General features: G+C 40.6%; 3 protein-coding genes across 5 annotated transcripts; 2 read left to right on the top strand and 1 right to left on the bottom strand.

Annotated features, from left to right (window-relative positions):
* The first annotated feature begins 9488 nt into the window (after window positions 1-9488).
* On the top strand, window positions 9489-26774 carry LOC109627246 (synaptopodin). 3 transcript variants are annotated; one of them, XM_069531117.1, is made up of 4 exons: window positions 9489-9506; window positions 14487-15780; window positions 19860-21931; window positions 23881-26774. In XM_069531117.1, the coding sequence occupies exons 2-4, from the start codon at window positions 15612-15614 to the stop codon at window positions 25072-25074; spliced, it is 3435 nt and encodes a 1144-aa protein (XP_069387218.1). In that variant the 5' UTR covers window positions 9489-9506; window positions 14487-15611; the 3' UTR covers window positions 25075-26774. The 3 variants fall into 3 exon arrangements, with proteins under 3 accessions (XP_069387218.1, XP_019939269.2, XP_019939297.2); XM_020083710.2 differs by lacking the exon at window positions 9489-9506 and adding an exon at window positions 10543-10715; XM_020083738.2 differs by lacking the exons at window positions 9489-9506; window positions 14487-15780 and adding an exon at window positions 17506-17713.
* A 1994-nt stretch (window positions 26775-28768) lies between these two features.
* On the top strand, window positions 28769-53293 carry tspan17 (tetraspanin 17). Its single transcript, XM_020082047.2, has 8 exons — window positions 28769-29448; window positions 38089-38139; window positions 41531-41677; window positions 43067-43237; window positions 43687-43812; window positions 44037-44084; window positions 47782-47898; window positions 48159-53293. Exons 1-8 carry the CDS (start codon window positions 29359-29361, stop codon window positions 48222-48224), a joined length of 816 nt encoding a protein of 271 aa, XP_019937606.1. The 5' UTR covers window positions 28769-29358; the 3' UTR covers window positions 48225-53293.
* Window positions 53294-76071: 22778 nt separating this feature from the next.
* mchr2b (melanin concentrating hormone receptor 2b) lies at window positions 76072-80629 on the bottom strand. Its single transcript, XM_020079136.2, has 2 exons — window positions 79909-80629; window positions 76072-77751 (listed from the first exon to the last, which is right to left on the bottom strand). Exons 1-2 carry the CDS (start codon window positions 80304-80306, stop codon window positions 77112-77114), a joined length of 1038 nt encoding a protein of 345 aa, XP_019934695.1. The 5' UTR covers window positions 80307-80629; the 3' UTR covers window positions 76072-77111.
* Between the last annotated feature and the right edge of the window lie 33228 nt (window positions 80630-113857).

Here is a 113857-nt window from a genome sequence, read left to right as displayed (position 1 = left end):
GCTCAGTGTTTTGATTTTTGAACCCATTGCTTTTGCTTTGGTTCACTCATTTCTCATGACATTGTTTTCAGCAGCAGCAAGCAGCTTTTTCTAGTTGACTAGCATGAAACTGACAAAAGCTGCTTTCAGACATGAACTGAAGTGCAGATATTCTCCTGAGAGCGGCTGTAGGTAAGAATGTAAATGTTCGGGTAATGTGAAACCTCTGATATCCGATTGAGTCCATGTGAGAACACAGCAGGAGATTCTCTGGAGGATTCCCCGTGAGTGAGTGGGTGGGTTGATGATGTTTCTAACATATGATGGACACAAAACTGAAAAAACAAAAAGAATACAATTATAGAAGGATGAAAAGCGCATTGAAGACACTGAAGAAGATGTCATCTTGGAAGGACAACGAGATTCGACATGTTTTGGCGATTAGCTGTACAAAAAACATTCGATCTCCCCAGCTGAATTTATATGTTATGTCCTGCCTCCCTGAATGCTGGGCCACTCCTCGTTTGAATGTTCTGGAGATTTTTCAGTTGTTGTGAACACATCTGACCAGAGAATCTCTGAACTTCGGAGAAAGTCTGGAGGCCATTGTGCGAACATTCTCTGGGGTTCACTGTGGCTGAACAAATTCTCCTTCTTACACTAGTAAAAAAGAAAATCAAAATAATTAAGCACATGAGCTTTGAGCTCTGAGCATTGACTTTTTACTGGTGGTAACTGACCAACTCTGTTTGCAATCTTAGCTTTTGTTTACTGTTGTCTGCCACTTCTGTGTATGTTATAATTTCTGTGTAATGATTTTCTCTCCACAACAGAGGTGGTTACTGCTGCCCAGCATATTTTTTTGCGCTGATGTTGCACATGTAGTTAATACTCTAATACCACAAAGTAGCTCACTCTGTCCTGTAACAATGGCATACCGCCTATCTAATCACCCGCTGCAGCCGACCTCGCTCTGTCTTTTTCCCTCTACCTCTGTTTGTCAATGATCCTACTTATTATGCAGTGTATCTGAGTGCCTGCATGCCCAGAGCACAATGACCACCAGCCAGCCGACCACATGAAAATGGAAGTGATGAGATCATGTGCTGATACACGTTCACAGAGGAGAAACAAATTAGACTATTCGTCTTTGTCAAACCACTAGCTCCTTTCTTCCGCTTGCAGACTAAACACACAGGCACACAGACGGGCACGCATTGCGCTCGTGCGGGTTTGTGAGTGCACACGATCAAATGCCACCACACGAAGAGACGTACAATAAGATTTACACGCATGGAGATGGACAGATATGCACTAATTAGGGTGCACGCTGTGTATATTAAGAACTCTTTACCTAATTTGTTACTCATCTGCCAGTCTGCAGGGTAACAATCTTCTGTGGTGACTACCGTCTCAGTCTGAAGCTTTGTTTGCATCCTCTCTGACACGAACAGACAGGAAAACCACAGAGCTGGGACTTTAACTGCCATTAACATAAAACAACCCTAGGTCATGCACAAAGAACTCATGGGAAAGCAGCACTGAGTGTTCAACCTCTAACTGCTCAGACCTTGGCTCCACTATAAAAGGGCATTTGCATTGCACTCCATTTTCTGAACCAAACTGGCTTGGTTCACAGAGCATATCTGTGGTTGTAAGAATACTAATAGAGGGAGTGGAGAGGGGAAAATGCAAGCAAGAAGTCAAAATAGAGAGAAAAGTGAACTGTCAGAGAAATGGGAGACCATGTAGGAAGCCTGTCGAAGCATGTTTTGTCTATTTACAACACAGTCATTGCTGCTGTCTGGAATGTCTGTGTTTGACTGGAAGAGCAGTAATCAAAAGAGCTGCAGGCTATACATGGCATCCGCAAGAGAGGTTATGGGGATTCAGCACTTTACATGAACTATAGTACTCATTAAGTCATGCCAGTTGGGCTAAAGATTCAAAAACAAGCGTGGGTGAGATAGTTAATAAAAGGTCCTCTGGTGTCTGCTTTCATTTAGCAAGCTGCATTCCGAAGCACGAAACGGCCACAGTGGTATCATCCAGGTGGGTGGCTGGTAACAGTAGTGGATGAGCAGTTTTCTCCAGGCGTAGATAGGTTTTCCATTACAAATCGTATCAGGTGAAAAAACATGTTTTCTTAATTGCTCGTTGTAAATAGCAAAGAGCGTTTTCTTCTTAAAACCACATGCTGAGCAGATGGGATTAAACCAGAGCAGCATTCATAGATAAACAACTCTGATGGCCCTTAGGTGGAACCTTCTCTTTACAATAACAAACGAGTTCACATTGACTTGGAGAGGACACTTCCTCTGCATGCTGTGTGAATAATTTCAGTATTGATTCCACATTGTGCTGCCTTGCTACGTGCCTGTCAGGGGTCAGGGGTGGGAGCGGACGTGATGGAGTAAGTGGTATTTATGGTAAGAGCGGCAGCGTCTTTTCCAGACATCCAGACGTGTCGGAGGTCACGTCTGCCATCAGTGAGGTGCAGCAGGGAGTGTGTGTGTTCATGTGTGTGTGCGTGGGTGTGTGCATGTACAGACAAGTACACATGTACTCATACACTTACACCCACACACACCCACACACACAGTGCAGAGTGAAGCTCCAGTCATCTGAATCACTTGGCCAGAATCGAGCTTAACTCACACGGGCATGTAGTGAAAAGAGCTGCACCAAACTCAAAGAGTTAAGTGTTCCTCCACATAATGTTTTTAAAGACTGAATCACCCACCTGTGGCATTAAAGAATGTTTTCAGTCCCGTCTGGTATTTAGTTTCCCATGAGAGCAACTGAAAGAGTGATGTGTCATTAAGAGTCACAGTTGATGGAGTAAAACCAAGGAAAGAGGTTCACTGGCTGCTTCGCTCTTACTTAATTTAAAAAGAGAAAACAAGACTAAAAATCTGTCACCACACAAGTGGCCCTGTGAGGCTGTAACTCTTATTGAACACCGGGAAACAGAGCTGGAAGGATGACATATGGAGACTCTCCAGTTCTTACATCTCTCTCACATAGTAAGGCAGAAAGATTTAAAGATTTTTAGGTATTTGGGAAAAACAGTGATAAATCAAAGTAAAACTTAATTGGCAGTAATATGTATAGTTTTATCCAGTGTCCTTTTGATGCACTGCACATAGAGCAGAAAGACTGAGCATTGAACGTAACTTTCATCAAAAGAAATTACTTTAAATATTTTATTGCATTAAAAAAAAGGTGCATGACCTATCACCTTTGCAAAACAGAGGTTATTACAGGGAAAACATTGCTATCAGTTACGGTAATACTGCACAGATCAACATAACTGCTCAATTACACAAAGTCCAAAGTCCAGCAATAATCAAAAACAAGGACTTGAACCATTACAACACCCATTAGTCAAAGTCAGTGTTGAAATCTTTAGGAACCACAAATCAAATCCAGCACTTTCAGTTTTACAGGACATGCTTTGGCTGGTTTTGGGTTTGGCATAATGATCGAAAACCACAACAAAAAACAAACTGTACAGAATGCTACTAAAGATTCCATAGACTGACATTGTACTGTATAAAATGTGCAGTAATCATGAGCACAAGTTTAAAACTGTATTGTTTTTTGACCAAGAAATCATGTAGACAGTCTATTGTGACGATAACACGTGTATTCCTGTTCAGAGTGATGTAAATCATGAACACGGCCACCAGTGTTTACATCAGCACTGATTTGTGTCTGGAGGAATTCAAAGAGGACACTGAACACAACAGAAGCTAATTCCTCTCAGCATCCCAAAACACCAAGGCAAATCAAGCTGATTAGCCACCTAATGAACCAGATTAGCCACATGGAGATTCTGGTATGTAGTACTACTGTGGGACAACAGATACAAACACAGATAATCACTGTCCTTTAAATATATCCCTCCCCCTGTGCTGGGGACATACAAGTCTGTCCAGCTAAATCAGGCCCAGTGAAACTGGTGTATGCCATCATTCACCGTGCACGAGTTTTGAATCCTCATTTTCTCTTCACATAATAGGGTTAAAGCCAGTAAATTCATTACATCTGTAGAGTCATGATTCGTTCCCATCACTGACTAATGAATAAAAACTGTGCAGCCAGACCAGTTCTCAGAGTTTAGGATGGAAACCACAACCAAGAACATTATTCACATCCTGCACTATTAAATTGAGAGAAATGGAAGAAGGTAATGTCTGACCACACGTCCTCGCTGCATCCACTCACACACAACAACTCTCTCTCACACACGCACTGCAAACCCCAAAGTGATGGCCAGTGCTTTGACAATGTGGCTGCCCACCACTTCCACAATACGCTCCAGCATTCTTTCATTTTGTTCAAGTCCCATGCAACCTGGGGATCTCACTCTCTTTTTAAAAACTGAATTTCTCACAGCTTCACTTTACATGTGACCTCTCATGACAAACTTTCCCTCAAATGTGATCGAGTTGCCTGTAACTTTTACAGGGGAAATTCTTTCCTAAGACTGTCTGGGGTTGGACAAGTTTGGAATTTCTTTTACTGAAAGACGTTCTTATCACCTCCAAGGAGATTATGTTTTTGCCCATTTTTGTTTTGTTTTGCGTGTTTGTTGATTGTAAGCAAGATTAAACTAAAACCACTGAATGGGTTATAGGGACGCAGTATTGATCAGGGATTAACCCATAAAATGTCACTTCCTTTAACATTGTGAGATAGGGGATTTGTCAACATTTTCACAATTTTCCCAGAGAATAATTCATGGATCTTGATGAAAAGAATCAGGCATGTTTAGAGGACTGCTATCTATGAGTGTAGAAAATTTGGAGCAGCTTGATTAAATTTACCGGGACTGTTTGTCCTTGTGGGAAGTTTTGTGCTCCACTGAGTCCTAGTTAGAGATGTCATTGTGGTCAAATGGACTAATCAGTGAGAAACAAATTCTTCTTCTTCTCTGGCTTAACATGACTATTTTCTCCTCCATCCTATTGCAATACATCACTTCCTGTTGGGCAGAACTGCAAAGAGAAAACTCACGTAAACTTTTTTATTCATCATTGTTCATCAAGGAAGGGAAAAGCCAGTGACAGTGAGATGTTGCTGCAGGGGAAGCCGTCTGTGTTCCTGTTTCTGTCCCATCTGTCAAGCGGCTGCTGGACAGATCAGAGGGGGTCGTCCTCAGAAACTGTCTCCTATGGTCTCCTGAGCCTGGCCGACGAAGATGAATAACCATCTCCAACCCTCTGGTGAAGCTTCTGTACCATGACCCATCCATCGGCCTCTGCGGACTCTTTAACACTTTTCTCCAAACCGGAAAAACTTGCGTCCTTGCCAGCATCTTCGCTCGGCCTCAGAGTGCGCTGGGATCCACTGTGGGCCAGAGAGAGCCCATTAAACCCGTGCAGTGATGAGTGATGAGCAGAGCATGCTGTGGAGACTCTGCTTAAATGTGAACAGCAGGAACACCTATTACAGCCTGACTCACCGGTTTGGCCAACCTTCAGGCAACTAACTGGCAGGTAAAGTGACACTGAGCTTCAGTTGTTGCATTTTGATCCTGTTTCTCACCGAACAAAAACCCCATGAACTGATTTTTGCATTATGAATGAAATCATTCTCCGACGTGGCTCCCTTATTAGCAACATGATTTGACATGAATGTTTTTGCAGCTGCGTTATTTGTACATTAACTCAGCAAATCGTTGTGTTACATGAAGTTATTCCCGGGTGAGACATTTAAACCTTCTCCAGTGGCTTATTTTCCCTGAGAAATGGAGAACGAGGGAAAGACGAAGAAAAAATAACTGAACCAACAAAGCCTCTTGTGTCCTGAGAAGGAATATGGGCCCACAGAACTGAAAATGATCCAACTTATTCTCTTAATTCAGAGAGTTAAAAAAAGGGAGAGGGCCATGCAGAGCCCAGATGGCAGAAGGTATGAAGGTATGAATTTAATTGCTTCCAGACGCCATGTGAGAAGAGGGGATACACACTACTGTAACTGCACTAATACACACTGAGAGACTCCTGATGAATATTGTTACAAGCCACGGCAATGTGTCAGGATGTAAATGTACTGTATGTAAATTAATTACAAACCAGCTTGTGCAATGCCACTGGTTTTATTTAGCGAACTGAAATGAGATCATGAAAAAAAACACTGACTTTCTCTGATGTTTCTCTTTCTGTGACTCTTACTTTTTCTCACACACACTGATACACATTCACAATGACTGCGGCAGATATTTTGGATTCATTCACTAATGTATTTCGCAGGAGGTCATTTGAATAAATATTTTGTCAGGAAACTTGCTTTGTGTGACACAGGTTAAGTTCTTAGCTCGTGCAGTGGTGACCCAGATCAGCATTTTTGGCATTTTGTTTTTGTACATTTTGATTACGTTCCACGGAGTGTTGATCCAAAAACAAAGAGCGAGCCTCTTGTTGGGGGAATAATTCCTGCCTTGTTCCTGTCCCATCTGCGGAGAGCCCCGGCCACAGTACGAGGCTGAAAGGCATTTAGATGGAAATGGGCTGAGACAAACGGAATCAGATGGAAATGTCACATCGTTTGTGACATAACCTTGTGCATAATGCTGATCAGACGGATAAAATGCTGCTGTGAAATGCTCGATTGTAATTATTTTGATGCTTAAACCTTATTGACTGGAACAACACAGAATGGGAAAAATAGCCAGAATGCGGCAAAGTGACAGGTTAGAGTATGTGTGGCATTTAAAAAAAAAAAATCTTGTGCACCCCTCCCATTTCCCCTTATTCTCTAACGCTTAACATGACAATAGAGCAAAAAGGGTGTAAAAGTGTTGCCTGACATTCCATTGAATTATCTAATGTCCTGTACAGATTACAACCAGACTACATGTGAAAGACGTCTACCTCTTGTTATGTAGCTATTCACACCCAAACCACTGATCTGTGACACAAACCCAGAGTATTAATTCAGTTTCTCATTCAGCTTTAAAACGGGGACAGACCTTTATTTTCTGTTTGGTGCTGCATTGCCCAAAAACTAAATATAAAGATGGACGAAGCGTCTCCACTTGCTCCCACTATCCAAAAACCAAGCCTAAATATCTGCCAAAATGTCCCATCAACAAATTGAGCCTCAGTTGACAAGTATGACATTTCATCACATTTTTTAAGCATCAAATAACTAATTAACCTAAAATAACAGAAACCATCTTTGAGAAAAAACTAAAGCTGTATTCACACCAAAAGCAAAATGAATTTCTGGACAACAGCACCACCTGAGGCTCACCAGTGCCAGGACCTGCCCCTGGTGGGTTCCCTTCACAACACTGATTGGCTATCGCAACATTGCATCACACAAATTTTTCAGTTCAAATGTCTCAACTTGAGTGACTGAAGCAAATGTCGCAAAGTTTGCATCTATTTGCATCTTTGCATTGACTTTGTATGGGATCTCATCACACAAAAAATCTGCTTCACCTTTGGTGTGAATGCACCATAACATGGAGGGGGCAGGGATTATTACCTATGCTGCAGTCAGCCACCTGGCTTCACTTTATGGGAGCCACCATGTCCATCCTTATATGAAATCTATTGTCCATTGGAAAACAAGGCCTGTTTGTTCTTCTACTCATAAAACTCAGACTAAATGACATTGACCAAAACTTTCTGCAACATCCGCTGTTTGTTTGTTTTGGCCGCTGCGGCAATGTGAACACAGCGGAGTGTGATTCTAAACTAGATAACTGCACAAATCTATCACGTTAAAACATTCCAAATAAAATCCAGATGAGCCGTTAGCGAAGGAAACAGTGATTGAATCCAGGGCAAGCCCCCCGAGATTCACTTGCAATTATTTCTGATTCCCTCCTGTCTGAGCAGCACTGTTGCCAAAAACACATTAAAGGAGGCAATGGTGCTATAGCTGATTGTGTTGTTTTTTTTATTTGTAAATAGCAGAGCTGGCTCCTTGTGTGAGTGTGTGTATGTGTGTGTGTGTTTCGACAGTTTACCCAGACATAGAGACAGAGCCAGCTGATTGTGGTTTGGGCTCAGTCTGTGAATTAATGCACCGGGGCTCCCGCCATATGCTTATGGTGGTGTGGGTCCAAGTCTGGCACTCACATAAATGAACACACACACACACACAACAACAAAAAAGGACTCCAGGATACACTAGCAACTCAGAAGCTTTGCCCAGTCTGTGGAAGCAATTGAGACCACAAAAGTCTGTCGTAGTGGGACTTGTGCCATGGAGTATATTTAGCATATAGATTGGATTCAGAAAAGTTTGCGTGTGGTTTATTGTATTAGCCGGCGCCAGGTCATCATCCCAGCCTGCTTTTACTTCAAGAGAGAAATGAGTTGTCTATCAGGCAAAGCTATGAAGTGATACTATAAAGGAATTGTAGGACCGACTGCTTCTCTTCTAATGTGGCCTTACAGTAGTATACATCATCAAACCACAAGTGGACACGCCCTGAATCTACCAGGCTTTATTCTTTGCTGCCTCAGACCACAACACCCTCTGAGGTCGTGCGTATGAGAAATACAGATGTCTGCTTCACTGAAAATAAACAGAGGCAGAGCTGAAACATGAGCAGAGCCTTCACCAAATTAGTCCTACATACATGTCCAGAAGATCGGTAAAGAAACACAATTCGTATGGAGTTGTGCTCTCAAGCACACCATGCCTCATGTGCCTCGTAATCACTAAGGAACATCTACCCATCAAAACATCCACAAGCATGCTGAATTATCTCCCGTTCTCTCTTTGCCTTTCACTGTGTTTATACTGAGGCTGGGCCTTTGAACAGCCCCACGGCTGTATCCCATTACATCCAGAGGGATGTGCTGAGGGATGATAGGGTGAGCGAGAAAGCGGAGAGGGGCCTGTGTATGATTCTAATCAATTCAGGCCTTGGCTGTAGCAAAGACTCTTTAATAACTTCTGTAGATAGATCCGACTTGAGAGGGAATGCAAACCAGATCACTTAGGAAATTCCACCGCGCTCTCTTTGCAGCAAAAGCCCCTCTTCTGAAGGAATGTGTGCGAAGATTTCCCCTCAGTTCCTTGGTCTCCCACACACACATTCATACACACAGCTGCCCTTCAGAGTCACGCCAGAAGAGCAGAGCCAAGCCGGCCGCTGGAGAGCCAGAGAGGGAGACAGAAGAAAAAACGTAGACACAGCGGCTAATGGCTGCTCTCCCAGCTGCATGGGGTCTTACACATACAAACATGTCAGGAGAGGTTGGGTCAAAGGAGAAGGCGCACAGGAATGGCGATGAAGAGAAGGAAGACTGAGGGGGAAAATCTTGAGTAAGTAGCCTAAAGTGAGACTGTGAAGAGAGGACTCACAGAGATAAGGAGAAGGGAAATCAATCTGGTGACAGACGTGTGAGGAAAGAGAAGAAAATGACAGAAGAATACAGAGAGGGAGAGTGGGAGTGGGAGGAAAGTGATGGCGGAGGCAGCGCTGAGACTTTACTTTAAGTAGACTCCGTGTGATGGATTGTCTGAACCGCCTGGCAGCACCATCCATCCATCAGGTGAGGAAAGGTGCTGAAAAGAATATTTCAGACAAAAATGCCACCAACAGATGACACTTTCTGAATGACTAAAGATACAGAAAATGATGCTTTTGGTTTTGCCCCTTCCGGTAAACTTTGTGTAACCTTTTTTTTTTGAAAGAGGGGTGATCCACAAGACAGAATAATTGCACCAGTAAACATATACTATGGCTGAAAGATCATTAGGATATTTCTGAGCAGTACATATTTTCGCAGCCATGCATTTGCAATCCAGTGCTCACAGCCAGAGCCTCACTGGGGGGGGGGGCTTTGTTTTTTAGGATGTAATATTTAAAAGATTTGTGCAATGTAGCTCTATATGTCTCTGCACAAGACTGTAGATGTGTAAATCTCAAAGACATAATAATTTCTGAGCCTCAGACACTATGGAGCGAACCAGATGTTACTTTTGGACTCTATATGGCACTTGTGGGATCTCTTGAGTCGATCAATGTTTGGAGATATGGCATTTTATTAGTGAATCTAAGGATTAACATCCCTGCAGAGAGGCTAGAGATTGTATACTATTTGCCAGAGCATCCATGAGTTACTGTCCTGAGCAATAAACACACAGTAAAAAAGCTCTATGGGGTCTCCATACCTGGTGTTTCATTTTTGTGTGTTTTATTATTCAAAAACAGCCAGGCACTGCATCAACAGATTCTGTGGGTTTTAGCAAGAACTTGACTCAGACATTTTTCCTGCATAGTCATTCTTTATTTGGATTTGTCTGGCCAGAGGTGCATGGCGGGAAAAATTGCAAGAAAAAGGGGGGCAAGAGAACAGAGTGGGGCCTCGACATCCCTGTGTGGAATATGAAAATATATTATAGCATAATGTGTTCAGTATGCAAGCTTGAAGGAAACCATATGAAAAGATCCCAGACAAAGAGCCTTCTGTGCTCCAACTGACCCCCCTCCCAACCCCATCCTTCTCTGTTTCAATTGAGGGAGTGAGGGAGCGAGGGGGAGAGGTAAAAAGGGGGAGGCGTGTGTGCAGGGACTGAAAAGGGGCAGTGCTGCACACTCTGGCTGCCTCACACAGCCAGACCCACTACAGTACAGGTGAGCAGCGTGACAACACCAGCAAACAGGAAGGAGCACAAAACCCCTGGAATTTTATCTGCTGCTGTGAGACTGATCGCTGCAGACGTTGTCACCTGCAGCCCGTTACATTTGTCCACTTGGGGTAAGACGTTGTCTATTTTTGCAGAAAAGAGAGAGACAGAGAGGAAAGGAGGGGAGCAGGGAACTACAGCAGAAGAGGAGGGAAACTTTGAAAGTCTTTGTCTGTGCAGATGACAAACATCTGTGGCTGGCTGCTGTGGGGTTTTTTCCCTCGGTGTAGGCTTGCAGACTTGCAGAGAAAGGGGGGTTGGCTGGCCACATTAGCACTGTGGTCCCTGATATCTGAGCCTATTGTCCTGAATGTGTGGAGCCTGGGGTTTAGCCAGGTTATAGAGTTGAACTGCACTGTGTAACATTAGAGAGTGTATCTAATTAAAGACCTGGCTGGAGACTGTATTGACTTACGCATATAAGTAATTGCTTCCTGTTAACACAACAGGTGAGAGCCATTAACTGATTTACAGGGGGCGATGGCAGGTTCTATTCAGCCATATGTTACCTTGCATATATTAGCATAAGATTTAAAACTGCAGAAAACTTTTTTTGTCTCTGTGTGAAGAGAAAAACAGTCATACTGTGCATATAGTTCCTGCTGTATTGGTATTACTTATGCACGTTTTACATTCTTAAAATATGCTTGTACTTCCTTCCTTTCATTTCTAACAGTTTTCAGATTATGACTCTGATTGTTTTGGAGGGTTCCTCCCTCTTGGCACCGGATCACACGTACCTACTTCAAGTATTTATCTCTGCCTCTTGAAGTTCTCCACCTGCGTCTCAGAGAGAGTAGGATGAGCTGCACATGAAGCTGACACTTCATCACAAGGTTTCTCCTCTGCATGATTAATGAGTGCACTCACAGGATTTTTGAAAAGAAGGAGTAGAGTGGTGAGAAAATTGTGACTTTCCTTGGCGCCTGTGCCATGCAGAGCTTTACATGTCAGTCATCAGCTGGGCACAAGTCGAGGCATGTCGACTATCACAGACTCCTGAGGAATTATGATTCAGGAATGCCAATTTTGGAGCACTATCCAAAATTATTTTGCACTGCTGAATGGCTCTTTTGTCTGAGTCAGAGAAAGAATGAAAGAGAGAGAGAGAGAGACAGAGCAAAGGGCCCTGTTAAAGCCTTTATGCCATTTACTGCGGAATTATTATTTTTTGCATGCCAAACTGTAAAGGAGCCACGCACAGCAGCCACACGGCAGCTCTGCCCCTGAGGGGTTCAGTCATAAAGGTTTGCTCATCGCTCTCCGGACCAGATGTCTCATTGTAAGCTTTGTTGTCTGATACACTTTCAAGTCTCAGTGGCTGGAATGCGTGCTCACCACACATCTCACATTTAGTGGGGTGCAAAAGTCTGGGAAGGCTTTCCCATTCAACCTGGACACATATTGAGGCAGAGCCACAGATGATGTACAGATGTAATACCTGAGGTAACAATGCACACACTATATGATTTATTAGGTGACTGACAGGCTTTCAACACGTTGGCCGTTGATTGCAGATGTGTGATAAATGTATAACACTACGGCCACAAGGGACGTATGAGTGATTACGGTTTGTGCCGCAGCCAGAGCATTTCCTTTGTGTGTCATCACTATGTGAGACATGCTGCAGGGAGCTGTGGGATACATTTTGCTGTCTACATATGAATCTGTCACGTACTGACGATGTACAGGAACTCTGTGATTACGCTCTACAGTGGCCGGCGGGCTAAACTGTAAATGATATCCTTGGCTCCTCACGTGGAGGTCAATGGGTGGCACAGTGAGCGGAGCAGCACAGGTGGGCACTGTAAAAGTACCTTTTGAACTTCAAGGTAATTGAGGGGAGGAGGCGAGATGACATCAGGTCTTAGGTATGGCGAGTAGATAGGATCACTTGGAGCGGGGGAGATATCCCAAGTTCATCTGGATGAAACGCAGCAAGCGAGATGGAAATTAACAAATTGGGCCGACGAACAAAAAGGAGAAAACAGATTGTTGCAGTTGTGGATTTGGAGAGTCCATATGCTGGTGTTTTGTTTTCTGAGCCAGAACGATAATGCATCTCTGCACAGTTTAAAGTTTCCTACGTCTGTTCTCTGTCCAGCACTTAATAAATATTGTCAGATTGGATCGAAAGACAACAATTAAACCATATTTTAATCAATCTGCTACAGCAGTGGACCAGAGGGAACCCTTGATACATGTTCCTCTCTGTTCCCATTGATTACATTCGCATGTGAAGTCTTGGAACAACAACTGTGTTTAAAGTAAATAACAGAAAAACCATTGGGGGTGCCTGGTGAAAACGAATCCAAAGAGACTGTTTCTGATTCCAGATGAGATCCAGTTTGATCCCAGCATAGATAACACAACTGGGGGAATCAAAGCCCCATTGTCAAAAGGTGTCTAAACAATACCAGCTTTCATCTTGTCTCACTTGACACATTCACACCAGTAAGCAAAACTCTTCTGCAGGGAGGTGGGGCTGTGTTGTGTTTGGACCATTGTGTTCCGAGGAATAAGACTGTCATGAGTCATGACCCATCAGTCACATCAGTGGCACATCTGGGATTTTTCGAAATTACACAATTATATGTCAAACATCCATGTACAATTCCAGATACTGTAAGGTGCACATTTAGGTCAGTCCTTGTTACTGTTAGCTTGACAGCTCCGAGCAAACATATATTTTGAGCATTGTTTCTTGTTCAAGCACAATGTGAACTTCAGAAAAGCTGAGAAAATAAAAATTAATGAAGACAGAACAGGGGCACTTTAATTCGTGCCCCCAACCCTCCACCCCCACCGGCTGCGCCCCTGGATCCGCCCCTGTGACTCAGCAGTCGCGTTGCAGAACATCTTCACAAACCTTGAGAAAAGACAAACGTGTACGTGGTTGCTAGGCCCCTGAGAAACCAGACAGTTAAAAGATAATGATTATGTGCGTCGTCCTCGGCACAGGCCACCCACTCCTGAGTGTTACAGTGGTGAGTCACGGGTGAAAACAAATGCAGCCCTGATCAGCGTCAAGGAGAGGCAAGTCTGATCAAGGACAAGGACGTGCAAACACGGGTTTGTCATTACAAACTTTGCCAGTGGGTCTTATTAGCTTTGAAGAGGGAAATGTGACACTGTGAATCTAATGAAATGCTTTATCAGATAAGAAGAAGGAATGCAATGGATGTCACTGTGGGACATTCACATCTTTGTTTGTCTCCTCATATCACATCACAGGCGTGGGCTCAGATAACGCTAATTATTTGGCAGATTTCTGACATTCAAGAATTAATGAATTGTGACCTTCCTTCCATATTTGAAGTTTTATCATGTCCAGACTTTTATAACTGCATATCTTCATTTCCTGCTACACCCTTTTAGCCAAACTAAAGTTCAAAAAGAGGGCGCTAGTCTTCATCTTTAAAGACTTGCATTGTCTCGAAAATAGGTTTAGATTTGTGCGTTTTAATGCTCAAGCTGTGTTCATTAAAAGTGTTGGATGAGCCAAACTGAGTTTCCCCATTTGCCAGGTTTGCCAGTTGTACAAACTGCGGCCTCTCAGTCAGCACAAAGGCCAGGTTTTTGGACTGCTTCCTTGAAAGCATCATGATAATACTTTAAGTCCTGTACAAAGCAGTGGGCTGAAACTCGTGTCGTTATAAAAAGGGTGATGATGGAGAATGAAGCAGAGTTCTTGTACCAGCGGTTTACCAAAGTTCTGAATAGATGTAATATCTAGCTTTTATCTGTGTAAATGTCACATTTTAAATAACAAAACTGTTGGATTTTGATGGTTTTGAAATTTGCATAACTTGAATTAAACCTGCATATTTCTCTTTTCACAGGTTATTCTGCAAAATGGACGTGGAGATTTATAAAAGACCTTTTATTTATTAAGCTACGTTCACCAAACTAAAAACTGGCTGAAGAATCCGAACTCAGATATAATCTATTTTTTACTAGGAGCAAAACATACAAATCAAATCTGTGGGTAGCAGCTGCTGACTGTTGGATTATTACATTCATGAAAACTCCCAGATTCCTCAATCGACAAAAGAAATGTCCTTGGTTGTGGTTTCGTGAACAAACACAAGAAAGACATTGAGCCTGTGAAGGCTGGATCTGGCTTTATTGTATAACAAATACCACAGGAAACTTCAGTAAAGCAAAACTAACTGGCTGCTTTAAAGCTCTGAATACAAATCAGTCTGTGGAATAACCTTTCCAGAGCGAAATGTTATTCCTCACATGCACCTAACAGCAGGAAGCGCCCACATACACAGTCCCCCCTCACGTCACTGCAGAGTTATGATCTCCAAGATAAAGGGCAGATCCTTTTCTCAGAGAGAAAAATAATCTTTGTGCTGGAGATACGGATGCAGACGAAAAGCATGTTTTGGTGACCGAAATAGCAGAGGAGGAAGAGCAAAGTCTGGGAAAGGAAAAAAACGGAGTACTAGAGATGCAAATAGAGAAGCCTGGACTGATTCTCACCCGTCTTTGCCAGATTTTGAACAGAGCACAACAAACTTGTGCAATTTTCGTGGCAGTTATCCACGGGAGCTCATCCAAGACACATTGGAGCTGACCCTGCTGGAAGGTCCTGTTAGACAGAGAATAATACTTCATGAGGACCAAAGTGAGAGCACACTTCTTCCATCAAATTTCCGCTGACTACAGAACAACCTTTGGAGGCATTGTTGCTGAAAGGGGAGCCATGGCCGGAAGCAGCAAACTGGAAAGCTGAGCTACTTCTTTCCTCGTCCGCCCTTTGGTTTGTCTTCTTGTGTTTGCAAACTTTTTTCACTGCCAGCCAGTGAGGAGTAAAACTTCCCATCTTCCAGCTGGATCAGTGGCTTCATCTTATCAGGAGAGAAGATTGACCTGACTGGAACTAAACCGTCCCATTTCCCACTGCTGCAGGGCTTTTTGTTTCTGCTGCAGCAGGAGTATTTTAACTGTGGGTAGCGATGGAGATGAATAAGGGACATACGTCAATCAGGAGAGGGGTGAGCTGGAGTCCAGCAGGACAGAGAAAACCTCTCCAGGCAACGCAAGACACGCACACTCCTGGGACAGAGTGCAATGCATTATGGGAGAAAACAGGATTCAACAAAGAACATATGAGCCGGAAAACAAGTAAGAGTTTGTTTATTTGGCATTTTATTTCTTTAATTGTGGAGCCCAAGCAGTGGCATGAAAGTGCTCTGTTACTCTGTGACTATCTAGACACTTGTACATTTTCAGTGGTTTGTTTGTAATGCAGCTGTGATGCTACAGTATAGCTTAAACTGTTGTTTATCATCTTCTCAGAACTTGTGCGGCTGAGACAGCGAATAGAGAAAACAGGCAGCCCTGCGTCATCAGTTCTACTTGACGCAGTGAAATACTCGATGAAACATCTGTTTCCATGCTGTTAAAAAGTAAAAAAAGGCTGTCCTACCACCAATGGAAATGCAATCAAGCATCACCGCTAAAGGGCAGACTTAAAATACAAGACAGCCACTGACAATAATGGCCTAACTTCTGGGAGAAGCTGTTTGGAAACTTTTTCCAGACCTTTCTATTTTTCTTTCACAATTTCCAACTCCAAAAGAAGGAAGAGGAGAGGAGTTAACTCAGCTCTATAATAACATAGAATCATTATGTAGTTAAATAGCAGTATTAAAAAACAATATGGAGATATTATTACCTCTGGGCGGTGACGGGTTTGTCAGACGCTGTATTCAAAGACCGTAAAAAAAACATTGTGGACATTGTGCTGTGAGGAAGCATAACAGAAAGGTTGTGGCCATTTAATATTGTTACGTAGTCAAGGCCCTGATAAAAATCTCCAGCCTCTGCACTCTTACAGCACTGTTCTCATCACTCATTACCCACTAATTAGTTGCCTCAAGTTGAACAGAAATCCCCAAAATCAACACAAAGGCGTAAAAGTCAACAGCACCTCTGCAGGGACCGTTCATAATGCACAAAAGTAACAATATGAACAGCGGGGCTCAGTTTCAACCTCTGGGCTGGTCTTGTATTTCCCCCATGGGATCCACCCTGGAGCTGAGGTCAAATTCAGCCTGGTAAGGGCCCAGGACCTCCAGTTAATCCTTGTCTTTCCATATGGCTTCACACATCACCCACAGGAGCCGGTGCTGTCATCCCGCACAGCCATGGCCTGGAGAAAGATAACATCCGACAGGGTAATCTGACCTTTGATACACAAATGCATGGTTGGCCCCCTGACTTAAATCCTACTGCTGTCGGGGAGTGTTCCCATCTCAGGGATAGGACCAAGGGCAGAGGGATCTAGAGCAAGTTAGAGGTAGGGGGAGGTGGACAATGTAATGTAGAGGCTCTTGCATCATCTTTTGAAGGCTGAGTCTTGTCTCGATTGGAGGACAGGAAATTCCTATCCTGCACTTGCAGGTTGGAGCTCATGGCCCAGAGGACTCACAGAGGGCAGAGGACGCACGGTGAACACACATGGCGCTGTCCAGACAGACGTGCAGGGCAGCAGAGGTGCTGGAGCTCTGGTGTCCCAGTGGTCTAATAAGCTGGAGCAGCCTGTATCTCTGGCTTCCCTTTCCACTTCAAAGACTTGAACCAGGGTCAGACACTTGCCTGCCATCACAGGATATTAGACAGAGATAAGACCACCATTGATTGGACATCTCTCCAGAGCTGTCAAAACAAACGTTTCTCCACATGAGCACTGTTTCTCAGAGGCATGTCTCATTCTTTATAATAAGTGCGCACCCAGTGGAGATGGTGGTAACACAGACTAAAAAAAGTTAAAAAGGGCTGGAGGCTGAATGACAGACAGCACAGCCTCCAGCTACAGCCCCCTCCCTCCCTCTCTCCCTCTGCCTGCCTCTGTGCTGGGCTGTGGAGGGGAAGAAACCTGATCCTGTGGCTCAGACTCGGTACAGAAAGGGGGTGTGAAGCTGAATCAGACGCAGTTAGATTGAAAACTCCTCTGGAAGTACTAGAAAACGCCGGAGCTCTTGAGTTTTGAATTGGAAAAGAAGGTAAGAGATTAGGCACTGAAGTGATGACTCAGGGAGAGGATTATTTTCTGGTGAGATTTTTTACTTATATATGACTTAATATGACTTAGGAGTGTGTTGTTTTTGTATCAGATGACATCAACTTAACTGTCCATAAACCTTTGCTTTTATCCCCCCCCCCCTCACAACTGAACTTAAAGTTGAAACTAACTTATTTATTTATTTATTGCCCTGCTGTGATCTATAACGTAATTTGCACTGGAACCTAAAAATAGCATGAATTAATTTCTTTCAATCAGATTTATTTCCAATTATGGGTTGTTGATTGATCATCCCATCTGGAAAGGTGGCTACAGTTGTTTAATTATTACTAAGTTTTGTTACAATGACTTAGCTTGAAAAGGGGGAAGAAGATGCAAATCTAAATCGATATCATTTGTATTTTGGTCACTGATGGCATTTGCACCTGCATGTTACTTGATAAGAAACTCTGGCTCACAGCAGAGGCTAGATGTTTATGGTGAGGACATCTCATTTCATGTCTCACTGCTCAGGTATATCATGGCAGCATGGATTACAAACAGTAAATGGCAAATAACAGTCGTTATTGAGACCTTTGAGCTAGTTATTGACAACCCTGATAAAAGCATCTGAATAAACAATAAGTACCTGTGCAACAGGGCCGCTTCACATCTCTGCTGCAGCTTATAAAAGACAATGATTTATGTCATGCCAACAGCGCTGAGGGGGGTGCTTGTTTAAAAGGTTGTGCGATGATGTTTTTATCCTTGTTATATTGTTATCACATATATCTAATGGGGTTGATCTATGATATCCCTTTTAGGGTCACGCTCCGTCTTTTCCTCTGTCAGTGTCAGGTTGATTGATGTGACACAGTTGAAACTGACATTGATGCATTTCCCTTCACACATGAGAACAGTCATCGAGCTTGTATATGCAATGATGATGTATATAATCCAAACGGGCCCCATCGTCCCTTTCTATTAGTTAAAAGAATACGATAAAAGTAACAAAATGAATTTATCCTTGTGATCTTGACAGGGGAGTATTTGTGAGAAAACTGGAAAGAGTTAAATAGATTACTGTGAGGGCAGACTTAAAGTCTGTAAAAATCAATGACTGATGTATATTACTCTTTTTACTGGAGGGAATTGTTAGCTTTATACTCTGTGGAAGAAAAAATATTCATTCAAAATGTATACCGTGTTGTTAGTGTGACTGACACATGATTACACCATATAATGTTGCTGTCTGGATCCATCACCTCATTAAATGAAAAAAGAGTCTTGCCTGGAGCAACGTTAAATATTTTCCACCAGTCTGAAAAAAAGTGATGCAGCTTTGATTTTCCTCTCATGAACTTTGAAGCACGATGCAGTCACTATATTTAAGATTGGGAACACTTGATTGTATAGTATGTTTATAGACAGCAAGTGAAATATGTCCTTTTTGGAAGCTGTAGATTGTAAAAAATGGTCTATTAAGGGTTTGAGCTGTAGCGTCGCACAAATTAACTACACAGAGAAACCAAAGGCATGTTGGAAGCTCAGGCAGGGAGTTTTTCCTCAGCGGTGGAGGAATGCTCAGGGAGGGACTACTGCAGATGGCAGAGGAAATAGCTCCGTTGCCTGGAATGGAGCTCTTAAGCTCAGAAAACAAACTGTCAGTTTTAACACGGACATATTTTAGCTCTTAATTTCAAAGTGGTCAGCGAACTGCAGAATCAGGTCATTTTTTTGATCCCATAGCAGACAATGACCCAGATAATTTTTCTTACTAACTTTAGTTTAAGCTTTTACAACTTTCCTATTAAATTGTTTATTTGAAATGTTTCTCGGCCTATGTCTGTTAGCTCTTTGTCTACACCTCCAGTCCTCAAAGCTGTATTTTTGTCTCGCTGGAAGAAATCAAAAGTACAGCAATGAACAATAAAAAACATGGTGCAGAGACAATTATGTGGGTTTAAGAAAAATATTCAATCCCAGGCTTGTTAAAAATGTGTCCTTGCTGGTTCTCTCTATTTGTACATAAGAGCCCTGTGGTGAGCTTTAATTGGATGTTGAGGGAGTGTCGTATGTTTAAATAGTATGGTTTGGGTCAGTTTGACCAATAATCAAACAACACTATAATGAAAAAAACAACTAAATCCATTGTTCCTTTCATTGATCAGTCCACTCTCTTTCCTTTTCACTTCAGATTTGACCCGCAGTGCCAGTTTATCAGAGAAGGAGCTCAAAGAGGCTCGGGTCAGGAGCCAAATCATCGCCGCCCAGCTCACCGTGCCTTCCAACTCCAGCTCTAGGGGCGTGCAGCTCTTCAACCGCCGGAAGCAGAGGGTCAACGCTTTCACGCTTGAAAGCTGTGGAGAGGGCTCAGAGGAGGAAAGAGCAGAGAATTTGAAAACCACGGCCTTGTCCAACAAATTGACATGGGCAGAGAGGAGCAGTGAGGAACACGATAGAGATCTCAACTTGAAGAATAGCGCCACCAAGCCTCTTCTCTCGTCACCTGTCAGGGTACCTACAGTAGGTCACATCATGGAGGAACCATGTAAAGATTTCCACAAAGAGGAGGATGTGGAGGATAGTGTTATCCAAGAGAGACACTTCCTGCCTGTCAAGGAGGAGCAGGAGGAAGACGAAGAGGCGAGATATAAAATCCATGAGGACAAAGTCACGGAGGAGATTCCCCCAGGAAGTAATAATACTGATCCAGTCATGGTTGGGCATGTTGAAGAGGAGGCAGAGATAAATGGGGGGCTTTCAGGGCCGGCTCCCCGCGGAACGTTTCTTAACGGCTGTCACGGTGCCTCTGGATCAGACAGGGCGTTTGTGTCCACAACCAAGCAGACAAGTGCCATCATCAACAGAACTGCCAGGCCCTTTTTCTCCCCACCGACAGTGCAGTCTCCAGAGGCAGCCAGCCCTGTCATGAACATCCCCCCTCCTCCTTCCTACACCACTCCTCCTCTGCCAGCTTACACTGCTCCGCAACCTGTGGCGTTCTCACCTCCTCCTCCACCTCCATCGTATCCCACGCCACCTCTACCGGCCTTCACAAACCACCCGCCGCAGGCCTACTACTCCAGTCCTACTCCAATGTCTCCAGTGATGTCGCCTTCCTCCCCTCCACCATCTCAGTTCCCAGTTTCTTCTGTATCTCACTACCCACCCATGCCTCATTATGGCCCACCCAAGGCCCCAAAGCCCTCCAACTTTGCTCCTCAGCCCTCCACAGAGAGTAGGCCAATAACAACGATCAAAACAGGGATACTTGAGGAGGGGGCGGTTAAGAGGGCAAGTAGGAAATCAATGTTCACATTCAAAGAGAAGCAGGTGGTAGCTCCGAACCCTGAGCTGCTGTCTCTGGTGCAAGGGGCGGATGACAGGAAGAAACACGGACTTAGATCTGTTCCAGAGCCAACATCTGAGGAAGAGTTACTGGCTCTGGGTGCAGAGGCCTCCAACTTCCTCGCCAAGGAAGAGGACAGGAAAGATGAGGCTAAAGCTCCAGAGTGGGCCTCCTGTCTTAAGAGCTCCAGGACCCGACCCAGAGAAGAGCACAGGCCAGAACAGACCCTCACCAATGTCTCTGGAAAGGGGGCTGAGCTGTTTGCCAAGCGTCAGTCCAGGATGGAGAAATTTGTTCTTGATAATCAGAAAGCAGGTCAAATGAGGTCTCCGTCTCCCACGATGTCTCTGCCACCATCTTGGGTTTACCCATCAAACATGCCTGGGAGAGTCAAGGCCATTGCTAAAAACTCTGACATGAGCACTCAGCTTTCACAAAACCTAAAGGCCCAACAGGCAATCAAGCAGAAACCGAGGCAAAAAGCTCCAGCACCACCTCCGGTTCCGGAGCCGCCACCCTTAGAGAATGGATGCTCCAAGATAGAGATGGACCTATCGAGGCACCGGCCCTACCAGATTAACTCGTCACTCTTCACCTTTAACCCTGTTAAGGACCCCATTAGTACGCTACCCAGAGGAGCACCACCGGCCAAGAACATGATCTCCACCCAAACGTTCTCAAGACAGACTTCCTTGCCCCACAACCCTCCCTCTCACTTCCGTACCCACTGCATGTCTCCTCAGCTGCCTCTCAGTCCCCCAGGTGGAGCAGAATATCTGTCTAATCCAGCTCCTGGGCAGCCAAAGATCAGTTCTCCTATGCCTGCCTTTTCTCCAGAGCGAGTGTCCTCTCCACGATCAGGGGTCCAGGCACCAAGGCCAACGTTTTCTACCAAGAGGGCAGGGATTGCACCACAGGTGTGGAGACCTTCTCTGTATCACTTTTAGAATAAAATGTCTTTAGTGGGATTGGGTCTTTTGTAGAAATGATGCATATGATTGTGAAACTCATTTTGATTTGGAGGGTTTTCAGTTTTCAAATTTAATGCACTTTTTTCTTAAACTTACGCATCCTTCTTGTGCCTCTTCTTTCATTGTACCATCTCCTACACTGTAGAAACATTTAGAGTTGAATCTTTTTAGATGTGAAATGATTGAATCTTGAAATTGTAAAATACTTGCCCTATAGATACTATAAGATCCGTATGCCACAATGAATTTCAAATTCCGATATTGGTAAGTAATCACACTATATAATGTAGAATTTCCTAAAATTATGGAAGAGAACATATCATAATTATCTTAATTTTCCATTTTTTTTTCCAAATGAAGATCCTTATCCTTGGTTAAAATTTTTAAAAAGCGCCTTGATGGACTCAGATAAGTTGCTAAACCCAAAGCTGCTGAGCACGTCAGCACTTCCATTCTCTGTGCCTCTCAAAAAATAATGAGAAACAACCTCACACTCTTTCCACTTTGTCTCCCAGTCCTGTGGTCACGAGGGTGATGCTGCTTCACAAAGCACTTTAACAGATGGTCTGGCATCTGCTTTATGATCTATGATTTGCAATTTAATGCTGCTCACTGACATGAGAGTTACAGCAAGAGAGCTCCTTTTATGTCTTTATGTCTTCAGGGTAATACACTACACTTTCAAGCTTTTTTTCCTACCTAAATATATGGTTCATGGTGTTTACTTCTTTGATGTCTCAGGTAGGGTGCATACTAATTTGCATCGAAGATCTACATATTTGTTGTTTTTGTGAGATAAATTAGTATTTCCCTATGTATTTTTTCCCAGGATGTCATCAGTCAGGGTTTATGTATGTTTCTGTTTATAAAACTTGATTTACTCTTCTCTTCTGCTGTTATCCTGTCTGTTATGATTGATTTGCTCTTTGTTAAAGCTAGTCTCTCCTTCTGTAATTAAAGCTTTGTGTTAACACTGTGCTCTTTCTCCTTTTTCCTACTTTCTGACTTCATTTACTTCTTTCAGACTTTGACTTTTAACATTAACTCTTCATTATTTCTCTTTTCTTTCTTGCAATCACTCCACACTAATAGATGTAACGTGATGGTTAAGTAAACAGATTATTGACACAAGCAGCCAGGTCTATTTTTAAAACAGTATCTGACATTTAAAGTTGGAAAATAAGCTCAACTCAGCATCTGAAGATATTTTACACTTTCAAAAGAATCTGGGTTATGTGTGTTTGTGTTAAGACCTGACCCTCGGGCTTGTTTCATCCTCTCCTCAGGGGCTCAGAATTTCAGACAAATGATGTGACCCTTGATCTGGGTCTTGTTTCCTCCACAGATGCCCTGACCTTTTGAAACATGACCATATCTTAAAAGATCATAACTTGCCACGATACTGATCTGAGCAGTTCAGACTATAACTCAACCGACTGTCCTCATATTATTATCCTGAGCAAAGACTGTTATTTCTGAATTAGTAAGCATATTAACATGGACTGCCAAGTTCAGGTTAACCACCTCAGCAAGGCCAGGTTACAGTAACCTGAGAGAGACACTGAAGACTGGGCCTTGCTGTGTACACTGGGGCCAGGCTTTGAGGAAACACAAACAGCAGAAGGGAATACACTCAGATGACCTGACTTACACTGGGGGCTCAGACTGAACACATAAACAATAATTAATCAAAATAAATTTACTTAGAAGCTTTAATGAAATAGCTTTGTCAGGTAAAGTCACGGTCAAATCAAATTCTAAGAATTTAATTATTCCAATGTGAAAATAATTACACTCTTGTTTTGTATGTTTATTTGTTATAGTTGTGTATGCATGTTTGTGAGAGCCAACTCTACTCCCTTAACAAATTGTATTTATTATATTTTTGCCTACAGACGCCAAAGGACTCAACCCCAGTTGAAACCTCAAGTGATACTCCCACAACAACCAGGACACCCAGTCTCACCAGACGTTTCAGCAGCCCAGAGGGTCCCGCCTCAGGAGCCTGGACGTCCGGCCTACAAATTAATCGCCCCTCTACCACCACCTCCAGCTCCAACCGCTCATTCATTTCCCCTGTATCCACTCCCAGGGGTTCTAGATGCCAGTCACCTATGACCAGTCAGAATATCCAGTTTTCCACTGTTAACTCAACCACATCAGTCAGACCCTCGCAGATATCTGCCGCCACCTCTCCACGCTCACCTCCTTGGGGGTCGAGATGTCAGTCCCCAATGGTAAGCCAGAATACTTCTGCTGTTGTCTCACCCAGACCCTCCCAAACACCCACAGTGACAACTCCTATCTCCCCTCCTTGGGGTTCGAGATGCCAGTCGCCGATGGTAAACCAGAATATTTCCACTGTCTGCCCCGTTTCTACATCCAGACCCTCTCAAACAGCCACAGCCACGTCTCCCATCTCTCCTCCTTGGGGGTCGAGATGTCAGTCGCCAATGGTAAACCAGAATACTTCCGCTGTCTGCCCCGTTTCTACACCCAGACCCTCCCAAACAATCACAGCCACGTCTCCCATCTCTCCTCCCTGGGGTTCACGTTCCCAGTCTCCAGCTCCCTCTCACAACAGTTTATCCTTTGCTGCCACCAAACCTCTGTACACATCCTCTGCCACCTCTCCTGTTCCCCCAGCCAAAGACAATCGCTGCATGTCCCCCATTGTTAATACCTTAGACTCAAAGGCCAACCATCGCCTCCTGGCAAAGAACATCATCAATGCAGCCAAACGTAAAAACAGCCCGTCCCCTGGTGCACTGAGCGGTCACAGCCTCCCCATCTCACCGCTGGGAAATTCGCACCATGGCTACGACTGTCACAAACCGCCCACGAGCCCCTTCCAGTCTCGTGCACTGGGGGCCCGGTCCCCTCCCTTCACCAGCCCACCACCAACCCCGACACAGAGGATCTGCTCCCCCGTGAGGCTTTACAACACTCGCTCCCTCACCGACTCTGATGCCTCTGTTGAGTCAGAGGACTCGGGCCTCCGGTCGCCCGGCCACTCCTACAACACCTGTCCCCGCGGCTGGGGCGGCAGCCTGAGGGTGAAGAGGAGCAACGTCTCCACTGACCTGTGAGGGTGTTTACTGGACAAAGATTAAAGCATAATCACACTTTCTGCAGACTTTCTGGGTTACTTTACTGCAGCTTTCATTGCTGATCCTGGACTACGATTAATGTATCAAGGTAGTTTTAGTTTTTTATGTGACTCACATTCATAGTACAGAGTGACAAGAACAAGCTTTTTACATAACACAGTTGCTGTGGCTTGTATGCTTCTATACACACCAAAAAGTGCAAAGACTCTAAATTACTCTAAATGACTTTTACACTTTTTTACATACACAACACAGTGACTATTAAAGTTGAATAATGTCAAAGTAAAGGGGTGTGGTTTTGAATATTATTAATGAATTATCATTATCATTATATTTACTGGTCTTGCACAAGAAGAAGTGGAGGGAGGTTTTAGGCAAAGAAGGGACACACAAAGTGAAAGTCGTGTTAAAACATATCTTAATCGACTATACAGTACTTTGGTTGAGGCACTATCCTTGTTCTGTATTAATAAAGGATCTTATTTAACAATCCAGTCAAATCCTGATGAATATTGATGTAGGTGATACTAGGTTAAACGACATTCCATAGTTTTTCTATAACAAAATCACAGTGGTCAGTAGGTAGGACACATGGCATTCACATTAACATACATGGTTAAAGTATTCATTGCAATTTATTATTCATTTTTAATCAATGGAAAATAAATAATATCCATAACTATCACAGTGCAATAATCAGTTTAACACAGTGTATAGTATGTTGCTTTATGTACTGCATTTGGTCAAATGAATGTATGGTTTACAGGCAGGTTGACAGAGAATGGTAGAAACAAGGTAGTGTTGAGTATGAAGAGTTATGTCAGGGTTAGATGGGACAAAGACACGTCACTGTGGCCATGTTTGAGGAAAAAAAAAGATTTCAAAGGGTTTTTTGCAAATGTTTGAGAATTGATGATGAACAATTGAATAAACAAATGTTAGCCGAAGACTTGTGCAAATGGCATATTGATTGTAATAATTGTTTTGAAGATTGGTGTATGTATGCCTATTTTTGTGGATTTTACTCATCATAGCTTCATTCTTTTTCATATCAGTGATGTCATTCATGAGGGAAAAAAACTGTTAGTAAGAATGTTGTATGTTGTTTGGGAGAAAAGGATCGGAGGAATGATATGTATTTTAAACACATTTAAATACATAGTTTTTTTTTATACTTGATTTGCACTTCTATTCATTCCATTTCAGCAGCTATGTTTGCTTTGTTTAAAACTTGATTTGCTCTAAATAGTGTCATTCACAGTAAGACCAGCAAATAAATATGCTTCTGATCACAGCTAGCTCTCTGTCTCAAATGTTGGATAATGAAAGCCATCTTCCACCACTTCCCTCTTAGCCAGTCTGGTACCAGCACACACAACAGATCATTATTTCATTCCCTGACATGTGGGGGCCAAGAGCATCAGCACATTTCTAAATATTTACTTCAGTGTGTGTTGGAGTGACAGGGACACCTGCTGCAGGGTGACCTGTCTCCTTCAGCACGATGAAGACACTGTCCTGGATAGATTTCAATCTGGTTCACCTCTGTAGTTTTGCAAGCTTTTTCTTGGCTCTCTGATTGCATTCCTGATTTTTTTATCAACACAGCTCATGTTGAATTTTACTTACTGTATCATTTCTGAAATAAGAATACAAAATAAAAAGTGATGACACACCAATTTAAATCATGTATAGTTTGTCCATTGCTTTATTAATTTAACCCTGAATTGAAAATTATAATGTAGCTGAAAGTAATGTACACTGCAAAAGTAGTTTCCCATTTTTTAATACAATAAAATGAAATAGTGGGACATAAGTCATCATATTCAGTGGAATTCATACAGAACAGGGAAGGATCAAGGATTTTTCTAAACCAGGGCCAATATATAATAATTAAGGGGCCACAATTTATACAAAGGGGAAAATTATATGTTCAACACCCATGCACAATTCCTGATTTAGTAAAGTGCACATTGAAGTCATTCCTTGTTAACGGTTAGCTCTAAAGCTTTGAGCAAATCAGATGTCAGCTGGCCCCGCCCCATAGAGCCCCCCCATTTCAGAATATCCACAGACTTATACTGTTTTAATATTTAAGTTATTAACCGATTGTTATACACTTGGAGTATTTAAGATGCAACTATCACATCTAGGACCACAGTAATCCGGTTGTGCCACCTCAACAAGGATTCATAAGCCTCTTCAGTCGCCACTCTATTCAGTTAAAACTATACGATAATCTACTTCATGTATTTTCATGTACATTGATAGTTTGAATGAACTGTTATGAAAGCACTTTTTTTTATGCACACAAACAAATAACAAACGTTTGCTCATAAGTTGCTTTTTGCCCAAATGAATGACATATGCACAGGCTCAGCCACAGCGGGCTGTTTACAGACTTGTTTCATTTGGTTTTACTGTCAAGTGTTGACCTCTTTTGACTGTGCAACATACTACACATCTGTGGTGATAATTATTAGACTGAAATGTCCTCAGCAGCAACTCCTCAGGGTAAAAAAAAAGAGACCAAAGCCACATTTATCAAAGGTTCATAGACTGCCATCTGTTGGACTCCAGACAGAAGTTCAAATGAAGAGACCCTTTGATTCTGTACACGCAACAGTTTGCGTCATGGTCTCCATGTTCAGTTTCATGGTCTCCAAGAAATACTGTGGTGTGAAAAAAGAGAAATTAGGAATACAGTTTAAATTTAGTGTCCACTGTTCTTCAAGTATCATTTCTGATATATGGTTTTCACTGCAGACATTGTAACATGTAATATAACAGGAAGGAAATCACAAGTGCAATTAAAAACAGTCACGAATCATACATGTATTTAATTTAGTTCTTCCAGTGTAATTCATGATATTATATACACCAATGATTTTGCCCTAATGTCATGGGAAAATATGTGTTGGAATAAAAATCTTACACTTTTGCAGGATCAGTGCCCACATTAATTATGCATGCAGTCATCTTCATTTTCATTCACACTATGGTGACAACTGAACAGCGTGAAACTAACCTGGATGCTCACTAACACATCCTAGGATCACAAGTCACAGGATTCATATACGTGTTAGATGTCACACACAATTTATTCAATTTTTTAAAAGTGCAAGACTTGCATGAGAACTGTGAATCAAGTGTTAGTAGACAACTCAATTTTTTGCAGACTAAATATATGTTAGACTGTGGAGATATGGCCAAATGTGATATCAAAATAAAGATTTCCATAAAAGATACTGGTAATTATCAAGATAAATATCACATAAGTGTTTCTTATACGTATAAAGAGGGATTTTTGCTCATGGGTGAAGGTTGTGGTAGAGACATTTTTACAAATTTCTTGGACCAAATGATGTGTTATCTCCTCACAGTGCACAATACATTATATATATGTATATGTGTGTGTATATATATATGTGTGTGTGTGTTGATATTGTTTTATCTTTCCCCAAGTTAGACCATAATATGAAGAATTGACTAATTTCTCTTATTAAATGTAACTGATTTACAGTGGATGGGGGTCAAATGGAATCTGGGACCCATGTATTAAAATATAGTTCGATCTGATGTTTTCTTCTTAATTTTGCAGGAACTAAATGTTGAACCTCGACAGATCTGCATCTATCAACCAGAACTCAACACTACCCTGCTCTGTGCTGGGTGTTGGGTGAACAGAGAAGATCTCTCGGTGAGGTGAGGGCCCTCACTGGGACACAAGGTGCCGCTCTTGAGGTGAAAAGGGCGAGAAGCACCGCAGTGGTTTCCTCTTTGACAGCAGGGGCTTGTTTTACAGCACAAAACAACAAGGATGAAGATTTCCAGCGACGATGCAGCGGCAGCAGAGATAATGAGGAAGACGATTAGCTGAAGAGCCCCCAGCTTCATCCTGCTCCGCCGGTGTGCGCCGCCGAAGTCACGCAGGCAATTTGAACATCGACTGAACTGCAGATGAGCGAGCCTCAAAGTGTCCCCAGATTTGTTGTTGTTAGCCGCTGTTGCTAACCAGAGAAGTTGTGAGCTAGCTGGCCTAGCGAGCTAACTGTGAAAGCGAGGAGAAGCTCACTAGCCTCATGTGTTTGGTTTACTCACTGCTGTCCCGGCGGGTAAACTCGACGTCCCTTAGCTAATGGAGCCGACGAGCATCGGCTTCACCAGTTCAACACCCGCAGCTTTGGCCACCAAGCCCCCGAAGTACCAGCGGTAGTAGATAGTTACCTAGCTTAGCCGTTAGCCTCCACTATCCTTGGAAGAATGAGCAGAAACAAACACCATCATTTAAAAGGGTCCGAAGTCAGCTGCTGTGTGAAATACTTCTTATTCGGATTCAACATTCTGTTCTGGGTAAGTTACTTCAGTCACCGTGTGTTGTTTCTTCTGATGTCACATGGAAAATAAAGCTAATGTGGCTCATTTAAAGTATGTTGAAAGATTCTGGGAGTTAGCTTAACGTTCACACCGTCGATGAAGGCAAATTAAAGCAGAATAATACACGATGTTTCACTGTTATTATTGGTTAACATAAGTTAAAACCACTAGTAAAGTTTGAAAGTAGTCATTCTTCTGCCATGTGTTGTTGTTATTGTTGTTGTGGATAGGTGTTTATTTGTGTTAGGCTGCATACTAGAGTAGCTTCATTGACTTAGAGGTCGTTTCTTGATTGATTTTTGGTGCAGGACAGTCATTCAAAATTAGCAAAAAAGCTAAAAACATTGTTGCCATAACTTTAATAGACTATACATATATAAAATATTACAATATAATTGCTCAATGTATTTCAGCAGAAGTCTTTTTCTGTATGTGGGGAAACTCTTCTCTTACGAAACTCACGAAATGACTAATGGTGCTGAGTAAATCGTAAACATATCCAGGCTATTTGGATATTTTACTGGCTGATCCAGTTTTTTGAAAGCGTAAATGAGTCTCAGCTCATGGTTTGGTGGACAAATGAAGTATAGCCAGAGATTGAAGCTGGGCTAATGTTGGTCCCTCTCCCTGCTTTGACCCGGCAGTAAGCAGTGGTGCCATTGTGTTTGAGTCTGAGAGAAAGCAGGAGACTCATCTGCATTGTTAGGCCAGTGGCAAGTGAGACCACATCTCCTTTACAATGCCCCCTCCATCTTTATCCTCCCACCCTCAGTCTGAAAAGTTCTTCTGTTTGGTCTCCCTCACCCCTCCCTCCCCGCCCAACTGCGTTGCCTCTGTGCAACTGGTGTAGTACAATGTTTGCGAGTGAAGGAATGGCGTTTCTGTCTGCCTCAGAGGGTCTACTCACACAGTGCTTGAAGGAAAAAGACAGACAGGCCTGAATACCACCCAGCCCTCCTCTTTCCAAGCACCCCTTTCACTGTGTCCACAACTATAGTGTTCAGGCTCTGTGGGACACCATTGTTTCCCTTCATTCACACACCCACTAACACACAAAGAGGGGTGGTGAGAACAAAGATTGGGGGGAGCATAGGGTGTGATCCTGCATTTTCTCCCCTCGTATTCTTGTTTCGTCTAATCCACATGCAACTGGCTCTCTTCCTACTCGCCCTCCTTTCGTCACCACCTCCCTATTCCTCCCTTTCACTACATGGGAGCATTACACCATACCTGTGTCATGTGAGTTAATATGAACTGCTTAGCATGCCACAAGCCAGAGTTTGTTGTTTGTTATTATATAAAAACTGCCCAGATTCATTTAAAACTTTGCCTCACAATTGAAAAGCACTTTAATTGAATTGGATTGAGCAATCAACCAGGAAATATTGAGTCATAGGGCTGTAGTGTTGTGTCTGACTCATTGGGTCTCTTCAGACTGTTCGACACTCAGGCCAAGCTAACAGTCCTGTGTCTGAGCTCTCTGTGACACAGTGAAACAAGTTCCAGCTCGCTGGATGTTTCCGTTAATAATCACTCGAAGATGTTCTCCCCTTGTCTGTGTGCTGTGAAACTGGATATGACAGACAAGCCAGTGCATTGCTGGAATAGAAAGAGATGGGGTTTATTCTCCACAAATCAACCCATTTGTCTTCCCCATAGTGATGTTGTCAGGCTTGAAAATGCTGCCCAAATTGAGACAGAATGCTTGGAGGACCCTAAATATTGTGAACAAAATAGAGCAATAAAACTTGGTGCTATTCTTCTGTGTGAATTCTTCCAGCGCCCGGACACGTTGACAGCCAGACATTCTCACCCAAGAACAACCAACCTTCCCTCGTCCTTAGAATAGATGAATTCCTCACATCCACTTAATTAATCACATTTTCTGCCTGAGCTGCTGAGATGTTTGGATACTCTGCATGATATAATTAAGAGCTTGTTAAGCTGTAACCAAGTTGCCGAGTTGGTTGGATGCAGCTTGTGTGTTATTAGCCAGCTACAGCTCGAAATGTCTGTTCGCATTTGGCACAAAAATGCACGATGGTTGATTGCATCAGAAGAAAAACACGTGTGAATGCAGCCTTTTGAGGACGCATTTGAAGTAGTATGATGTGGACAGAGATGGGCTGTAAGTTCTGTAAGGGAGAACGAACCTGTGATTTTAGTGTCCATGATCTTGCATTGCAAAAAAAGGACTAGATAGGAGTACACTATCCAGGTACTGAAGTTGCACCGCATGCTGCCATACTTGTCGACGTGAACATAATCACTCAAAACAGCAACTGCAACAGTGTATCTATGATGCATTGTGTTGAATGAAAGCATGTACTTTTGTGTGTGTTAGAGCTGAAACAGTTAGTTGATTAATCACTTTATCAGTCAACCAATTAGTTGCTTAATGTTTTTCAAGAAAATTTAATCATCATAAACTTTTACAGCTTCTAAAATTTGAGTATTAAATACATTGCCTCATCAAATGGGACAGTAATTGAATATCATTTGGTGTTTGGGTCATTGATCAGATATAGCAAATAATCTGTCTACAGTATGTGACCTCAGGCTCTGAGAAATCACTAGAGCATTGTCACTATTTTCCGGCAAAATATCTTGAAAAAATTGAATAATCAAAAAAATAATCATCAGGTTAACTGATAAATAATTGTTGTATCCCCAGCAACTAACATGACAATCTTCCACAACACAGCTGATGCACACTCACATATTACTTTATTAGGAACATCATACTAACTCTGTGTAGGACCTTCCTTTGCTCTTAAAACCACCTGAATTATTTATGACATGGATTCCACTTGATGTTTGAAACTTTCCTTTGAGATTGTGTTTCACATCATTTCTGCAGATTTGACAGCTGCAGATTCATGCTGCCAATCTCTGTTCTTTCATATCCCAAAGGTGTTTTATTGGATTCAGTTCTTGTCACTGAGCAGGCCACTGAAGTTCACAGATCTCACTGTCTTGTTCATGAAAGCAGTTTGACTTTTACTTTGTGACATGGAGCATTATCCAGCTGGAAGTCTACATTAAGGCCACAAAGGGATGAACTTGGTCAGCCATGATTGACTGACCATGGTGTTAAGGGCACAAAGTGAGACAATCAAACATGTCTCTCTCTTGTGTCCATTCGTACTTTAGTAAAATTTAAGTTTCATCAGACCAGGTTCTGTTTTTCAGTCTTAAACCTCGCTGCTGCAGATTTCTGTTCCTGGCTGACAGCAGTAGAACATAATGTGTTATTCTGCTGTTGTTAAACCGCCCCCCCCCCAAGGTTTGACATGTTGTTCAAGTTGAGATGCTTTGCTGCTCACCACAGTTGTAAAGAGTGGTTTTCTGACTAACTGCCTTCCCATCAGCCTCAACTATTCTGACCTTTCTCATCAGCAAGGCGTTTCCATCTGTAGATGTACCGCCCAATGGATGTCTTTTGTTTTTCACACCATTCTGACTCAAATCCAGAGGCTATTGTGTGTGACAATGTGAATGTAAACAATCATGCCCATGTCAAAGTCACTAAGATACCATCTTTGTCTGCATTCTAATGTTTGATGTAAACATTGACTGATAAAACTGTATCTCCAAATTCACTGCTCTGCTTGGTGATTGAATGCATGAGTAAGCAGGTGTACAGGTGTCCCTGCGCTCACTGAGTATACATATCCATGCCGAGACACCAAATAATGTCTATTTTCTAGTTTCTAGCTGTTAGTCTGAGGATAAATGTCTATGTTTTTCTGTTCGGTAGTATTTGCTGTCTACTGCAGATAAAATCAAATGTGAACAGGGAGGCAAAGTCCACTCACTAAAGGATTTTTCTTTTCTGATTTGTTCCGATTTCTGCTCTGATACCGTGTCTCAACCGCAGTCTGTCTCAGTTGGGTCTACCCTGCACAATGTCTCCAGCTACAAGATAATAGCATTGACAGGATCTAACGTTCTCTCGATTATAGACTTAGATAGTCCATTCCCGTCAGATACATTTTGGACCTGAATCCAATTTCAGTCTCTTGTATCATTGCTGCTGTTAATCAGCCAAATAGATTCATTGATTTTGCAGTATCAAGCACAGAGTAGTGTGAATGCAAAATCTGTGGAAGTGATACTTTGCTTTGGAGTCAGACAAACTAAACATTTTGTTCACCCTGTTGGCAGTGCTGCTTTTATCGTATTATCAAGAATGACTGCATTCACACAGTGGGACACATTAGATATTCAGCTTTTTGGGGAGTCATTGAAAGGGCAGTCTCACTTGAGTAAGTCCAGTGTGTGTGTGCGTGTGTGCAGGCAGCGTGAAGCTTGGTTTGTCTGCTAGTTAGTTAAGGTTAATGGGATCAGCTGGCTTAAAAGGCAACTTCTCATGTGTTGATAATCACTGTGTCCACAAGTAGAGGAACGCTTTGCTCTGGACTGGGAAATACACATTGTGTACAGCAGTACTTGACAGTGAAATAATCTTAGCATCCTGATTTGAATAACAAGGCTGACACAAGGACGTCCAAGTCCAGACATTGTTATTTGCATACTGGTTTAAGAACAGCGATAAAGACACAGGGATTTTATAATAGGATAAATATACACAGAGGAATAGGAAACCAATTACTAACAAGAGCAGGTGAGATTTAAATAAACAAACCCTGAGAGAGTTTTAAAAAGCACAAACAAAAGCATGTGTAAATAAAGCAAGATCAAACAAAGAAGCAGTGCTTTATTGTTATTGGTTTTGTGGCAAAATTGTTGAGACATTCGTTCACCACAGATGAGTGTAGAATGTTTCTAAAATTGAATTTGTTACTTTTTCACTTAGTTTTTTCCACCAACCAGTAAAAGTACATTTTTTGTGGAGATTATTTTGTCTGGCAGTGGCATATGTTTTTCTTTGCCACCAACTGACCTGAATTTGACTCCGCTGCCCACATTATACTGCGGAAAAACTAACAAGCATGACACAAAGGCAGGTTCAGTTCAATTTCAGTGTACTCATTCAGTCAAATTCACTTGGATTCAAACCTTATTGTCCCACGAAGGAAACTGTGTTTGCAGATAGGGCTTTTAAATGCACACATTATATGGTTTAACATAATGGTGACTTTACATACGCAACACTCAAACAACCATTGTTCGTCAGGGCACCAGTGACCATTAAGTGAAGTGTAGTCAGCTTCCAGTGCAGTCACAATTATGTGATGGTCATACTGGGAATGATATTTAGCCATGGATGGCGCTTGGATTACGCCAATTTAGGATTACTAGTACAAGAAGGACCAGTCTACATTTCAGTCATCTCCAGAACACATAGAGCTTTGAAGGGAACTAACTAGGACTGCAGATATGAAGCCGGCAAATACGCAGCGTCTACCGTCTACTGGTGGTGGAGATTTACTTTACTTGATGCTAGAACCCAAATACTGTCCACTGTCATACGCACCCTGAATGACAGGCACAGCAGAAAGTTTGTTGGCAACTAAGAAAGTTGTGGAAGGTACTTTTTTTAAATTGTATTACTCACTGGTCATATGTTGGCATTAAAAAGGGATTAAACACATTTAAATTGTTTCACATTCTTACATTATAGAACCTTCAAATTTACTTAAGTTCTGTCTTAATTCTTCATAATTTCTGATCTGGACATGTTCAGTTTTTGTGTATTTCATGAATAAAATTGATGGAAATATTCCAAGACTGAAAAAGAGATAGTAAACCCAATTGATAGGCTACCAGGCATGGAAACATCCATGGCTGTCTCATTTACTGCTGCCTACGAGGAAAACTGAGACTATAGCCATGGCACTTGATGTGCTTTTATGTACTTTTGACCAGAAAAAATAACAAAATTGGCCATATAACGGAAGTACTGTTCTGCTGTTTTACTTTAGAAGCACCAGAGTAAAAAGGCAATCTTTTCTTAATGGATTATTGGATAGTCCACAGCACAGATGAAGCAGGGGAGATGGAGAGAGATGGGAGGAGTCTGTAGTTAATCATCAGGGCATCATGTAATTGATTAGCTTGAAGTGGTAGTAATATTTATTTTAAGTGCCTGTAATTAACATGAAATACTACATGATAAACAGCAGGACACGTGACATCAGTCATTGTGGTTTGTGTTCTCTTTGTCAGCTAAGTGCTCTGGTATCATTAGAAATGAGAAACTCTCGTAATGTTCTTGCTCCAAGCTATTCTTAATCATCTCTAGCTAATTATGACAGTTTTATTTGATCTTTAGGTGTTATATTGAGAGATATTTGTATTTAGGAAATGAGTTTTGTGTGTGCCAGATATTCTTGAAGTTTTATCAACTGACCGATTTCCTGTCTAGGACAAAGAAATAGAGACAGGAAGAACATCAGACACGAAGCCGGAAAGTGTTAACCTTCAGAAAGGAATACATTTTATATTGGTGCATCATAACCTTTTTTTGGAATGTTCATATGGAGTTCAGACAAATGCTAATGAGTGTTTTGTTGAAAAAATTCAAACTGTTTTAAGGCAGCGACCGGATGGCAACCTCAGGGAATTTTTCTCATGAAATGGCCACCTTGATTCAACATGGATTTTTCTGTCTGTGAGGCAGGATTGTCTCATTTGGAAAGATGGCACAGTTTTGCCTTCAGGTTAGACCAAAGACGCTCCTTCATGATTGTCGCCGCAGTCCGATTAACTGAATTTATATTTTGGAGAACACAGCAGTGTGGTCACTGAGCAGTGACTGAACACACACAGACAACACAGTGAAACATTGTTTTTTATCGAGGTTGGTTTGCCCATAAAACTATTAGGAAACCAATATTACACAAATTATACCTTCTCGCTTGTGACATCCATAATTAGAGGCACTATGTTTTTGAGACTGTTTGTCTGTCCAACAGTTTCTCGTGAACCCGTTCTGCAGAAGTAGGGAACAAAAGGGGAGCATGTGATCATATATCCTGCAACTTCACTGGTTCGCACAGGCTAAGAAAATAATAAATTTCCTTTGAACATACATTACATCCGTGCACTTGTCATTTTATTAGAGATGCTTATTTTATGCTGTCTAATACAACAGTGGCTGCTGTTAAACTGTACCGCTTTGTACAAAGAGTTATGTGTGTTGTTTAACTGTCCGTCATTGACTTGAATGGGGTGAAAAAAAACTTGCGTGAAACATACAGAATGCAGCTCAACAACATCCCCGTCTACATCCTCCAAAATAAACATACAACTGAATGAACACATCGTCTTTACAGTTTCAACAACAAAATACTGCATCTACAAAGACATTCTGTAACAATACACTTGAGGTGGAGCTGTACAATTGTGGTCTCCATGCTGTAAACTGAGAATTGTTTTCTCTGTCGTGTTTTCTTTGTGCTCTTGGTAATTATGTGGAGTATTTTGAGTCAGAGGCTCGGTGGTTTAATACTCTCGCTCTGTCAGTCTAATCTCCCCTGACTGAGCTCCAGCTGCCTACCTGTGCGTCACTTTCAAGCCGAAGCCACCACACCCTTCACTACAACTGCTTGGGTAACTACCAGGTCAACTCAGCAGCAGCAGCACCCCCTCCCAGTTACTGCTGCTGCTGTTGTTATTATCACACTGTCGGCCCTGTTGTGCATTGACAGGTTTTTTTTTTTTTTCTTGCTTTATTTAATCAACATCACAGCACTATGATTTAACTCAATTTCAATGTAATTTCCATTGTTATGTCCTTGAAGTGCATTACCATACCAAATCTCTTACAAATTACATTTTTAGGTAGCTAAGAAACTGGGGATCTCTACTGACACGTAGTCTAATATAATCTTGAAGACTCTCTGCTGTATATTTTCATTTTGTGTTTTTTTACTTTGGATGGTCCAGTGCTTTGGTCACCCTGTACTTTCTGAGGTTCTTCTTATGTGGCTTGATTTAAACTGAGCCCTGCAATCTTTCTTCCCTTTGATGGGAGACTAATAAAGGAGGGATTTACCTTTAACACATCCTGCGGCCTCTTACACAGCCCAGTGCAATGACTTAAACCTGCAATAACTGGCAATGATTCTCCCTGTCCACAGCTAGTTTAAACGACAAAAGTCTTCTGAGAGATCACTGTTGTTTAAAACCTCTGAAGCCAATTTTCTTCCTAAAAGCGATAGTTCTTCATGGACTCACTATAAACTGTCAGGTTTAGAAGAGTACTTGGAGGTTAATTAGAATTTGTGTCTTGTCCCTTTTTTGCTGTGGGCAAGGATGTATTGGGAAAAGGTGATGTCATGGATTACTTTTGATTAATCAGAGTTTAACAAAAGAAAAATTACTGAAGACAGTTGTTGGGTTGTTTTTACATGTGTTTCCATGGAGACACCACTTCAAACCATAAACGACTGAATCCCACCCTCACAGTCTTGATGGAAGTTTTTGAATGTTACACTTAAGTGTTCAAACTTGATTTTTCACTTCGATCTTTGAATTGGGTCAATGCTCATTAAGTCTCAAGTATTCATGCTTTTTTTACAAATGCTGAAGAAGTAAAGTGACATTTTTAGATACTTGAAACTGGAAGGATGTAAAATGGTCTGCTAACTTATGGGTATGGCTGATTTTTTTGTGACAGAAGATCCTCTTCTCTCTGCTTTGTTTTAGTTACTAGGCGCAGCATTCTTGGGCATCGGCTTGTGGGCATGGGCGGAGAAGGTAAGTATAAACACATGCACACATAAACACACACTGGTGAAGTACAACATGACTGCCTCAACAGCATAGCTCAAATTCCACCGTCCTGGCCGAAACAAGCTGGAAGTGCAGTTTGCTGGAGGGAGTTTAGGTGGGAGCGGAGAGTTTGAGAGAAGTGGTGTGGAAATATGGAAGTCAAAGAATGAGTATTTAATGATCAGGTCTGCTGCACTCTAGAGGATAGTTGGGCCAACTTTTGATCCGATTCGCCCCTTCTGACAATTATGGGGCCGTTCCTGACTGTCGGTGCTGATAATCTGCCCAAATAATCCTGAAGTGTGAGGGGTTTACAAAATAATCTTAATGCTGCTGATCGAGTCGAAGCCTCCCTGATCTCAAAACGTAAATATCAAACATATATACCATAACTGGCTCCTACAGGAACCTGTACAGGAACCAATGACAGTGATCTGACCAGCAAGCATCACGTATTTGTATACTGTAGCTGCAACTAAAAATAACTATACATTTCCAACTCACCTCTAATTCACGATGCAATATGTATAAACCAATTCTGTCTTCTCAGCCGGACTACATCCATAGTTTTTTCTCTCTCTTTTTGTGAGTGCACCCAGCTGACAACGTCAGTCCTCCTCCATATTTGTCTTTCTACTGAAGTCACATTTAATTATGCAACTTTCTCTGAGATCTCAAGTCTCTGCAATTGCCATTGTGGAATTGTTTACTACCAAAGGCAAGTGTGTGGTGTTATGTTCTCATGATTATTATATAAGAAATCTGTTAAATTTGTCTCTGTGGTCTCTCACGTTTTAACAATCGGTTAAGAGTTGAAAGTCCTCTAGTGTGCACCAGGCCTTAGTTACCTTAGGAAATTAACAATGTTACTGCAGCTCATCAGTTGAAATATTGGAAGAGCTGCTAGGACAGAATTAATGAACTGGCCCTTCAGATTGGGAAAGTATTTACTATTTATTTCCCTCAGTGCAGGCCACAAATGTCAGGTGTCATGTTTATGAGAGGTTGATTCAAAATTCAAAACAGAGTTTACAGTCAATTTGTTCATTAATTACCTAGAAAATGTCCCATTCAGTTCAGTAAATGCTATGGAAGCTTGTACTCATTAGTAACATCATGGCCATGAACTCTGCAAATAGGCCTGCACCTTTGTGGAACAGAGTGAATAATTCAAAAGGATTTTGCCAAATGATGAATAGCGGGTACTGGAAAGGCACAATGGTGAGTTTGAGTCTCAGTGACTAAGCTGATTAGTTTCAAGCCTGCTGCGTGCAGCCAGACCACATTATTGTTTCAGGGCCTCATGCTTAAATTCAAATGAAGGAAGTTTATTCTGCACCAGTGCCATAAAAACACAAGAATGCAGTATTGTCCTGCAGTTGTCCCTTAGCTCAGTGCAGAGAAGCTTAAGTTAAGCAGTATGAGATTTCAGCTTCTTGGGCTTCAGCTGCAGGTTTTGTGTGCACTATATGTGAAAAACAAACAGTATGTCAGTACTGAGAGCAGGGGCCCACATTTACAAACAATAAATGGTGGGTTCCCTTTAGGTGAGAGACGTTGTGAGACCACCCATGAATCAGAACACCTATTATATTTAAACAAGCTTTTATACCCACAAACAGTGCTCCTCATGCTGCACTACACAGTGAAAGTAAAGGTGACCTATTACGCTTATTTCCAGCTCTATATTTTTACTCTGGAACTCCAGAAATTCAAAAAAAGATCAACAAAGTCTATATTTGACTAAAATTGCCTGTTACACAGCCCCTCATTTAAGCCTCTGACAGAAACAGGCAATTTTAGCTCAGAGCTTCTTAAAACCGACAGCCAAACCAGTGCTTGTTAGCGGCGCCTCATCCTCTTTACTGGTATGGAGGTTCTGAAAGCAAACTGTAAAACTAAGAAACAAAACATAATTGATTGTAAATAGCATCTTCTCAAATCCATCAGTTCATGTTTGAGCCTGAATATGAGAGTGGGATGAACATCCGCAGCAACAAAGGTTACAGCAGGATGTCAGTGTTCGGTAAATAGTTACACCCATTACCTGCTTATTGTGTGGATGTAGTCCCATCACAATCCTTTTATGAAAGTGTTTCTCTATATACCCTTTTTAATCATTGTACGTGTTGGAAAAGTACCAAAATGCTTAAGTGGGAAAAAGTCTGAAGTCATGTAATCCAAAAGCTAACATTGCCAGTAAAATGTGATTCTGCTGTCGCCAAATGTCTGTACTGTTGGTTGTTTGTTTGCAGGAGTACATGCAATCCATATAAAACTACTCAAGTCACCTATTTTGGGAGAACAAACTGTGCTCGGAGGGGATGACTGTGTGAAGAAATCTGTGACGAACTAATATCAGCTTTTCGTAAATGTATAAAACAGAAGTGAATTCAGAGCTGTGCAACGCAGGAGCTTTTATCTCACAAAGATTACTTTTAAATTTGAAACTTTAAAGGTTCAGTGTGTAGAATGAAGTGATATCTAGAGGTGAAGTGTCATGTTGCAGCTGAACACTCATCATCTCACCCTCCCCTTTCAACATGACAGAGAACCTGTGGTGAACTTCAGTTGTCATGGAAACTCAAAAGGTTTTAGTTTGTCCAGTTAGGGCGACAGTAAAAAAACATGGCGGCCTCCACAGAGAGGACCCCCTCCATGTAAATATAAAGTTTTTAAATATAAAGGGCCCATTCTATGGTAAAGAAAACAATTCATACAATTTAGATGAAACACACCAATGAAAACATCACTATTATTATTTTACATTAAATGTCTGCCAAAAATCCCTTTCACCTAAATCTTACACACTGAACCTTTAAATATTGACATAGTATACATGATAAAAGCATTTTCCATTGGACAGAGTCATTGTCTTCAAAGTGTAATATACGTTTGAGAAATGGGCCGTTCTTCCAAATAAAACATGCCTTTTGTCAGTGTAAGGCATGATGCAGCCCAGAGACTGACAGGAAAACATGTTCGTGTACACTGTGGCCTCGGGGCTGTGGGGCCGGAGAGGAAGGACAGATCTCTGCTGTGAACATTTCTGTCTCCTGATAAAAGTGACTTATTTTGTTGGCTGGACTGTGGTCTACCAGAGTTTGAAATTGTGTTGTTGATAAACTGATAACATATACCCTGTGGGGGTTGTTATTTTATTTACAAAGCAACACATTTGATGAATACCAGTTAAATCCAGTTGGCTTCTTGGGTGTGTCATTACTTCAATACTTATTTTGACACTCGACTCTTTTTAAAGCTCAAGAATGAGAGATTTTCATGAGACCTTGTAAAAGAGATGATGAGGATTGATTGAGGAAATATTATAGTCAGAATTTAAACCACCGCCTTTTGTTTTTCTCTTCTCCCTCAGGGTGTGCTGTCCAATCTGTCATCCATCACAGATCTAGGGGGTTTCGACCCTGTGTGGCTCTTCATCGTCGTGGGAGGGGTCATGTTCGTTCTGGGCTTTGCTGGCTGTATTGGAGCTCTCAGAGAGAACACCTTCCTGCTTAAATTTGTAAGCCAGCTCCTGATTCTCTCTGCACAGACTCCATTTTACCCACTTCACACCCCTTTAGATCTGCCGTTCACACCAGAGCTGAGGCTGTCAGTGTAGCAGGTGTCCCTTTGCTTCACCCGAGCCAAATGTTATGGGTGATTGCATGGCATTAAAATGCGTTATCTCATCACTATTCCAACTCCTACAGAAAGTAATAATCAGAGACACTGATCTATTTCTAAAAAGCCATACAAATATTTCCACTGTGTCAAGCAATGTTTTCTTCAGTGGCAACTTTTTGGTTTTGATCCAAAAGATGAGAATTGTTCCGAAGGGCATGACGTCAACATTTTAGGATGTTTATTTGTGTTCAGCTGTATTGATGAGCATGAGACATATGAGTGACATAGACAAACTAGCCTTGTTGCTGGCTGTGATTCTGAGTAGCTATTAACTCCAGCCCATGTCCATTAGCAACAATAAGTCAGGCGTCAGAGTGAGCAGCTAATGTGTTTTTGTGCATTTATCATAATCCCTGTCTCGTCCTACATTTACTGTAAAGGGATGATATAAGGGTACTTTTGGGACTGTGGTTTATGTATCCACGCTCTCACTCAGCAAATCAGGACCCATCTTACCAACAGACCTGCACAGGGACACATGAGAGCTGTCGTCTTTTCCAAGAAATACTAGAAAAAATGTTGTTCTGGCCCTTTGCTACATTGGCCCTGAGAGCTCAAAAAGAGTGTATTTTCAGTCATTTAACAGCACGTGCACAGCAATAGGAAACACACCGCAAATACTCCACCAACACTACCAAATATGGGCAACACAACCAAATACTCACAACACTACAAGTACTCACAACACAACCAAATACTCACAGCACATAATGTTATGTTAGCTAGCTGTATAACATGCTAGCTTACTTTTTTTCAGATCAGCATTTATTGTCTCTACTGTGATGTGGTTGATCTTAAAAAGACCAAGTTAGCATGCTATATAGCTAGCGTTAGCTGGTTTCTCAATGTCAGTGTAATTCGTCAGATTATTTGAATTGGCAAATTACAACTTACTCTTTATCACTTGTTAGTGTCCCTTGGAAACACTTCGTTATGTTGCTCCTACTTTGCTGTGTTGCAGTATTTGTTAGTGTTGGGAGAATTTTGTTGTATTGTGAGTATTTGCAGTGGGTCTTCTATGTGCGGCACGTGTGTTGCCACAATGGTGAAAATGTTTTCTCTATTTGCATGTATTGTGTTTATTTGTGTGTTTTCTTGTGTTTATTTTATTGAACTCTCAGGGCCATCACAATTTACAACACAAGATACACAGACGATGTGACGAAGTGACACATTTTTTGTGTGTTTGTGTGTTTACTCTAATGTGTGTCTTGTACTTTTCCAGTTTTCTGTGTTCCTTGGTTTGATCTTCTTCTTGGAGCTGACAGCAGGGATCCTTGCCTTCGTCTTTAAGGACTGGATCAAAGACCAGCTCAACTTTTTCATCAACAATAATGTGAAGGCCTACAGAGATGACATCGACTTGCAGAATCTCATTGACTTTGCCCAGGAATATGTGAGTCCACACTAACTGACACTAGCTTGTGTTTCTTGGCCGTAAGAAGTCAACAAGAAATGTTTGTTGTGTACTTGTTTAAAAGCTGATGTTCAATCTGCTCAGCTCTGGGCCGAGAGGAGAATGAGGCAGCTTCTGCAGCTGTGCAGTAAATCTCATGTTTAATGTGATTTAATTTCCTTCAAATGATTATCCAATTATATGAATGAAACGGTTTAGATAATTGGCTCCCATGTGAAAATGCTGGGCTCTGTCATGTCGCACTGTAAAGCTAATTAGATCTGCTGTTGTCTTGCCATTTGAGTCTGCCTGTCTGTAGGTTGCTACCCGCCCAAGCTAACCTGAGACAGACTCTATAGAGCTGTTTCAAGACCAGATCAGAGAAAATAAATGTGTCCGTTAGTCAAAGCTGGCAGTTTAATTTCGTGTTGTTGTTGCTGCTGTTTCAGTGGTCATGCTGTGGAGCTCATGGGCCCGACGATTGGAACCTAAACATCTACTTCAACTGCACTGTACTGAACCCCAGCAGGGAGCGCTGTGGAGTCCCCTTTTCCTGTTGTGTTAAAGATCCTGCAGTAAGTCACTCAGCAATAAGAATCAGGATTTTAATTAGTAATCTAGGAGGCAACTGCAACATTTCTTTCATTAAGAAATTAGTAATTTCCAAAAGGTATTTGAAGTTCTTCAGTCACTCAGACTTATAAATATTCCATAAATGTTTCACATCTGAGCAGTAGATGAAATTTTATCTTTAAACTCTAATGGAGTACTTCACATTTTTGTTTTGTTCCTTTTACAGGAAGATGTCATCAACACGCAGTGCGGTTATGATGTTCGGCATCAAGTGGTTAGTAACAACAAACAGATCTCTCTTCACTCATTGTTATCCTGTTTTCAGGCTACAGCTACTATTTAACTTCAGGATAACTTCCATATATATATATATATATAAATGATATTTTAGCAGTTACGGTACAGTCAATGGCAGTTGTATAAGGCATGATTGGCAGCCATTCCCCTCCTTCCTGGTTCCTGAGTGGAAATACTCCTGAGGCTTGATTGAGGTGATCTTAGCAGTTGTTCGGGTGGAGTGGCAATTGGCTTCATTTTTCTTGGTCTTGATTGGTTATACAGGGTGTCTGCAGGGCCTTAAAAAGAAGGTAGTAAACCAGTTTAGTGAAAATGAAAACACTCAAATTTGCTATTTTACAAGGTTTAACACTTTGTTACTACATTTTGTTACCACAATATTAATAGCACATTTGTCCAATGTGAATTTCTTTCTATTGTATAGCTTTGCAATACTTCTGTGTAGCTGCATTAAACTGTACAGAGCAGATCAAGCTGGGCAGGAAGTCAGACACATATTATATAGCCTTCAGTTAATTTTACAAAATCAAACACCCGCTGCAGATTCTTGATTGTATAACACATTGAATACAAAGCCACTGAATCAGAGCCAGGCGGCCCTACACACTCGTGCCAAAGCAGGTGTCAGTGTTTACAGCTTCGAAGAGAGAGAACTGTCCTGGTTGCAAAGAAAATAAAAACATCACAAAAGTGAATTGCAGGATCAGCTATCGGGCAAACTTGTTCTCTTTTCTCCAAGTTTTATGTCAGCAAATAACAGTCACATTACGTTTATTTGCATCTGTCTCATGTCTGTCTCTCTCACAAAAGCTGCTTTCAGACATGCACTGGACTCCACAGATCCCCCGTATTTTCTCCGGTTGTGAACACGTCCGTTCAGAAAACACAGCTGCGTTGTGCATGTGTGAAAGGCAAACTCTGGGTAAACTCCGTAGCCATTTCTCCGGATTTTACCCAGAGGTCATGTCTGAAAACGGCCTCACTGAGCTGGGCAATGCATCTCTTGTGTTTTGCTAACCAGCCACTTCCAGGGCTGTTCTGTGACTTTGTGAATGACAAAAGTGAGAGTGAAAAATGCAACTGTTTACTATATTTTATAAATGGACAAGGGTGTTCATAAACTGCAGCTTTAAATTAACTCACAAAAACAAACCACAACAGAGAATGTATGTGCATGATGCTACTCTACAAAGGCCCAGTATCTCCGTTAGTCAAGTAATTACAAATGCTAAATGGAAAGCAATGGGTTGACATTGATTAAACATTGAATTTAAAATGTTGATCAGATGGGCATGCTGGGCAGTATGGCTGCACATCTCTTAGTAAATAATAACTAAAGGACTCATCCAGTATAACTGTTCATTTATATTTGAAAAATAGTGAAGAAAATCTGGGGGAGCCAGCTTGAAGGGATCCAGTGAAGCTGATCAAATTAATAAAAGTGCATTATCTATAATTTCCAGGTGCTATAAATTTGTCAGTGGAGGAGACACTGAAACAGTCGTAACTAATCACCAGGCAGCAGAGCCAAAGCTCAGTGTTATATTTTACTCTTTTCTACATTTTGTGTTTTACACAATTTTCCTCTCCACATTGTGTCGATATTATCTTATAGAATATGTTTTCTCCAATAATACATTTATATAGATTTATACAACACCTTTCAAGGTACCCAATTTCACTTCACAAAAATACAAATAAAGTCAATGTTGTTTGTTTATGCCTCAGGTTTACTTATTGTAAACTTATTGTTTGAAGGAAAGATGGAGCAGTTTTAAAAGAGGGAGGATTGCAGTGGGAGCTCTGGGGCCTCAGGTGTGACTGTGACAATGGCAAATGGTTTACATGGCCCCGGGGTCAGGTCAGAGGGCCCCTTTATAGAATTTAGCTTTAGGGCCCCAGGGGGTCAGAGGCTCTGAACGGAGTTGAGGCTCATGCCATGAATCCCGAGGGGGTTTTGAATATAGGGGGGTCCTACCGCCACACACCACACAATGAGTTGTGTGTGTAAAATGTTACCATTACCTTAGTTTAGTGAAATTCTGAGTTTCATGAGTGTGTGTGCATTTTATCAGTTGTAATATACTGCAGGCAAAGGTGGCCCTTTCTAATGACTGAGTTGCTATTCGCGGTTTTAGAACCTCACCTGGCCAATATCATGCTGACGGTGCGATTCTCAGCAATATTTTGTTTTAAAACTGCCTCATTTGTTCAGCCAAATGTAACAGAGAGCAAATGGGAGAGAGAGTAAAGAATGCTCTGAGATACTGTTATTACTTTCGCCTTTGAGGTCCATCTCGCAGCATATCTGAACTCTGTTGAATTGATACAGTGTTCCATAGAAGTTATTGCAATCTAGATTCTTACATTTTGCAATCTCAAAATCAATATATATGTATTAAATAAATGTAAGTTCAAGGTGTCCCTGATGAAATGGTTAGAGCTCAGTGTTGCAGTGATTTTAAGGTATTTAAAAAAGGTATTGTATTAAACTTCAGGATTCCTGTCATTGTTCCATCCATCATTCTTGATGAGATATAGCTTTTTTTTTTTTAAATAAATGTATATCTGGAAACAGTTTGCTGACACAGCAGACACAGAGAATGTGAAGGGTTAAGCAGCACACAGTCTCCTCTGCATGCTTCTTGCCTTAATAACAGATTGTTCTTCTAACAGGGATAATTAGGCTCCAGTTTTAGCAGAGAGAGAAGCTTTACTACACTCTGTAATTGGCAACTCCGTGGGTTATGCCAGTCCGTTCCCTTTTCCTCTGTGTGTGGGTGTGGTGGTTACAACTCACTGCACTGCAGTCAGAAAGATTGCTGTTGCTAGGCACACTGCAATACAGTGAACCACCTGCCACTGTGTTTGTTATGAATTAATTTTCTCTCTGCATGCTCTTGTGCTGTCGCCCTGGCTGTTGACATTATGCCCATCAGTGATATGCACCAAGTTCCTGTGCAGCCCTTTCTTATGGATGGCAGGATGAGAAACAGGAAGAGCAGGAGACATAGGAAGGACAGCAGCACAACAAAGGCAGAGGGCTGAAATAGCTTGTGAGGAAGTTCACAGCCAGAACAACATAGTGTTTCCTGCTTTTTTCATTGGCTGCCAGGGGGCTCCCTTTACCTCCCATTGGTTGAAAGATAGCCTTCAGGTTTTGCAAGAGAACAAAGGGTTTGCCTGGTTGACTCGTCTTGAAGAGTAACAAAGAGCACTGTGTAGGCTCGTTCACACCCATTCTGATTTCCCCATTTTCAGTGTCATTGCAGCTCTAAATTACACCTTTTTATTTGCATCTCTGAACGGAGCACATACATCATCAGCCGAATCTGCCAAGGCAAACAACCATCTGTTCGATAACAGGAAACAGCTTCTGCCTGTTTGTTCAGTCACACTGTGTCCGCAGAGAAGACAGAATATACACTGCCTTCATATCCTCCATGATGTCCAGACACGTCCTCAGCAGTGAAGCAGTGAAGGAGTCAGTGGGCAAAAGGTTGCTGTGTATTTTATTTTGTCCAGGATTAGTTACAGGTCAGGCAGGTCAGATTCAGATGTTTAACTCATGCTCAAGTCCCCTCTCTGTGAGCGGATGGATCTCATGATTATTAATAAACAATTTATTAAGTCATTATTTTATTTTATTTAATCTGTTCTTTGCTTTTGAAAAGGAGCTGGATCGGCAGAAATATATCTACACCAAGGGTTGTGTGGGACAGTTTGAGAAGTGGCTTCAGGACAACCTGATCATTGTAGCTGGAATCTTTGTTGGTGTTGCACTTTTGCAGGTAAGGAGTCACTGTTTGTAGATTATTTTACCTGGACATATTCATATGAGGAAACTTTGTATATATGAAAATCACATGTATATTTAAAACAGAAAATGTGGATGGTTTTTGATTTTGTGTCATCACTGCTATCTAGTGGTGAGAAGAAGCAACATCGATCGAATCCCTGCATTACAACAGTCTGCTGCTTTTTTTTTATCAATCGTGTTGTGTTCTGATGTCACTTCCTGGTCTAACGTCCTGTGTGGCTCCCTCCTCAGATTTTTGGGATCTGCCTTGCTCAAAACCTAGTGAGCGACGTCAAAGCCGTCAAAGCCAACTGGTGACAGGAGAGGTGAGGTGAGGGAGCCCCGCCCCTCAGGCCCACAACCAGGTCAACACAGCACACTAACAGTTCCCGTCCAGCTGAGGATGGAGAGCCATGAGCCCGGTCCACTTTTCCACTGAGCTCAGCAGCACATATACACTTGCAGACGAACTGACAATAAGCGTTTACTTCTATGATTATCGATGACACTTGAATGGGGGGAGGGAGAAAATATCCCACACAAACCAAACCGTCAACACTTTGTGTACCACTCAGCTGGGATTTAATCCAAATATACAGAGGAAAGCCTTGCCTACTTCAGATATATATTCCGTTATTTTTGCTTTTTCCTCTGATTTTGTTCTTTAGACCAGTGTATTTATGGGGCACAGTTGCACAAGGACTCCTGTCAGCTTGGAGATTGAAAGCCATGGATGAAAGTAAGAGACAACAAATGAAAAACAAAGGAAAAGGGACAACAAGTCTCGTTTTTTAGGTCAAGAGTTACTTTGTCGCAGAGCCACAGTCCCACCCAGCGAGGGGTTGAATAGCTCATATAAAAGCAGCCGTGTTTTTTGACGTGATTATCCCCACTTCCTGCTGCAGGAGATGGAGGGTGGCTGGCCGGCCGGCTGGCCAACAAACACATTGACTCTGTTGCGTGTAATTTTTTGTGACCTTTTTATGACCACTGAAAAGACTCTGAACACTGGCTGGTCATGTCTTCAGCTTCAAACTGTTTCAAGAGATTTAAATTCTAACTGTAAATGTAAAAAAGTGCCATTAATTTTCTGATATTTTTGTGTCTTTTCTGTTCTTCATATGATTCTCTGCACCCCGCCCCACAATACCTCAGGTCCGGCCGAAAAAACAGAGTCAAGACTCAAAGTGATTGTACGCACACCTCAGGCTCTGAGCTTCAGCACATTCAATTTGAAATAAAATAAAGTAGGCTCTACATTAAAGTGCCAAGTCTCAGCTTTGATTTCGGTACTTTTAAGTCAACATAGAAGGAACTGTGTGGGAGATTTAACCCTTTTAACACATATTGCCCAAATATTAGGGCTTCAAAAATAATTGGACACACGTAGTCAAACAAAATTATCATATTTCATATTTTGCTTTAAATGTTTGGCAGCCGGCGACTGTCTGAAGTCTTTGACCCTCAGACATCAGCAGCCACTTTGTATCGTCCCTGGTGAGTCTCTCCTTCTCTGCTGCCTCCGTCAACCCTGTCTTTAATATTCACCAAGTCGACTGTTGCTCAGTCAGACTGAGATCAGGTGACTGACTCAGCACCTCCAGTAAATATTTCACCTCTTCACCCAAAAGGCTCTGTGGTTGCTCTGGTTGTAGGTTGAGAATCGTGGTCCTGCTTAATAATGAAATGTCGTCCAACAAGTTTTAATGTGTGTGACTGAATCTGAGCCATCAGGATGATCCTGTTCACCTGCATTTCTCCTGTCGCTTCTATTATCAGTGAAATCACCAGAAAGTTCCATCGGCAGCCACACATTTCTGAGCCCTAACACAACCAGCTCCATGTTTGACACGAGCTGTTCATCTTTTTTCCCAGAATTCCCTCTGTGTTTTATCAATCTAAAAGACTTTGGTGCTTGGCCGTTGACATGGAAACATGAACGATGTACCTGGGCAGCGTTCTTTACAATGGAATGTTTTTTTTACTATATGTACATCCATCCAATTACAGTGGACGGATCCAACTGCTCAACATGGGCACATTGTGCTAAAAGGGCTATATCTTCCAACACAATCTTTTCATGTTGATGTAACCTACTTAAATTAAAGCTGATACTTGAATTTGCTGAAGCTCGGTGCCTGCAGAACAAAAACATGTGCAACTATACAAACACTTGAGGCCTTGACTCCATTATGCTTTCTGCCAGCGGTAAAAGCATATCTATCTATGTCTGTTGAATTTACACTAACTTAACGCAGAATAACAGTGACAGTTCTTCGACAGTCACCCTGTTTGCCCTGCAGTAACTGTATTATCTGTTGATTTACTGAAGGATATTAGATTGTATTATATGGATGGCCTGGTGTGGTTAGGATTGTAGGTTATATGCTAAAGAAATACTTAATGAGAGAGTTTGTTGTTTATCTCTGAGCATCCCTCAGGCACATGGGATTGCTGGTTTGGGGCCTTTTTTACTTGACTTTATTACCACATTTGTCTTACATTTATATTTTGTCTTCTCAATTATGAAAATATTATTTTCTGTTCTTTGAATACGTCCTTTATTCCTCCTTTCCTTTCTTAGAGAGACGTGTATCCCAGGATTATTGTTTGACTTCAACAGGCACCTGTTTTAACTCATCAGTGAACTGCACATCATCTTCTTATCGTTGATGTTAGCAGTCCAAATGGAGACCAAATAACATCAGCTGGCCACAAGCTAACTGCCAAGATTTTATCTGGCTACAATTCAGATTCAATTAGGAACACCTACAATAACAAACAGCATTTCTGCATAGCCAAAATGTGAATTAATGTCCCTTTTTATGTGGGAAGTGCCAGTTGAAATGAGAAATCAAACAAAAAATTAAAAATGTTACCATATTGCTTTTATCTTTAATTCATTGTCATGTCTATTGTTTGGCCTATTTAAAAAAAAAAAAATAGAATAGTAAATACATGCTGTTGCCTTTTTGATGTTAGCATCAGTGTCAATATAACATGAATGCTGCTTTTACTTTGACTAGATTATTGATAATGTAGTGCAGTAACCAGGATCATAACAAGTCTCACCTGATTTTGCATTTGAATAATCTGCCATGTTGTCATGTTGTTTCCAGGCTGAGGAAAAATTCAGATTATTATATTTTTCCTTTCTTCGTTTAAACACAGCTCACATTGCCGTTTGTTGTTTATTATATAAAAAAACCCTCTTGTCTCACACTACAAGTTACAGCTTCTCATCTCATCCGTGATCCTCACAGAATGTAGGTCTAACTGGGTTCACTTGATCATGCTAAACGTCAATATTTTTATTCTTTTGCTATCATTATTCTATCTCACAGATGGGCTTCAGGTGAGATGAAATGAAACGCACACAAGTTGAAATATGAGTAGCATTGCTATTCTATGAAAACTATACCAAAACCTTTTCCTGCTCCACTGACTGTCTGTAGAATATACAGCTCTGTATCTATAGGTATTCATTCAGCCCCTTACAGTCGCCCGCTGTGTTTACATTACATGCCACATGTTGCTTTCGCTCCTCCTGCTTCCAAACACTACCTGATTCGACTGCACATATCTCTGCGGCTGTCATTTTGATGTATTTTTAACGCAGCGCCTGCAACAGACTGAGAGAACACGTTTTCTCTTCAGTCTTTTTTCCTTCAGCTCAAATGTAGAAACATTTACAGGATAAAACACAACTTACGGCTCGAGTAAATCCTCACCTACAGTTGCCTGATGTGACGTTGTTTTACTTCTCATTTTGTCGATCCTCCTGTTAAATGTATGAGGACTTCTTTCTTTTTTACACCTCTTTTTCTAATTTTAATGAATTAGTTGATTGGTTCAGTTGATTTTTTTAAGTTTTCCCATTGTTTTCTCATAAATCATCCTTAAGGGAAAATGTTTTCTCAGGGTCTTAAACACCCCTTCCCCTCATAAATAAAAAAACAACCTCTGGTCATGCATGCAAGGAGACTGGTGTCGTACGTGACGTTAACAGAGCGGCCGCTGCCTTTGTGAGTGATGCTGAGGGTCTGGCTGGGGCAGATGGAGGCCACGGGTGTCAGTTCTGCTGCAGCTCTAAAACAAAAAGCACCGACACTCTCTGCAGCCTCTGCCGTGTCTGGACGGATCTGCCAATAATCAGAAAGTCACCTTGGTAATGAGGTCTAAAGTGCCATAATAATCTGTAGCAGCAGCATGGCAGGACTTTCTCTATGCAGACTTTACAAAGGTGACTTGCTGGAGTATGTTTGGTTTAACAGCTTTGGCTTCTTCTATTCCTCTAATGCAGGGGGGAGCAACCAATGCTAATTGTGCTTTGTGCTTTATCATAACAGCCTCGCAATCACAAAACACCATCTTTAATTTTTTCTGCCCGTCCCTCTGGGCAAGTAAATCATTCCTGAGGAGAAGCCTTATGCATACCATGAATGTATAAGTATCAGCATGGACCTACTACAGTAAGGCGTTTAGCTTTACCCTTAAATGCACGCAATGCACAAAACCAGTGAAGTTTAGGAATGTGAATTAAAACTTGTCTAATGTTTTCAATGTTATTCTGGTCTCATCTTTTTTTTTTATTGTTTTTTTTGTGAGCATGAAAGCAAATGAGCGTTCCATTTCTTCTGTTTCCAGTGTGTGCGTGTGTGCAGGCCTGCGTTTTATATTCAATCTCAAAGCGTTTAAACTCTTTGTTTGGTTTGGCTTTTATGTCTCTTCAGTGGCTGCGGATGATTTCTAAGTATGATCAGAAATCATCTCTTCAAAGGTTTGATAATCCCTTATTGATATAAAACTTTTTCTATGATGCATTTATGAAGGATTTTCCTTCCTTTCATTCCCTTTTATTCATGTAATACTGTCCTGTGATCCTGCCTAAGCTCTCGAAGTCTGCTTATGTCCCCGTCAAATATTTCTTACAAAGGTGAGCAGCACATCACTCGAACGCGGATCATTCCTGCTTGTGTTCAGATGCCGGTCACATCACAGCACAAAGATGCAGCATAACTGATTTGTTTGTGATCATATTGAGCTGTTGACTGGTACACATTGGCTCCCAGTTGAAGAATATGAATACAGATAGATCTCTTAGACACACAGAAATGATTCTGAATATCTTTGTTCAGCCGGGCAACACAAACATTGTTTTTTTTCCCCTTAGTTTAATTAACAGTCTGTTTCCAGTTGTGTCGCGATTGCAGCAGAACACAACAAACAAAACTGTACTGTCGATCAGTTGTTATTTTAGTTTCGACCCGTCCTCTCTGACGGGCAGCCTTGTAAAGAAATGTAAATGAAAACTGTGGGACATGGTCTGTTACACTGTATATTGTGTTAGAATACGCCTCTTTCATATATTAAAGGATTTAAGATAACAGCAGTGCAGTGGGTGTTTTATTTCCAGTAATTTTATTATTATTATTTTTATTATTTCCAGTTTTTAATTTCGTACTTCATTTCAAAACAAAAGTATTTTTCAATCAGATACGTTTATATGATGTGTAGTTGCAGATTGTTTTGTAGATTAGGAATATACACACAACGCATTTGACCAGTTCAAAAAATGTAAAGATTCATTATTAGCTTAAAAATGACTCTGCAATATAAACAGCAGTTTAAAAATAGTTATTTAAAACTATTAATGTGAACAGTAATATGAAAAATTTGCTGGAGCAACTTTAATGAATTACTTCAGGTGGTAACACACGAATGAAATAAGTTTTTTCAACCTCAAATTAGCAACAGTGTGAATATGTTGAAAATGCTGAATGAGAAAAAAAATCAGTTCATTTGTATGTTACCAATTTCAGTACTTTATCATTACGTTGCTAATGAATTTTCTTTTTCTGCGGATTTTGTTTTCTGAACCTTTTAGTTTTATTGTTTTAATTGTAATCATATTTCTTGTTTGTGTTTTTCAGACTTAGCAGCTACGCTCTGTCAGACAGTGGCTAGAATTGAAGCCTGAATGCTGCAGTAATTGTCCCACTTACACTGGAAGGTTTTCTGTATATTTCAGGGTGTATGATTAAGGAAATGTTTGAATTCATCATATGATGGATGAGTCAGCCAACAGAGGGAGACAAACAGTGACGGTGAGCTCACACACTCACACACACACACACACACACACACACACACAGACTGACTCAGTTGTGCTGTGACTTTATCGTTTATCCTGTAAGGCAGCAAACAACTGCAAAAAATATATACTGTTTAAATTAAACAAAGCAGACTGATAAATGAGCACATGATGTTAACACTACTGTTTAAAGATCAGCTAGAAGCCTCACAAATCCATCCACTTCCCTGTCACTTCTGCCTTTAGATGTTGAGATGAAAGCGAGAGATTTTTTTAATGTTCTTTTATCGATGAAAGATAAAATACTGTGGGGTGGGGGGGGGGGGGGGGGGGAGCACAAAGCAGAGCTGTTCTCTTGACAATGCACAAATAACTAAGTGGACACATGCATCACTGTTCTTACGGCCTTTACGTTGCAGTTTCTTGCCTCTGGGAGCGGCAACAAATGATCATCTGTGATCCTTGAAAAGTCCTTACTTTAGTGCTGCGCCTGTTTACATAAGGCACTTGGCTCATGGATGCGAGGACAGCGGCTGCGACTGGCAGTCCTCCTTTCTGATCTGATTTAAAGTAGCTGCTACCATGAGCATTATCTGTCCAGTAAATATTGAGTGATGCTGTGTTTTTATCTGCACAGGAAGCATCATGTACCGTGGGCAGCAGCAGTGAGCTTCCTGACTTACACACAGTAGTCGCACAAAACCAGACCATTTAATATTATAAGGATGCAGCTTGGCGATATCACCGCTAGATACACGCTCTACTTCCTTCATGAGTGAGGGTCAAAAATGTAATCGTACATCTGCAGGGCCTCATCAGGCCACTGCTACCTCTCTGCTTTGAACTGCCTGTATGACTGAGACTTTCTTATTGTACCCTGCTTCACATTGTGGTGGAGCACAGACCATGCTAATGCATCTGACCCCCTGACCTCAACGTGGATGCATACAGTATCTTGTTCCACATGTGACTCGCTATTTTTGTCACATGTGCAGAAGTTCGACAGCTCCATCTATGAGATAGTGGGGAAGTCTCTTGTGCGAATGAAAAAGAGTGTGTGCTGTCTTGAGGGTGTAATGACAGCCATACACATAATTTAATTTCATTGCTTGATAATCGGCGATGCTGTGGTTGACTGAGCACATTGATACATAAACAAAGTGTCAGTTGCATTTAGTTTTACCAATAATGATCTGAATCATAAAAAAAGCAATGTATAATGTTTTTTTTGTCTCAACTATCAAATGTTCTTTTCCCTTAATTTTTCCGAAAAAACGGCCCATTCTTACCACATGAAACCCTGACCCCGAGCCACTTCCCAAGTGAATACATCTTTTATATGGCAAGTCATAATTAATGCATCAAAATTTGAAAAACAAATAGATGTATAGTATAGATTTGTCAAATGACTAATGATGGAAATAAATACATTTGTCCAAATTAAATTAATGTCATAATAACACAAGCATATATATATAGTGTGTGTGTGTGTGTGTGTTGTATGCATAATACAACACAAAAACAACACTTTATTTATACACTGCATGACATGTATAACATTCTATTTGGTCGTTTTGACTTAATTTACTTTTCTTATTCCAACGCTGACTTTAGTCGACTACAAAGTCGTCACTTCAGAACTTGATACTAAAAGAATTACCTCTGTCTCACATTGTCTGTGTGAAATACGGTTGCGTTTCTATTGTCTATTGACACAAGGCAGCAAGCAGGGTAGATGTAGGTCATACATTACTTTCTCGCAGCCTCTCCATCCACGTGACATGTCTGTATGACCACCTCAGGCCATCATGATGACTCATCCCCTTTAAGCCAGAGGATGATAAATAAGTCATTTGTTCTGTGTGTGAGCGGATGCCGTCAAATTGATAAATAAAGCCACAACTTTTCTTTTTGGAGTGTGTCCGTGTTGCATTTTATACCCATCAAACATAAAATTCATGTAGTTATCATCATCCGTCTCTTTGTTCCACCTGTGGAACTAAATGTTTTAAGCATATGGACTTGTTTTGGTGTCAGTATTGAATCATTCTTCGGTGGCTGATCAAATCGTCTGGCTCTGTCAGATTCTGTAAAAAATTGAAAATGTATTCACGAAACTTGACAATCTAACATTTGGTGCATCGTGGTGAAAGATGAACATGTTATATTTTTGTTAGTAAAGGTGGTGCTACAGTAGAAAAACACAGAAACAGTCAGTTGGAAAAGTGCAGCACTCATTGCCTGCAGGTGGCGTCAACAAAAAAGTTGCATAGATTTCCTGTGCCGATATTACATCACAGGTTAATGACCAGAACTGAGCGGACAGAACAGCTCCCTCTAGTGGAGATTCTGCATCCAGTTGAATGTGGATAAAAGTGTTTTTCAACTATTTTCCATGATGCTTCACATCCATAATAATACATTTCATAATATTTTGAGCCTAAAGCGTTTCTGTGCAGTATCTATAATAGAATTCATATTAAACAACAGTTACTCTAATCATATTTTCAATGTATTATTTACTACTAACTGTATGGTGATTATATTTTTTATTTATTGATCCACCATCCTGTGATCAACACTTCAAAAAAAAAATGCTGTCAGCAAAGTACGAACTGCCTTTACTTGGCTGTCCCGTGGAATTACGACACTTTCTTTGGCTGTTCTGTCAATTTATGGCGCTGGGTTTTGCTGGCCAGCAGACTTTGTGCTCACTCTGCCAAGGAGGGCGTGAGTCTTGTCCCCGTTCAACATTCATAAAGTCTGTGGAGTCCTCTACTCTGCAGGATTTATTCGTGAGATTTCCCACACTTCATTTCACCATAGATATGATCAAGCGTACAGCAGCAGGAGGTAGCGGCCACAGTTACATCCTTGCAGCCCTGCTGTGTTGGACTTTTATTGAATAGCCCAGAAACCTCATACATTTGGATTCATGATTTCACCCAGTGGCTGTAATCCTTGCCTGAGCAGCTGAGTTAGATCCACACAGTTTGTAATTAGCCAATTAAAGAGCACGGCGGGGCGACTGTTGGGAATCTTAAGGAGCTGATTGGCCTCCTTTTGACACTCGAGGGAAGAGAAGCCTCACCTCAAGCTCAAAACGGATTTACTGAGTTTAAGTGGGAAATCTTAGTTAAATGAAACAATTATCATTTTCAAATTGTTTTCAGCCAGTTCAGTGTCAGCACTGTCGATTAAAGTCAGAAACGCAGCCCATGCTGAATCTCAGGCACAACAATCAAACCCTACCCATTATATCAGCAAAAAGCAATTTGATCAGACAAATCATAACACAAATATAGTTATGGTGTCTCAACAAGCATAGGAATTCTTTGCTATGGTTCATGTGGGAATGAAACCCATAACTTTGGAGTAACAGGCAGAAAGCTTAATATCGCTGCAGACATGCTGATTGATCGGAACAAGTATCTGCCATCAAGGAAAAGTCCCTGTGGTTCTCAGGGGGTAGGAACCATGTCAGCCTCCAGATAGGCCTGTTTGTCCCTCTGGCATGGACAGCAATTGATTTTATTGATACATTCTGCACAGTGAACTTTCAAAGGTGTCCATTCAGTAGCAGGTGACGTCACATCTGCGTCAGCTAACTTGGAGAAACAGACATCACATGACAGTACTCAGCTCCTCGCCTCTTCATGTGGTGTGTCAAAGGCATTCTTTCATAGCGGCTGGGGCAGGGACGCTGGGGCACGAGGGAGTTATTGACATATACTGCAGTTGCTAGAAATAATAATCTTTGAAGTATTCGGGCAAAACATGAATGTGCTTAAGAGGAACAGCATGGAAATTGTTTCTCATCTAATTTGGTTGACGAAAACTCAGATTTGTATCTGTTTCATCCCTGACTTTTGACCCCAGATTATCCACAGGTCTCTATTAGCAGGCGATGGCCCCCCTCTTTGACAGTGAATCAGAGGCCAATTTAATTAATGGAGAGACGGATTTTAGCCAAGGCACAAAACTCAAGGCACTGCTCTTGATCTGCTGGCACCTCAGTCACAGGAACGTGCCGCAGGATTAAAATAAAGGGAAGAGCGTCTCAGGATCATCAGATTTCACCCAAGTGGCTAAAACACAATCAGCCAAGAGCTAATTACATGCCACTCATTTTTAGACATCTTAGATTTGTATCTGCACTATATAAAGTATTTATAATTCTTCCAAGGTTCTCGACAAGAGAAGCAGAATGTGTATTTGTTTTTGTTTGTGCATAAGTGTGTGTGTGTGTGTGTTTTTGTTTTTGTTACCTCTTTCTCCAGTGTAGATGTCGATTGTGTCGAGAACTCAAAGCTCCATCCTAATGAGGCAAAACAATATCATCATTCCTAAAGGTTAAGGTTAGGATAAAGCATGAATGAAAAATAGTTCAGGCTAGAGTTTGAGTGACACCAATGGTTCCTTGGTTGGTCGGTCTGCAGCTTTGTCAACAACTGTTTGACTGTTTTTGGGTTTAGACCCTCTCTGACCATAGTTGTGAAGTTGAGGATGAATTGTTTGTCTCTGTATGTCTGTATCTGATACACCAGGGTGTACTCCATCAGTATAGTGGTGAGTAGAAAATGAGTGCATTTTCATTTTTCTGTGAACTATCCCTTTAAAGCCACCAGGTCGTTACCAGTTTTACAATTTCCTGTTAAACTAGTATTTTCAATAACATCAACCTCAACTCTACATAGGCTGTGTTTATTGCAAATTAGCAAATGTTAGCATAATAACACAATAAATGATGATGGTAAACAGCATGTCAGCATTGATATTGTGGCCATGTTAGCATATCAGCATTTAGCTCAAAGCACCACAGTGCAGGAGCCTCACTGAGCCACTTGTTTATTTGTTGCCCATGTCACACAGCTTGGTATTTAGCATTTGGAAATTAGAGTGGCATCAATCTTCTAAGCTCAGCAAGAAAAATAATTTGCATAATCCCCCCCAAAAAAACTCAAACAATTTCTTTAAAAGTAACTGAACTAATAACCTTAGCAGGCAAATCAGGAAGGAGCCAGGTCCGGTCCACATTAAATATCTTTTTCATTTCAAGGTCATTTAAAAATTCTGTGCATTACTAATATACAAGGTGTGACAATGATAGGGAGAGGAGAAAGCCAGTTTTAGTAAGATGTCACGCATCATCTTAGAGCTTAAAGAAACACACCTTCTCCACCTTTGTTCAGAGGTTTACTGTTGGTATTCTTCTGTGAGGTCTAAAAAGTAAGAGCTGTTAATTCCCTGAACACACACATTACGATGTTTCCTCTGGGTGCCCTAAAAAACAATTATTTCAATTCAGAAATACTGAAGAATTTAATAGGGAAAGTAAATCTATTTAAATGGCCTTGAATCGTGTTAATTACCAAGTTAATGGCCACGTTTCCAGAGTGTTAATCATGTCCAACTCCAGCTTGAGAGGATCAGCCAGTGGCACCCAAAAACAGCTAGAAGTGAAGTGCAAGAAGAGTTTCTCACACACTTAAGGAGCTTAAGCTTTATTTGGCATGAAACATTGAATTCATAATTACATAATTTCTCTATATATCATTATGCTTATATAATACAAGCAGCTGCCAAGTTTTGCTCAATCATTTTAGTGAGAAACAGGTTCTTCAGTGCCTCAGATTTTCTCCTCATCCTCCTCAGCGCTGCAGATTTGTTTGTCTCACAATTTAATATGCATTACTATACGAGGCAATTTCAATTTGCCCCTTTTGAGTTTGATTTTCGTGAAGTCGAGAACTGATCCTCAAAGATCCATCAACAGTTTTTTGTGTGGCGCGTATGCCCTATTACCGTGGTAACCTCGTTGAAATGTTGAAAGAGAGCGATACATGAGCGTGAACACACACTCAACCACTCAACCACTCAGCCAGACGACAACAGTGATGTTCCTGACACAGCACATAATTGAAGAAAGTTCACAAAAAATTATAACGTCTCCGTCATCACTTAAGAAAACAGCGTCACAGCATTTCACGTCCGATTAGTGCGTGGTCAGCAGCTTTCAATCACATTACAATAAAAAGTCATAGCATAACATCTCACAGCTAATAAACCCCTTTTTTCACAAGCCAGTTTTGCACGTTTCCGCTGCAAAAGGTCATTTTTAAAGGCATGAATTCATAAGATTTCAGGTTCAAAGGCTGTTACCATGTCACTGGCTGTGGTTTATTTTTTGGTTTAATTTTTTTTTATTTGAAATGGTGGGGAAAATACACTGGCCTAGAGCTGCAACAAAGCTAACAGAGCTTCTCCATCAAAAAACCAAAAGAAGCATTTAATCAAAAACACTATACAACAATTATCCATGTATCTCCTCTGGAAAATCAAAAAATCTATTAATAAATGTAAAATTGATGGGCGCGTATTCAAGCAGCTGGCCTTAAAAGCATCGCCTGTCTGAATATATTTTAGAAGAAAACATGAGCGAAAGCAGATGCAGCAAGATGCTTTTCGGAAATCTTCAAATGAAAGATGTACTGAGTTTAGAGTTAAATGTATAAAAAGTTAGCACAGTGGAAACATTGTGTCAGCCATGATTCATTTCCGACCAAAATTACACCACCATCCATGACATAACAGTCTACTATTAAGGATTACTGGCCCTAAGCAAACGATAGATTAGCCCACAGGGAAATGGAGCGTGGACGATTTAACTTTTGGATCAAACCAGTTGTAATGAGGACTGGCATCAAGTGAAGTGTTGACTGTTATCAGGACATTTACTGGGCGTTGTCAACACACATGAGCTGCCTCCTCGCTGGCATCAGCACTGTGCTGGTGGACAAGAGGAATAAGAGCCCCTTGTTGAAGAGCTTGTTTTTTCAAATGCTGATGAACCTCGATTGTTTGTTTGGATGTCTGCAGGAAAAGGACGTAAAATAACATCTTATTCTTTTTTGCATAGTTTACCATATGAGAGTGACGTGTATATTTCATATTTTTCAAAGATGAAAACCACCCACAAAGCAGATAAAACATAGAGCTTTTTGATGCTTAAAATATTTAGGTTTTTTATTATCTGGACTATATCACTAATGATTTATTTTTTAAATTGTTTTAGCACAGTTGTATGAGTGTGCCGGCACATGTCCTTTGTTTGTGTGCGTTTGAAAAATACATCTGTCAATCCTTCAAAGTTCTCTCCAATGACCCTGCACATTTTATACAGTATCTCTGCTCCCTCATTTGAAGGGTTGCTGTACTGAGGAAAAAAACCTCTCTGCTGGAATGCACTTTAAAAACTTTGAAATCTGATCCGTGACTTTGTAAACTCCTGCAATTTCATGATAAATCTAAAAAAAGTTGACGTTTCCAAACTTCAACTATACACATGTCACAAACCAGAGTGATACACTTACAGAAACCTACATCTAATTTGTACAGCATGCATTCAACACTGAACCAGCACTCACACACACACGTCTTTCTGAGGCTGTCTGAACGATGTGTGCTTATCAATCCGAGTACCGACTGATTTACTGAGCTGTGCATCAGCACGTCAGCCTTGGTCGTGTCATTACACAACATTTTGTAACCTCAGAGAAAATTTGTGCTAGAAATGTCTCCACTTATTAAAACTGGTTTCTTGCTGTCTGGCCTTTTATTGCTTCATCGGGTCTGAGCCAGCAGCTGAGACTGTGTCCTCGTCCCTGAGCAGTATGTTCTCCTGCAAGTACACTCCAGTACAAGGACGGCTCTGGGATTCTTTACTGCAGATTTACTTGCAGCCTGAGGTGAATGTTATTAAAATGATAATCATTAAATGCTAATTACATACTCCTCAGTCCCTATTTAGGACAAACAGATCTTGACCTTTTCATTGTTTTTCTCTTAAAAGTCTCTGTTCAATCCATAGACTGTATATAAAGAGGTTAAATCTGACTTTTTGGCAGTTTGATAGAAAATATCATAAGAGCAACAGCGAGAAACTTTGAGAAAATGTCTGTTTACTTGCGACAGGCCTCGTCTTCAAACGCACACTGTGTAAGACCTCCGCAGGAGTCCCACTCACTAAGACAAACACCCCTGCTTCTCGCTGTGTGTATGAAAGCAGAAAAGTGTTTTTCAGCGATCACGCTGAATGTCGAAATCGATGTCCAGATTTAGTTTTGATATGGCGGAGGGTTGTCATATCACATTAAGATGGACGCCCTTTGGGATGTGTTGCCGGGAAGTGTGATGAGTAGGATCCTGTCGTCCAGGAGCAGCTAATCAATATGCCTCTCAGACACTCTCTTTTTCAGCCAGAGCACCACTTTTTTTCAACACTGCTGACACAGTTCAATTAAACTTGTGCTGCAGAGAGAGAAAAAAATTTGTTGGATTCAGTGGATGGAACTGAGTCTCATTTCAATTCCAGTACACTCAAGCATTTTCCTGCTATTTAATCTACATCTCACACCTTCCTTAATATAGATGATCAAAACAAATTACGCCGTGATGCATCTGGAGCAGACAATGTAACCTGATTTTGCTCTCATAACTGGTGTCTGGGAGACGCCACACATGTTTGTGCCTATTGAATTATGACAAATCACGCCTGGTGCAGTGTGGTTGCTTCCTCTGTCATCACTCCATCAGCCACACTCAGAGGGAGACAGAACAAGTGTGGAAGTGATTATATCGAGCTGCCTCGGGGCTGTAGACATGCACCTGATCAATAGTCAATCTCAGTTATTTCACCCCACATTAACATCCCACACAGGGCTGCTCGATGACTGGAAGGCCCGCCGCTGTTCACCCGCACTGGGAATCGCTTAATCAGGGAAAGTAACTGGATTCCGAGGTGTCGATAAGTGCATGTTAGCTAATGTGTTTAAAGCAGGTGGATGTGCTGTATTGTGGTGAGGCTCTGATGCAAGATGACATATCGATGTAACGTCAGACAGTGTTTATTGGAGTGGATAGGTGTAGTGTTGGTTAGCTCCGAGTTGAGAAAACAAACAAAAAATGATTTTCCTCTGACTGATATTGTCTGCTGGTCCTCTGTCTGAATGTACATTTACTGTGCGTCTGGGCAAAATCTATTTTGCTGCTTAATGGAGAACAGTAGCTATAATGTCGTGGTCCTGCAATGCGATCTCAAAGATATCGAACATCTCTGTCGTTCATCTGCTTGTATAATTGGAACAATATTGAAAACACAAACTCACTGGATGATAGGAGATCTTCCAACCAGAGGCAGCTCTGAGCCCGCTGCTGCTGAGCTTTCTTCAGCTGTGAGCGAGGGAGGAGACCTGACCCAAACCAGTTTAGATGATTTTATAAAACCTTGATGAACATCAAGAGTGACATGTTTGATCTGTGACGAAAGTATCCAAGTTATGTGAGATAGCTATGCAGCACCATTATAAGTGAAACTGCTGGATTAGGGCGAGAACAGAAGCTCCAAGTCACCTTATGACAACAGATTCCAATATGGACAAATCTGACTTGACAACACCCTTAGAAAATTGTCACTCACCTCTTGCAGCACATCTTCTCTACTGTTTAATCTAATGGATGGATTTGTTCAGTATAATGGAGTATTGGAGGCATAGTGAAGGGAATCTAATTTGAAGATTTCAAAAATTACGATAAAATCTGAATATTATGAGAATAAAGTCAGAATTTCACTCAAATAAATTCATAATATGAAATTATACTTGTGATTTAATGTGAAAAAAATACATAATATTACAAGAATAAAGCTTTTATTCAATCATAATAAAGTCATAGTATTTTCAGAAAATGAAAAAAATGGAAATAAGCAGCAAGGAGAACCCGTGCTCATCAGATTTTCACTCCCTCTGGGTATAAATCTTGAACCAATCTCATTGTTTCTTGAGAAACTATGAAACCCCCAAAGCAGATGTAAACAAGTATAACCTCACAGTCAACCACTACCAAACATTTCCTCCTCGAAAAAGGAGTCATGGTATTTGAGATAATGTTGATCTGATGAGCCGAAAGAGTGAATGTTTTGTTTTTTGGGAAACTTATATTAAAGTATAACATGATGCTCCACATTCTTCATTTTAACCAAGGAAACAGACTGATCTTCTTATGTTCCCCCTCCAACATGACAAGTTGTCTACAATAAAAACAACTTATATCAAACAACAGATATCCAAATCTCAGATTTTCTTCCCTTTCATTGGCCATAACCACTCGTCACAGTTTAGCATGTTCTCAACAAAAATACAGCTGAAGCTGGAATTAAAGTAGTCAAACAGGTGGACTGAAGCAGGTGGTTCTTTTATATTTGTAAGAAATATGCTTTCCTTTTAATTTATTGTCTCTGAGTGGGGGTTTGGATCAACCTATCAACTGTCTTGACATGCAGGTCACAGCATGGGATTTGTGGGGTGAGTACATTGTCATCTCCGAGGCTCTGTGAGTCAGTCTGGTTGGCCGAGATGTTCAGGGTTATCTTCAGAAAACAGTGACTCCGTCTTAAATCGAGTTTTTCTGCCTCAGTTGTAATGCACATTGTTGTGCTTGTAAGCAGATGCGATTCTCAATTTGTGCACATTTGCGCCCGTACTTACCAGCCGTCTGAATGGATAACCAGACAAATACACCTGTGGCTCCAGCAGAATTCCTATTGTAATCAGACGTTTTGCCTTTTAAATCATTGCATTTATAAACTAAACAACAGATTATTACCATCTAGAGTTAAACTCATATCAAACATCCTCCCATTCATGTTTTGTTTCGTTTACAGCAGTGAGAGGATGCAATCAGCTAATCCTCTCTCGCTAACTGAACAGAAATGTTTTGGTTCTGTTCATATTATTCCAAGTCAGAATTTCTCAGACCCCCAGGAGTTGTTCTAACATGACGTCTTTTGACTGAATATGAATGAAAGAGTTCACTCAGGTCATTAAATTAAGCTTTTGAAGAAACAAACAAGCATAAGAAAAGACATCCCAACATGCATTGCTTGAGAGTTGAAACTCTCCAGAGACTCCTTTTATGGACAAAAACTGACGTGATGTGAACTTTCTGTGATTCTAATAAATGTGAAGGTACAGTAGGTCATTGAAGTTTATTTTCATGATAATGATGGGTGGTATTGAATTCACTTCTTTCATCATATGCATGGAGTTTCACAGAGTTCACTGGGAGCAGCTTCATATGTCGTCTCTGAACTGACTCTGGTATAAATCAGCTTTGATGGCTGCTGCTGGGAGTTCGATTCTTTTAACCTGGAATAGTGTGTCGTGTATTGATTAAACATACTGCATACATCCTCCCACAATCCCCTTAATGATTGCACCAATCATTTGCCTTCAAAGCTCATTGAAGATACATATATACTGTTGATTCCGTACTAAATCCATATTATCTCAGCTACATATTCATGGTAGTGAAAGGTTTGTTGCCATGTTTGTTGCTGTACAGCAGCTGAAAAATCGCACTCACTATAAAACTAGTTGTATTTTTATTTGGATGAGCAACAAACTGCACACACTGAGAAATCCATCTCCTAAATATAATAACTCGCCCCGGAAAATCTGTAAGTAAATGTTAAATTCCTCTCGGAATGTTAAAGAAAGTGATTTTTTAAATTCCTGGATCCGCCCATTTGTCTGGATCCACAGCAAAGTGTAAAGGCTTCTTTCTTGGCACATATCCAATCTTTCCACCGAGTTTCATGGGAAACTGTTGAGTATTTTCTGCCTAATGCTGCTGACAAAACAAATAACCAAGCAACATTTTTGTGGGTGTTTCTGGACCCAAGTGCAGACGCAAACACTAGCAGAGGCAGTTTAGTGATTTATTCCAATTATTTAGCACAGTCAACACGAAAAAACTAGAAACTGACACAGAGGAATGAGAGCATGATACAACGGAGGTGCAGAAATAACTGTGTCTCAATTCAGATCCAGATCTAAATCCATCCCAGGCTGCAATTGAAGACTTATTACGTCACAGTGGCAAAACTCGACTGTCCCATTTAGGCTCCTCAAAATAGGTCCAACAAGTGCGTCCTTCCATCCCTGAGATATTAAAGCTCCCAATGGGTGCATTGTTCTTAGGCTAACCTGTCCCAAAATTCATTGCACTTCAGTGACCATTTTTCAAATAGGTAAAAGCACCATGTGAGTGACACAAAGGCCAATGCATGAGTGTCACAATTCAACTCAATTGAACAGCTACACATGTTAAAATGACCAAGGGGTTGTAAAACTTTCTCGTGGTGTCCAACAGCTATGTTGCTATGCAACTGCAGTAAGGGCGTGAAAATCTGGTGATGTCAATCACCAAAATCCTCTGTAGACAAGGCCGTCGTAGTTCAGTTCAGCCTTCACGGCCCTTGAATTGAGATATAGCGAATTACAAGGGTGGGAAACAGGACAAAGACAGGAAATAACCAAGTAAGACACACAAGGAAAGTGGCTTCAAAATAAAACAGGAAATTAAACAACATGGGGGATAACCAAAGGTAACTTAACAGGGACTGTAAAAGAACACACAAAACCCAAATCCAAACATGACCACATAAACACAAGTCCATAGGAAAAACCCAAATAATCTTTCAAGAAAACGTAAGGATAAAATACTGAGTTTATCAAGAGTAACAATATAGTCTATTCCAATTGCTCAAATAAAGAACAAAACACAGAGACCGTGTCTAAACCAGAGCAGAGTCATAACAAATCAGCAAAGAAACAAACAAGCACATAAATTAACAGACAGGGATGTAAACACTGTCGTCTTCATGGAGGTTGTTTTTTTCTTCTCTTTTTTTTAGTTCTAAATTGAAATGATAAAACTATTTAGTTCCATTAACTCACAATTTTGAGCCGACGCTAAAGCCGGGGACTCACTCCTCTAAGTTGAAAGAACTTTAAAAAGATTTACAGTGAACTGTGTATCAATATACAAAGAACATACTTAATCGAAAGATAAGAGACTTGTTCGGAAAGCACCAAGAACTGGAAACAGGAAACAAGTGATGAATGTAGTTCACGTCAAGCCGCTTATAGAGTGAAAGAGAATACCACCATATTACATACTCCTTGTTTATTTTGATGGGCCTTAATGAATATAATGACCTTGTTTACTTGACCTTGTGGAAGACACAACTGAGCCGCTCGCTGTTGACTTTAGCTGACTCCTCTCTGTTTTGCAAGACGGAAGCAGTTAAGATGCACAAGGGTGCAGCATGCTTTCCCTACAAGCCCCCATGAGACCACAGTACACTTTACATGAGCCAGTCAGTCATGCAGGGAGTACACAAAACATTCTTTCAAGACAGACTCCTATATTTTCTTCTTATTTCAGGGATCATGAAGACTCTATATACAGGCCCCGCTTTGTGACTGTAGATTCATCCAGGGCTAGGCCTGGAGAAAGGTGTTTACCAGCACAATGCTGCTTGTTATTCCAAAATGAACAAGGGGCATGACTTTCAAGTTTATGAGCCCAGTTCATTGCACTAGTGGCTTCCAACACTATTAACCCAACCCACTCTCACAACTGTTTCATAATTTTTTAATGTGTTTAATTTATCTAAAAAAAGAAATCTAAATTCAAAGTTTCCATTTTGGTTTTGTCTGCGACCGTCAGGCATGACTTTCGAACTCTTCTAATCCAACAGTAATGTTTTTCTATTGACTACAGAGATGAGATCACAAATTTCCTCTGAGGGCGTTTTTCCCTTGAGGACACGGTGACAGAGGGTTTCTATCTCTTTGACTGTGAGCCTGTCTTTAGAGCAAAAATAGGAGACAGTTTAAGTGCTCAGCACATCAAGCCCACATGCTTTCATGTTCGCCATCACAGTTGTGTCTGAGGAGGGGGTTCAACGCCATTAGTCATTCCCACCTGACACTTAAATATCCTGCCCTCTGGGGCGAGAGAGTCAAAAATTCCGATGTACTGGAACTGAAAATTATATATTTAAATATTTAACTTTTCTGCAGGTGGTCTGTTTTGAAGATCGCTGTGGACGTCTTCCGTGGCTGAATATTACTGATTCAAAAATATGGCTCCATTTATACTTCAGTTTATACCAGTTTTATATTCATTTTAAATGGCCTTGTTTTTCAGGGGAATCAGATGTGATTGACCTTTTGTTGATTGATTAACTGTAATTGAATTTCAGGGCTGGCAAGATCCCGGGCTGCTCTCATGTCTTGAATCCGAGTGTGTCTGTGTGTCTGCAGAGGCAGCGCGCCTTTGTCCACTTGTTTGACTTGTGACAAAACTACTTTCTTGTCTGAGGATTAATAAAGTTGACTAATTCAATCTAATCTAATCTAATGGATTTATGCAATGACGTGAACAAAAGAAGGTAGGGAGAGGAGGAAGGAAAGAAGGGAGAAATTCAAGTTTTGATTCCCATTATTGTTGCTACTCATGGCACTTTAATTTGATTGGGGATTTCCACTGCAGCTACTGTATCCTGTTGGCTGTAACATTGTCAAGAAAATGTAATAATCCTTGGCTGAAGTTGTCTCCTGTGTGTTAAAGAAAACACAAAACTCCCAGATGTACTTTTTAAAAAGGGCTGTACTTTCTGACTAATCAAGCTTGATCTCACCCAAAGAACTACAAGAGGTGCTTTCGTCACTGCACCATTTTAGAATAATGTCAATGTGACGTCTTTATGAGCTGGAACAACATCTGCGTCAAAGACATAAAGAGACATAAAGCCAGTTGGTAAAAGAACACCCTGCTCTTTTTAGTGCAGTGAAAGTTACTCCTGAAAAGAATGCAAAGTGGATGCAGACAGTGCATGTGAAGAAACAGCCACAGTAATGCAACAGTGCTCATGACCTGCAGTCAAATGCTTTCGGTATTGAATTAATGACGTGCAAAGAATCATCTCCACACCGATTAAAGAGAGGAACCGTTCTTTCCTGCAGAGACGAGAAGTAAAATACCTCCTGACTGAAAATAGTCATATTGAAAGGAATAACAAGTGATCACTTGCATAGCTTTTCATCAAGTCACAAGACCTCAACTCTGGTGAACGTCTCTGGGAACATTTGAGGAGAAAAAAATTCAAACAACATCACAAGACAGTCTCTGGGATGCTCTGAAAGTGAGCTGGAATGTGAGTTTTCAAATTCTGAAGACTTCATAGAACACATGTGTGAGCCCTGATACAGACAAACCTGTCTGGGCTTCTTGGAGACTCAGTTGAGGCAGAGGCGATAAGAACAAATCTAATAAGTGACCAATTGCTTGTAATTTGTGTTTTCAGGCTGTGTCCACACTGTTAGAGATAAACCTAGAAAAAACATTCTTCTCTTCACTCTGTCCTTCTATCCACTTCAAATCACTGTTTTACACTTATCAAGTTCACGCTCTTCAGGCCTCAGAGAGCCCTTCTGTTTGATTTGTATTAGAGTTTTCAGCACCACATGCACCACAAGAGCTTGTTCACAAGTTCACACTGCGACGAATCCCACACATGCTTTTAATCCCGATGATGTGCTCTCGCTCCTCACACTGCTCACCTGGAAGCTACACTGACGCTCGCTTCTTCTGCTGTTCAAAAGCTCCGACTCTATCCCAGCATTCACCTGCTGGCTCTTTGCCCATGGGAGCAAAGTTACAGTAAATATTCTACATTCACATAATAATCTCTTACTTTTGACTCAGCTGACTGAAAGGCAATAGTGGAAGACATGATTTTGCTGTTCATTCTTCTGGTGAATGGAGCTGAGCCCTGTGGGTTTCTTGAGGTGCACTTTCATGCTTTCTGATTTTCCTTGTATGTGAGTGGGAGGAGTAGTGACGAGCACTGATCACATTAACAGCTTTGCTTAAAAGATTAGGCTGGCGTGCACACTTGTCTCATACTCAACAAACCCCATGAAAAGACTGAAACCAACTTTGTGTTGATCTTTCTCTCAATACATTCTCATTTCTCTGCCCCATCTGTGGAAATCAATCTTTAGTCCATTGGTTCATGTACTGAAGCTGTAAATCTTTAAAAATTGGCTACAAATATAAAGTTTCACTTTCAAAAGATCTGAAAAACAGCTGCTGTCGTAGTTTTTAGAAAATAATGTCTCTAACGTGCTTTTTCAAGGGCCTAATTTCAGCTGTGGATTAATGCACTGCTGCTGCTGTGGTGAGTTTTTACAGCAGGAGGGTTCATGTGGGACTAACAGAACTCATCCCATAATGGTTATTATAGCCTGTTAGTCGTCTGCAGCTACGCAGTCTGCCAACATGGAAGTAGCACTGCTGTAGGGGAGGATGTTTGGGGGTGGCCGTTGGATGAACTCGAATGTATATGATGACATGTTTGCGTCATTCATTTACAACGCTCCACAATTTAGAGGAAGCTCATATCTCCACTTACACAGGGAGGTATTTTCAAAACGCTCTGCGCTTCTTCAACATTTCAAAAGTTGAATTGAAGTCAGCCTGGGTTTACAACTTCTTTCTAATATTGACATGATGTGATTATACCCTACATTGAGTTTTATAATACACATATATGTGTACTTTCTCTTGTTATAACATGCAACTGTTAAAATGTTTTTTCCATAATCAATAAGCAACCAACAGCTAGAATAGCACTCAGAAGAGTACATACCTTTACTAAGGCCCAGCAGTCCCCTTATATTCAACCAAGCAGCACCAGATTACACACACTTATAGATAACTTCTACAAGTTTCATGAATTGTTCCTCAGGAAATCAGTGAAAATGCCCAACATTCCTGGATCCACCCCCTTAACTGTGTCCACAACAAAATTCAAAGAGTTGACCCATTGACCACATTCTTCCACCAAGTATCATTGTAATCAGTTCTGTAGTTTTTGTTTAATCTTACAAACAAACAAAGCTCATATCTTCTTTGGCAGAGGTTATTGAGTAAGTACTAAACCTGCTCAGTAAGTGTGGTTAGCTGATGTAAAGAAGTGATCAGAGGTGCTTCTCTCAGGGGAGATGAGTCTTTTGAGATGAGTCCTTGGAGGAATGCAGTGGCTGTGCAGGCGTGTAAGGCCCAGATTCTCTTTTTGTAATCTGATAATATATCCTCCGAGCAGGACATAGTGGACAAATGAATAATTGGTCTGGTGCCGATGCATCAACAAGTTGTGGTGGAGTGAAATTCCCACTTCATCCACATGCAGTGATCTTTAATGTTTCAGCAGCTGAGTGGAACATTTGTCAGAGGTGCATCTTTTATGATCTCAGCTCTTCCTGTAAGGTAGGGGAGGGGGAAAGAAGAAGTTTGGCTTCTGCTCTCCAGGCCTGAGACATGAGTGTTAAGAATCCATAATATGATTTATGTCGTCTCCAGTGGGAGTTGGAGGGATCTGCTTCACTGAGATAGGAAGGAGAAGTCAGTGCGTGAGGAAAAATGAGGACAAAACCATGTGATTTATGTGTTTGCCCAGATCATAAAAGGACTGCTGTCTGACCATTTATTGAATCAGGGCTGGAATGTGTCTTTTGGTGCAGAGCAGGTGCTGTGTGTCCCGGTGAATGAGAAGGGGCGGGTAAAATAAGTGTCCACACACAAGACAATGAGGTCTCACTTTGAATACATCATAATTAAAAAGGTTGACAGAGACACATAATGTCCATATAGTGAATTGTACACATTCTATATGCAGTGAGTTGTACACATCCATGTACATACAGTGAGTTTTAAAGAGTAATGCATATGCAGTTAATAGTACACATAAATGTGCATACAGTAAATTGTATGCATTGATGTATATACGGTGAGTTGACTTACCACTGTTTATTGATCCACTATAATGAGCAATATTAAATCCACAGCCAAAAAAGCTCATGTCAATAACCTTATTACATTTTGTTGCTTTGACCTAAGAAATAACCAAAATCAAATCAACTTTGTATTTTCACTACTGCAATGCACTATTTACATGAACCAGTCAATCCGCAGCGTATTGGGCTCATATCTCTCCAATCCTTGCCTCCCTTCATTGGCTGCCAGTTCAATTTAGGATTGATTTTAAGAGTCTTTCAATAACTTTTAAACTCAGGGGTCTGAGCCCTGCAACTATGGAGCAGTCGACCCTTTAAGATCAGACAGCAACAGCCTTAACTTTAAAATCTTTTCTTATTAAATTTTTATCAAAAAGCTTTAACTAATGTTTGGTATATTCTCTGTTTTTGTGTGTGATTTCATTTTATTCACTTCTGTTTTAAGAACTTCAACAGGGTTAAGTTTCTTAATTTAATTTCTTTATACAGAATCTGTAGATTTGGGGCTGGATATCTTCTGGTTTCTGTTTCTAGTTTGATCATTAACATTAGAGCCGGCTCTGGTTGCCCAGAGTACATGTGGAGAACATATAGGAGGCAGAACACATTGACCAAAAAATGCATTGGCTATCAACTTTTAATTTTATCTTTATTCATATGCAGATAGCTGTTAATAGAGATATATGTCCTCTGGATCTAAAACATTTACAAAAAGTATCACAGATGGTGTGTTTTATGTGGAGAACTTGTCGACTCATGTGACAAAAGAAACTATTCAAACTGTAAACAGTGCACAGTGAACAGTAGGGTGAGCCTTGACTGGGATTGTCTGGACCAGTGGTTCTCATACTTTTGCAATTCAAGAACCCCTTAACTGACACAAACTAGACCAAGCACCCCCATTTGACACGATTTTTTGCTTTTTGATGTTTTATTACAGGAAGTGTATGAAATTCAGGACCAAACAGTCATTCTGTTACAGTATGATGAAAATAAATGATTTCCCATTTTTTTGCCCCCCTGCAAACCCCGAAGGACTCTTTGGGGTCCCTGGACTCCACTTTGAGGCTCCTTTGACCCTAAACATTGTCCGTTGCCCCCAGAGGCAAATGAACAATAGCTAATGGGCTCTGAGGTTTCCCTATCACTTGTAATGATTACCATTCTTTTAATCTCCATTTTTTTCTGTCTATGAAGCACTTTGTAACTTTGTTGAGAAAAGTTTACAAAAAAAGACCATTCATTTCAATAATTTAACCTATGTAACATTATGTAACAGAGGTGGATGAAGAGATTTATACAGTGTCTGTACAGCTTGGCCATCAGCAAGTTAGCTTGTGAGCTAGAACATGAAAGCGTGAATTTGTGCTGGTCGATAACAGATAAACAATAAAAATCCACATACAAATATTTTAAATGATATTCTTTTACTATATAATTATTAATTACAACCCATGGACATAGCCTGGCTGTTTCCCCCTGTTCTTCATGCTATGCTAACAAATATGCTCCACTGCGGTGGAATTCCTTTAAAGTCACACTTCCTCCATAAACATACAAATAAGTATTTGTTTCAAACAGGCCATCCCACCACAATATGCTCCCTCTGTGCAGGAATGTTCTATATTTACTGCATATGTGCATGTGTTTTGTTGGTCTGAAACAAATGAGCATCACATATCTGCTGTCAGTCATATTCCGGCTGAAACCAAAGGGTGTCAGATGATTACTCATGGCATCTCCCTAAATGGGGGAAAAGAATTTGCGAAGCTCCATTTTATGCCGCCATGATCATTTTGTTCCACTGTGTCCACAACTTTTCAATCAAATGACACCAGGATTCCTTAATCCCTAAAGCATTTTTGGCTTTGTGATAGAAAAAGATATAGTAAATGTCATTCATAAAAATGCTGCGATGACACATAGCTGCTTCATTGGGAATTTAATTCAGTTTATGGAATCGTCTGCAGCTGTTAACATGAGACTCAAACACAGAATCAAGGTTAAGGGTCAAGGGTCACTGATGTGGATTTGTTTGTGACTCTGAATCTGCCTCTGCTATCAACCCTCTGACTTCTCCACATTATGTCCCACAACATCAGACAAACCTGAAGCAAATAAGCTTTCGCATCCCCGAGAAGCCTCCTACAGTCATAAGTAACCAAGAGCTTATGAGAAACACTTCAAATAGCCAAGTCCAGTTGTTTGATGTGGATTATGGTGATCAAAGATAAATCTTGAATATCACCACTGCACCAGTCACTGATTAAAAGCCTGAATCTCACCCAGGTATCCTTTATGGTTGTTTAAATACTGAATTAAATCAAAATGAAAGGAGCCTCTGGACAATGGGTTATGTGACACTTCTTGAATTAGTGATTGTCAAAACACAGGCTGCAGTTCTTCCATTGACAACGACTGGGAAACCATTGAAAGTACACAAGTAAACTGCACAATAGCAGTATGAACCATGACCAACAATAACATTCAGATATAATGCATATATTGGTTAGTGATAAATATGTTATAGCACAGACTACAACAACCACATCAGGGTTCAGTGATTTAATTGGCCAGTGGACACAGTAACTATAAATGCAACATCAGAAAAAGGGTGACAACTACACTCAACAATATCAAACAGTGACTTTACACCAAAGACCATATAAGTCCCGGCTGAATTAACCTTGTGTGACGCCCCCAGAGCAAAAACCAGCTGTGGGCCAAACCCATGTCCCCAAGTTAGTTTGTGATAGTCTGAATACAAATGTATCTCGTAAGCATAATATCAGCTGGAATATTATAGGGGAATTCCAACAATTTTACATGTTGAGATCATTTTATTAATAAGCGTTATTTAAAAACATTATAGCATCAGTTATTGAATAAAATTCTCCAAATCAATTTTTATCAAATGTTTATATTCAAGAGACAGAGGCCTTTCTTCTTGTGTTTTAGGGGCTCAGCTTCGATAAGAGCAGCGATGGGAATGGGTGGGATACATCAGTTGCTCTTGCTAGCTTTTCTAGGATTATCAAGCCTAGCTTTAAGACCCTTACTAGATCATCTTATAATGTTCACTAGTGGCAAATATTACCAACCAAATTAGCATATTAAAAAATAACCAAAAACTACTTTCCTCCGAGTGAACCTCCAACCCTGCAGCCCAGTTATTTGCTTTGCCCTGCAGATTTACATGCCCTCATCGAAGTGAGACAACGCCTACAATCTTTGCACATTTAGCACATGGAGCCGGAGCAAAATACAGTTTGACAGAGTGGTGCACATCTGCTGTATCGTACGGACAAGTGATTAGTGTACAGGACACACAGTATATCACATTTAGTGATACAGTGTCACTGCAAACATACAACTGTGATGATAGAAGATAATGCGAATGTAATTCTCCTGTGCATTGCCTCTCGCTATGCATTTATTATGCAAATGAACACTCAGGCAAATGGCATGATATCAATGCGAGAGCATTACCTGTCCTCCATGATGTCTTTGTTGTCTCTGTATTAGCCCTATCCCTATTATTTGTCTCCTGAGTCCGAAACGACAAATATAAAACTGCATCTCACAGCCATATAAGTGACTGATTGGTGATCGCATTGAAAATAACGAATGCAAACAACAACAGTCACAATCTGAGGGAGATTGTTCATTGAATAGCACAACAAGAGGACGCCATCACAGTATTCTGCAAATTAAGGCACCTTTATAGATATAGCATCAGATTAAATACAAGTTTTATAATCAGTTTCATCAAGTTTCCTCCCACATGACAACCTGTCAGTGTGTAGTTGTCCATTGCTCTGTATATTTGTGTAGTCCACACTGATGGTGATGCAGTGGATTAAAAAAAACACTGAAAGTCTGATACAGTATTTGTCTAATGCAGAAAAACATATCCTACGATCAAATGCACTCTCACAGGCCTATCTCAACAGTCTGAGATTCTTAATTTTCATTGGTGAGGCATTTAGTTTAAGGCTGTTTCTAGTGTTTTTATGCTGCGTTTTCCAGCAATTAGAGTCTCAAACTAATGGAAACAAGCAGTTCTGGTCTGTCTTTAAAGAGCATAACGACGCACTTTGAAATCTGTGTTCATGATAAACGACGTTTTTTGAAAGCACACATAATTGCTTCAAACTATCCAGCTCATTACTGAGCAAGAATGTGTCAGCAGAAGTTCATGAGATACAATACTTACACTGGTGGCAGTCAGAAGTGTGTGTTTGTAACAGACGTTTGTCATGAGACCAACACACTGAGTAAAATTGTTGCATTTGTGGTTGTGTGGATCAGCTGTAAAATGTTGATTGGAAACATTTTTATGTCAGAAAACTGTAAACCACTGTTTCATAATTGAGATGAATGTAATAGCTTTATTAACAATTAAAATGTTATATACCAATGATTTATAGATCAGTATAACCCAATGATGAATACACATCTTGGGCTGCATGTTGTGAAAACTATATCAAAAATTTGGACCAAAATCTATTTATTGACAAAGACAGACCTTTAAAATCAAACTTAATGACTTATACCATTTATAACTGGTTGTGGTTTACAAACATGTATAATGGCATTATTACATAATAGACAGGATAAAAATCTGCTAATTGGATTTTGAAAAATTATTATTAATCGCTGATAACTGCTCTATAAAAGAGATCACATGTTAACCACAATAAAGCCTTTTGTTCCATCTTATAAGTTCCTCCTTGTCAGAAAGTTGCACCAGTAATTGTTTTTGCCACAGGTCACACGATGTGTAGAGTTTTTTTCTTCCATCAAACAACTCATACAGGTTTGAACTGGTATCAGATTTCATTAGGTGCTCTCCGGTCACTGTCTCGTACTCCGACTGGTGAATCTCGCAATATTACCGACTTGAAGTGTTTTTGAATGTTTGTTGGTGACAGATCTCACAAGCTGCCCCTCAGTGTTGTGACTGACCAGCATTACACTAGCCTGTTGTTGAAGAAGGTTTTGATGAACAAGCTTCCAGTACAGAAGAAAAACAGAGCCACACCTGAGTCGCTCCTCAGCATCCCTCCTCATCTGTGCATCTATGAAGTCAGTCCCCCTGGCTCAGAGACCGTCACATTCCTTTTTTTTTTCTTTTTAGCCGGCTTGCTCTCCTCTGCAGATCTTTTTCTTGCACTCTCTGTTGAAAACCTTTGATATGACCTGTATTTCACCTATTTCAGTCATGGCTGAAATTGCTGCTCATGCTTTATACCCAGGTTCAATTGTACAGTATCCATTTCCAGTTATGAAAATGCTGGGGAATGTTATTTCACGGACAACACCATTCATCGAGCTACTTCCTTTCGAGGTGAGCAGCAGAACATTTACATGTGTATCTACAAAAGGACACACACTTTGCGATTATACGACAGTACAGCGGTAGTTGGGGTTATTGGTTATACTGGAACCATCTGTTTTGACGACTGTGAGCTTGGATGAATGCTGGGAACTGTTGAGCATATTTCTGCGGCAAAGGCGGTCGCGATAGTTCTGGGCGAAGATGAGCAGCATGAGTGGGTTGATGCAGCTGTGAGAGTAGCTGAGACAGATGCTGATGTGGTAGGCATAGACGAAGGTGATGGTCGGCGTGTTGTTGCTCAGGTTGATCACCTGGATGACGTGGTAGGGTGACCAGCAGATCAGGAACAATGCGATGACCATCAGCACCATCTTGGTGGCTCTTTTAGCCCAGACGGACTGCTTGCGTTTTACCCGGCGGATGGAGCTGAAGACGTGGTAGAGGGTGAGCGAGTAAAAGGTGCTGATGATGATGAGGGGGATGATGTAGCCAAGGATGGACTGGTAGAAAGTGTACCAGTACATGTCCTCAGGCCCATCCAGGTTCATCATGCAGACCTCCAAACGCTGCCTGCGCTCAACCTTGGCGTACATCATGACGGGGACGGTGAGGAGGAAGCTGCCCAACCACACTAGTATGTTGATCATGATGGTCCAGTGGATGGTCCTTTTCTCCGAGGTGGGGTGGACTATGGCTATGTACCTAGAAAGAAGAAGTCACCGTTTAGAGTCAGACTGCAGACTCAACACTCAGACGATAAAAGCAACTTTGCTAAAGTGAATGTTAAGAGGTCATTTTCATCATTGACGAGGGATGATGAAACTAAATACCACATCAAAGATACATTCTAAATATATTACATGCTCCGCAAAGTGATGAATGCAGAGATAAATGAGTGTTATCTGGACAGGGAGACTAAGAGGAGGTGAACACAAATGAACACATTTCCATTTGGTTGTTTTTCAATTGTAGGAGCAGCTCAGCTAGTTTAGTCCCAATTGATCTCAGGCTTTAGGACATTCGCAGGAAATGAATAACCACTATGTTATTACTTACATAACTTAATTGTCACTAAAGTGGAGCAAATGACATATTCTTCACCGCTGTTTTACAAGTTACTGCATGTGTGCGTTCCTGACCCCTCTGCGGAGATCTAAGATGCAAGAGCGAACCATTAAGATGTTGACATTCTTGCGATGTTCTCCCGGACATCCTGCTAAACGGTGATTATCTCAGCCCATTATAGCTTTGACTTTATGTTCATGAACAGACACTACTGTTCCAAGCTGACGTTCAATAAATGTACTTTTAGTCTGACAGTAGAATCAATGAATGCAGATCCATATTCGGCCTCTGACCCACTGTTGTGTTCCCCCACACGTCAGCCAAGTTGGATATTGATATGATCAAAAATTCACATTTACACTACACGGGCAGGAGAACTCTACGCTACACGCACGTCCTTTAGGCTTATACAGAAAATCATCTTTATGAACCATACGATTAGTTCATATTACTGATTCCTTCTTGATTATTAATCTATCTCATAGATTCCGTTACTGTCCTGAAAGTATGTTTCTAGTCTACATGTTTCTTGTGAGCACTTGCAGCTGCCTAAAAAAAACATAGAAACACTTTATACTATCTCCCTTACTAACGTGTAAAGATATTCACAAAATGTGTTATTCTTTGATTTACCTCTGCTGTGATTTTGATCCATAAAACTGCCATGAAATGAAATCACACTGAGATAAAGCGTGCACACCTTTTTTCTGTTTCGATTAAAGCAACACTTTGTTGGCACCACAGAGTGGTTATAAAACGTAAAACTTAGTGATATTAGAGATACATTTTTTGTGATTGCAAGAAACAACAAGAAAATGTGATTCTGATTATGCAGGATGCTGCGTCGGAGGCGCTGCAAAGATCTGGAAACAGCGGGGGCAGCTGAGATGGCTTATCTACAAATAACTGCACATTTTTAGTTATGAGGGGAATATCGTACATAATGTGTTCCAAGAAAATAATCGGGGCATCTGTGTATATGCCTAATTGAGATGTGACCAAATCCATCACTCACTGGTGCTGCCATGAGATCAGACCTATATTTGTGATGATTTACCACAACAATATGTAAAAGGTGTTTGAGAACCACTGAATCGGACTCTCCAGATGAAGATCCCCTCTTCTTCATCAACCTGAGCTCCAGACCCATCTGCTGCTGCAGCAACAGGAGGTATAACTTTTCTTCCTCCTCCTCTTCCTCTCCTGCTACTTGTTGCCTTCATCCCTTCTTCTTTTCGAAAAAAATCTCTTACATCCTTCAGATCTTGCCTCATTAAATTAGTTTGCTGGCTCCCATAAGATGCCAGGAATTATGGCAAGCCCTGTAGATCAGCACACACACATTTATTTGTCTTTCTTTTTTTCCTCTCCTGCACAAAATGAGCACGTGTGATAGGACCCCAAACCCACTGGAATGGATGTCGGGCTGTTTTATGAATTGTTATTTTAGTTTATCATCTATACAAATCTGTTCAGATCATAAACATGACGCATTGCTGGTTTGCACGGGACATCCTGTCTTCATGGGTTCTTCATGGGTGATCATCTGAGATAACCTGTTAACACTATCGACTTTTTCACTATTATGGCAACAGGGAATATGTTTATTATTATCTATAATTATTATTATAATTATTATAATTGCTTTTGTTGTTGTTAGTATTAGTAGTAGTAGTATCATAAGCCTTTTAAAATGGATTTGCACATAAACATTGTTATTTTTCACCACCTTCTATAAGAATAACTACTGACTGACTGTGCACGCATCTGATCTGCATGTGTTGATGGACTTACCGGTCAATGCACAGCACAGTAACAATCCCTACTGTGGTGAACTGGTTGCTCACGTCCACCACCACCACCGCTTTGCACATAAAGTTCCCGAACACCCACTGTCTGTCTCTGACCAGCTGGTGGATGTTGAAGGGCATCACCAGCAGGAAGAGCATGTCCGCTATGGCCAAGTTCAGCACGTAGATGTCGGAGACCATTTTCTTTTTGCATGCCGCCACCGCGTAGATGACCAGTCCGTTGGCAATAACTCCAACCGAGCACAGGATGCCGTAGATGGTGGGGAATATGTGCATGAACGTGGTGATGTCTATGTGGCTGTACGACGGGCGGGTTGAGTTCAGACACGCCGGGTCTGTCAGGTTGGCTGTTTGGTTGCAGAATGTGCCCGTGTCGCCCATCTTCGGCTCCTCTCAGAAATCAGCTCCCTGGGTGGATGGATTTGAAGCGGACGCTCTCCAAAAGTTTCAGGCAGCAAATTCACGCACTCTCCAAGAGCGCAAGGAGCGCGTCTTTCTTCCTGGAGTTCTTCTCAGTGCGGTCTCCCCTCAGAGAGGTGTTTTAAAACAAGTAGTATACGGGCTGTAATTAAATCTAACTGTGCACGAGCAGTGACAGTCTATTGGAAAAATCTCTCTGGAACTAAACTACAGCTGACTATTCACCGTGCGCCTCTGCTGCGCGCTTTACCAAACACTGTGCGCCTCAGCGGACACCAGTTCCCTCCCTTCAAATATAGTTTGCTGTGTCATAATGAGAAAAGTACGGGGCCCCCAGGAAAAGCTGAGGAAGGAGCCATGTGTACATCTGCACTATCTCTTTACAATTAGGAGAGCGGAGTTTATCAGAACCCTGTTGTTGGATAAGTCAGCCATATTTACATCTGCTGTTTTAGACTTTATTAAGTATTAATAACTTTTTAATAATAATAATAATAATAATGCAAAGGCATTTAAATCCAAATATGGCAAATGATATGACATAAAATCAAACACAACGAATAATACAGTGCAAAGTCTAAAATCATGAAAAAAGATAAAATGATCCAACATCATTAAAAAGTAATCCAAAGAGAAAGGGATAACAGAAACATTTAAGTAAGAGCAAAACAAGTAATATCCATTCTGTTGTGTGATAAATACACAGACAACAAAGAACAAAGACTGAATAGTATCTTTTTAAGGGAACTTTCCAAAAAATGCTGGAAAGATAAAATGGAAACAAATGTGACATGTTTCACATGTTGTTGTCACTTTAACACAGTTCTCTTTAGCATTGTAAAACGCACATTTTCTGTGAGCTATCAAAGAAGCCCCCTTTTTGTTTTCTCCAAATAATGATTAGCTTCCACTTATTAAAACGTTGAGCCATCATTGCGATAACGTTTTCAGTGATGTTTATGCCCTTGAGGCTGCTGCATAATGCTCACACCAAAAATTTGATTTTCTTTGCAGCTTTGATCTGAAATCACTAGGAGTGTCTTTAAAGGACTGTGTTGGTCCAGAGAATGAAGCAGCTGTGCAGAGGGGGCTCTGCTGGGATCTGATCAGGTCACAGACAATGTATTCAAGCTTTTCACACTAGTCTTCATAAAGAATGCCCTTTATGACTTATGTAACTGGTCCAGACAGAAAACCTGCACAGTAGATTTGCTTCAAAGAGACCTGCTTCAAAGAGGTCTTTAAGCTCACCAGGTACTGACAGCAAAAGACAATTCCACCATGAACCCCTCGTCCCTAGAGACAGAAACAAGTGTGTCATAGTTCAAAAACATGTGGAGTGGCAAAACATCTGTCAGACTTGAACAGTAAGTCCAATGTGTTACAACCTTATACTGAACATAAAGATAGATGACACGACTCCACTTCTTCCAACTATCCAGTGATGAAGCCATGCTCACTTGGATACAGACGCCACAGCATTTGGAGTCAGAGTCTGTGCAGCAGTGATCAGAGGGATGGAGCTGTGATAGCGAGTTCCTGTAAAAACCCAAACATGCCCAAATGCGAGTCAGTCTCAGCTGCCAATCCTGATGTTTCACCCCAATATTATTGCATAAAATAACAAGTTAAAAGCAAACTTATTGGAAAAATGAGCACTTGGACATATATCAGTTTGATCAGAAAAACGACAGGGGCATGTCCCATCCACTCACATGGAGGAGGCAGGATTTAGGAGCTATACTGCAGCCAGTTGCCAGGTGGCAATCAACACGCTTTGGCTTCACTTTTGGAAAACCGTCATGTTGTTCATCTTTATTTCCAATCAGTGGTTTGAACAGGCACACCTGGCACAGACCCAGAGGTCCCAGGTATCAGGACCCCAGAGCTTCACCTAGAATATTTCTCTGAGAGAAAAAATAGAGAACAACCATCCAGAGCCACAGAATGACAACAGAAAAACATGACTACAAAGAGACATTGTCAGCTCACATGCACTCTGGAGCATGATTTCTTCATGGATCTCTCTATTTTTGGCTGCATTCATCTTTCCCTCAATCCTGGTCACTCTCTCTGCCCCTGCAGCTGAAAATCACTGCCTTTACCATGATGCTGCCACCATGCCTTTATAGTAGGAATGATATTAGCCAAGTGGTGTAGTACCTGGTGTTTGCCAGATACAATGTTTAGAGTTCTACCTCAAAAAGTTTTGTTTCATTACACCAGAGAATCTTTTCACTTCATTTGCTCAAAATCCTTTCAGATGTGTCAGGAAAACTCCCGTCACCCGTCTTTTACTCAGTGTGGCTTCTGTCCAGCAGCGCGACCACAGAGCTCTGATTGATGGAGCGCTGCTGAGATGACTGTCCTTCCTGCAGGTTCTCCAGTCAATGCAGAGGGCGTCTGAAGCCCTGTTACAGTGACTGCTGTGTAACTGACCAACCCCCTTTTGGCCCATTTACTGAGTTTGACCTGACAGGCAACTTTAAGAAGACTCCTGGTGGTTCCAAACTTTTTCCAGTGTTGTTCAGTTCAAGTGTTGAGGCCACTGTGCTCTTGGAAACACCCAAAGCTTTAGAAATGCTTGTATACCTTTATCTCCATGCCGACCTCACCACAATGTTAAATTGGAGAGCTCCTTGAATTTCATGTCTTGGTGTTTGTTGTGACATGCAGTGTGGATTGTATTTATAGAGGTGTGTGCCTGTTAATACTTGTGGCCAATCAATTCAGTTTGCTGCAGGTGGACTCAGGACACAGCTCAAAGGTGATAAGCAAACGTGATGTGACCAACAACATTTTGGATTGGAACTGCAAAGAGTCTGAATACATTTGTAAATAAGAATTTCCACTTTCTGATTTTTGCATTGATTGATGAGCCTAAAATTACAGTTCAATTAAAATTAATTCCCACAAAAATAAAATGTGGAAATTGCTGAGTTGATAAGATAAGATAATCCTTTATTCGTCCCACAACTGGGAAATTTGCGATGTGACAGCATGTAAGAGGTGGGACTTTTCCCTGTTCCCAGCAGATGAGTGTCTGATAATCCAACCAAGGGAGGAAAAAGCAAAACCATTTGACCCAGGGCTAATTCATTTTTTTGTCTGCATCTATTGTTGCTTGATTTCCTCAGTAGTTATTAAAAAAATTGCTTTGACAGTTGGTACAGACATTCATGTCCCCTCAGGATGAATTGTAATAACTGTTGTGATCCTTTCATCCAGTGCTGTCATCTGCTCCAGCGTTCAACTGCTCTGTAGCCATCTTGCTTTAAGGCCAAATACTTGCAAAACTTGTGGATTTCCCATCATCCTCTGCTGCATGATTGTGCTTACGTGCTCATGTTGAAATGGTGAGCATCACTCAGCACACATGCCTGCATTAGCCACTGTTATAACTGTCTTCATCAGTATGTATGGGTGTCTGTGTGGGGTGTGTTTGATAAGTGGACATGAATGTGCATTTATTTCACATTTCTTTAAATTTACGACACCAGGTAGAGACATTGGAAAATAAGTATTTAATTGCATTGTTATCTTGTTATTTCTGCATGTGACAATAAAACCTTTGACTATTTGAACATCTGCATGCTAGCTGCTGAATATTTAGCTTGAAGCATATCTAAATAAATACAACCTCAGAGCTATTCTTGTTGTTTATTAGCTGCAACTTGAATCTGGCACATCAAACTATTCAACCTGATTCAGGTGGTGCTGCAGGAAAAAGAGAAACTGAAGCTGATGATGAAATAAAGAAAGAAGTTGAATTCTTTTCCAGAGCAGCTCCATGTTTTGTCAGTTTGAAAGTCAGGACAGACAGTCCTGTGTTCATCCAGTCAGGTCATGGGCGAGGTAAAGCTGATTAACTGCCACTGACGGACAGCAGTGATTGGGATGGAGTAATGATGCAAAACTCCACCATGACCCGCTGCCCAAGTCATGAAATGTTAAATTTGACTGACAGCAGAATGTTCTCTGGAACACATTATATTCATATATTCAGACAGCTAGATTCAGCGTCATTAAAACCTTTCATCTACAACAAGCGTTTGTCTAGAAAATGTGAAAGAATTGCAATATAGGTGAGACTTCTGAATATTTTATAAACTGAAAAATATCTTTTTAACAGCTTCTAATGATTAGTTTAAAAGGTTTCATTACTGTGTGTGTGTGTGTGTGTGTGTGTGTGTGTGTGTGTGTGTGTGTGTGTGTGTGTGTGTGTGAGTGTGTGTGTGAGTGAGTGAGTGAGTGAGTGAGTGAGTGTGTGGGTGAGTGCGTGGGTGAGTGCATGGGTGGGTGGGGTGGGGGGGAATGATTCATGAGACAGTATATTAGTAATTTAAAGCTACAGTGGGTAAACAGGCTATGTGTTGGACAACATCAGTGCAGTGGGCGACACTAAACACACAGTTGGACTTTCTTCATCAGATCGTTGGCCTCAGTGAGCAGCATTTGTCCAGACCTGGAAAAATTTGGCTTGCGGCTGCTACACATCTCCAGGCCTGGGCCCTGCTTGTTTTCTTCCTTCAGCGAGTGCCAACGTGAGTACTGGTGCGAGATGGGGTTAGTGAGGTCACGCCCTCCATCTGCTCAGTGGCCAACATGGGACCATCGCTACCTAAGTTGTGCACCTGCGGAAATATGAAGCTGGTGTCAGTTGAAAAAGAGCATGAGCGTTCAATAAAGCTCTAACCTGCAGCAAGTTATTCCATTAAGTGAGGAATAAACATGAGTAAATAACAGCTACAGACGTTTATGGGCAGTTTCAGGGTTTAAATCAAACTCAAATAAGGTCTAAATGGTGAATAGTTAATCCTGGTTTGAAAACTTGCTTTTTAATAGAGATCTTAAATATGGATTAGTTACTTTTTGACAACAGGGTCCTGGACTACTTAATTGTAACAATATGTTAGTGCTCGTTAATGTGATTATGTGAACACCACACTGGCCTCGGGCGGCTCATAAAAGCTGGAGCAGATCACAATATGGTGCAGTGGAGAAAAAGCAGACTCAACCACATACACTAAAAAAGTATACTGTCACAAATACAAAATCCTTAAAGTGATCAGCGCATTGAAAAGGAGTATTGGTTTTGTTATGTGTGATAATAATACATCTTATCTCAAGCTGTGAGATAATTTTTATCTTCATGGAAAATGGAGCTGTAAAATAATTTCTTTAAAATGATTGCAACGGTCGTTTCTGCAAATGGTAACTTGTTCACTGAAATGGACCAAGTAGTGTTCATGTTTAACCATGTGGCAAAGAGTGTTATGTGTAGTTGTATCTGGTTCTGTGAGGTTTCATTTAAGTTTTAATGATTCCAACATTTTTACTTCCTGCAAGAAAACAGTGTCAAAACAAGAGGAAGCAACTTACAATATATCTGCCTTGAAAGGTCACTTCATTACTACTTGTTTAAAGCTTTCATAGTCAATTTACTACATTTACAACTAAAGCACTTGGATGTTTTTTCTTTAGATTTCTCATCCTGGAGGATTCAAATCTATCTTGATTTTTATTTTTCTGTCTGGATCAAATTGCTGGGAGCTGGAATGAGATAAAACACAAAACTTGGGTCATTAAATAGAAATGATGGTGAAGAAAAAAGTTGTTGATGAGGGCGCATAGATAGACATACCTCATACGTATCCGTAACACAGGTTTTATTCAATTATACCACTAAAAATTGGTGTCACAACACAAAGCAGACTCAAAAATGATTGTCCCATCGTTACAAAACTCACAGGGTATGTTTCATAACAATGTTGAGCCATGTGATATAACCTATTTTTAAATCACGCAATGGGGGCACCATCAGTAAGAAACAAGCCCGGTGCAAATTATGTCACAGATGCATTACATCCTGCTAAATGATTATTGTAGTTATGCCTTTGGCGGTGAATGTCACAAAGAGAAAATCAAATGTGACTATAATTACCATTGAGTTTAAATCGTGCATATTTTCAAATACATGCATCTACTTAAAGGAATAGTTTGACTTTTTGTTTTTTTTGACTGAGATGAGAGGACTGAAGATCGCTTAGCGCAATGTCAATTTGCAGTTCTCCAGATGTATTATGTGCCACATGTGCCACAAATCTAATTTCTCCTTGGAACCCCAAAGGCGCAGCCCACTGAGTGATGCATTGATTCCGTGACACTTTTTTTTTGTAAAGGTAGAAATAGTCAATCTCTTCACAGACGACACGTACTCTCTCTACTCCAGGTCAAAAGGCTTGGAGTACTCTGATGTCACTGTGCCGACAGAACCCGACTCCTCTTCACGCATTTCTCCCATCAGGCCTGATGAGGACTCATTAGAGTGAGGGGTATAATTGCCTGTCATATTGAGTTATTTGACAGCAGCATTAAGGAGTTTGCGTTGATTTCTAGTGGGATCATCATTCCTCTCTTTGTGAGAGGATTAACCTGCTGCTGCTCAGGTAGTGAGGGAGAGCCGAGCTGCTCCACGTGCGTTCTCTGTGGGAGGAAGCATTTAGTTCAGAGTGTTTCTATTATAATATTGATGCTCCCTCCCTCCATGCCTTGATATCAGGATAACATAGATAGAGTTGGTGTGTTTTTCTGTGTCGCTTTAAGGATAAAAGCATAACAAAAAAACTTGTGGTCTGCATGAGCATTTTGCACTTGATTAGCTGCTGGAATAACATTCAGTGGTGTGTGTACCGTTGCCAGCTACATTTCATTTTTGCAGGAGCTTTAGTTGATGCTAGTTAGCTCATTACCACCATTGCACTGTTATATATTCAGCACACAGTGCAGCTATAGTCTACATTTATATTTATTCCTCACACTTTGATTGCATATAATTGAGCCTTTTTTAAATCTAAACATCTTCATTCTTTGTGATTTATGTCAAGTAGCTGCTGCAACACTGCAAACTCCCTTAAGAATCAATACCGATTTAACAACACTTTACTTTAAATAGAAAGAATAGAATACTGATCCATGACTTTGCACAGCAAATGATTCTCTATCACATCAATAAACACTGACCGGAGACCTTCCTGTGCTCTGTATTCACAAGTCCACTCTAAGGACTGCTTTCAGTGTATGCACTCTATAGACTGAAAACAGTACTAACAACAGGAAGTAGTAAAATGAGTAGGACATGTGAACTGTAATGCCACAGGGACAATACTGTATATACCAATATTAAATAGTATCTGATCAATATATATTGTGTGTATAAGTATGTGATCTATATAGGTCTAATATTCCACAATCGTCACACCAGACATGCTGTAATTCATCTAGTCGTTTGTGGGTCACAGATATACAGATATTCTCCTTTACTGCATGTTCAAGCGAGGCAGACTAAAAGCATCTGTTGTTGTCACAGTTGAGCATGAATCCAGGGAGAAAAACATGAAGCCACGCAAGGGAAACAGTAGCCTCCCCTGTCTGGTTCACAGTTGATAGTGGGCTATCACATGGCTCAGATGTCTTGTGAGTTTTTGTCCAGATAAAAATCTCTCAATAAATGCTCTGGGCCTTTGTTAATGTTAATTGCAGGCTCTGGTCAGTGTTAAGTTTATATTTAACACCAGGAAAGACAATAGGAAATACTGTCTTCCGAAGGTTAAGACATGTGATGAACACAGTTGGAAAGGTTATCGAATAGGATTAGTAGGGCTGGGTTCAATGTCATGATTTATTCCTACTGTATTTTTATATATTTGGGAGATTCCTATTGGTGTGCTGCCTTATTTACATATGTCCTCTGGCTATAAATGTTACTGTGGAGTTATACTTCTTTTTTCATTCGTAACTACCCAGGAAGTGTGTAGTTTCTTCAGACGTGCCTCACATGCGAGCTGTGTATGAGGATGTTTTCTGTTCAGATTCCACAAATGAAATATTCATGAAAATGTCAGGCATAAAAAGATGTGGATAAAAAGAAATCCTGAAACTATGATAAAAAACGTGACTTCTGAACAACACCATGGCTCTGATGACGTTATCTTTCTTTCACGTTGTAAATTACAATTTATCTTGCATGAAAGGTTGATCAGATTATGTGTTGTTCCCAGTGGGGCTGTTCTGTCAATGTGAACGGGCAGCAGGCCAACACATGTTCTAAAAACGTCTTCACCCATTTACATATCATCAGATTGTACAATTTACACTCAAACGAACATAAATTAACCAAGTTAGATCACTTTATGTTTGCTGGAATTAAACACTAAACAAGCTTCGACAGACGAGTCTTTGAAATGAGTCTGACCGCAGTGTCCTGGCGTGCTTGTTCTGTTCTCTCGGCTGCTGGATGACAGATCTAGTGGAGGACCTTTAGACGGTCATATGATCTCCTGCTGCAGCTCCTCTGGGGGATCGAGCAAGACAAATTCACATAATGTGGTTAACCCATTCCTTTATATAGTAACCACACAACTCTTAGAAACACTCCGATGTACAAATATCACTGATCATAAAAACTTTATATTCTCCTACCAGTGCCTCACAAAGGTAAGATTAAGTTGTTTTTTGATAGAAATAGCCTCTTGGTTTAGGAAGTTTTAATGGGATAGTTCACAGAAAAAAGAAAATTCACTCATTATCACCACTATGCCGATGGAGGGGTGGGTGAAATGGTTGAATTCACAAAACACTTTTGTAGTGTCAGGTGTAAACAGTGTTGCAGCCAAGTCCAATGCAATTGGAGTAAATGGGGACTCCTTCAAATTAAATAACAACAGAAAAAAAAAATTAAAATATCTCCATACTATGGTGTCATCCAAGTGCCCTGACATTCAGTTTTGATTCAAAACAAGGTCAATTAAACCATTTTTTTTAGCCTAAATCTATCCTTCACACATCACACACAAGCTCTCACCCAAGGGTGTGCACAGGGCGTGCAGTAGCATCGCTACTTCCGCTGGCGGACAATAAGTTTAAAAACATGGTGTAAATTAAGCCATTTCTTGTCAAAATATATAATATTGTTCACAGCTACTGCTACACAATGGCCTCACTATTTCATTGCTTCTTCACATAAGTCTAGGAACCACAAGATCACAGCTACCTGGTGTCCTTCTTTCACTTGCTTAGACTCACTAAATACAGGGGGTGATGAAAACCATAGTACACAAGGGGTCACTGATTGCTTTGATGGGGAGGAAAATGACGTGAATCATATACTACGGCTTTCAGAGTCTCCAGAAATCAACTCAACAGCGTACATCCTTATAACAATAACTCAATAGCCTATGGGGGACCAATGTGTTCAAAATTTGTTTTTCTTTTTTCTATTTAACCATTTGTCTATTGTCTTATGTCATGAGATTGAAATGACAATAGACAAGTGTTTTGCTTTGACTAAGGCTGTTGTAACCAGTGGAGTTTAGTGTTATGTGATATTATGAAAAGGGCAGGACCATGAATATCTTTGGAGGTGATCTTCATTTATTGTGACAGAAAGAACCAATTCAGTCATGAACACTATGTCAGGATTTAACCATTTATTGCACAAATGGGACAGTTATCTTTGGCACTGATGGCTCAATTCTTTGTATGTTCCCTGGATTAGTTACGCAGCATGCTACAATAAAACAGGGAACACATGCAAACAAAACCAGTGGGCGTAGCAGGCAGGATACATTTGTTCAAGATGAATACCATTTACCACAACCATGTTTGGACCCTTGGGCTGAAAGGTGGGGGCTGGGGTGGTGGAGGCAAGTTACCGGCAGCAGAGAATGAGTGGCAGAGCTGAGCAGGGATCAATGAGGATGAGGTCGTATTTAAAGGGACCGCTTTGGTGAGAGAATGGGCTGTAATTGGTGACTGACTGACGAGCACCCATAAACCGGTCAGTAGCTGACAGCTTATGACAGCTGAACACATGACTCTGTGTCCTACATGAACTCATGAGATGCTTCATGTAACAAAATATTCTGGTAAATACATAAATTGACCTCCTACACATATTAAACAACAGAAATATGGGAGCATACTACACAACTTAAGCTAGCAATTCAAATTACAAACAATATCTGAGAAGCTAAAATTCCTGTGTGTGTGAGATAAGAAAACTTTCTCAAACGTTTCACATATTGACAATGAAGACCTTGACATGTCAGGTAATAACTATGGACACAGATTTTGTACATTTTATTATCATTTATTATTATTTTAGTTAAAAGTTATAAAAGTCAAATTGAATTTAAGAGTCTAATATTATATAATGTTATAATGTTGGACTGTGGAGTTATAGTGCCATAATATATAGTATTAACTAATTGTAATTATGAATAATATATATTACAAAGTTAATATCTTATAGATAACTTATATTATACCATATTAGATAACATATATTATCTTATTATAATGTTAGAATATTGGACTGTGTTACATATATTACTGCTGTATAACTTGTCACTATGAAGTAAACGTTGATTGTATGATAAAATAAAACAATAAATTACATCATCCTTGTTTAGGTTCCCTTGATTTAAAGCACGAAGGAAGTGTATCTCTCAATGTGCAAAAAAACGAAACAAAAAGGATAATGCTTTTCCCTTTTCTGTCAGTTTTTCACCAGGTAGTAGAAATGGTGCACGGTGGAACAAACAGATCAACTGAAAGCAAAGGAGGTGAAGAGTAACAAGCATTCACTCCCACCCTCTGGAACATGCTGTGCTCATGCACACTTCCAACACACTGAGAGGTCTATCTTATGAACTTTCTCACATTACAGTGATTGAGCTGCATTATATAACAGATCTAAAAAAATAAAATTAGAAAAACAAAACCTTCACCCGGAAAAATCTGTTTTTGACTCTTATCAATGACGTATACGATGATGTATATTTCCCTTGTATTTATTTTAAGAAACTTATCAGATGAATTTGAGTTTTCCATGACCAGAGATCACGGGCAGAAAAACAATGATCTCCAACGTTTCTGTTCCGACCCTGAATCTCACTGTGAAAGCATGAGAATCAAGTTTCGTTCTGATCGGCTTTTCCTAGTCAAAAGTGCATTATTATGGAATTATTTGTAAGATTATTATAATAATAATAACAATAATAATAATGATGATAATAATAATAATAAACTGTATTTGTATAGCACCATTCGTACAAGAAACTACAAAGTGACCCTAAGATTCTTGTTGTACCCCCTGTATCTGATCAGTGGTAGCCCATTGTTAATGCCAGTGTTTTTCTATGAACCTTTAATGTTTCATGTTGCTCTCTCCTTCTGCCTGGCTCTGTCACTCTGCCTTTAGTTCTTTTGAATATCAAGACGAACACAGATGGAGACTGGTAGTGCTTTTCTATTGATCTGTCAATAGTTTCAATAGCCTTGATTAAGACCTCGAAGGCTTTTCATTACTGCTTGAAGAACAGCACTCCAGAATGGATCTAATGACTCTTGTATGGAAAATCCATCAGGTTCTTAAGATGTATACGAGCAGCACAAGCTGATGAAAGCTAAGTATAAAACTGGATCACAGATGAAGAAAAAGAAAAGGCCGGTTCTAAAGACTGAATACGTATGTTCATCTATGAGAATGGAACTCAGTTGAGTGAATATCTCCCCGCCAAGGCCCACTAGTCCTCTCATAAAACCACATTTAAATCCACTTTCCTGGGATATCTGTGAAAATGTGATTTTGACCCTTTATCCGGATCAAATCCACCAACTCGGTTATTTTTGGCTTATGTCCAATACTTCCGCCAATTCCTGGAAATTCTATAAGTAGTTTTTGCTGGCACCAAGTGGCGTCCAACCGTAACATCACCCGTTGGTTTGTGAGCTGCTGTTTTGAAGCCTCAAGTTTGACATTTTGTCCTGTGCCATCTTGATTTTTGAAAACCAGAAGTAACCATATTTCAAGGAGTGGGGGATGGAGCCTGACTGAGAACTTAGGACACTGCATGCACACCTACACCTTCAATCTGCATCCATTGGAAGGTACTAGCTGTCAATTACATGGTATCCACGCCCCAATGTATACCATGCTTTATTATCTGTTGGACTCTAAATGGGACCATATTTTACAAAATGACCATGGTGCTGTATTGAAGAAGACTTGAAACTAAAGATTGAGACATTAACTCTGTATAAATAATGTTTACAGATGTTATAAATTAAGTGAGTAGTAGGGTCATTGTCTCATGGACTTCATTGGAAACAGACTTCTTTGTGTAACCTGTGCAGTCGCCCTCTGCTGGTTATTTGACTTTTCAGGCACTTCTGCATTGGCTTCACTTTCCAGAATCAGAGTCTATATCAATTCTTATATACAGTCTATGACTGGCACTGACTGCTGCAGAGGTCCAACTGGGAAAGCAGTGACTCTTTAGTGAAGGCAGATGATGGAACACAATAATATCGAAAAGGAAAAGATTTCGACAATGTGAAAAATGTACATTCATTTCTGGTGTCTCCTCCATGAAAGTTGGTCGTGCTGTGTACCCATCTACTACCGTGTACTCCACAGCCATAGTTTTCTACTAAAGGAACGATGCGTCCTTCACTGGAACTAGACATTGGCATGGTACATAAACTGTGGAATAATCCAATCTGAATGTAATTACTGGGTTATTTGATACAAAAAGATCAACGTTCTACCTCGGAAAAGGCTCAGACGGTGACTGAGGTGCTATAGGAAACCTGCCTGAGCAAATATTCTCTGTCGACTCTAACTGGCACACAGCTCTCCCTCACTCCGAAAAGAGCCAGCTGACATCTGATCAGGATTCTCCTGGACGCCTTCCAGTTAAAGGTATTCTGCAGGCATGCAACTAGAAGCTAGATAACTTGGAGAGGTGATATAGCCCACCTAGCTGAGGAAAGCCTCGGGATCCTCAGAGAGCAGGAGGATGTGGCTGCAGAGAGGAACATCTCGGGTGTTTTTCTCAGCCTGTGAACTTATTCTGGATATGCTAAGAACGTGTTCAGTTATTTTTGGTTGTGTCTGCATGTAACAATAGTGTCACTGGGAACAAATTGTGGAAGCGACCGCAGTTTATCTTTAAGCTTTGCATGAACTGACACATCTCCATGATGACACGTTTTATCGCTTGCTCAGCAGCGTGTTCTTTTTATTCAACTACCCACTGCATAAAGTGGAAAACCATGAAGAAGATTGAGTCATAACCAACCAGTGTGTTGTGCAAATAAGCATAAATATCAGTGTGGTCATATGCAGGAGGTCAAGGCTTAATAAAGGAGCCACTGTGGATGTAGCATGCATAATCCTGCTGTGATTTAAACATATACCCTCCACCTTCATTTGCTTGACTAGAGAGTTGATTAACCAAAAGGGAAAGCCTGCACACTATGTAAGCATTTGAGGACATGCTGAATTAGATGTGAAGCTATGGGCATTACTGGCATTATGGATGTAATCTAAAACAAACATTATTATTTTCTCGTATTTGGTTTGTTTACTTTGTGATTTAAAAGTCAAATAAGCAAACAAAACATGCATAGTTATTCAATGATCTGCAAGAGGTCTATTCACATTTGTTTCTGCCAACTGAAGTGATGAAAATAGCACAGAATTAGGGAGTGTGGTGAACTGTTGACCTGTTTTAAGCAGGAACACTATTCCATGTAAAAGACAGTCAACTGAAGAGATCACTGTGAGCTGTGCTGAAAATGTTTTTTGATAAGTGATAAGTAACATTTCAAAAATGTGAAAACACATTCACCATTGTGCATTCGGAGCCAGGGTCTGCGCAGGAGCGATCAGGGGAAGGAGCAGCACTAATGGGGTGCCACTGATACTGTCCCACTGAGAGACTTTGACATACATCAGTGTGATAAGAACTACCCAAAATGACAGAAACCATCTTTTTTAAGATAAAATGTACTTTAGTTTGATCCGCATCCCATCCACTAACATGGGGGAGACAGGGTGTATAATGATAACATACTGTAACTAGCCACAAGGGGGCTATCAAGATGCTTCATCTTCACTTTAGAGTGGCCGTCATATCATCCATTTTTATACACAGTCTATGACATTGGCCAATAACTCGATTTCTGACCTGATGCCCCCTATTGGCAGGGCAGCATCCCAAGACCATTTCAGATCACTGAAGATAAATATGTTTGACTAAACCATCAGGTACCAGCACAATGTTATTGGTATAAAAACTACTACTTAATTAAGGGCAGGGGTCTTTTTTTCATCATGTTCACATTGATGACCACTTGGTAACTTTGGGAAACAATCGTGGTAATGATCTCTCCCATGTTGAAAATGTATTGACCCATTCATCAACCCCGACCTCCTCCGTCGGAGGCTGCATTTGCAAATATAAATATCCAAAAAGAGTTAGAGGGAGTTAAAGCAGACTACCATGATTTATTTCCTCTATGACACTTGACATTTATTCTGTGGAGAACTTTCATCACTTCTTCTTTAATCGCCTCCTGTTTGGGCTATTTCACTACACAGTGCCAAATGCTGCATTGTTGAACCGACAAAAAGGATGGTGCTAATCTTTCTTTGTCATAATAAGGCTTTGCCATCTTAGCTTACCTCACAGTAAAAAGGTTCCCAGAGTTTGCATGTTCTTCTCATGTCTGTGTGGGTTTTCTCAAGGTACCCCAACTTCCTCACACAGGTATGATTGTGAGTGTGAATGGTTGTTTTTTTCTGTGTGTTGGCTCTGAGGAATGGTGTTGACTTGTCCCTGTAGTCTCTTGCCCCATGTCAATGATTGGCTCCAGCTTCCACCACGACCCCCAAAGGAAAAGCTGTATAGATGTATATAATGGATGGATTGAGGGATTATGTCTCATTTTTTCAGGCTTTTTTCCCCTGACAGCTATCAAAGTGTTAAAAAGTATAAAATAGCTCAGTACAGTTTATCCTGGGCACATCTTTTGGAGATTTGGTAAACCTTTTTAGTGCATATCAGTCAGCAATAAGCAAAAGTCAAACAGCTTATTATCACCTCTGAGATGTAAAAAAAATCTGTATTCTGTATTGATCCTGCTGGGCCCAGTAGGCTTTTGAATTACTGCTCGCCATCTCCACAGCAAGAGCTCTCACCTCTGTGTAGCATCTGAGGATTCATGCAGTGTCTGTGGGGTTCCAGCATTATCAGTATGCAGCACGCACGCCTGCAGGTCCGCAAGTAAGTCTGTGGCGTAACCCCCACCCACCCACCCTGCCCCTTTGTTGATATATTTTATTGCTATATTTATGAGTAATATTCAGGTTCCAACACAGTCGTTCCAATCAACGAGGGGCTGTGCAACTTTTTCCCCGCTAGCCATAAAATGTAATGAATAATTTGAATAGGTGCTGATGCAGATGGAGCTGTTGGTCAGGTCGGTATATCTGATTAGTTTTTAAATATACTGTGCTCAAGTGATACGGGAACAGATAAAACACTTGAATCTTATTAACACGGGATAAAATTGCATTCGCTTGCTGCCGCCAAGCTTACCTGTGAGCTCTCAAGATCAAAAATGAACATGTCAAAGATAGCATCTCTCTCCCACCTTTCTTAACAGGGGAAGAAACTGCATCAGTGCAAATGGTCACAAGCAGATCGACCAGCAGCCTCAAACACAATCCTCTGTGGACTTTAGTGATTTTACCACGGAGATAAGGAAAAGCTCTGAGCTTATAGAGTATGGGAGAATCAATAACAGATTTTTACACCACACAGGGTAATGGTTTATACCTGACAAGTGACAATCTTTGTTCTGTGAGACACTCGTCTACCTCAAAATGTGACTCAGATGTTTTTCATTTGAGGCAAAGCAGCAGTATTAAGATCACACAGGAAGAAAGGCTTCAAGTCCACTGAATGTAACATGATTACATATTGATCAGAAATCCATCAGATGTGTTCAACAACTCTGAATTAAAGTCTCCTGTTAAGAGCTGGTATTCTAAAGTTTATACAGATTAGGTGATTGTGTGTGTGTGTGTGTGTGTGTGTGTGTGTGTGTGTGTGTGTGTGTGTGTGTGTTCAATGTAGCACTGTTCCCTCACAGCAAGACAGCTCCTGGTTTGAATCACTGTTGGACTGGAGTCCTTCTGTGTGCATCTTGCGTGTGCTGCCTGTGTCTGCAATGGTTTTTTCTCCAGGTACTCCCAAATTCCTCCCACGGTCTAAAGACATTGGTTGAGGTTAGGTTATTGTTGAGACTCTAACATGAGTGCAGGTGTGAATGTGAGTGTGAATATTGAGGGTGTATCCACCTCTCTCCCAATAATGTCAGCTGAGGTTTTGCTCCAGCGACCCTCAAAGGATAAGCTGTAGATAATGTTTGGATGATGGATCCATCTTTCAAAGAAGATATTTTCTTTTTTTTTTGAAGAAAATAAAAAAATGCACGTATACTCTTTATGCCTGTCAATAAAACATGCCAAATCACATCTTTTCAAAACAAGGGTCCAATAAGTGGACCATGAGCTGAAACTGTTTCAAGCTCCACTTTTATGTCAACACTGAGGGAAAGTCTTATAGAGGCTCAGATTCATGAAAGGGTTCAACATCTGCAAATGTGTGGGAACTGTGTGGCATGGTCGAAATCTCCAAAACAAGTGATTCAGTGATTAAATGTTTCTTCCCCAACAGAAACAGTAGTTTATATAGATTTTAGTAGTATAGAATATACAATAATTATCATGTTAAGAATTAATCATGTACAGTTTTAGTAAATTTAAATTAATAAATATGTGTTTGCAGCAAAACTTGAAAGATTCCTCTGTCTGCAGCTGCCACTGCAGTAAAACCTCTTTGGCACCGACTCAGCCACTTAATATGCATGCATTTCCACCTACTGGTCAAACAATAACACTGCACATCGTCCTCATCCCTTCTCTTGTCCAGTTTATGATACAAATCTAAATTACTGCTGCAAAATAGAGATTTGAGCAGATTGTAGACATGCATATAAAATTTCAGCACACTTATATAATGGACTGCAGTCAGTTGAGCGTATCACGGGCAGCCTCAGAGGTTTATAGCTGTTATAAAAACAGCCTGGTTCAGACCTGTGTTGATTTGTGTCTCTCTGCTCAGGTGTTCCTGCATGTAATTTGCCAAACACGTCCTTTTCTGATCTACACTGCAAATTCTCTCTCAGACAGGACAACACAGCATGCAAGCAATTCCCTGCGGTGCATTTTACATTAAGCCTTTCATCCAAACCTGCACTGATGCTCAGACGTTGGAAATAGAATAGGTGGTGCCTCCCCCTCTTGTGGTTTGACGCAATATTACATTGGTCTGCAATTGTCGTTCTTAACTGTGCTCAGTCATAAGAGCTTTTGAGAATCACAGCTGAGGCTGAAAGTGAAGCTGCAGCAGTGCTTCAGAATCTTTTCATGGCAAAAACAAAGGAAGTGCGTGGACCGCACTACTGTTTCCTCCCAAAAAAATATCATAGACACTCAGAGACCTGTGAGTGCAATGTATGAGTTATGTGACTGACTGTGATTCAGAAGATAATGTCTGAGAGGAAAGAGAAAGAAATCATTGTCAGGGTTGAAGTGGCTGCCATTCTGTATGTCCTTTAGAGTGCACTATGTTGCTGATTGAGCGTTCAGACCCATTCAGAACCAAGATTGCCTCTCCTCTTTATAGGCAGCTCCAGCTTGGATTAGTTCTCAGTCTCATGATGCTGGTAAAAATAGCCTTATTCTCAACAGGCTCGATTTAATTTAGTGGGCCTGCGTCTCCACAGCGATGGCTGATGTGAGGAAGTGTGCTCACCACGTAGGAGTAGTCAGATCATATAGCTAGCTGCTATTTTTCTATTCATTAAAAAAACAGCAGTTTGCAACCTCAGCGGTCACTGTTACGGAAAACATGACGATAGATGACGCGACTTTGCTTTGTTTGCATGTGAACAATTCCCCCTACCTTCATATGTTACTGTGCATGTGTTTTCTTTTGACAGTGGAGACAAGTGTTCAGCGCAGCGAATGTTCCTCCATGCATTCAGAATTTGCTTCTTTAATCTCCTCAGAGGAAGCTCCTGGGCTTGGCTGCAAAGCATGGGTGGCTGTGTGAGTTATGGCATGCCAGCTCTTCAGGAGGGTTTTAGAAGAATGGGGGAAATAGAGGATTTCACCCAAGAACACGCTAATAGTGAAAACTTATCACATCGCTGTGCAGAGCAAGAAAGGTCCTCCCAGATCCTTAGCAGAAATGAAAGAAAAAAGCTTTATTATGGGACAGACAGGGAAGCATTGGGTTCCTCAGGGCGTATTTTCTCATGGCGATGAAATGGCGAGTGAGGAAACCTGGATTTACTCTCTTCACCTTCCTGAAGTCACTGAGTTTAAACTGCTCCTTTCTCCTTCCTGCCTCTTTGTACTTATGTGATCGTGCATGCCGCGCTCTTGTTTGTGTTTATGTGTGTGTGTAGGGTGAGTGTGCTGGGGCATCAATGGGTTGAAGCTATGCGGAATGAAATTCATCAAAGTCAGTGGAGCATTGTGATGAAAGCTTTGTGAGGGAATTTCAACCATGACTATAGCCAGGGTCCATGCAAAGTTGTTAGTTTTCTCTTGTTTTTTAATGAAAGTTCTCTCCCTATCCATCTTGGTTCACAGGGTCTCAATATAGCCTCAACCTTCACCATATACTCTCAGCTGAATCGGCTGCTCGCTGTCCATTAGAACCATCCAGAAGTTGTTAAGCTGGCTGAGATTCTGTCTGGGCGTCCGTCTATCCGCATTGCCCCTGGAGACAGTTTCTCCATGTTCACGTTGTATTTGTTCCATCCAGTTTCCATTTGGAAGCTAATTGACTCAGTGCTTCCCTGTCTGACATATAATGACCAAATTATTTACCTTGTTGTTATCAAGAGGCAGATAATGGAAAAGAAAAGAAATCCCAATCTCAATTTTGTTAAGCCAGAACATTCGGGAATAAAGGAGGAGAAGGGAAGAAAACACTGTGTAACACATTTTCGTGCCATTGCTTTTATAATTTTCTACCTGTGTGTTGTGTCTTTTTATTCAACTGCACCAACGGCCAGTCATTTATTTACAATAACCCTGAACATTACTGTAAATGACAAGTTCTGATGTCCCCTGCTACTTTACAGAATGATCACAGCCCATTGTGCACAACCTCCAGGTAGAGCACATATAGGTATAGGACAAACATTAACTCACTACCACTGTAAATGGACCAGGGTAAACACATTCATGATTGCAGCACAGTAGCCCTGCATCAGAGTATGATGGATGCTATGCCATCAAAAGTCTTTCTGATGACAGATTTGCTCCAACAGTTTGCTCTGACTGTGTCGTGGCTTTGACAGTGTTGAGAGGCAGACAGAAAAAAAAAAAAGTAAGCATCAGCATGAGTCGTGTCTCGGTTAACTTTTTTTCTTTCTTAAAACAGTGTTCTATCTGAAACACTTCCGCTCAGAGCCAGTGTCTTGTATATGCTGATGTGGAATTTCATTTTCAGCTGTGAAAAGTTTCGGCCTAGCCCACAATTATTTTTAGATTGGATAATGAAATTCACAGCACCGCTGCAGATATAGAACTATTTGCTGTCTTAGAAGTGCAGTTTCATCAGGTGTGCAGATGAGCGTATGGAGACCAAAAAAAAAAAACATATTGAAGTCATGCTTGCTCAAAGATTCCTCTTTTCTTTACGATGTACAGAGACAGACATACACAAAGACGCACAAACACAAACAGCGCCACTTTCATGCCACATTCTCAGGTTTAATATAGCACATTCATACCAGGCTCCAGACACATCTCACAACACATCGGCAACTGAAAACCCAGTGATATGTTTTCCCATTTATTTAAGACATGCACAACACCATGTATCTCATTTTAAAAATACTCTACCTCATTCATTTCTTTATCTACAATCAGAAAAGTTTCATATACTCACTTGTCACTCATTTCTCTTTTCATTTGCAGCAGCAGAAACTAGTGTTTTAATGCCATTAACTAACAAGTGCTGTTGCCTCCTGTTCTCTCTACAACGAACAACTCCGCAGTTCAGAGCACAGAGAATACTGTTAGCTTGTCAATGAACAAACCACTGTCTGCCCAGCCCATTAACCTCATGCTTATCTGCCATGTACAACTGATTTGGTACAACTAATGTTCAATGTAGCACTGTCCCCCTCACAACAAGACATCTCCTGGTTTGAATCACGGTTGGACCGGAGTCCTTCTGTGTGCAGCTTGCATGTTCTGCCTGTGTTTGCATTGGTTTTCCTCAGGTATTGCAACGTCCTCCCACAGTCCAAAGACAAAGACAAGTAGATTGGAGTTATAGATTAAGGTTGTTTGTCTCTGTGTGTTAGCCCTGCGATACGATAGCAATCTGTTCAAGGTGTACCCCACCTCTTACCCAATGTCAGCTGGGATTGGCCCTTAGATCCTCCACCCACGACCTTCAAAACATAAGCGATATAGATAATGGATGGATGGATTGATGGATTAATGGACAGATAGATGTTCAGTTTGCAAAATGCAAATTTGAAATCCCCATAAACCCTGTTTTGAAATAATATAGATAGCATGTGTTGTAGGAGTTATATTTTGCTGTATATATAATCTTCCACTGCTTCTTACAAGGCCGGATGTTTATTACCTCAATTTACTCAATCATTACTACATGTATTTTTAATTATGCCTTGTTTCCAACTGCACCAGCCAAGTTAATAGCACTGCACCATAATTAATACGCGGCGGGTTTGCAGACAGCCACACTCACACACACACACACACACACACACATACACACACACATACACACAGCAGGTCCATTTAGCCTTTTTGCTTCTCTCTCACTCACACTAAAAGACATGTATAAATTTTAATCAGCAGAAAGACGCAGAATTGGAAAACTGAGAGGACAAAATCAATTCCAATCAGCAGGAACCCGACCTAATGCTAACTATGAGCTACTGAGTCACTTGCAGTAACTGTGTAAAGCTGAGGCTGACCACATTACAGAGAAAATAAACAGTTTTCAGCTTGGCTTTTTAAAGAGGGCATCAGAGTTTCCCTCCTCTGTAAGTCTGAGCAGGAAAACCATTGAAAGAGAATATCGTGACGTGCATTCTGGTGGCATTCACTTTGCAGCTGTATTGTGTGTATGATTCAACAACATCCCATATAAAGGGATGATGTTAGTCCAAATATGAGGGCTTATCATAATAGCTGTACATTGAGGTCACCTCCAAATAAAAGATTGAACATTAGTAGCCTGGACAGTTTTTTAGGCAGTGAAAGGAAAGCAGAGTACAAAGAGAAAACCAACACAAACACCGGGGGCAACACAAAAACTCTGTGCAGAAAGGATCAGGGCTGGGATAAAACTAACAGTTTGTCGCAAAGTTTTTGCTTTTTGTTAGAATTTCTCCAGTAAGTAAAATGTGTGTTTGGTTGTTACTGGAGGGCAGCACAGTCACAAACATCTATAGTTGGAATTCACTGAGTTAATAAAGACGAAGGGTTGCAAACAGGTTATTCTATTTAATGTTGTTTAAGTTGGGTGTCATCAACATAAAGGAAATCCTAATTTAATGATCTATCAAATTAAGAAAAAGAAAAAACATGTTTAGATTTATAATTTTCAATGGCAGGTACAGTTTGAAACTACAACCGCATTGTGCTTTCTATTAATGCATTAATATAAAATGAATTAATTATTTGACGTGTCACAACTATTTTGACAGTTAATGTTTTAACCAAATGATAATGGACTATATATGTATTTACTTCCAAAATCTTAAAGTTCAATATCTACTTCGTTATGTTATGTTTTCACCCCTGTCCCTGTTTTGTTGATTGGTGTCTTTATAAGCAAGATCACACTCAAACAACTGGACAGATTTCCACGAAACTTGGTAGAAGGATGTGGTATGGGTCAGAGAAGAATCTGTTTATTCTCTGGGTTGTGAGCAGATCCAGGAATTCCTTCTCACTTTTGCAAGATAGGATGTTTTTCAACATTTCCATTGATTTCTCAGAGAATAATTCATATATCTTGATTTTTTTTAAATCAGACATGTTTAGGGGACTCATAATTATGAGTGTGTGCAATTTGGCGCAGATCAAACGATAAAATCTGGATCTAGTGAATTTAAATGTGGTTTCATAAGGGGACTGTTTGGCCTTGATGAAGGTAAATGTGCTCTCTGAGTGCCATTCTAGTTATTGTTGTAATTCAGTACAAAACAAAGTTTACATAGTGACTACAGACACAATGTGCTCATCGAAAAACCATAATCCTTCCAAAAAGCATTTGTTGCCTAGAGACAGGACTGTGGTTGTGAACCCCAGCCTCATCCAGAGGCTTTTACAAAACTTGTTAGTCGTACATTAAAAAGAGAAAGGTGGTGTTTAAAACATGAACACTTTGCCTCACTGGGATGTAGATTGACTCTGGTGTTAACACAAAAACTGTTACAGTAAAATAAAGATGAGAAAGTGCTGAGTGGATGGTACAAGTTTGCATTTTGATCAGGTCTTGATTTTGCTACCAGTCTCTACCTCGTGTCACCTTGTGTACAACAGGATGAGTGTGTGGGTGTGTGACACAGTGGGCAGAGCACCCGCAGTTGGGGGGTTACAGGTAAAGTGAAATCTATGGCTGGTCAAAAATAATACATAGCAGCAACACTTGAGTGTAACTTGAGGTCCACTAACAAACACTGATTATTGAAATGTATAAATCATCAATCAGACATCATACATCATACCCACTGCTTTATGTCACGTTTAGAGTTAAGTCATAGCAGAAGGACAAAAACAATTAAACAAGGCTGGAATTTGTCAAGAGTATTAACCATCCTCCTACTTTCTTACATTAAGAGATTAAGAAGTGGCTCATCCCTCCATATAGAATGGCATCTGCTGCAGAGTGAAGGGCACTTATTATGAAAAATGTGTTGTCTTCATCTACCAGCTCATAAGACGCCCACACACACTCCTGCACACACACATGCTGTGGGTGTCGTCATTCAGGCTTATGATCTTATTTTTCTTTAAACAATAAAGGAGGAAACGTCAGGATTTTTTGCACATACTCCATGAAATGTGCTAGTGAGCAATACACAAATTAAGTTAAAGGGACTCAGGCTACACTTCTATAAATCCATCAAAGCTGTTTTAATGCTGACATTTGGCCAGTAGGGGGCAGAAAACAAGGTCATCACGACTTTTTAAAGTTGTGGTTATAAAGCGTTTGCACACAATTGTAGATTTAAACATCAGGAAGAAACAGAGCAATATTAGCATTCATTCAGAGGTTTTGACACAAATCACTACATGGTCTGACTTCGCTTTATGTTTCAGAACTCTTAACCCCTGACTCTGCTCCGGCAACCATGAGATCAAAGTATTACATGTTGTAAAAATGTCTCATGATCCAGGCTTAAAACAAAGGGGATCACGCTTTTGTGGTTTTAGCTCTTTCACTGTGGAACAAACTCCCCATCAACATCAGATCAGCAGAAAAAGTTTATCCATGTTATTTTTTTTTACTCAATGTTGTTCTTTTATTGCTTTAATTTCCTTGATCTGTTTTGTTTTATTGCATTGCTGAGTATGTTCTGGCGTTTTTATCATTTGCTAACTTTGCATTTATATGAAGTACCTTGCAACTCTGGTTTTGAAAGGAATAGAAACTAATTATCATTATTAAAGTCAAATATTTACTCTTGTTTAAGTTCTGTTTTTCTTCACCACTTGCTGGGTGTAGACTTAAAACATTACAGCTTGAAGTGTTTAGTAAACCTGAAGATTGAGTATTAATGCTTTTAAGTCTTATGTAGGAAATTTAAAGAATATCATATTAATTTTCTAATTAATTCATTTCACAATAAGGATAATCAAATAGCGTAGATGCATTCCTCCAGTTTTTTCAACTTGAGGGCTCAAACACTTAACGTGCAAATGTGCAAGCAATCATTCGATTTGACGTTAAATTCTTTGAAAGTAAGCCAATGCACACAGCATTTGAAGAAGGTGTGCTCACAGTGAGAATGGATAGCTTTCTAATCAATTCTCTGCTGGCTTAGATGAGTCTTGCGTGGCAGGAGAGAGACATCTGCCGGGATACATTTTTCATAAGGAAGCCCTCCTCGTGGGCATACCGCCCCCCAGTAGTGTATGAAACATTTACCACAATCGGTGAAATGAAGCTTAGCAATCAGCAAGAAATGAGTGGAAGGTGCAGACCTGCAAGTGAAAAAACAGCCGACCAAAGCTGTTTGACATAGTATACCTGCAATGGATGCTGCAATGCCAAGGCTGGCAGCACATTCTCTACATGTTCCTGTGCTTTGATCACTGCCTCCTCTTAACTAGGTCCATTCTTCGCTTTGTGTTTTTTCCTCATATCCTGCCCCTCCAAAGCTCATTTACCCCTCCTCCCCCTCCTCCTCTCCATTCTGTTAAAAACACAGCTGGGTCATTCTTCTCGTTCCATTTGTTATTTTCATTTTTTCATGCTTCACGCTTAATGGTTTCATTATACTTAAGAGAAGAAAAATTTTGGGGATAAGCTGCATTATATTTGTCACGGGCTAGTTTTTTTAGGCTCGTCTCCTGTCACTCGATAACCTTGGTTTGTTAAATGGAGCAACAACGGTTCTCTCCCAGATGAAACTGCAATTTGACAGTGTCTTTTATTATCACTCTGTCTCGTCTTTGTCTTCAAAGACATGTCAGCACTACAGTTGACTGTAGTTTAACCCTGGGATTAGTTTTCTCTGCCATGTACTCTATCCTACTGTGGATGTACTGCTGCAGATGGATGTCAGCTCAGTCACAACAAAATGTAAACTGACAGAGTGTGATCATCTTTCTACCCAACATAAATCCTTGTGGGGATAGAGTTTAGGTTGTTTGTTTGTGTCAAAGTGTAGTTAGAGGACCTTTGAGTGAAAGGCCACAGAATGAGATATATCATCCTGCAACACCCCTCATTACTGGACTCATTTTCACAGTCTCTGTTAGGACCTTCACATTTAATCTATTCCACTTCTGAAATGTGTTCAGATTTGCAAACTGAGTACAATTATTATTATTTTTACTGCAATATCACTGACACAATTAAAACAAATTTAATATGGTTCTCTTGTCTTATATATCTTGAAGTACAGGATTTGTTTTGTAGCATTTTGAACTTTTGATTATATAAAGTTCATGACTCATTTTCCAGGTTGTTCGACATGTTTTTATCTGCCTTAAAGGGCCTTTGAATATGTTTTCTCTGCTGCTGAACATAGTTTGGCGGTGATGGTCATTTGCCAACAGCTTCAGCCAGTGTTTAATTTATAATTTCAGAATACGCTCTCTGGGCAAGGCTACATCTTCAGGGCAGACTGGATGCTGCAGTGACTCACTACTGAATGACGAGTTGGCTGGGCCATGGCTAATTGGTTAGCTTGCTATCTTGAAACAGAGATAAAAAGAAGATTGTGATGATAAATAGAAGCAGAATAAAAACATTAATATTTATTTCAACCATCAAAGAAAACATTTTTAATGCAGTGCCCTGTGATTCTGTTGGCTGGTAAATAGCCAATAATGCTATCATTGGATAAGTGACAGATAAGAATGTGTCTCAATACGAGGGAATCTATTTAGACTTCATGACTTTGTACTAGTGACCGTTGACACCACACAGATGAGTTGAATAGCTCAATGCTTATCATTTATTCTTTCTGTTATTTAAGTTATAAAAGTAATTTTTAAGCATGAACAACAAATGTTAGATCCCAGCTTCTCTAGGGGTTAAAGGTCTAGTGTATAAGATTTAGGTGAAAGGGAACTATTGGCAGAAATTTAATGTAGAATAATCCTCATGATGTTTTCACTAGTTCCTTTCATCATAATTGGATAAATTGTAGTTTTCTTTACCCCAGAAAAGGCTCTTTATATTTAAATACTTTATATTTACATCAAGGGGACCCTCTCTACAGAGGCTGTCATGTTTTTTACATTAGTCCAGACTGGACAAACTAAACACCTTTTGAGTTTTTATGACAACTGCAGGTTTCCACAGGTTCTTTTTCATGTTTGGAAGGAGAGGGTGAGGTGATGGGTGTTCAGCTGCAACATGCAATTTCAACACTAAATATCACAAAATTCTACACACTGTACCTTTAAGTGAAAAGGCTTTATGATTTGTTAGTTGGACAAAGCATTTTGAGACATCACAATAGGCTCAGGGAAATGGTGATGAGCATTTAATCCAACCCTCTGACATTCTGCTGACCAGACGGTTCATTAAAAAATGAATAGATGAATAATAATGAAACTAATTTGTATTGTCGATTGGGCTAAACTCCCAATTACTCACATCAGGTGATCTTGCTTTTCAAAATCACCAAATTGAAAATGTACAGTCCAAGAAATCTGTCCATTGATTTCTTGCTACATCAAAATTTATCACCACTTATGAAATATCACGAAATTTTGATAATAGACACATGGGATTCCCTGTTATTGGCCACACTGACGTGTCAGAATAGAAATCCATAAACCTCTCTTGACAGTGCATTAAACTGGACACATCCCCATGATTGATTAGACATCCAGCTGACAGATACCCAACGATTGTTTACTGTGGTGGACCCTGGCAACGACTGGGCGTTTATTGCTGTCTGGTCCAGCAGTATTTCAACATTGTAGCTCACTCCTTAGAGACATCAGCGAGCAGGTTCACAGCAAACCACACTCAACCGAGTATGCATTGCTAGTTTGTGACTAAACTGCTGTGGCCCTGCTGTGTCCTACTCAGCTGACACCTCTTCCAGCTGACGTTCTCACTCCCGGGTGTATCGACAGAATAAGAAATGTGAGGGTGGTTAATTCATGGGTAATTATCCATTGCACTTTGACGATCAACATTTTCAATGAATTCCCTTCAGAATTCCCTTGCAAATATTCTTAGAGGAATCAAAACTGCTGTTTAGCATGTTGGCATTGCAGAACGGTAGGCACATAAAACATTCACTTCAGACGCATTTGTAGATTGTGTATTTTTCATTTCGTACAAGATTTTTGCATATCTGTGGATCTAGTATTCATTATTCAAACCGCAGCTACTTTTGCAAGAAATGCTTCTTGAATTTAAAAGACACTTAACAGGGAAGATGCCTTTTGCTTCCATCAGGTGCTGGCTAAAAACTTTTTCACTCACCAATTATCCATTCAAATCACAGCAGCGCATCAGGTAAAACAGTGAAGATGGAAATCACAAATAAATAACGATGCTGGTGAAATTCTCTAGACCAGGTCTCCTTACATCAGAAAGAATTAAAGTCAGATCAGCAGAGCTTCAATTTCGCTTCCTGCATTTTCTGTGATGTGTGAGAATTTTATGTTTTCAATGACCCATTCTTTGCACTACATTAAAAACCAGGCTTAGGCCAGCACAAAGAAAGAACAACAAGTTTCCCCTCCTTTTTTCTGCCTGAAGAAGACTTAAATGGTTCTGAGAAGATGATTGCATTTGCTATATTTGGAGAAAATTAGATTCCACGGTGCAATGTGTGAGGCACCTTCTAAGCAGGCCGGTAAACAAACAGATGTTAGGGGGGGTATCAGTTCTGCTTGAGCTGGAGACAAGAAAAATAACCTAACTGCATTTCATCAAGACATCATCTGAATGGTGTGGAGATGGGGAGAATGTGCTCATTGAATTACTACACTTCTGCTGCTTTCAATAAAAGAGTGACTCGAGCTCAGAGCACGGTGGTTTGGTCTGATACATTTTTATGAAAGTAAATACGGCATAAATGTTGGCTGTGGGTGTGCTGGTCACGCTCATATCCGTTCATTTTCCCACTGATCACATGGACCCAATCAGGTCCTGACGATGTCATGGTTCCCTGCATCATTAATATTGAAAGGTCATTTCCCCTATACCTGGAAGTCATGTCTATCACATGGGGGGGTTCAATTTCAATTTGCCACAAGACTGCCTGGGTCATTTTCACTATTTATCTGGGGAAGGACTACCGACCAGTGTTGTAAAATTCCTCTGGAAATTAGCTGACTGCTTCCTTTATTGTTTCCCATAGAGCCCTTGACTTGAAGGGGTAGCACACTGTATCATCCACTGCCTGCCTCCTATAGTCCCATGACATTTTAAGTGGAAAGCTTGTTTTTAAAGCCTGACTGAACGCACTCTTGATACTGACAATGTTACGTTCTTTAAAAATAGAAAACTATAGACATTTGCTTTCGTTTTCTCTACATTTAATATTTAATCCTGCTTTGACTTCACTTTTATTCAGGTATAAACATCTAACCTGAGTTTGAAGCTTCTATAATATGGTCATGGGAGAGTATCAAGAGACTTGGGGGCCCTGGGCAGAAGGGACCCCCACCCCCACCAAGTGTGAGCAAATCCCCATCACCATCCAAGGCACATCATATTAGTTAAACATTCTTGTCTTGTCAACAGAACCTCTAAAGTTATTACGGTTTCAGCAGAAAGCTTGTCGCATGAGGCCTCATTAGGGGGTTTCAGACTTCTTGTACATGGCTGATCTTAGAATTTAAGGGGTTATCACAAAATTAGCTGCACAAGTTTTGATTGTGGACATTGTCTTCGTCTTATTTTTTGGTACATTAGAAGTCACAACCAGCTACATGAAATCCAAAATTAATTCCAAAATTTGATTTGATTTTATTTCAGGCTGCCTTGTAGTCCTCTAATTAGAAAACCTTAGACTATGCTGCTTTTAACTTGAGATGCATAATTAGTTTTAAAACCTCAAAGACGTCTTACTCTTTAACTTTAAAGTCCAAACATGCATAAAATTTAATTTCTACCCATACCAGTTTTACTTAAAAACATGTCATAGATATTTGATGCTTTGATTTGCCTCAATAAGGCCCATATTTGTTTATTTATTTAGTGACCAAAAGTCACAGATTTTCAGATTTTAAAAAAGACAACAGCACATGTCCTCAGAGCTCCCTTTTAAAAAATTAAAGCCACCCATAATGTACAGTATGATCTTATATAAGCTGTCTTCCTCTATTTCAGAGCAGCTGATATTGCGACCTTGTGCACGTTTGTGCGTACACCAACCAAGTGTGTGCCATAAACTGTATTTCTGAAGCACATATATCTGCGTAATACGTTTGGTTCAAACGCTGTGACGGGTGTCTGAACCTGTGACTCATTACTGCTCTGAAATGCCTCATGTTTCATTTTGTGGCTTCCTCCACATTCTTCACCTTCCTCTTAGCCTGAATCCCACATGGTGCTGGAAATTAGGGCAGTAGCTCCCTGGAGAATTTTGGTATAAAACAAGGTTTCTGGAATATAGTGCATGTATAGGCTGGTAATAGTGTTTCAGTCAGTAATCACTAATTGTGTAAAAATGGTGATGAACACACTATTGTCTGCCCATCCGTGAAACATATCCAGAAACAGAGGCAGTATGAGAACTGCTGGCAGAGCACTAGCAGCATATGCACTGAAAATACTGTCCACCGCATTGTTCCCCAGAAATTTCGACAACACCTCACTGAGTGCTACTCCTTCTCTGCAATAACACTTGTCTGTCTTTGAAGGCTTCTCTCAAATTAAATACAAAGCATTTTGGATGGCGTGAGTAGTAATGGACTCTTTTTAGGCTGCATTTTTACAGTCTTATTGAGCACTCAAGGTGCTTTACAGTTATACTCCACACACTCATTCATACAATGCTTGAGGTCCTGTGAGGAGTTAAGTATCCTACCCAAGGACACTTTGGAATGCAGATTCAAGGACTCAGGGATCGAACTACCAACCTTCTGGTTAGTGGGCGACCCTCTCTACCAACTGAGCCATGTTTACAGATCCAAGTTTTATGCACTATACTTAACAAACCATCAATGCCATGACACACAATCAGATGTTGTTTAATGTAATTCAATTACTTCCTTCCCCTTCTAGAGCCAAGGAGATGTGCAACACAGACTGACTGCACAAGAGCAGAAAGCAAGTGGTCTGATGATATGTAAACCAGCAGGTGGAGCTCAACAAACTGCCAACAACGAGTTAACTGCACCCATCTCAGTGGCCTAATTAGATGGCGTTACATCCTTCTGAAACCATTACATCACTGTCTCAACAAACAGTCTGTAAACATGTTTGATTTGTTTTCCCAATGGACTTTTTTTGTTAATTCACCATGTTTCTTTTCACCTCTGCGAAAAAGTCACAGTGAATCACCTTTACTGGGGAGAATCATTAGTGTTGTTAGCATGTTGATTTTGCTCTTCACCCCTTGGGTGTTGCTGTAGAAGACTGATGCTGATACGTTGCACCGTGCACGTTTCTAATTGCGAAGGTACGAGGTTTTACTCAGGGAGGTAGAGCCTGTAGATGACATCATGCAGCTCCATTGACAGGATGAGTCAGGTGAATGTGGACAGACTGAAAGTCGCTGTGTTCCTTATGTCAGGGAACAAAATCCTCCTTCAGTGAGGGAGCTTCCAGTCCAGTCAACGTCAAAGTATGAGTAACTAATTTGACAGCAAGCTATAAGGTACAGTTACTTCCATGTCTGAAAAACATTAGATGATAACAAATTGCGAAAGACGCTCGCCTGTGGCTTCAATCACGAGTGTTTCTCTTATCAGCGCAGAGCAGTGCCAGGACTGCTATTCGATAAGACATTGTGTTCCATGAATAGAAATGTAAATCTAATCTATAGATTCACTGAGCAGAAAAAATGCTCAGAAAAAAGCATGTAATGTAATATGTACACTGAATGTATATTTTACACTTTGGACAAACCCCCAAATTATGATCACGAATGCAAAAATACACTATAGCACTATATTTTTCATATGCCACTACAGATTTGCTTTTGCTCAATTTTGGATTCAGTGTGTGACAAACAAGTGCACTTTCTCATAATGAGAAGGAATTATTTATAGCATGCTGTGCTCTTATCATTTGTCGGGCCCAACAGGTACAGAAAGATGAAGTTCAAGGACACCCGAACTTGTCCTCCAAGCAAGCTGTTTCTCGGACAAACATTCATCATTCAAGCACAAGGCTGGACAACATCGAATCCTTCTCTCAACCTCAGAGAATTAATTGGATAAACAAATCTCTATGTATGTGGCAGGCACCTCTGTGCTTGACTGAATTAATATTGCACACAAGATAGTTCACTTATATATCTCCGTTTGCAGGAATTTAATATGCCTATTTAATGCATGACCCTTCAGTTTTGGTATGGTCAAAACTCCATGGAGAAAACAATTACTTTGCAAATTATTATTGCACAAAGAATATTCAGGGGCGTCTTTCCGGAGAGATAATTATATTCTGAGGCCTTCATTGAAGAGCTCCATAAGTACATAGTACATTTGTAAACTCATTCTCATCAGGACTGTAATTCATGCTGCACTGGTGGCGCTTCATCTACTTCAGCCAACAAACACAAGTGTGTCAGCTGGAGTAGAGCACAGAACAAAACACCATTGTTGTTTGCAGTGTTCTCCGTGGTAAAACTGTGGATTGCAGATGAATGTCTCCTGTTTTCTAAATCTGAGTTCTGTTTCTCTCTCGAAACATATATATATATATATATATATATATATATATATATATATATATGTATATGTGTATATGTGTGTGATTAAAACTGTAATTATGACCCATCTGATTGCACTTCTTTGTCACATTAGATTATATATTGTGCTTTGTAAATAGACTTATCCTTTCCCTAAGAGGTTTAATAAGCACACGCCAATGGGAGGTTACAGAAGAGGATGCAGGCTGTAAAAACTTAATTACCATATTAGCACTTGTCATTGCCTTTCTACTTATGATAGAACATGATACCTCTGTTTAAAGAGATAGTGTTTCCATTGTGTGGGTGTGTGTGTTCGTTGTACTTATATATTTGTGAGGACCATTTTGAGCATAGACCATAGACTGTATATAAAGAGGCATAGACCTTACTGAGTGAAGACATTTTTGGAAAGGGAGGACAGTCCTCACTTTTTCAAAGAGCTGTTTGAGGGTTAAGATTTGGTTTTAGGGTTAGGGTTCGAATTAGGTTTAGATTAAGGTTAGGGTAAGGGGCTGGTAAACGTATTATGCCAGTCTGTATTAGTGCCCTCACTAGATAGGCAATGATGTGTATGTGTGTGTGTGTGTGTGTGTGTGTGTGTGTGTGTGTGTGTGTGTGTGTGTGTGTGTGTGTGTGTGGGGTGAAAAGTAAAGTGGGAGGACTGGCACCTGGCCTCTTCAGATAATCTATTTATGGTTCTCGCACTTCATTCTGTCTGAACCAAAATACGTGCCTCTTGAATATGTTTATCAAATGTCTCATTGTTATCAGTCGCAGCTGCAACTACCCATGAAGGTGTCCCTACTGCAAACTGACCATGGCTTATATACTTTTTCCTTGACCTTGAAATTGTTATCTTTGTGACATCTGCGTGCCTTTTCTAGCTCAAGAATAAAGTCTCATATGAAAGGTCAGCACTGCTGTAGGAGGATGTTTATTATATATTAATAAAATATGAGAAACCAACTCACCTGAGAAACCTGCTCACTGATGCTGCATCAGCTGACTTTGGAGTACACGTCTTTCTCTGGAGTCTTCTATACTGGAATTTGTTCCTCCAACATTTAACCCTCATCAACATTTTAAAACACAGCCTTAGTTTTAGATACATAATTTCTGAGAAGGTTTGAAAAGGAGCTCCTCCACAGGGAACAGAATATGTTAGCAAGGAAGAAAAACAAGATAGGTACTGTAGTTTTAAAATCCAGACAAGTGAGACAACATATGACACTTTGACGTTGGCAGAAATATGGGTTCAGATCAAAAAGATTTTAAGCAAGCAAACTCTAAAATGATCCACCTACCATCGACAAAATATGTCACACATCCTGCTTAATAACTGCAGGTGAAGGTAAAAAATACTTTGAAGATTGTAGTCAGGTATGACTTGAAAAGATTAAATAATAGATTAAAGGTAAGATTTCTCCCAAGACATTACTTGAGAATAAAACCTTTAACCTGAATCAGTTATTCATGAGCAAATATTCTGTGGATTTAATGAGTAATTTTGGTCCCGAGGTTGGACAGCATGCAGCTGGACAATACAAGAAAACATAAGAGACGGGAATGAAAAGCACGATTAAATTTCACCTCAGCAGTAAATAATTAAAATCCTTAACCATGAAATGATTTCCAGGGTGGCTATGAGGTGTAGTTTGTTGATTTGTTATAATAAGATAATCTAAGGTTAGCTCTGAATCAAACACCAAGGTTTTTTGGCAGTTTCCACCACATGATTGCTCACCGAAAGCGAAGCCAATGTGTCTCGATTGCCACCTGCTGTCTGGCTGCAGTATAGGTCATAAATCCCACCTCCTCCATGTTAATTGGTGGGACAAAGGCTAAAAAGTCGAAACAGCCATCAAATACAGTTTTCTCAAAGATCATTTAAGTCATTTTAGGTGGTTCTTATCTAATTTATGTATGTTGTATGTCGTGTATGGTTTTACCCCGTCTTA

This window comes from Paralichthys olivaceus, chromosome 9 (assembly GCF_024713975.1).
Source record: "Paralichthys olivaceus isolate ysfri-2021 chromosome 9, ASM2471397v2, whole genome shotgun sequence".
Taxonomy (NCBI): domain Eukaryota; kingdom Metazoa; phylum Chordata; class Actinopteri; order Pleuronectiformes; family Paralichthyidae; genus Paralichthys; species Paralichthys olivaceus.
This window is presented reverse-complemented; position numbering and strand designations above follow the sequence as displayed.

What these genes read in the sequence shown, in the direction of transcription:
- LOC109627246 (XM_069531117.1), top strand. Translation starts at nt 15,612, where the DNA reads ATGGAGATGAATAAGGGACATACGTCAATCAGGAGAGGGGTGAGCTGG. An exon ending in ACATATGAGCCGGAAAACAA is followed by an intron (nt 15,781 to 19,859) that starts GTAAGAGTTTGT and finishes TTTTCACTTCAG; the next exon opens with ATTTGACCCGCAGTGCCAGT. An exon ending in GGGCAGGGATTGCACCACAG is followed by an intron (nt 21,932 to 23,880) that starts GTGTGGAGACCT and finishes TTTTGCCTACAG; the next exon opens with ACGCCAAAGGACTCAACCCC.
- tspan17 (XM_020082047.2), top strand. Translation starts at nt 29,359, where the DNA reads ATGAGCAGAAACAAACACCATCATTTAAAAGGGTCCGAAGTCAGCTGC. An exon ending in ACACCTTCCTGCTTAAATTT is followed by an intron (nt 41,678 to 43,066) that starts GTAAGCCAGCTC and finishes GTACTTTTCCAG; the next exon opens with TTTTCTGTGTTCCTTGGTTT. An exon ending in GTTGTGTTAAAGATCCTGCA is followed by an intron (nt 43,813 to 44,036) that starts GTAAGTCACTCA and finishes TTCCTTTTACAG; the next exon opens with GAAGATGTCATCAACACGCA.
- mchr2b (XM_020079136.2), bottom strand. Translation starts at nt 80,306, where the DNA reads ATGGGCGACACGGGCACATTCTGCAACCAAACAGCCAACCTGACAGAC. An exon ending in ACTGTGCTGTGCATTGACCG is followed by an intron (nt 77,752 to 79,908) that starts GTAAGTCCATCA and finishes TCTTCTTTCTAG; the next exon opens with GTACATAGCCATAGTCCACC.